Source organism: Dromiciops gliroides, chromosome 5, assembly GCF_019393635.1.
Source record: "Dromiciops gliroides isolate mDroGli1 chromosome 5, mDroGli1.pri, whole genome shotgun sequence".
In the NCBI taxonomy this organism is placed as follows: domain Eukaryota; kingdom Metazoa; phylum Chordata; class Mammalia; order Microbiotheria; family Microbiotheriidae; genus Dromiciops; species Dromiciops gliroides.
This window is the reverse complement of record NC_057865.1, coordinates 22,156,366-22,300,544: the sequence shown is the minus strand read 5'-3', so window position 1 is coordinate 22,300,544 and position 144,179 is coordinate 22,156,366. Positions and strand designations below refer to the sequence as shown.

Genomic DNA, 144,179 nt, shown 5'->3' with positions numbered 1-144,179 from the left:
TGGATTGGGGCCAGCATGCTATGTGTATTGTAGACTAGTCTTTGAAGGTTTCTGTTGGTACAGCTTCATGGATTGGGCGCGCATGCATGTATGTGTGTGTGTGTATAACTATAGATGCTGAAATGGCCTGCTTAGCGCTGTCATTCTATATTCTCAGGGTCTTCTCAGCCCAGTGGTGGTCAGGTGATCTTTTTTCTGTACTCAGTATATTTATTGTTTTTGTTTTTGTTTTTGTTTTTGTTTTTGTTTTGTGGGGCAATGAGGATTAAGTGACTTGCCCAGGGTCACACAGCTAGTAAGTGTCAAGCTTCTGAGGCTGGGTTTGAACTCAGATCCTCCTGAATCCAGGGCCCGTGCTTTAACCACTGTGCCACCTAGCTGCCCCTGTACTCAAACACCTTATTATCTTTGCAAGAGGTAAAGGACAAATTAATAGTAGAATAAATGCACAAATTAGGCAGACCATCTGCCCCAACCCAGATGTCCTTTCTGGGTTGTGATAAACGCGCTTTCCTTTGGGGCTCACGTCTAGATGTAAACAATGGTTGAACATCATAGGGAGCCCTTCATCCACTGGATGTCTAGGTGTCTTGGAGCGAACACAAAATGTAATGGGGCCATTGCTGAATTTTTTTTCAGGGAGGCCTAGACTTTCAACTTTTCACCCAGATGGAGGGCGGGTGGGCGGGAGGGAGGGAAGGAAGGAAGGGAGGGAGGGAAGGGAGGGAGGAAGGAAGGAAGGAAGGAAGGAAGGAAGGAAGGAAGGAAGGAAGGAAGGAAGGAAGGAAGGAAGGAAGGAAGGAAGGAAGGAAGGAAGGAAGGAAGGAAGGAAGGAAGGGAGGGAGGGAGGGAGGGAGGGAAGGGAAGGAGGGAGGGAGGGAAGGGAAGGAGGGAGGGAGGGAGGAAGGAAGGAAGGGAGGGAGGAAGGGAGGAAGGGAGGGAGGAAGGGAGGGAGGGAGGAAGGGAGGGAGGGAGGGAGGGAGGGAGGAAGGAAGGAAGGGAGGAAGGAAGGGAGGGAGGAAGGGAGGGAGGGAGGGAAGGAGGGAGGAAGTCTGCCTTTATTAAAGACTTACTGTGCTGCGAAGCACTGTGCCAGTTGTTAGGGATAAAGATAGGAGAGGTAGACAGTCTTTGCTTGTCGAGAGCTCACATTCTAACGGGGAGACTGTAACACATGGAAAGTTTCTGCTGCAAGCCAGCCGATCCTTAGGGTGCAGCAGCAGCAGAGCAGATGACATTTCCATTCATTAAATGATGTCATTTTCTGATATCCAACTTTGGGGACTTGGGAGAGAGAGATCTGTGTATAATTTTTCTTGTAGATTTTGTTTTTACATCAGTTCGGTTTCAGTGTTGAACCACTGGACAGGGCTGAGGGCACTGGGGGACAAGAGCTTTCTTTTCTGGGTGTTTGGCAGCTATGGCTGCAGCCCCTGCAGGAGCAGGTCCAGGCTTCATCTGGCTGGGGGCCACTTCCCAAGATGGCAGCCTAGTGCTCTGGGCTGGAAAGCCAGTCATTCCCAAGGCTCTTCAGGTTCCCAAGCTTTCTTCAGTGATTTCTGATGGGAGATGGTCGTCGGTATGGTAGCCGTAGTTTGGCTTGCCTCCTATCTGTCCTTTAGGGCATCTTGCTACTTCATCCAGGTTGGCTTGCCTGCCCTGCACACAGCAGCCAGGTGGCTGTTGATGGGGGATAACTAGCCTCTAATCTGCAGGAATTGCTTCTCCCTAGAATATCTGTGAAGGCTGGGCTACAAGCAAGACCCGTGGTCTGGGAGGAGATGGGCTGGTTTGGGAAGGGGGTGACTCTACTACTACTTATCTTCTTGTTGGTGGCAGCTGACCAGCAGTCATTACTAGTGGTACAAGGAAGGTGGGCACTAACCAGCTAGCTAACCAACTCAGCAACCAAATCTGAGAGTGTATGCAGTGTTCTACACCCATAGACCCCCACCTTTGCAAAGAAGAGTGAACAGGATATATTTTCATTAAGGACAATGCATAGCAGATAGATTGTGGAACGACTAGATGGAGCCTGAGCTCAGATTCCACCTGAACTTGACACCTGATCCATGTCCAACCAGAGGCAAGTTGCTGAACTTCTCATCATCTGGTGCAATCATCTGTAAAATGAAGAAAATGATACCACCCATAGGGTTGCTATAAAGAAAATTATTATAGCTGACAATTATCTAGCACTTTATGTGGATTATCTCATTTCATTCTCATACCAGGCTGGGAAGCAAGTGCTATTATAACCCTCATTTAGATGGGGAAACTGAAGCAGGTAGTAGTTAAGTGACTTGCTTGCCCATGGTCACATAGCTGGTATGTGTCTGAGGCAGGATTTGAATTCAGGTCTTCCTATGATTTACTTTCTAAGATCATTGGGTACCTTACAAAGTTGTCATAAATAGAAGTTTGTCTTTTTGTTTTTGTTTTTTGACACTGGGTGTCACTATTTTGCCCAGGCTGTGAAAATTCAGCAGCTACTCCCTGGACCCAGCACTGTGCAGATCTGCATGGGAGCTTTAATCAGCTCTCTTTTTATATTTTGAATATACTAAAATATGTGAAAATATTATGGAATTAGAGCATTATGATTATAATAGTATAATATGGCATATAATATAAACTATGTCTATATACTATATACAATTACAATATGTTATGGCATCTAATGTTATAGGATAATAAGACTTCTTGGCTCCCCTGATAGAAGGTGAGTCCTGGAGGACAGGGGTTATCTCATTCTTTGTATTTCTATCCCCAGTGTCTGCCTAGTTCAGTGCCTGGCATATGGTAGGTGTTTAATAAATGCTTAATTGATCATAAAATTCTGGTCCAAATTGCTAGTAGATCAGTCTTTGGTGGGGGGGGGGGGGAGCAATGAGGGTTAAGTGACTTGCCCAGGGTCACACAGCTAGTAAGTGTCAAGTGTCTGAGGTCAGATTTGAACTCAGGTCCTCCTGAATCCAGGGCCACTGCTTTATCCACTGCACCACCTAGCTGCCCCCAAACCAGTCATTTTTTGACCCCTAGTGTGGTGCCTTCCAAGGAGGGAGTGTTTAATAACAGCTTGTGGAATTAAATTAAATGAGTAATTCTTATAACAGCTTTTTGGGAAGAAGGTTGAAACCAACAACTGAGATTATGCTGAGTTTCACTTATCCTTAGTTTATGGGATTTTGTGTTGGAAAGGACCTTAGATGAAGAAGCTTTAGGTATGGAAACTGAGCCCCTTAGAAGAGAGAGCCAAGGTCATAGAGCCCAAGATTCAAACCCAGGCTTCTGACTCCAAACACTTACAGAGAGTCAACGTTTGCATGGCATTTTTAAAAGTTTACAAAGCCTCTTGTATGCATAGGATAATGGGGCCATAGATTTAGGACTGGAAGAGACTTGAGAGTTCATCTAGTTCAGTCAGCTCCTTTGGAAGATGGGGAAACTGAGTCCCAGAAAGGTTAAGCTGACAGCCCAAGTTCACATAGGAAGGAAGTTGTAGAGGTGAAATTTGAACCCTGAACCCTGGCCTTCTGATGGTCAAGTCTTGTCTTGACACCACACTTTGAGGCAACTTTGACTAATCTTATAATAATAATAATGATAATATTAATAATAATAACTGGCATTTATTATAGTGCTTTTAAACTTTCATGTCTTAGTAGTAACTGAGGCAGGATTCAAACCCAGCATGTTGGATTTCACATCCTTAAGGACAAGTAACATTTTTATAGCCCCCTTTTAAGGTTTGCAATTAAGAGATGACAGAAGGGGGGCGGCTAGGTGGCACAGTGGATAAAGCACCGACCCTGGATTCAGGAGTTCCTGAGTTCAAATTCGGCATCAGACACTTGACACTTACTAGCTGTGTGACCCTGGGCAAGTCACTTAACCCCCATTGCCCCGCAAAAAAAAAAAAAAAAAAAAGAGAGATGACAGAAGTCTTTACAGGCAGAGTTTAAGACAACTTGCCCATGGTCACACAGCTAGGAAATGGCAGAGGTTAAATTTGAACCCAGACCTCAACTGACTCTTAAGTTCAGCCTCCCTATTCTTGGTCTCCCTGAATGTCCCTGGCCAGTTTAGCCTGCAGAGCTGAGAGCTCACTTTATTAATCTCTGATCTCTACTGTTCTTGGGCCTTTCAAAGCTTCCCCTCTTCCAATGGCTGTGGTTGGGGGATGGGTGGAGGCCTCCGCTTCTGAGGTAGCTGAAAGAGTCCTTTGTCTTCAGGCTGAGTATCATGTTTGGACAGCAGCCGGAGAGGTGGGGGAGTAACTTGGTAGCAGCAATGAGACGGATGTGATGCTGTGAGAGGCTGGAAAATTGTGGACTTACCTGATGATTTTGAACAAGCCTAGAATGAGGGGGACTTCTGGAGTGAGAGAGGGCTTTGCCCATAGGGCATGGGGCAGAGAGGGTTGAAGAGCAGGGCACCCCTGTCACAGGGGCCTCCCTGCTAGGCCCAGGTCCCCTACACCAAACAGTGGCTTATACTAAGCCCTTAGAACTATAAACCCCACTCCCCTCACCCCTGCCCCCAAACCTCTTTGCCCTATCCCGGGTACAAGGCATGATAATAAGTGACTTTTGACATAGGGAGAAAAGAAGGAAAAAGGGAAGAGGGGGCTTCTGGGTCATTGCTTGTGCTGCCAGCCTTCTCCAGAAAATCTGTTGCAGTTGTAGAGTTAAAGTCTTTCAGGTGTGGATGCTGGTGATCACAACTACACCCAGTTGACATCCAAAGAATCACCTGAGAAAAGACTTCCAAAGACTTAAATGGACATTTTCCTGTTGCATATACTATTTGTAATATCCACCTCCTAAAGAGGACTAACCCCCTTTAGTTTTTCTTTGTAATGTCCTCCTCCTAAAGGGGACTGCCCCCTTTAGTTTTTGTCAATGTGTCACTCAATTTCTTTTCTCTCTTCTCATTTTGTTAGTCACAAGTATCTGTAATATGATTGCTTCATTTAAGGAAACTATGTTTCTTAATGAAGCAAAGTATCTATAAGCAAAGGTCTATAAGAAAATAGTGGGCTTTTGCCAACGCCCAAAGACGCCAGATTGATTCAGACTGATTGGATTGACTGAGAGTTATGTGTCAAGGATGGGAGGTGGGGTGTCCATTTAAGATTAGACTGAGGAGGGGCAGCTAGGTGGCACAGTGGATAAAGCACTGGCCCTGGATTCAGGCAGATCTGAGTTTAAATCCAGACTCAGACACTTGATACTTCCTAGCTGTGTGACCTTGGGCAAGTCACTTAACCCTCATTCTCACACACACGCACACGCACACGCACACGCACAGACAAGCTTAGACTGTGGGACTTCTGGATTCAACTCAGCCAACATGAACTAAGCACCCACTATGCAGGGCATTTTGCTTGGTTTTGAGGGACCAAAAGGAAACAGTTCCTGCCTTCTTAGAGCTTATTTTTGACTGTTAGCATCCAAAATGTGCACATTAGAGTGAATATAATTTGAGGATGGGGAGAGAACACACACAACTTGGTGAGGAAGCAATCTGGGAAGTCTGCATGGGGAAGGTGGCACCTGAGCAGACCTTTGAAAGAAGGGAGACATCCTGAGAGGCAGAGGTAAAGAGACAGATGTGGGGCTATGGGATATTGACTGGGGAGAGGGACAGATAATAATAGTCCATTGTGGCTAGAATATAGGGAGAGTGAAAGGGAGCACTGAACAATAAGCCTGCAGAATTCTAGCAAGATGTCAGAGTGTGAGGCTGAGAAAGACCCCTGTTCCTCGATCTTCCTTAGAGAAATTAGATAAAAATAGCACCTAATTAGTTCAACAAAAAGGAGAAGCTGAGAAAAGAAGGGGAACAACCAAAGAGTCTTAAATGAGAACAATCTCTCAGATGACGCCAAGGAAAGAAGGAAATGGACAAGTACATGCGCGCGCATGCACACACACACACACACACCCCACAACCCAAGCCAACCCAACCCTGGACATTGAGAAGTCATGGATTAAAAGATCCCAAAAGGGGGGCAGCTAGGTGGCACAGTGGATAAAGCACAGGCCCTGGAGTCAGGAGGACCTGAGTTCAAATCTGACCTCAGACACTTAACATTTACTAGCTGTGTGACCCTAGCCAAGGAACAACCCCAATTGCCTCACACACACACACACAAAAGGAAGTGAAAAGGGCAGCTAGGTGGCACAGTGGATAAAGCACTGGCCCTGGATTCAGGAGGACCTGATTTCAAATCCAGCCTCAGATACTTGACACTAGCTGTGTGACCCTGGGCAAGTCACTTAACCCTCATTGCCCTGCCAAAAAAAAAAAAAAAAAAAAGGAAATGAAGAAGGGTCTGGTAAAGAAATATCTGAGATCTATAATGAGAACTCTGTCATCAGTAAAGATCAATTGATAGAAGCCAACACTCAGGAAAGGGAACAGTGGGAAATGTGATCAAAGGCATGGAAGCAAAAAGACACCAAATCCCCGAATGTGAGGTTTCTGGGCAGATGTGGAAGCAGCAAAACAAGCTCCAAGGACCACTCACTTGGAAAAGGAAGTGCAACCATCACATGCAGAGGTGATGGAGCTGGAAGACAGAGTGGAGAGAAAGAGTCTGAGTTCTCAGATCTGTGTGTGTGTGTGTGTGTGTGTGTGTGTGTGTGTGTGTGTGTGTGTGTGTGTGATATGCAGAGAGAGATGCAGAAAGAGAAATGCAGAAAGAAGCTGACAATCATTTTTCAGGAAATTACTCCACAAAATTTTTCAGAAATAAGCAGCTCAAAGGGACGAGCTGCAGATCAGTAGCATTCACAGGATATCAGAGACAAACCCCAAATCCAGCTCCTCCAGATACATTGTTATCAAACTGAGAATCACAGAATGTAAGGGCTGGCAGGGACCTGAAGCTACCTAGTCCAGCCCATGTCTAAATTCCCCTCTCTACCATTCTTGAAGCAAGGTGGGGAAGCCTTTGCTTTAAGGGTGACTTTGGGGTAACTGATTGTAACCTTCTGTTCTTCTGTCTCACTGCCTAAGCTTATATTCTTCCTCTTTGCCATGACCTCCAGTCCTTCTGACTCGCCCTGTTCTCTCATTCTGTTGCCTTTGCTTGACCTCCTTTTCCTCCATTCACAATCTTGACCCTGTGGTTGATTCTCTCCTCACCTCCACCTCTTGGAAGTATTCTCTTTGTCTATAGACAGGTTACCCCCATTACAGACGAGAAAACTGAGACTCTTTGATGCAAAATGACTTGATCTTCATCACACAGCTGGTAAGCATCCAAGGTGGAATTGTAGCATTTTTTAAAGAGTTGAGAAAAAAAGTGACATCCCAAACAAAATGATCCTAGTGCCAGCTTCTGGGGTGAGATACAAGAAAGAGCTGCTGTGGCCAAGACATGACGGAGAGGGATGATGAGGCTGCCCATGAAGAATGGAGGAGTGGAGGGAGGGTTGATGGGAAAACACAAATAAGACTCTCATGGCACGAAAAGTGTGGAGAGAGCTATCAAGGGAGGGAGCCCTGAACACCTGGGAAATCACAGGGCACTTCGAAGGTCACAAGCCCCTGGAATACATAGTTAGGGCAGTGAATAGAGAGTCCTGGACCCAGTCAAGAAGACCTGAGTTAAAACCCAGTGTCAGACACTTACTAGCTGTGTGATCTTAGGCAAAAGACATACTCTCTTTGCCTCAATTTCGTCATCTGTAAAGTGGGGTTAGTAACCCCACCTACCACCCAGGGTTGTTGTGAGGATCACATGAGATAATTATGTGTAAAGTGCTTAGTACAGTATGAGGCATATAGCATGTGCTATTTGTAAGGGGCTAAAATTCTAGCTAGTCTGTCTAAAATATCTAATGAATGGTCGCCAATAAATTATAAGCTTTTGCAAGAGTTTAGACTTTTAAGCATTTATTAAGGAGAATAAGAATTTGGTGAAGAGAAAGAGGCCTAGATTCAGCTGTCTATCTCAGGGAGCCTGCATTTCTGCTCTACTCTCCACAAGAATCCTGAGGAAAGAGAGTGAACCTCGCCCCTTCTTCATCCCACAAGCCTCCTGTGCAACTGGGAACATCCTGTCCACATGAACACACAGCTCCAAGCTAATTGGCTGGTAGTTTTGATAGACAGTACTCATGAGCAAATGTCACTTCCTGACACCAAGGAAAAGCTGCATGGCTTGCCCTCAGATGCCTTCTCCTCATGGCGGAGCTTTCCTACAGTAACTCTCTAGCAGATGGCGTCACTCCAATGGTTACATATTATTATGGGGGGGGGGGGAACTCGAGTTGGAAGTCAGAGAACCAGCTGCTTATTAGGGGCCTAAGTTTAGGCAGATCCCTTCAGTTTTCAGATCCTCAGTTCCCTTATTTGTAAAATTCAGAGGTTGTCCTAGATCTCCAAGATCTCTTCCAACTCTGAAATCCCATGGTCCCTTATGTGCAAGGTTTACAAAGCATTTGATGTACACATTGGAACCTCACCACAACCCAGTGAGGTGGGTCCTGGTATTATCCAATACATATCCCACTCTTCCCAGAGATTTTCTCTTGTTCAGTTGTGTCCAAGTCTTCCTGACCCCATTTGGGATTTTCTTGGCAAAGATCCTGGAGTGGTTGGCCATTTCCTTCTCCAGCTCATTTTACAGATGAGAAAACGGAAGCAAACAGGGTTAAGTGACTTGCCCAAGGTGACACAGCTAGTAAGTGTCTGAAGTCAGATTTGAACTCAGCTTCTCTTGACTCCAAGACCAGCACTCTATCCACTTTGCCACCTAGCTGTCCTCTTCCCAGAGAGCCAGTTGCTAAACATTTACCAGCACACCCTTGATCTGAACCCATGTCTTCCTGACCTATGTTCTGTCTGCCACACCATGCATCCCTGTTGGAGGTTTGGAACCAGGAGAATGGATGGGGTGACCTTTGTGTCATCCTTCCAGTCCTCAGACATTGATGGGCAAAGTTTAGAGGTTCCATTCTGTCTTTAAAAATGGGCTATTAATGTAGAAACGTTGTAGCAAACTCTAGTGAGTACCCCCATGTTGGTGTATGGGGGAGGGGGTGGATAGGGCTGCCACTGTGGGTCAACTCCAGACACAAGTCCCAAATTGATGTGATCACTTGGTTCCATCATAGTCTTTGAGACAACATTTATTTGATTCTAACTCTTGGGGGAAAAGGCCATCACACCTTCTTTCTGGTTACTCGGCATGCATTTGTCCTCCTGGCCTTGGACCATCTCTCTCTTCTGACACCGCGTGTGGGTCCCTTCCCCCACCCCCCACCCCCACCACTTTTTAGCTCCTATTCATGAGTCCATGTGTTTCACCCATTAAAGTGTAAACTTCCAGAGGGCAGGCACTGTCTTGGGAACAAACACATCACAAATACTTATTTACTTGCCTTGAAGTAACTGAACAAATAAAAAAGGAAAGTGCCCCAAGCCAGTGTTTCTGTCTCCATATGGTCAGGAAAGATCTCCAAGCTGGTGGTTGGGCTTAGGTTGTACCATTGTCACCATGGCCTCCATTCCCAGAGTCCAGGCTGTGTGTGTGTGTGTGTGTGTGTGTGTGTGTGTGTGTGTGTGTGTGTGTGTGTGTGTAGGGGAAGCACTGTTCTGCCCAGGTGATGACAAGGGAAGGATGATCAAGGCTGGTTGTTTCCTAGAACCTCTTCCCCGTTTCTTGCCTCATGTCACCATCACACCTTCAGCGCCTCCCAAGCTAACTGAGCTTTCTCTCAACTTGGGAAAAACTGAGCAACATGACATTTCGGAAGAGTTAGTTAGAAAAGTCACCTCTGCTTCCTCTGGGCCGCGGTTTGCGTCTGGAAGCAACTCAAAAATAATAGTAATAACTTACATTTATCTAGCACGTTGTGGTTGACAAAGGGACAGTGGCCTTTTTACCTTACAGGCAGACCTCACATTTCCTAGAAGTGGTAAAATGGTATTTTCCCCACTGAAACAAGGTTTTAACAGGAGGTTTGTTCCCAAGGACTTAATGTTAAGTAAAAGTTGTTGTTTAGTCATTTCAGTCTTGTCTAACTCTCTGTGACCTCTTTTGGGGTCTTTTTGGCCAAGGTACTGGTGTGGTTGGCCATTTCCTTCACTTGCTAGTCACATGGTTCATAAGTGTTTAGGTCATACTTGAGCTCACAAAGACGAATCTTCGTGACTCCAGGCCTGGTGCTCTAACCACGGTGCTATCTAGCTATCCGTTAAGTAAACAAATTGTAGAAATGTCAAGATTTCCATGGCTGTGGCTATTTTATGGACATAAGAATTCCCTCCAGTGGTTCAGATCACAGTCTTTCCATGTTTTCTCTTGTCTGTGCCCTCCCATAAGATAAGGCCTCTATTCAAGAGCCACTAATATCCTAGGGACCTTTCTCTAAGTCTTGTGACATTTTGTGGGTACCCATGCAACACAAGGGCTGTCCATCAGTCAACCCTATAGCCCTTGCTCTTCCAACATGATTGACCTACGATGAATAATGTATCATGAATAGGAACCTGTAGAATCAAAAGTATGTGTTCCTCACAAGGCCTTAGAGAAAGACAAGGGGAGTAAATGGGCTACATCACATTACGCCATTAAATAATGATGTACACACAGGAAATAACACCAAAGATATAATCAATGTATAATAGAAAAGGAAGTGGGCCAGACATGTAGCAAGAGTGATGGAGACTATATAGACAGCCCCGGAGATATGAGAAAACCCCTCCCCCTACCCCCTCAAAGGGATGAGGGTTCATGATTAAAAAACATTGCACATAATGTCAAATTTTTTCAATGTCTTCATCAAGTTTACCAATGTTTTTTCTCTTCTTTTTTCCTTCCTTTTTTCTCTCTTCCTTTCTCTCTTCCCCTCCTTTCTTTTTTCCTTCTTCTCTCTCTCATCCTTCCTTCCTAAACATTCTTCTCTATATCTTTGGTCATAAATTCTTCCCCTGCCCATAAATCTGACAGATAAAGGATTCCATACTCCCTTAATTTGCTTATGGTATCATCCTTTAAGTGTAAATCGTGTATCTATTTTGACCTTATTTTAGTATATGGTGTGAGACGTTGGTCTATACCTAGTTTCTGCCAAACTGTTTTCAGTTTTCCCAGCAGTTTTTGTCAAATAATGAATTTTTGTTCCAAAAGCTTGGATCTTTGGGTTTATCACATACTAGATTACCACAGTCATTTGTTATAGTATAATTTCTATCTATTCTATTCCATTGATCTATCTATTTTTTAGCCAGTACCAGATTGTTTTGATAATTACCACTTTATAATACAGTTTGAGGGACAGCTAGGTGGCACAGTGGATTAAAGCAACCAGCCCTGGATTCAGGAGGACCTGAATTCAAATATGGCCTCAGACATTTGACACTTACTAGCTGTGTGACCTTGGGCAAGTCACTTAACCCTCATTGCCCTCCCTCCAAAAAAAATATAATACAGTTTGAGATCTGGTACTGCTAGACCCCATTCTTTTGTATTTTATTTCTTTTTTTTTTTTTTTTTTGGCCACAGTTATTTTAGTTTTCTTTTTCTTTTTCTTTTTTTTTTGCGGGGCAATGGGAATTAAGTGACTTGTCCAGGGTCACACAGCTAGTAAGTGTCAAGTGTCTGAGGCTGAATTTGAACTCAGGTACTCCTGAATCCAGGGCCGGTGCTTATCCACTGCGCCACCTAGCCGCCCCCTACAGTTATTTTAAATGGAATTTATCTTTCCATCTGTTGTTGCTGGACTTTATTGGTAATATATAGAAATGCTGATGATTTATTTGGGTTTATTTTGTATCCTGCAACTTTTCTAAAATTACTAAGTATATCATCTGCAAAGAGTGATATTTTGTTTCCTCATTACCTAGTCTAATTCCTTTAATTTTTTCTTCTCTTTTTGCTATAACTAACGTTTCTAATACAATATTAAATAATAGAGGTGATAATGGACATCCTTGCTTTACCCCAATTGTGTTGGGAAGGCTTTTAGGTTATTCCCATTACAGATAATGCTTGCGGATAGTTTTAGATAAATAGTACTTATCATTTTAAGGTAAGCTCCTTTTATTGCTATGCTCTAGTGTTTTTAATAGGAATGGGTGCTGTATTTTGTCATAGGCCTTTTCTGCATCTATTGAGATAATCATATGATTTCTGTTGCTTTTGTTATTGATATGGTAAATTGTGCTGATAGCTTTCCTAATATTGAACCAGCCCTGCATTCCTGGTACAAATCCCACCTGGTCATAGTGTTTGATCCTTGTGATATATTTCTGTAATTTTTTTGGTAGTATTTTAAAAGTTTTGCATCAATACTCATTAGTGAGATTGGTCTATAATTTTCTTTCTCTGTTTTGGCTCTTACTGGTTTGGGTATCAGCACCACATTTGTCTCATAAAAGGAATTTGATAGGACTCCTTCTTCACTTATTTTTTCCAATAATTTATATAGTATTGAGATTAATTATTCTTTTTTTTTTTTTTTAGTGAGGCAATTGGGGTTAAGTGACTTGCCCAGGGTCACACAGCTAGTAAGTATAAGTGTCTGAGGCTGGATTTGAACTCAGGTACTCCTGATTCCAGGGCCGGTGCTCTATCCACTGCACCACCTAGCTGCCCCCGAGATTAATTATTCTTTAAATGTTTGCTGGAATTCACTTGGGGTTTTTTTGGTTTGTTTTGGGGGGGGGGTTAAAATTTTTTTTGGAAGGCGGGTAGAATTTACTTGTTAATCTATCTGGTCCTGGGGACTTTTTCTTAGGAAGTTCATTGATGGCTTGTTCAATTTCTTTTTCTAAAATTGGGTTATTTAAATATTTTATTTCTTCTGCTAATCTGGGTAATTTGTATTTTTGTAGATATTCATCCATTTCATTTAGATAGTCAAATTTATTGGCATATAATCAGTCAAAAGAGTTCCTAATAATTGTCTAAACATTCTTTATTTTGAGGTATGATGCCCTCTAGGAAGAGGAGGAAGAAATTTACAGAGAGCAGTCAAGGATATATAAAAACAAAAGATATCCCACAAAAATTTTAATTTTAAAAAACATGGACATCTCTAGTGTACTGCACTGGTATTCACAAAATATTAAAAAATCAAAAGGTCTCTAGGTTATTTGACAAGAATTATACAGGAAGGAAAGAGGAATGAATGGGCTGTAGTTTGAAAATGTGAAAGGAATACCAGCAGAGAGGAAGATGATGATGGTGGTGGTGGTGGTGGTGATAGGAACTAACATAGGCACACAGAAAGAGGGACAGACCTCTTAGATTCTCTGTGACTTGAGTCACCTAGAGACTTTCCCAGGGTCATGCTAGTGGGAAGTATCTGTGGGAGAATTTGAACTTGGGTTTTCTTAACTCCAAGGCCCCCAAGTATCACAGTTTTTATGACATCTATAAATATTGATTACACAAATGTAATTTTTTTTTCAGGGCAATGAGGGTTAAGTGACTTGCCCAGGGTCACACAGCTAGTAAGTGTCAAGTGTCTGAGGCAGGATTTGAACTCAGGTCCTCCTGAATCCAGGGCTGGTGCATTATCCACTGAGCCCCCTAGCTGCCCCCTCCCCAGATGGCTTTTTAAAAGAGGGCTGGTGGGGGCATCTAGGTGGCTCAGTGGATAAAGCACCAGCCCTGGATTCAGGAGGACCTGAGTTCAAATCCTGCCTCAGACACTTGACACATACTAGCTGTGTGACCCTGGGCAAGTCACTTAACCCTCACTGCCCTGCAAAAAAAAAAAAAAGCCATCTAGGGAAGTTTGAACAAAGGCTCCCCTCCTCTTCCCCCCCCCTCCCTGTCATAAGAAGATGTATTCAAACTCACTCTTGGAAGCTGGATGGTGCAATGGATGAAACACTATGGCCTAGAGTCAGGAACATCAGACTCAAATCCAGCTTCAGCAAGTTACTTAATCTCTGTCTGCCTCAGTTTCCTCATCTATCAAATGGATATAATAACAGCATTCATCCCCCAGGGTTGTTGTGAGGATCAAATGAGATATTTGTAAAAAAGCATTTTGTTAACTTTAAAGCAGTATATAAGTGCAGTTATTATTATTATTATTATTATTTAGTTCTAGAAATGGAAGGGACCTCAGGTACCACCTAGTTCAACTCTCTTATTTTATAAAGGAGGAAAGCAAGGCTCAGGGGGGTGGTCACATAGGGAGTGACACTAGAGCTGAATCTCCAGCCAGCCCAGGGCCTCCCCCTCCAGGGCCCAACTGCTCAACACTGATGGCCAGAACAGGACAGCATCAGGCTAAGGACGGTGTGCTCCTTGTCACTCTAGCTCGCTCACTCTCTTTCTCTCTCTCTCTCTCTCTCTCTCTCTCTCTCTCTCTCTCTCTCTCTCTCTCCCCCAAATTCAAACTCCCCCCTTCACAGTGAGGTTCCTGTTCCTCAGACCAGACACCCATGGTAGCATACCTCAAGTGCTAAGAAAGGGGAGGCCCCCAGGATGTGGGCTCCCTTACTCATAAGGCCTAAAGCTGAGACCCTGTCCTTCCTCATTTTTTACACCAATATGGGCTGGGGCATGTTGGTTACTTTGACTAAACTGCCTTTTGCCCCTGATTTTTTATTCTTTATTCAAAAGACTGTCTTTCTGGGTAGTGGAACAGGAGGCATGTAATGGGAAGCGAAGAAGAGGTAAAAACAAAAGATATTGGCACAATATAGCGAACAGGTCCTGGATTGAAATCCTGCCTCTGACACTGAATACCTGGGTTCTCTCCTCTCTGTGAGCCTCAGTTTTCTCATCTATAAAATGAGACAGACCACGCGATTTCTAGGGGCCCTTCCAGCTTTAGAGCTATGTTCTTATTGTGATCTAGTAAAAGAAAATATGTTTAAAGATGGACATGAGTAACTGTTATATGTCTGATGTGTGTCCTGACAGCCTCAGAATTACATTTTCTAGAAGGCTGGGCAGCAACAACCCGGCCCGGGTTCTCAGCTCTGGATTCCCTTTTCCTCATGGCTTCCATGCCTGCTGACCCCGCTGGGGCAGGGCACCGTCCATCTGTGTGCTCCTCCTAGCGACTTGGCAGAATAAAGGGAAGCAAGTATCCAGAGGAGCAGCTCAGGATGTGGGGCCCGATGCCCAAATTAGCTCTTTGTTCATGCCGTGGACAGCTGTGGCTCTTCAAGTGTTTGAACCACGTCCTGGACACCAATTAACAGGCTGTGCTGAGAAACAACCTATAGACCTTGTACACGCCGTCCCTGCCTCACATATAAAGAAAGCATCTTGAGAAAGGGCTTCCCCTCTCTCCCAGGTCTTCCTCTCCACTACCCCAGTGGTTCCCAGTCTCTCATCTTGCTCCCTGAAGTCACCATTGGATCTGTGCCAGTCTTTGGGTCTTCTAGACAATCTGTGGTTTAGAGATAAAGAAAGGGAAAGATGACAAAAACAGAACAGCTTCAGAGAGTCCATTCCCCCTTTCCCCATTTCCCTCTTGCCCCAGATCCTTTCATCATCCCACTCTCTCCCACCTTTACTCCAGTCTCTGATAAAGAGGTGACCTTTCTCCTTACCAAGGCCAATCCCTCGATATGCACCTTCTATCCTATCCCCTCCCATCTTCTCCATCATAGAGGCACCACTAACCACTACCATCCCATCTCTAGTCTTATCTTTCCCTAGGTTCTGGTTCCTTCCTGAGTATCTGTAGAACTTAAGGTAAAAAATGCAAAAGAAGCCAGAGAATGGAAGGAACAATGGATGGAGGGATGGAAGGATGGATGGATAAAGGGAGGGAGGGATGTTGTTTACTGAGGAACTAAGGAATGGTGTTGAATTTAAACTCTGTTTACTTCAAAAAAGGAAAGGAAAGTAACTTCAAGGACAAGGAAGTCCTCCTATTTTTAACTGCCCATGGAACATCGCCCCTTGACACTGGGCCCCCTTCCTGTTGTAATATCATAGTTCTCCTCCTCAGTAATGTTGGGGGAGGAGTGACAAGGAGATGTTGGAGAAGCTACCGAGGTATAAGTATTTTTTTTTTAAGTGAGGCAATTGGGGTTAAGTGACTTGCCCAGGGTCACACAGCTAGGAAGTGTTAAGTGTCTGAGGCCAGATCCCAACTCAGGCACTCCTGACTCCAGGGCTGGTGCTCCATCCACTCGCCACCTAGCTGCACCCCCCCCCCCAGGTATAAGTATTAAAGCAGAGGTGAGAGGATCATACTTCCTAGGACAGAGAGTTAGAACAGGAACCATAGAGATCATCATTCAACCCCTAGTTTTTTTAAAAGAATGAAATGTTATTGATAATTTTTATATCATCTTAATATCTGAATATATCCTTTCCCCCACCCAGGGGGGACTATCCTTTGGAACAAAGAATAAAAAAGAAAGTGGGGGGGCAGCTAGGTGGCACAGTGGATAAAGCACCGGTCTTGGAACCCCTGAGTTCCAATCCAGCCTCAGACACTTGACACTAGATGTGTGACCCTGGGCAAGTCACTTAACCCTCACTGCCCTGCAAAAAAAAAAAAAAAAAAAGAGGGGGAAGAAAAAAAAACCAAAACAGTTCAACCAAGACATCAAACAAGTCTGAGAGTATGTGCTGTTGTCCATACCCATAATCCCCCACCTCTGCCAAGAAGGAAGACAGGTACTTACTCTCATCTCTTCTCAAATAGGATCATGGAGCTAGAAGTGAAAGGTCATCTCACCCAACCACTTCATTTTACATATGAGCAAACTGAGGTTGGAGATATGAGGTGATTTGCCTAATGTCTCTGAGGCCAAGCTTGAATATTTTAACTACACATCTTTTCCCCAGCTCCCCTCTTTTGCAGTGGGGGGACCCGAGGCCCAACTATGTTAAAGAAAGTGCCTAATTCCCATAACTAGTAAGAGTAGGATTTGAACCCACATCCTTTGACTCTAAATCCAGAGTTCTTCTCCCTAAAGTCTGACATAATAACAGGAATAGCTGATATCTAAGTAACACTTTAAGGTTAAAGTGCTTTGTGTACGGTACAGCATTTAATCCTCACAACCTGTATATGGGTTATCTAAAGGCTTCACTCCCATTTTGGAGATGAAGAAACTGAGGCTCACAGAGATCAAACTAATTGTCCGGGGTCACCCAGGTGCTCCCGGCATGTCTGTCTGGAGACCCTCTGCTGTGCCACACTGGCCTGGTACCTTGGGCTCCTTCTGATTTCTTTGGTGCCAGTGTTTTCAGAGGCCTGGTCAGGGACCTAAAGTCCCATCAAAGCCATCTGGAAATCAAGATGGCAGGAAGAGTCAAGGGTATGCATCCATCTGGGCCATAGAGACCACGGCCCTCAGAGTTGAAAGAGACCATAGAGCATGTGTGGTCCAACCCCATCACTTTAATGAAGGAGGAAACTGAGGCTCACTCAAGGAGGCAGTTAGTGTCAGAGAGAGGTTGTGAACTCTGCCCCACTGCAACACTCTTCCCATTATACCATAAAACCCAGGTCTAGGACAAGAAGGGACCCCAGAGGCCAGCATTCTCCACAAGCATTTTTTTTTTTTAATTTTGGGGGGGCAGCTAGGTGGCACAGTGGATAAAGCACCATCCCTGGAGTCAGGAGGACCTGAGTTCAAATTGCCTCACTAAAAATAAATAAATATTTTATTTTTGGTGGGGCAATGGGGATTAAGTGACTTGCCCAAGGTCACACAGCTAGTAAGTGTCAAGTGTCTGAGGTCGAACTTGAACTCAGGTCCTCCTAAATCCAGGGCTGGTGCTTTATCCACTGCGCCACCTAACTGCCCCTCCACAAGCATTTATTAAGTGCCTGCTGATTGCCAGGCACGTAGTTAAGGCCTACAGATACAAAGAAAGATTTAAAACCAGTCCCACCCTCCGGGAGCCTGCTGTGTAATGGGGGAGACCAAATGCAAATCACTCTACTGAGAAGACATAGACAGGGTTGATGGGAGGTAATTTCAGAGGAAACTACTGCAGTAGCAGTGAGGGGGGAGGGGGAACACTGGGGCCTCTTGCGGAAGAAGGTGGGGTCTGAGCTTCTAGGACAGACTCCTCATTGGACAGATCGGGGATCTGACACCCCCAGGACTCAGGTGTCTTGACCAAAGTTCCCTAGGTCACTGAGGCTGCATTTGAACCCTGCTCATTGTAGGTGCTGTCTTAGAGTTTGTATTTTTTTATGTAAATAGTTTGGGTGTCGTGGTTTCACTTAGGATATGTCCCCTCGTTTGGGTTGTTCATTTGATCAACCATTTGTCGAGGTAAAGTTGGTAATAATCACTTTGTTTAACAATGAGTGAGGAGCCGAGGTGCTAGACATGGAGGTGATGGTGGGTCGGCATTCAAATTATTTGACTGTAAATAGTTTCATCTTTCATCACTGCCTTTTTTTTTTTTTTTGAAGATCAGCTATTCTAACTACAAAGTGTGATCAGGGAAAGAGGACTGGGAGTCAGGAGGTCTGGGTTCTAGTTCTGGCCTCCAAATTAGTTTTGTGACCTTGGGTGAGTCCATGTCCTTATGGGTGAAAAATGAGGGGATTGGATTAGATAAACTTCAAGATTTTTCTTGCTCTTAAAGTGTGTGACTCCCTTTTTCTTCCCCCATCTTCTCAAAGCTTGTCTGAAGCACCTGAGAAGACCTTGTTTATGGGGCTGGAGTTTACCTGGGCACACTTAGGTAGCTTCCCTGTCTCACAGATAGGTACACCCATTAACCCCCCACCCCAATATCAGAGTTGAAAGAGGCCTCAGAAGCCATTGAGTCTAACCTCCTCATGTTACAAATGAGAGAAACCTCAATTACCCACTGAGGCAAAGTAACTATTATTAACCCCTTTTTACAGTTGAGGAAACTGAGGCAGAGGATAGTGACTTGCCTACGGTCATAAAGCTATTAAGTGGCTGAGGTGGGATTCGAACTCGGGTCTTGCCGATTCCAGGCCCAGATCTCTATCCATCCACCAGCCACAAGATTTTTCTTGACATCCAGCCTAAATTGGCTTCCTCTCGGTTTGTGCGCTGAGAACTGACAGAACAAGTCTGAGATGAATTTAAGGCAGTTTGGATTACTCCTAGAAGGGGGTAGGCTCCAGAAACTGGAGGGGGTATAGAGAACATGGGATTATGGATTCACAGATGGAAGGGCGTGCCCATTTTATGGATGAGGCCCCGAGAGGGAAGTATCTAGTATCTCATTTGCTTAAAATCCCACATATTTGAATATGCAAATATGCAGTGGGACTGTGGGAGGAATTAGTAACTTCTGTGCTGATTCTTGATGTGGAATAGGCTTGAAGTTTCCCCAAGTCTTTTTGAAAGCATAATAGGGTTTTCCCGATAACAACTCCCCCTCAGCAGAGCACAGACCTCACAACCACCAGGATTTACAGATTTGACAGGCGAGAAAACTAAGGTGCATAGGGGCGGGTGGGGTGGGGGGGTCCCCCTGGGTTGAGGGTCACACAGCTATTCAGTCTCTCTCTATTTTGAGATTCCAAATTTCTGTCAAGCCTCAGTTTCCTGTTCTACAAAATGGGGATGTTGGACTAGATGGCTCTGCGGTCTAAGATCCTAGGATTCCACACCCCTGCAGACAGAGGCAGTTTTCATGCACCTCAACACAGAATTCAGTTAAATCTGAGAACTTAACAAGCTTGTCCTCCCCTGGCCCAAGTTACCTCATTCATTGGCCTCTGTGTGTTTACAAATGCGCTTTGTTCTTTCCTCCCAGGGCTCTCCCAGAAAGTCTGTGGAGGCTTTACCTGAGCCCCTTCTGCCCTCCTCCCTGGGTTCCACCCAGCGGCCCCTCCTTCGGAAACTCCATCCTGAGGCCAGGATGCAGAGGGAGAGTGACCTCATTGTTCCTCCCTGCTTCTGAACCAAAGGCATCTGGTGCCACCTTCAGCCAGAGAGAAGCACCTTGGGCCCGTTGGGTGCTGGGCACAGGCTTTAAAGGCAACAGGTTCCAAGGGAGGCCACTGACTGATTTCTTGGCCCCCCAAGCTGGAGTCATCTGGTGAGACTCATCCCTCCTCAGCATGAAATGGTTCAACCCTCCCATTTCATAGACGGGGAAACGGAGAATTCATCCCAGAACCAGATATGGAAAGTGATGATTTAGGGTGGGGAGAAGATGCATGGTGGATCTGGGCCCCACTAGATACAGGTCAGAACACAACCCCATACTTTTGAATGGACCGGCCTCTGAGGTCCCTCATAGCTCCATCTATGACTGTCTGCCTCAAACCTTGCTCCAAAATCTGGCCTGTTCAAACAGGGCTCTTCTTTGCCGATAGGAGTATGAGACAGTCAAGGCCAATGTCCTGGACCAAGAATCACAGGCTGGGGAGCTGAGATCTTGGCGTAGCCATATTCTGAATTTCACCCTGCTTGACAGACTCCCAAGGGAGAATCTTCTCTGAAGTGTTATTAGATAATTCGGCCTCTGGTGAGAGTGAGACCGAGTTTACCTTTCCCTGGAGTAATCTGTTCTTTCTGCTGCCTCTGTTATGAGTTCTAACAGAAAGGGGAAGAAGGAGATTAGGTTCTGGGAAGGAAGCCAGAAGGGGGAGGGTCGTCCAAGGCAAGACTAACAGGAAAGTGGTGATTTGGGCACAGGTGTTTTGTTAAGTTCTTTAGATCCCTGGTCCCTGTGGATTTCATCAGTGTAAGAAATTCTTCCACCTTCTCTCCTAGTACAATTGCCTAGGGTACTAGTGAAGTGACTGGTCCAGGGTCACACAATTAGTCAAAGACAGGAATTGAACCCAGATCTTCCTGACTCCGAGGCGGGCTCTTGACTCTATTTGGTATTATTCCCCTTAGCATTAAGTAGTGCTTCACACAGGTCTGTAATTATTCTGGAGTCTCCCCCAGGGACGTACATCTTTCTGGACTCCCTCAGTACAGAATTTCTGCCCTGGTTTTCCACTGTTCACTAGTTGTTGTTTATCCTTTGTTCTCAAAGAGGACTGGGACATTGGGAGGTGGTGTCAACTTGCAATGAATTTAAGTCAGGGAGGGCTGTGATTCTCTCCTTCAGAGCCATCCGGGTCCAGTAGCAAAACATACATCGGTGACTGGAGACAGCCTCAGATGTTTGTCCAGGGTGTCGCACAGCTAGTAAGTATCTGAGATCACATTTGAACTCAGGTCCTCCTAGCTCCAGGGCCAGTGCTCTATCCACTGGTTCACCCAGCAGCAATGCATTTCAGCCTGACATTTCATCCTGAGTTAGGGAAGAGCTAACTTCATCATGAAAAGAGCATTAGATTTGGGCTCAATGGACCTGAGCTGGAATCTTGACTCTGACACATCCCAGCTGTGTGACTCTGGGCAAATCACTTAACCTCTCTGTGCTGGCTTCCCTATCCATCAAGTATGATTTGCTTTACTTGCCTCTTGGGGTTGTGAAGATGGTGCTTTATAGACTTCCAGGTCACTATTAAGTATGCACTAAGGTCCTCCTGAATCCAGGGCCAGTACTTTATCCACTGTGCCACCTAGCTGCCCCCAAACCCATACATTTTTAAATGGATAAAATAAAATACAGGAGACTATATGGGAAACGAATTACATTGAAAAATAATTATTTTTTAAATGATTTGAAGTTCATGGACTCCCAGGTTGAGATAGCGACTCTAAAGTCCCTTCTAGGTCCCAATCTGTAATCCTGTCATTCCATGGTTTAACTCCAAAGGTCATACTTCGATGAAAAAAAATGAGGAAGGGAGGTAAGAAGCATTTATTGACCACTTACTGTTTGTTAGGAACACAGTAAAATAAAAAACAGATTTCACTATGACAGAGAAGGACATTTCCTAGGGACCAGGGGCTTTTGTAAGGCTAAAATGGATGACTTTGCAAGGTGCTGGCTAATCAGGATGCAATAGAAAATCACTGAAAATGTTTGAGCAGAGATAGCTAGGTGGCGCAGTGGATAAAGTACGGGCCCTGGATTCAGGAGGACCTGAGTTCAAATCTGGCCTCAGACACTTGGCACTTACTGGCTGTGTGACCTTGGGCAAGTCACTTAACCCTCATTGCCCCGGAAAGAAAGAAAGAGAAGAGAAGAGAAGGGAAGGAAGGAAGGGAAGGAGGGAGGGAGGGAGAAAGGAAGGAAGGAAGGGAGGAAGGGAAGGAAGGAGGGAGGAAGGAGGGAGGAAGGAAAGAAGGAAGGAAGGGAGGAAGGAAGGGAGGAAGGAAGGGAGGGAGGGAGGGAGGGAGGAAGGAAGGAAGGAAGGAAGGAAGGAAGGAAGGAAGGAAGGAAGGAAGGAAGGAAGGAAGGAGGGAAGGAGGGAGGGAGGGAGGGAAGGAAGGAAGGAAGGAAGGAAGGAAGGAAGGAAGGAAGGAAGGAAGGAAGGAAGGAAGGAAGGAAGGAAGGAAGGAAGGAAGGAAGGAAGGAAGGAAGCAAGGAAGGAAGGAAGGAAGGAAGGAAGGAAGGAAGGAAGGAAGGAAGGAAGGAAGGAAGGAAGGAAGGAAGGAAGGAAGGAAGGAAGGAAGGAAGGAAGGAAGGAAGGAAGGAAGGAAGGAAGGAAGGAAGGAAGGAAGGAAGGAGTTTGAGCAAAAGAATGCCGTATATGTGGACCTGTACATCCCTCCTTTGCTCAAGCGTCTTCAAGGATTTCCTCTCACATCCTGATTAAATGACAAACACCTGATTAAGTTGCAAACCTCTTCTTGACCTTCAGTTCCTTCTACAAGCTGTCCTCTAGCCTTATCTCATACTGCTCCCAGAATCCCAGGCAGAGGGACATCCTCAAAGGCTGACTGTCTAATGGAGCCCACGCTGGAATAAGAATCCTGCTATAAAATCCCTGGCAAAGCCCAAAGGGCGATAAAGCTGTGCATACCCTTTGACCCAGCAATCCCACTTTTAGGTCTTTTGCCCAAAGAAATCATGGAAGGGGGAAAGGGACCCACATGTACAAAAATATTTATAGCTGCTCTTTACGTGGTAGCAAGGAATTGGAAGTTGAGGGGGTGCCCATCAATTGGGGAATGGCTGGACAAGTTGTGGTATATGAATACAATGGAATACTATTGTGCTGTAAGAAATGATGAGCAGGAAGAGTTCAGAGAAACCTGGAGGGTCTTACGTGAGCTGATGATGAGTGAGATGAGCAGAACCAGAAGAACATTGTACACAGTATCATCAACATTGAGTGTTGACCTACTGTGATGGACTATATTCTTCTCACCAATGCAATGGTACAGAAGAGTTCCAGGGAACTCATGATAGAAGAGGATCTCCAAATCCAAGAAAAAAAAAGAAAGAAAGAACTGTGGAGTATAGATGCTGATTGAACAATATTATTTCTTTTGTTTTGGGTGCTGTTGGTTTTTTTTTTCTTTCTATTTTGAGGTTTTGCATCACTGCTCTGATTCTTTCTCTTGTAACAGGATTAATGCAGAAATAGGATTAATGTTATTATGTGTATATATATGTGTGTGTGTATATATATATCTATATGTATATGTATAGAGATATATAGATATAACCTATATCAGATTACCTGCTGTCTAGGGGAGGGGGGAGGGAGGGGAGGGAGGGAGAAAAATCTGAAATTGTAAAGCATGTATAAACAAAAGTTGAGAACTATCTTTACATGTAATGGAAAAAATAAAATACCTCATACATTAAAAAAAAAAAAAAAAAGAAAAAAAATCCCTGGCAAAGTGTTTAGCCAGCTTGGAGACCTCTAGTGAGAGGCATTCCCCACCTCCCAAGGCAGCCCAGCCCCTCTGGGATGGCTCTTAACTGCAAGGCCAGGTTTACCCCACACCCAGCCTCTATCTCCTTGGGCCAGGTTGTGAACGTCTCTGCACTTGGTGGGGACATGCTGGGGTCTCTTGAGTTCCTACAAAGTTGATGTATCTCCTCCCACCCTGGGTAGAAACCCCTGGGCCTCCAGTTCCCGGAGCTGAGCCACCAGCTTAAGGGTGGCACCAGAACAAATTGGAGAGGCCTTGATACAGGCCACAGAGCCCAGCCACATGCTGTGATTCAGTGGCCAGCCCTGGCAGTTTGGGGGATGGGCGTGTGGCCCACATCCAGAGCTCACTCTGCTGCAAAGGAGTGAAACCTTGTCTTCGGGGGTTTTGAAAAGCCCCAAGGTCTGAATCACTATTTGATTCTGGTTGGTTGACTGAAGAGGAACTGAGAAGTGAAGCATAGTCCCAGTATGCAGGAGCAATGGGGGATAGGCAAATATTGAGGTGGGCCCAGTCTCAGAATCGACATTGGTTTGTTTTGACATTCAAGTACAAACTAACCCCCCAATAAAACACCGTGTGTGCTCGTCTCAGGTTGGCCAAAGGGCTCAGTGAGACCCACTGGGGGGCCTGGGGTTGGCTTGTTTCTCCCAAAGGAGGGACTCTGGAAGATGCCCTTCACCATCAGTCACTTGCACCAGAGCTGGGTCCCTTGGGTAAATTGTGCTTTACTGAAGAATACCTTTTTCTGCTGGAGGGAGCCTGGAGACAATGAACTGCCTCTTGGAGGAGCTGTCCAGGTTAACAGGCTTTACTAAAGGTTCTCATTATTGACACTGCACTGACTGTGTCTCCTGATTAATCATATTCATCTTGTAATGGAATGTGTTAGTCAGTAAGTCTTTTTAAGCACCTACTATGTGCCAAGCACTATGCTAGGAGACTGTAAGCTCCTTGAAGGCAGAAACGGTTCTTGCCTTTCTTTGTGTCCCCAGAAGCCTTGATAAAATGCTTGTTGGCTTGTCTAGTATTCCCACCCAAAAGTTATGGGTTCAAATCCTACCTGACACTTGCTATATATAGCTATGACCAAGGGACTTAACCCACCTCAGCCTTAGTTTCCTCCTCTAAAAAATGTCAGGGGGTGGGGGGTTGGAGTCAGCGACCTCCAAGGTTCCTTCTGCATCCTTTTACTGTCATGATCCCCATTAGTAGCCTGGTGAAGCCTATGGACCCCATCTCAAAATTGTTTTTAAATAATTGAAAGAAATGCTAGATGTTAGCAAGAATGTGCTTGTCCTTTTTTTTTTTTCATCCAAATTCACAGACTCTCTGAATCCACAGAGGTGGGGGACAGTCTGTACCCCCAATTAAGAAATACCCCTGATTAAGAACCTGTGCTCTCTAATTTGGAACTATGCCCAAATGTCCATAGAACTGAGCATACCCTTTGATCCAGCAATACCACTGCTAAGTTTATATCCCAAAGACATCCCCTAAAAGAGAAAAAGACCTGTTGGTACAAAAATATTTATAGCAGCTCTTTTTGTGGTGGCTAAGAATTGGAAATCAAAGGAATGCCCATCCATTGGGGAATGGCTAAACAACTGTGGTGTATGTGGTGATGGAATATTTTTGTGCTATAAGAAATGACAAGCAGGATGGTTTCAGAAAGGCCTGGAAAGACTTGTATGAACTGATGTATAGTGAAAGTGAGCAGAACCAGGTGAATGTTGTGCACAGAGACAGCAATATTGTTTGATGAAGAACTGTGAATGACTTGATTATTCACAACAATACAATGATCCAAGACAATCCCAAACAACTATTGATGAAATATATTACCTACCTCCAAAGAAAGAACTGATATTGATGGAACACAGACTTAAGCATGCTATTTTTCACTTTCTTTCATTTTTTTACTTTTAATCAAGCTTCCTTGTACAAAATTACAAATATGGTCATGTTTTATATAATCACACATGCATAACCCATATCTAATTGTTTGCCACCTCAGGGAAGGCAGAGGGGAAGTAGGGATAATGGAACCCAAAACTATAAATAAAAATGTTCATTATTTAGAAAAAAAAAAAAGAACCTCTGCTCGCAACCCATGAATCAGTGATTCCAAGCTACTTAACCTTGCTACAGTCAGTAGAATGTAGCCTCCTTGAGGGCAGGTCCCCATTTGTGGGTTTTTTTTTTCCTTTGTCCTCTCAGCCTCAGAGGCATTTAATGTACGGTTGTTGAAGAAAGTGGTATGGGTTCTTTTTCCCATAGCAGCAGTGAAGATGAAGAGACTCTGAGAAGGGGAAGTCACTTAGTGTTGGGGCAGGACTGAAGCTCAGGACTCCTGGCCCACCTGAGTCCAGAGTTCTCTCCACCACATCAGTGTGAAGTGTATCTCCCTTTGGGAGAGATCTCTCCAATCTCTGCATCTCTTCCCGCAGATCTCCCTCCTCATTGCCTTCATCTGTGTGAAGAACTCCTTGTGGACTGACTATAGCGCATACAGCTACTTTGAAGTGGTCACCATGTGTGACCTGCTGATGATTCTCATCTTCTACCTGGTCCATCTTTTCTGCATCTACAGGGTGTTCACCTGTATCAGCTGGCCACTGGCGGTAAGCAAGCTAGTAGCATGCAGCTGGGAGCTGTACGAGTCTGGAGGCTCTGCCTGGTAACTGGCATGGGAGGGAGGGAAGGAGACAGGGAGGTGATCCCATCATCTTTCCAAATGTTGTTTTGGTTTTTTTTGTCCCTTAATTTAGCACCTGTTCTAAATTGTCCGTTGCCAGTGATTGCCTCTTGCTGATTAAGGAAAGATCTCATGGCTGGTAGGCTTGTACCCCAATTTCCATCCTATAGTGCTTCAAAACAGGCTGAGAATTTTAGGGGGGAAGGTGATAAAAAAGCCCATTTGTAACACTCTCCTTGTGACTTGAATGATCAGTCAATAAGCATTTATTAAGTGCTTACTATGTGCCCCACATTGTGCTAATCTAATTGTATCTTAGCTACAAAATAACAGGTAGAGACAAATGGTGATGGCTAACTTTTTAAAAACTGATAGACTTAAAAAAATATGTTTGAAAAAATAGAAACAAAGGGAAACATTTTTAAATGTTTAAATGTGTGGGGCGGGGCGGGGGGGGGGGGGGACACAGCACAGTGTCTAGATAGTGCCTAGATCTCTCTACCAGAGAGATGATAGCAGTGTTTCCCAGGCCTGGTTCATTGATGCCTCAGAGCCTTATTCATCATCACAAGGCTTCTTTCAGAATGTCCTTAATAAAAGTCAATCACGGGGCAGCTAGGTGGCGAAGTGGATAAAGCATCGGCCCTGGATTCAGGAGTACCTGAGTTCAAATCCAGCCTCAGACACTTAACAGTTACTAGCTGTGTGACCCTGGGCAAGTCACTTAACCCCTATTGCCCTGCCAAATAAATAAATAAAAGTCAATCACCAGGGGCAGCTAGGTGGCGCAGTGGATAGAGCACTGGCACTGGATTCAGGAGTACCTGAGTTCAAATCCAGCCTCAGACACTTAACACTTACTAGCTGTGTGACCCTGGGCAAGTCACTTAACCCCAATTGCCTCACAAAAAAAAAAAAAACCCAAAAAACCAAAACAAAAAAAGTCAATCACCAAACTTGTATGGAGCCTGCCTTTGAGCCAAGGTCCCCTAGGAAAGACTCTGGGGCTTGGAGGGGCTTAACTCAAAGTTTTAAATTGATCACTGAATCTATAGATAGATACCATAATTGATTGAAACAGAGGCATGACTCTTGCCTGGGAGCAAATAGTGTTGGTGAACATATAGACTGTTTCATTCTTTCTATTACATAGTGCCTGGCTCACAATAGGTATTTCATAAATGCTTACTGATGAATTAATCTCTGCTGAATCTATAAGAGTGCAGTGAGCTCCCAAAGCCACCGGCCAACATTTCTGGTTCCTCCTTGTAATACCAAAGTATCACACTCCTTCTGGCTTCCCTATTGTCTGTGTGATACGTATATGAAAGTACAGAATAGGGGTGATAGTGGAGGGGGTGACAGGATAAGGATGTCAGTCAAAGCCAGTCACATGCTCTGTCCCTTCTTGCCTTCAGTTTTTAATTACCTAGGAACTCTGTTCTTAATCTCTCTGAAAGATTTATGTCTGTTTTCCTTTTCTGCTTTATCTCTTCCTTGTTCTTTCTATATTTTCTGCTTTTCCCTCATATCTTAGTTTCTTAGAGGTTGCTGTTCCACACCACCAGTCCCTGTTTCATGCCACCCTCTATCCCATCCAATGTGGGTGTTTGGTTCCAAGGAAGAAGGAGGAAGAAGAAGGTGTGATCAATGTTTCTAATTATGGTGAAATAAATTTTTGACACAGTCCAGGACTTAATGAAAAGTGTTTGGAATTGGGAAATCCAATGGACCATGACAGAGCATTAAAGAAGAAACTTGCTCCTTTAGTAGGCTCAAGAAAGGCAAAGTCCCCTTGATGACACATTAAAGTTGTCCACTTGGAGATGAAAGAAAGCCATTCTCAGAATATCACTGCCAGTTTCAGGCACCTCCTTTTAGGAGAGGCATTTCTACATTGATGGATCTCCAGAGAAGTACAACCAATATAGTAAAGGACCTACAGGTCATAAGATAGAATAATAATAATAATAATAATAATAGTAATAACAATGAATCATCATAACTCCCATGAGTTTCTAAAACACCATAAGGCTTGAAAAGTGCTTTATATCTATTGTTTCATTTAATCCTCCCAGTAACCCTGGGTACCTGATGCTATTATTCCCATTTTAGAGATGAAGAAACTGAGACCTAAAAGTAGTTAAGTGACTTACTCAGGGTCATATGACCAGTCTTTCTCTGAAATGGGATTAAAAATTAGGTCTTCCTGACTTCCAGCACTCCTTGCTAAGCCATGTTTGGAGTTCTTTTTGAAGGAAATGAAAATTTTAACTTGGAGCATTGAGATGATGAGGGAGTGGGTCATGATCACCATATTTAGACTCAGACATTTGAAGAGTTATGACAAGGACAAAGGATTAGCTTTACTCCGACCCAGAAGGCATGGATGTTACCAGAGAGAGAGATTTAAGCTAGACACCAGGGAATACGTCCTAAGAACTGAAGCTGCCTCCAAATGGCCCATGAGCTCTTCAAGCATAAGCTGGTTGGCCCTTCAGCAGGCCTAATGTAGAGGGGACTCTTGCTCAGGTCTACATTGGCCATCCATTTCTGGGATTCAGCATAAACACGGGGGAGACAGGGTGAGGAGCATCCTCTCTGAGCCGAGGAGGAAGACACCATTGGCCCATGCTGAGGGCTTCACAGGCAGCAGCTGGTGCCCTTCTAAGTTCTGTCTGAGGTTCCTCTATGATGTCCTTTCACCCTGGCAGTAACTATGAGTTAGGTGCAGCTCTCATCCCTTTTTACAGATGAAGAAGGAGCCAGGGGTCTAAACCTGGAGAGGACAGTGTGGCAAAGAACCTTGAATTCTCCCTGTTTCAGCATACTGGCGGCTGCTGGACTCCACTGGTTCTTTGTGTTCAGTGACAAGAATTAGGGGCATGGTTAGCCTCCTTCAAGATCCTTGTTCATCCAGGAACTTTTTCTAAAGGCAGAAAAGACCCAGAGCTGCAAGGGACCTCTGCCCCCTGGGAATAAAGTGCCTTCCTTGAATGTTTTAGCTGCCTGGAGACAGGGAAGGGGAAGGAGGATCATTTGTCATTCTCTGCAAAGCCAGCATTGTCTTCAAGAAGCAGTTGTTGGCCATTCTCTTGATGAGTTGAGTTTTAATTCTGTCCCCTTTCCTTTTCTCCCCTGAATTTTCTCCCTTTGCTCCTGGCTTATCTCATGTAGTACCTGAAGAGGGCTGTCCTGCAGTCAGGGGATGAGTCCCTCTCTTGGTATTCATTTTTCCTCATGCCACAGTTACCCCACCCAACACCCCATGAGCAACACCCTAGGGAAAGACCTTCTGGGCCAGCCTCCTCACCTCTCTGCCTCTTTCTCTCCTCCAGGAACTTCTCCATTACTTAATTGGTACCATCCTCCTGCTGATTGCATCCATTGTGGCAGCGTCCAAGAGTTACGGCATAGACGGCCTCATGGCCGGAGCGGTGAGGAGACTCCCCTTGGCAAGCACCCCAGAGCTCAGACGCTCTCCTGCTCCCTTGGCCTGGCACAGCTTGAGTTTCCTCCCTTCCTGTGGATAGCAGGAGCATAGATATAGAGCTTAAAGGGACCTTGAGGCCACCTACTCCAACCCCATCCTAGAAGCATCCTTCAATCCAACTGTCTCATTTTACAGATGATGAAACTGAGTCAGAAAACAAGTGACTCACCCAGGGTCACACAGTTCCTCAGTGTTATAAGAATCATTTGAAACTAAGTCTTCTAGACTCCAAATCCCACTCTCCATAGTCAATAGTCAATAAATTCTATTGTCAACTATTAAGCACCTACTATGTGCCAGGCACTGTGTTGCTAAACACTGGGGATACAAAAAGAGAAGTCTGTCCCTGCCCTCAGGGGGCTCACAATCTAACCTGGGGGGATGGGAGGGGAAGGAGGAGAGAACATGTGCAAACAGGTATGTACAAATCAAGCCATATATAGGATAAAGAGGACGTACATGGGAGGGAAGGCACTAGAATTTAGAGGGATTGGAAAAGGCACCACCAACAGCTAACAGCCACCACAACAAAAGCTCACATTTCTAAGGTTTCCAAAATGCTCTAAAAGTCTATTACCTCATTTGAGTCTCCCAGAGGCTCTGGGAAGTTGTAGCAAAAAACCAAGGCTTAGAAAGACCAGGTGACTTTTCCAGGACAATGTCACATGGCTGGTGAATGTCATGTCATGGCTTGTTCCTGATTTAAGCCCGGTAGCCTCTAAGATGACAACAAACAGGATTTTGCCCCTTACTTTAAGGTTTATAGAGCACTCTTCATATATGATTTCACTTGAATCTCATCCAACAACCTCGGGATACTATGGTCATCCCCATTTCACAGATAAGAAAACTGAGGTTCAGGCAACTGGCTCAGGGTTACATCACACAGGTTGTGCATGGGTGGGCTTTGGACTCAAATCTTCCTGACTTTCCTTGAGCAGCCCAACCCACCCTGCCTTTCAGCCCTACCAAGCCCTTGCTATATAGGAAGCCCTGGGACACAAGTCACATCCAAGGCTCTTAAGGCTATCCTAAGCACTGGACCTTTGGGAAGAGCTTGGGTAAGACAGCAGGCATCTAGGGGACAGAGTGAACAGAATTGGAAACAGGAAAACCTGAGTTCAAATCCTGCCTCAGAACTTGCTCACTGAACCTCTTCCACCCTCAGTTTCCTTAATGTAAAATCATAACAGTACCGACTTTACAGGGTTATGATGAGGATCAAATTAGATAATAGAGGCAAAGTGTTTCATAAACATCTATCATCTATTTATATATCTATCATCATGATCATCATTATTCCCCCTGCTTGTGAGGGCCTCCTCTCTCATCTGGGGTAGACCAGACCCCGGGAACAGTTAGTAGAATAGAATGATGTAGTGATGAGGACAATTGAAGAAGACCCCAGCTTACAGTGAGCTCATTATGTAGACAATTCAAGAAGAGAAACACCCATAATGATGGGATTGTAGGCCGATCAATAAGTGCCAGAGGACTGGAGGAAGGGGTGGGGTACCACTTGCTGGTGGTGACAGCTGCTCAGGACTGGCTCCGCCTCAGGCCACTGAAGGGCCAGCATCCCAAGATGGGCTTGGTGCATCTGCTGCCCTAGGGCCAGCCTCGCCAAGCCCAGAGATACTAACAGCTGGCATTTATCCAGCCCTTTGAGGTTTGCAGAAAACACTTTCTCTCATCTAATTTGATCTGTGTGAGCACCCCAGCAAACTCATCTATAAAACGAGGCACTGGATGGACAAGGCAATCACCAGTTCTGACATTCACGCAGCCAGCTAGTCACCCTGGTGTTTGTGTGGCTGCTCTGCCTTATAGCAGGGGCACCTCCAGAGTTCTGTTTCAATCCAGTTCCAGGTCAGGAGGCAACAAAACAACCCAGGGGATTGAAATGCTAAGCACTAACTCCATGGCCTCCCTGAGTCTTCTGGGTCCTGAGATCTTGTGGGCCCCCTTCATCCCTCTTTCCCTACAGTGGATCCTAGGGGCTGAGGGCATCCTTCCGTTCATTCATTTAATTGTCCACCAAATAACCAAAGGTGTGAGCTGGAGGGGATTCTGGGGTCCAACCCCTTCACTGGAAAAATGAGGAAAAGAAAACTGATTTACCCAGGATCACCCAGCTAGAAAGACTTAATTATAGTGCTCAATTTGTTAAGCTATTTGTAGGGCCTACTATGTGCCAGGCACTGTACCAAACACTTTTTACAAATATTATCTCATTTGACAACAACCCTGCAGGGTAGGTCCTGTGACATCTCCATTTTACAGATGAGGAAACTGAGGCAAGCAGAGGTGAAGTGACTTGGCCAGGGTCACACAGGTAGTGAGTGTCTGAGGCCAGATTTGAACTTAGGTCTTTCAGATTCCAGGTCCAGCACTCTATCCACTGAGCCACCTATGTCCGAGTCTATCATTCTCATTATCAATTGAACAGAAAAGGTCTTCCATGTTTTAAGAAGGATTATTGGAAAGACTGTGTGCCACAGCAGATCAAAAAATCTGGAAGAGCCAGGGTTAAGTGCTGCCCCCGCTGCTTATTGGCTGTGTGACTCAGAGGAGGTTAGTGAATAATTTCAGGCCCTTGAGGCAGCCCTGGGAAGCCTCTTGACCCCTTCTCAGAATAATTTTTCTAAATGCAGAAAATAAATTACATCGGATTGCAAAGGAAGCCAGTTATACTAAAATTATTATTTAAAAACTATATTTAATTAATGGACCCCAAGTTAAGAAGTTTTATCTTGGGGGCAGCTAGATAGCGCAATGGTAAAGCACCAGCCCTGGATTCAGGAGTACCTGAGTTCAAATCCAACCTCAGACACTTGACACTTGCTAGCTGTGTGACCCTGGGCAAGTCACTTAACCCTCATTGCCCTGCAAAAAAAAAAAAGTCTTATCTTTATCTGCATTATGATAGGAGTTCCTCATCAAGATTTCCTTGTGCTGATCTGATTAAAAACACACACACACACACACACACACACACCCACAGGGGCAGCTAGGTGGCTCAGTGAATAAAGCACAGGCCCTAGAGTCAGGAGGACCTGAGTTCAAATCTAGCCTCCAACACTTGCCGCTTACTAGCTGTGTGACCCTGGGCAAGTCACTTCACCCTCGCCCCACAAAACACACACACACAGAGGTTCCTAGATTTAGAACATAGGACCTCATAGGTTATCTAGTGCCAGCTTCCCATTTTACAGTTAAGGAAACTGAGGCCAGCCAGATGAAGTCTGCCCAAGGTCATCTCACACTAAGTGACTGAGCCAGGATTTGCCCCTGGGGTCATTGGGGTGATAAGGCCAGCATCTGTGCCCCAGAAGTCTGGGAAGCACCTCAAGGCTATTTCACACCAGAACCATTGAGCCTCTTGTTGGCCTCTCTTTTTCTTCTGGTCCACAGGTCTTTGGCTTCCTGGCTACTTTCCTATGCACAGTGAGCATCTGGTTATCCTACAAGATCTCATGTATAAACCAGGCCACAGGTGAGTGAATGCCCACTTCTTGGCACAAAGAAATTTGCTAAAGACAAGTGTCTCTCTGCATCGGCAAGAGCTCATCCTTCTGTCATGAGGAGAATGGGGTAGGGGTTTTGGGGTAGGGGTAGGGGTCCTTAGAAATTCCTCTTTAAAGAATTACACCCTCTTGCACACAAAAGCAGTTAGATTAAGATGGTAGTTTATTTAGGAGCAAGGGAAGGGAAAGGAAACCAAGAGAAATCCTTGGACTTCTCATGGGGAGAAAGGCATAGAGCTCGGCTCTGAGATAGCAATCTCCTGGAGCAGGAGACTGGCAGAGGATTGATGGGGGAGGTGACCATCTGACTGTGGAAAGTTCCCTTAGTGAGGGAGGACCATCCCCCACTGGTGGTGACTGGGGGAATTGGGTGAGGGGTGGAGGACCCTCCCCCACTGGTGGTGGCTGGAGGAGTTGGGTGAGGGGTGGCTGCAGATCTCCCAAGTCTTCTCTTCAGGACACAAAGGAAGCAGCCACACCTAATCTTATCACCCCAGGGTTGAGGGAGACTAGAATGAAGGGTGGGAGTCAGTTGAACTGATTCCCCTTATCTCTCTAGGCATGTCTGTCCCCTGGTTTAATTTTTCAAGGAGAAGGTTCTTTGACATGCCCCAAGAGAACTGGGATACCCTGGGCCCATAACACTTCCAGGAAGGGATGGGTCAGGGTCAGGAAGGGTTTTAGGCTGCTGGCCTCCAGCTCAGCTTGAGCTCAAAAGGATTTTGAGTTGTGAATGGGCAACTTTGTACCCTCCTGCCTGCCCTCTTTCCTACCCCAAGAAGCCCTTGATGAGCTAGAGGCTGGGGTGGGGTGCCAGGCAGCTGCTCCCCAAAATTTCAAGTGAGTTTAAGATTATTTAGATTTTGTCATTTTTTTGTTTTTCTTTCTAAATGTGAATATTGTTTTTACATCCATTTCCAGAGATATCCTATCCCTCTCCCCTCCACTGTAAGCCATCCCTTAGCAGAATAAAAGAAGGAAAAACCAGTTCAGTTAGTTAACCAACACATCAGTTGAGTCTGACAGAATATGCTTCACTCCACATCTATAGTCCCTCCCCCCTGCAAAGAAGAGAATTTTTAAAGGCTTAGAAGGCCTCAGCTCCATGAGCAATATTCTCCCCTACTATCCATTAGCTTCCGGGCTCAAGGATTAGGGGCCGGAGGGTAGGGATCAATATCAAGGATGATAATAATGTGAGATCTACGACTCACTCTCCATAGCTCATCACAGTTTACTAAAAGCACTTTTCTCAGGGCAGCTAGGTGGTGCAGTGGATAAAGCACCGGCCCTGGATTCAGGAGGACCTGAGTTCAAATCTGACCTCAGTCACTTGACACTTACCAGCTGTGTGACCTTGGGCAAGTCACTTAACCCCCATTGCCCTGCAAAAACAAACAAACATAAAAGCACTTTTCTGAAAAGGCCATGTGAGGTAGAGAGTTTAGGAATCGTTCTCCATTTTTCCAGAGACTAAACTGAGGTTGGGGAGGGTTAACCACTTGCCCACAGCTATAGTCAGACCTTCGACTCCAAGCCCAGAATTCTTTCCCCCATATTACGGTGTGCCCCCTCTTTGTGTAAGAGAGCTGATGTGAGCCCTCAGGTATTTCACGAAGCCAGGCTGTCACTGGTGTGGGCCCTCCCTCCCCCGCTGCAGATTGAGGATGGGTGCTACCCTGGTGGCCATCCGACCTGACTCTCCTCTTCTTCCCCAGCTGCAACTGTGTGATGGCGTCACTAGGGATGCCTCATAGCCCCTGGGAGGAAGAGCCCCCGTGGGGCCGAAGGGGAAGCCAGCCAGGATGACCAGCCGTCATTGGCGCGATGAAGAAAGGCCTCTGAAGCAAAGGTTTGGGTGCCAAAGTTCTGCCTCGGAGGATGGAGAGGCTTCCCCCACCCCTTCCTGGAGTCCTGCCCAGAAGGTGGTTCCCCAAGACTCTTACTCCAACTTTTCTAGCAACAGCCCTGCCTCTTCCTGGGAGTGGGATGGACTGATGGGACTGGACTGGAAGCCGAGACTCAATCAGCCCTTCTCCCCCTCTGCTCTGTGAAACCTCCACGGGTTCTGGGTCTCCAGCAAAATCCAGTCCCTGTCTGATGTCAGCTTTCATTCATTCTGACAAAGGGTCTCAAAGGTTCTGTAAATCCTGTTGTAACCCTGCCCCCCTCCCTAATTTATCTGCTATTGTAAATCCACCCTTGTCCCTGTCCAGCTTGCTTAAAGGGAGATCCACCCAGATAAACACTGTCCAACCAGGAGCAACCCCTGTGCCTCATTTCATTGTCCCTGCCTCTTACAAAGCAAAGGAGGTGAAACATAAACCGGGCGGCTCACTTGGGGAACAGATCCCAGGTCTCCAAACTTTAGTTGGTGCCTCCCTTTGGAACTGTTTGTCCCTGTACATGGTTGGACTGTTTCCCCCAATGGAATGGAAAGTCCTTGAGAATAGGGGCTGTTTTTAGCTCTTGTCTTTGTATCCTGAGCCTAGCAGTCTGGCATGTAGTAGGTGCTTGATAAATGCTCCCCAGCCCAGCTCATATCTCACCACTGCCTCTTATCACTTCCTCACCTCAGGCTCAGGGTCTCTAGGGTCCTTTCCAGGTCTATGACACCCTCCTATGACCTCCTCCTTTGTAAAATGAGAGGATTGGATACAAACTCAAAGAACCCTCCTAGCTCTAGAATGATCCCATGACTGGAGGCTGGTCACCAGGGTGGCCACATAGTGCTCTGTGTTCTAGCCATAACTAACCACTCTCAAGGCCCTTTAAGTCTTGGAAGAGTCAGGATCTCGGTGCAGGGTGAGATTTCTCATGGGGACAAAAAGCACAGATCTTTGACACACATGCAGGTGCCGGGGGTAGGCCACGTGCATACAAAGATGAACCACACAGCCATTTGTCTCAAGCCCCAACTTAACTATAAACTCCTTCAGAACAAGACCTGTGACCAATTCATTAATCTCTTTTGGACCTTCAGCAACTAGCTCTGGGCCTTGCAATCAATCAGTGAGCATTTATTACCCATTTACAACACATTCCAGGCTAGGGTGGTGCAGTGGATTGAGCACCTGGCCTGGAGTCAGGAAGACTCATCTTCCTAAATTCAAATCTGGCCTCAAGCACTTACTAGCTGTGTGACCCTGGGCAAGTCACTTTACCCTATTTGCCTCGGTTTCCTCATCTGTAAAATGGGCTGGAGAAGAAAGTGGCAAACCCCTCTAGTATCTTTGCCAAGAAATCCCCAAACGGGGTCAGGAAGAGTCGGGCACGACTGAAACAGCTGAATAGCAACATGTGCCAGGCATCCGTGCAAAGAGCTGGGAACACAAAGAAAGGTAAAAACAATATGGCAGAGCCAGGAACACAGCAAAATACAGCCAGAGGTGATGGGAGGTAAATCCCATGGGAAGGCAGTAGCAGCTGGTGGGGACCAGGAGGCGTCTGCAGAAAGGTGGCCTTTGAAATGAGCCTCCAAGAAAGCCAGGAATTCTAAGAGGCAGAAGCAAGGGAGGGAAAGGCTGCCAGGCATGAGGGGCAAGACCGTGCAAAGTTCTAGAGGTGGGAGATGGATTATCATGTAGGCCCCTATGGCTGGACCAGAGAGTGAGTGAGTGCAAGGATGGAAGGGCAATGTGAGAAGACACAATGGCCTTTGTGCATTAGTGTATATGACCACTTAGCACAAACACAGGTATTCCTGGTGTAAGAGACAATGGAACTTACTAGCTGTGTGACCCTGGGCAAGTCACTTAACCCCCATTGCCCTACAAAAACAAAAACAAAAAAAGAGGCAATGGAATCTGAGCCTGATGGACTGTTGTTCAGTCATTTCAGCCCTGTCTGACTCTTCATGACCCCATTTGGGGTTTTCCTGGCAGAGATCCTGGAGTGGATTGCCATTTCCTTCTCTGGCTCATTTTACAGATGAGGAAACTGAGGCAAACAGTGAAGTGACTTGTCCATGGTCATACAGCTAGTGTCTGAGGCCGGATTTGAACTCAGGAAGATGACCCCGGGCCCCATACTCTGTCCACTGTACCACCACCAACAAAAATGTTTCATTTGATTTGGAAAGTGCTTCAAATGCCAGAGTTTATATTTGATTCTAGAATCTTAGGTCAGTGTTGATTGACTTGGTTTGCTTGGCCACATGCCTAGTTCCACCTAGAGGTTTCAGTATGAGAGGGAGTGATTATGAAAAACCAGAACTGAAGAAAGAAAACCCTCCAGGCAATTTGAAATTCATCATTGGACTTTATTGCCTAGTGTCCCCATGAAGCTGTTGGTGGCTCAGTCCTTAATGTCCCCACTGGTTTGATACCTTTATCTCCCCCCTCTCCCTCATCCCCTTTTGGGAAAAATCTCTGCAGAGGCCAAGTAGATAGTGATAGAAATGTTCCTTCAAACTAGAAATTGCCTGCAAGTGGACCGTCCCAGACTGTGGGAGACTCTTCACTATTTTCAAGCCAACATTAGCATTTCTGAGTCTTTGTTGAGCCCATGATCTGAGTGGAATGATTGCCCAAGCCCTGTCCATCCTCCCCGGGCCCCCGTGTCCCTACTGGCCCTAGCTACCCTCCATCTTGCCTCAGGATCCCCCTAGTCAAGCAAGCTCAGCCAGCCAGCATTGAGAGGAAGGCCCTAAATTGCTTATTTAGAAGCCAGGGTACTTGAATAGTACTGAGCTTCCCTTCTGAAGCAACAGGCTAGGATTCTGAGATTCTCTGCGTCTCCCAATCAAACAATTCCAAGGGCTGAAATGGATACTATTCCAACACAAAATAATCCATCACTTCAAAAATCGATCCTTGCCAGCCGTGGCCAGTGCGCCACACTTGCTGAAACACCGTCTAAATTATGCACGACTTAAAGAATCAGAGAAATCAATACTTAATAGACCAAGGAGCATTATTTCAAATGCTAAACCATCTGGCTCCTTCACCAGCCCCCCCCCCCCCAACAAGCTTTTTCTAAGATATGGGCTTTGCTAGGATTTCATTCAGGGTCACATCCATCTGATCTCTCTGAGAGATTAAAAACCCAGGGGCGACACCACCGGCTTCTATGCCACAGAGGGTGCCAAGCACCTTTATTTATGGGCACCCAGAAAACATCTGAGGAACTTAATTAAGAGGGATTGCCTTCCACGTTGGGGAGATGATTAGGAGTGAGGTGGGGAGCCTTTGTTGCCTTTTTGTAAGGAGCAGGTCTGGGGTTCCACATTCTCTTGGGAACTCTGTCCCTTAGAAGGCTGGGGGGTGAGTTCATAGTCTAAAGAGCCCTGAAGCACAGACAGGTTTGGAAGAAGTTTTGTGAAGGATGAGATGTCGGGGTTAGAGAAGAGCAGTGGGTAGTTGGGAAGAGATGAAAAGGAAATACCAGCTGTGCTCCGAGCTCTGTCTGGCACCTTCCCTTGTCTGGACTTAGATGACCGTGAGACCTTTGGTCAATAATAGGGTTTCCCTATTAGAGTCTAGTTTTACACCAAGTAACACAGAATTCCTGCACCTGCAGCACAAGGTTAGGAAGGGAGCAAACATTTATGTGCCAGGCACTGAAATAACAAATACAAACATTATCCATTTGATCCCCACAACAACCTTGTGATGTATGTACTTTTATCCCATTTTACATTGGTTGGTTTTTTTGTGGTTTTTTTTCACTCGATGTTCTTACTTTGAACTCATGGTCACCTGACTTGCTGTGGTACAATCAGCACTGGGGAGGTGGGGTTCATGAGCTGTGGAATGGACATGACTAGTAGACAAGCACCCCAGCAGTGTACTATGGCCCTGGTATTTCGGGGCGGGGGGTACATTGAGGAATTTCAGGTGCTTCACGCTCACAGAGGGGCAATTTTCAAGTTAATATTTCAACATGAGGATTTTTGTTGCATTCTTTTCTCACTTTCTGGGAGGAGGTAATTTGTTGTAGGAGAAGGAACACTATGTTTAGAGGAGAGGAAGGCTTGTGTTTTTGCCTCTTGGCTCTGCCACTAGGCTAGTTGAGTATATATGGCCTTGGCTAAGTCACTCAACCTTTCTGGGTTCAATGAGAAAACTGGACAAAATTGTTTCTTGCTCTAATGTTCTATGATTAGATTAGACTTATTCTGCTTGGCCCCAGAGCTTGGATCTAGGAACGATATTTACAAATGTAGAGGCAAATGTAGACTTGATATAAGGATGGTAAATGCCAATAATTTTAACTACCCAGGAAGGAATGACTTTCCCCTTAGACTGTGAGCTCCTTGAGAGAAGGGGCTGTCTTTTGTCTTTGTTTGTATTCCCAGTGCTTAAAGGTACAGTTGCAGCATATAGTAGGTGTTTAATATATATCAACTGACTCTCTGACCTCCCTGGGGGGTGATGATCTTTAAGGGGCTAGTTGACCTCTTGTCAGGTTCATGACAGAAGAGAATCTTGGTCAGGTAAGAGGTTAGACTATGATCGCTAAGGTCTTGATCCAACTCTGAGACTGACCTGTGATTCCCCTGCCTTCAGCATCTGGCCTCCACCATCCAATTCCAGTCCAACCCTCTGTTGTCAGCTGTATCCTTCCTGAATAGACCTAGCTCAGGCCATCCTCCTCAAGGCCCATGCTCCAACCACATGAATCAACTCATTATCCTGGGCTCTTCACCTCCCTAAACTTCCCCTGGTCTTAAAATGTCTGTTGAAATCCTGCAAATTCTTCTTGAGATTTGATAAAGAAGAGGCACCCCCTGATTCCTCTAGCCAGAAATCATACCTCCCTGCCTTCATCTCATTGCACTGTCATCTAGTGCACCATTTTGTATTCTATTGTTGTGTATATCTTATTTCTCCCCTATTAGATTTTTTTTTTTTAGTGAGGCAATTGGGGTTAAGTGACTTGCCCAGGGTCACACAGCTGGTAAGTATTAAGTGTCTGAGGTCGGATTTGAACTCAGGTACTCCTGACTCCAGGGCTGGTGCTCTATCCACTGCGCCATCTAGCTGCCCCCCTATTAGATTTTAAGATCCCTGAGGGCAGGATCCATTGGGTCTTATCCAGCTCTGTACTTCCCTCAGCCTGACCAGTGTCTTGTAGCTAGGAGGTGCTTAATTACAGCTCATTGAGCTTGAAATGGGGCAGCTAGGTGACACAGTGGATAGAATGCTGGGCTCAGAGTCGGGAAGGCTCATCATCCTGAGTTCAAATCTAGCCTCAGACACCTACTAGCTGTGTGACCCTGGGCAGGTCACTTCACCCTGTTTGCCTCAGTTTCCTTGTCTGTCAAATAGGCTGGAGAAGGAAATGGCCAACCATTCCAGCATCTTTGCCAAGAAAACCTCAAAAGGAGTCAAGAGTTGGACACAACTGAGATAATGGAATAATGAGCTTGATGTGGTTCTCCCCCAATCTCTGGTACCAAGCCAGAGTTCTTGCATGGAAAAGTCCAGACACAAGATAAACATAAGGGAGACTCAGAGCCGGCTGAAACTGGAGGCATGTGGAACCCAGGGGATTTGGAGCAACAGGACCTGGGTTTAAATCCTTCTGCCATTTAAAGCCCCTTGAAGTCAGGGGTTGTCTCATTTTCATCTTTGTACAGTGATTCACACAGTAAGTGCTTAATAAATGCATATTGTTGAAATGAATGGAAAGGGTCAATGACCACTTGTCAAATATTTGTAAAGGGCATTCTTGTTCAGACATGGGTCTTCATGTTCCTTCCAATTCTTGAGATCCTTATGAAGGTTAGGGGACATCTTTTCCTTTCCTTTCCCTTCCTGGCTACTAGGGCTTCCCTTAAACTTGTTGATTTTTCATATTTAAAAGCTTCCCTTGGTTTCTGTTCCTTTGTCCATTTTATTTTTCTTGTTCAGTCTGTTCAGTCATGTCTGACTCTTTGTGACCCCATCTGGGGTTTTCTTTGCAAAGATATAGAGTGATTTGCCATTTTTTTCTTTCTTATATCAAACCTAACATTGTCTCCTTGCAATTTTTACCCCTTGATCCTAGTTCTGACCTCTGGGGCCAAGGAAAACAAATCTAATATAGTCAGAGAACATTAGAGCTATAAGGGACATTAGAAATAATTTAGTCAAATCCTCTCATTTAACAGTTGAAGAAACTGAGACCAGTTAAGGGACTTGAGTGGCTTAAGGTCATGTCCATCAGAAGACCAAGTTCAAATCCTGACTCCACCATTTACTAACTGTGTGACCTTGGGATTCTTAGTTTCCTTACCAGTAAGATAAGGATGTTGACCAGATGGAGTCCTAAGGCCCCCTTTATCTCTTTCAGACAAGCTAGGAGCATAGAGGTAGAGGTGGAAGGGCCCTTGGGTTTTCTAGAGTTGGTGGATTCCCCCTTTTCTGGTGGCTGATGGTCTGGGATCATGACTTTCACATATGGATTGAGCTGAATACCCAGAGGTCCTTCCAAACACTCAAATTCTGGGATTCTACAATCTAGCCTCCTCACTTTATAGACCAACACCAAAGCATTGAAGTGACCTTCCCTAGATCACATGGGTTTTAATTAGCATAACCGAGATTCCAACTCACTCCCTCTGGCTTCAGAAACCTGCTTGGTTCTGCTTGCATCAAAGCATCACATGGTCCTTTGCGTCCCTCAATTATCTGAGCCAGCTTCCAATTTGGGGCACAATGGGAGTAATTCCTGAGACCCCCAACACCCCTTCTGAGCAGCTCTTGCCCCAAACTAACCAAAGACCCTCCCACTCAGTCCAAGTCCCAAACCTTGTGCTTCACAGCTTGGGCAAGTGCAGCCTCTCTGCAGCACTGCTTAAGTGTGGGTGGGATGGGTAGGTGGGGAGGGTCCTATTGGGACAAGGGTATTCCCCCATGCTGTCTCCTAATGTCAAGAGCCAGCTTACCTCATCACCAGTGCTGGTAACCCTTGGTCCCTTCCCCCACCTTCCAGTCAGCTGTGTTGTGTAGTGTCTGGGTGGGGGAAGGAGGGTGGGGCCCCCCAGCAGGTGTTTTTCTCACCAGCCTTACTTTGGCAGGAAGCTGGTTGGTGGAGTCCTCGTGTCATTTATTTTTTTTTCCTTTTCTCTGTTCTCCAAAGATTTTATTTATAACCATCAACCTATTTGGTTGATGGTTATAAAGGTTTCAGAGGTTATCATCCTTTTACAAAAGTGGAGGCTGAGGTTCTGCAGGAGAAGAGCTGGGAAGAAAGTGAGGATGGTAAAGCTAATCTTATGGAATGTGGATGCAGAGATCATAGTGAACCACGAGGCTGTGTAGTCTCTCTAAAGCCAGAAAGACACCAGTCCTTCCATGATCAGGAGGCATTTTCTTTTTCCTTTTTTCTTTTTTTTGCAGGGCAATGAGGGTTAAGTGACTTGCCCAGGGTCACACAGCTAGTAAGTGTCAAATATCTGAGGCCGGATTTGAACTCAGATCCTCCTGAATCCAGGGCGGGTGCTTTATCCACTATGTCACCTAGCTAGGAGGCATTTTCTTAAGCACTCCTATGCTCACTTGGCCCAAAGGCCCCCTAGGATCTCATAGCTTTTAAAGGCATAGCTCCAGCTGGGTGGCAGAGTGGTGGATAGATTGATGGATTTGGCTTTAGGAAAACTTGAGTTCCAATCTTGTCTCACTTACTAACTGTCTCACCCAGGGCAAATCACTTAAACTCTCTCAGTCTCAGTTTCCTCATCTGTAAAATGGATCTAATCATAGCATCTACCTCCCAGATTTATAGTAAAGATCAAATGAGATAACTTTTGTACAATGCTTTTCAAGGCTCAAAAACATAAATTCAAAGGTGACAGTGGCAAAACCCAGATCTGAACTGGGGGCTTCTAATTCCAAATCCAGCCAGCTCAGGGGGAGGATCCCCACAGCTTCTTTCTTGAGTTCAGTCCCCTAAAACCACAGCAGCTGAGGCAACTTCCATGGGGTGAGCCTGGGCAAGACTGGGGGAGTGAGCCAGAGAGATCGGATGGGGGAGAGAGATTGTCTGTGTGGCTCTCTCTGCTGCAGCTGCAGTTTTTCTCTGCAAACAGTTTTTTCTTCTGACTAATACCTCTGGGCTGTGAGCACTGCAGGCTTTTTTTCTTGCAAAGATAGGTAGATAGGTAGATAGATAGGTAGGTAGGTAGATAGATAGATAGATAGATAGATAGATAGATAGATAGATAGATAGATAGATTAGATAGATTAGATAGATAGATAGATAGATAGATAGATAGATAGATAGATAGATAGATAGATAGATAGATAGATAGATAGATAGATAGATAGATAGATAGATAAAATAAAACCCCAAAGGATCAAGAATCAGATGCTGAGCATCACCTGATAAACTCCTGAGACTGGACTGAAACCCTCCTCCCTCAGTATTCATGCAGTGGGAGTTGCTCTCCCTCTTGTGGGCAAAGAGTCTCACTACAGCTTGCTGCCTGAGGACACCAATAGTCCAAGTGCTATTAGCCATCAATTACATGGTCAACATTTGCAAAGTTCTGTTACTGTATCAGTATGACATCATCTGATCCTACCAGAGCCCTGTAAGCGAGGTTTTATTATTGTCCAAGTTTTATAGACAAGGAAATGAAAATTCAGAGATCTTGTTAAGTGACTGGTCCAGGGTCATGAAGCTAATTATAGTGTGTGGGGTTGTGGGAAGAGCAGAGAAGACAGAATTCCCACAGCATCAGGAAGGATACCAGATACGGAGCCACAAGACATAGGTTCAAATCTGGACTCTCTTCACATGCATTAGATTGGCAACGTTGACCAAAAAAAAAAAAAAAAGACCTGTATTGGAGGGGCTGTGGGAAAACATGCCAATTGATGCACTGTGGGTAGAGCTAGGAATTGGTCTAGCTGCTCTGGAAAACAATATGGAAACTCTAGACAAAAAGTTACTACACTGTGCATGCCTTTTGTGTAGATGACAGCTCTTCTAGCCTCATACTCCAAAGAAATCAAAGAAAAAGGACAAGACTTAACTGCAATTGCCTCACAAAAAAAGAAAGAAATAAAGAAAGAAAGACAGAAACAAAGAAAGAAAGAAAGAAAGAAAGAAAGAAAGAAAGAAAGAAAGAAAGAAAGAAAAAGGGCAAGGACCCATATGTACAAAAATAGGCTTAACAGCCTTTTTGCATGTGGTAGCAAAGAATTGGAAGATAAGAGAGTACCCATCAATGGGGGGAATGACTGAACAAATCATGATATACAAATATGTTAGGATATTGTGCTATATAAGAAATTATAAAGGGAACAGTTTTAGAGAAACCTGGGAAGACATTTATGGACTGATACAGCGAATTTTAAGAGATCATCAGCATGACTCAATGATTCCAGAGGAGCCATAGAGAAACATGCTACCCACCTACAACAAAGCCAATGGGTGCAGATTGAGACATACATTTTTTTTCCCTTTGACGTGGCCAATGTATGATTTTTTTTAAAAAACTTGACCATGCATATCTATTATAAGGGTTCATTTTTCTTTTTCCTTTTTTGTTAGGGTGTGTGTGTGTGGAGGTGAGAAGGGAAAAAACAGATTATTAATTGAAAAATAATTAAATTAGACCCCCCCAAAACCCTGCTTATGACACTACTTGTGTGACCTTGGGAAAATTACTTAAGCTCTCTGAGCCTCAGTTTCCTTCCCTGTAAAAAGAGGGAACTGGACTATATGGCATCTATAATCCTCTGAATTTCCTGAATCCAAGTCCTACTAATCTGATTGGGGGGAGGTGGGGCAAACTAGGTCTTCCTGACATTCAGGAGCTGGCCTCTATCTGCTAGGCAGGGGGTTCTGGTTTGTTGTTGTGTGTGTGTTTTCTTTTTTCTTTTCTTTTCTTTTTTTTTTGTGAGGCAATTGGGGTTAAGTGACTTGCCTAGGGCCACACAGCTAGTAAATGTTAAGTAACTGAGGTCATATTTGAACTCAGATCCTCCTGACTCCAGGGCTGGTGCTCTATCCACTGCGCCACCTAGCTGCCCCATGTGTGTTTTTTTAATTAAAATTTTTTTAACATTCGTTTTTATAAATTACCTTTTTTTTTTTAACTTTTTTTCCTAAACTTTTTTTTTTTTTTAGTGAGGCAATAGGGGTTAAGTGACTTGCCCAGGGTCACACAGCTAGTAAGTGTTAAGTGTCTGAGGCTGGATTTGAATTCAGGTACTCCTGACTCCAAGGCCAGTGCTCTATCCACTGCGCCATCTAGCTGCCCCTTAACATTCATTTTTAAAATTTTGAGTTCCAAATTTTCTCTCTCCCTCCAGTCCTTCCCCCTCATAGAGAAGGCAAGCAATATGGTGTCCACTATACATGTCAAATCAGGCAAAACATATTTCCGTATTATAATATTCAATTCTTTTTTTTTTTAAGTGAGGCAGTTGGGGTTAAGTGACTTGCCCAGGGTCACACAGCTAGTGTCAAGTGTCTGAGGCTGTATTTGAACTCAGGTCCTCCTGAATCCAGGGCCAGTGCTCTATCCACTGCGCCACCTAGCTGCCCCAGTATTCAATTCTTAACCCTTATTGTATCATGGACCTCTTTGGCAGTCTTGGGAAGCTTCATACTGCTGTTTGACACATATATATAAATTAAAGAAGATGCTAAATTTTGTTTTGAGATTGGTGAAAATATGTTGGGGTTTTTTCCCATTCAAGTTCACAAATGCCCTTGAAATCTACCCACAGAGCCCAGCTCAGGTTAGAAACCCCTAGACTCTACCCACCTGCCTCTTCTGAACATCCTCAAAGATCTAAGCTGGTTGCTGTGCACATATCCATCTCGGTAACAACTGACCCTTTTCCCTCTTCCTTAGAATCACGTCTCTGTATCCTCAGAATTTCCATTTCAAGAGCTTATCCCTCCTGGGCTAACTTCCCAATTTTAGTCTATGGTATTTTAAATATGCTTCCCGTGAGCCTTTCAGATCTGCTCTTCTGAAATCTAGGATCCATGTCAAATGCTTCCTGGCTTTCCTCTCTCCTATCACCTAGTCAAGAATACAGTGGAATGGGGGGCAGCTAGGTGGCGCAGTGGATAAAGCACTGGCCCTGGATTCAGGAGTACCTGAGTTCAAATCCGGCCTCAGACACTTGACACTTACTAGCTGTGTGACCCTGGGCAAGTCACTTAACCCCCATTGCCCCGCAAAAAAAAAAAAAAAAAAAGAAAAGAATACAGTGGTTGCTTTCCTCCTCAGTCACCGTCATTTCTATCCTAGCAACAAGTTGGCAAGAATCAAGTGCGCACTGAAATGTTGATTTCTCCACATTTTAAAGGATTTCATCATCACAAGAATGCATTCACTGCTGCTTTTGACAGAAAGAATATACTAGTCTAAGCATTTTGGGGGGGGGCAATGTGACTTTGCCCAGCATCACACAGTTAGTAAGTATCAAGTGTTTGAGGCCAGATTTGAACTCAGGTCCTCCTGAATCCAGGGCCGGTGCTTTATCCATTGTGCCACCTAGCTGTCCCTGGAATTGTCTTATATTGAAATTTTTTTTTTTAATAGAGAACCATGGAAAGACTTAAATGAACTGATGCTAAATGAAGTGAGCAGAACCAGGAGAACATTGTATACAGTAACAAGTAACACTGTGCCATGATCAGCTGATTGACTTAGTTCTTCTCAACAATACAATGATACAAGACAATACCAAAAGACTCAGAATGGAAAAATCTATCCATCTAGAGAAAGAACTATGGAGTCTGAATGCGGATCAAAACCTACAATTTTCACTGTTTTGTTTTTTGTGTTTTTTCCCTTTTGTTCTGTTTCTTCTTTCACAACGTGACTAATGTGGAAATATGTTTTACATTATTGCATATGTATAATCTATATCACATTGCTTGCCATCTTAGGGAGGGGGGAGGGAAGGGAAAGAGGGAGAAAAATTTGGAAATCAAAATCAATGTTGAAAATTGTCTTTACATGTAATTGGAAAAAATAAAATACTATTAAATTTAAAAAAAAAATTCACAGACCCCAGATTAAGAACCCCTTTTGCAGCTGAAATCAAGAGAATAAAAGTCTCCCATCATTGATATTCTGATGCTTTCCAAATAATTACAGTTAAAACATCCCTCTCTCATTTTTAAAAAATATATGTACAGGGGGCAGCTAGGTGGCGCAGTGGATAGAGCACCAGCCCTGGAGTCAGGAGTACCTGAGTTCCAATCCAGCCTCAGACACTTAACACTTACTAGCTATGTGACCCTGGGTAAGTCACTTAACCCCAATTGCCTCACACACACAAAAATTATATATATATATATATAAACCTATGTCAGATTACCTGCTGTCTAGGGGAGGGGGGAGGGAGGGGAGGGAGGGAGAAAAATCTCAGATTGGAAAGCTTGTATAAACAAAAGTTGAGAACTATCTTTACATGTAATGGGAAAAAAAATAAAATACTTTATTAATTAAAAAAAAATATATATATATATAGGGGTGGCTAGGTGGTGCAGTGGATAAAGCACAGGCCCTGGAGTCAGGAGGACCTGAGTTCAAATCCGGCCTCAGACACTTGTCACTTACTAGCTGTGTGATCCTGGGCAAGTCACTTAACCCTCATTGCCCTACCAAAAACAAAAAAAAAAGACAGAAAAAAATACATATATATATATATAAAACAAGATAAAAGAAGTTCACTGCTCACTGTAGAGGGGACAGGGATAACTTAGTAGAGACTGAGTGTAGAGCTGCTCAAATTTGGTTTTGCTCCTGTTTTCACTGAAGAACAGATTGCTCTTTGGACCAATAAGGATGGGAGTAATAGGGTTAGTAGAGAGTTGATAGCCAAGCTAAGTAAGGCAATAGTGGGAGTGAGAGAACACTTAGTGAGCTGCCTTTGTGGAGTCCAAATGGCTGAACTCATGGTCCTGAAAGAATTGACAGATGTGATGGCTGAGCGGCTCTCTCAGGGACCTTTGGAAAATCACAAAACATAGAAGTTACTACAAAACCAGAGAAGGACAAACGTTCTGATTTTTTTTTTGTTAAGAGAAAGAACACATTTGCCGAATTATATGTCAGCATGCTTGACTTTGATTCCTGGAAAAGTTCTAGCAAGTATTATTAAATGGCTGGTTTCAGTGGGCGTCTAGAAAAGGGAACAGCAGTTGCAAAGAACCAGCACAGCTTCATCCAGAACAGGTCACACTAGATTTGACATTTCCTTACTGACAGAGTTGTTAAACTGGTGGAGCAGGGGCCTGTTGTATGTCGTTAACCTCAGTTTTGGCAAAGCCTTTGATAAAAGTCTCTAGTAGGAAGTGAATGAGACAACCCAATCCTGGTGGGTTTGGGACTGATAGAATGAATGGTCATGGACAGATCAATGTCAACTTGAAAGGGGGGATCTAGCAGAGGATGCAGACTTGACTCTGGTCTGTGTCTCATTTTTATTGATGTCTTAGATAAAGGCAGGGAGGTGGAGATGCTCTGATTATCAGACCTTCAGATGATAGAATGCTGAATAAAATCTGAAATCTCTACCACCTGAGATAAGGGAGGCAAGGGTCCTGAAAGATCCAGACAGGTTAGAAGGTGAGATTTAATAGGATAAGTGTCATTTCTCACACTTCATGTTTACAGAGCTCTTTACAAGTATTAAATGGAGAATCATGTCTCCTACTCTCACAGGGTTCAAATGAGATAATACATGTAAAACACTACATAAATGTGAACTATTATGATCAAGGGCAACTAGGTGGTGCAGTGGATAGAGTGCTGGGCCTGGAGTCAGGAAGGGTCCTCCTCTTTCTGAGTTCAAATCCGGCCTCAGACACTTAGTAGCTGTGTGATTCTGAGCAAGTCCCTTCACCCCGTTTGCCTCAATTTCCTCATGTGTAAAATGAACTGGAGAAGGAAATGGCAAACCATTCCAGGATCTCTGCCAAGAAAACCCCAAATGGGGTTGGACAGAAATGACTGAATATTATTATTATACTCACTTGGTCCTCACAACAACCGGATGAGGTAGGTACTACCTCCAAGTCAACAACACTCACTAAGTATTTATTCATGTCAGGTATTGTACTCAGCACCTAGAAGCTTATATTCGAATTCGGGTAGCTGAAAAGGCAGGGAGTGGGGAGGGATTGAAGCCCAGCAGGACAGCCAACCTGGCTCCTTCAAAGTGGATGCTCTGGGCAGCTAGGTGGCACAGTGGATAAAGCACTGGCCCTGGATTCAGGAGGACCTGAGTTCAAATCCAACCTCAGACACTTGACACTTACTAGCTGTGTGACCCTGTGTGACCTCATTTCCCCACCCCCCAAAAAATCAACAATAACAACAAAAAAACAAAGTGGATGCTCCAGGAGGAGCGGTCTTCAGAGACCTCAGTGAAGGATCAGTCCCAAAGCAGGTCACATGTCTTGTCTTGAAGCTCAAGCACACACAGGACAGGGCAAAGTCTATTCTCATCCTCCCCAAACTGGAAATTCATTGTGGAGATGATGAAGGAACATGGGAGAGCTTATCTTAACCTGCCAGGCAATCAGAAAGGTCTATTTTAACCCCAAGCTTTAGCATCTCATATCCTGGGCTTGGGACTCACTCTGCCAAGGAAGCCAGAGTCCCTATCGTCCCTCAGCCAAGCAGAAACTGTGGCCCTGCTCAGTTCCCATCTCCTTTGCCATGGATGGGTCTTGACGGCAACACTTTGGCCAAAAATCAACCATCATTTGAACTCAGATCAGGCTATTTTGAAAATAAATCAACTCTGAAATAGCTTAGGGTGGCAGACAGACATCTCCAGACCCTCTCACATGGTCATGGGCCCAAGAACATGGCCTGCTACCCCCATATATAGCTCCTTGTATTGTTTTGTTTTGTTGTGAGGCAATTGGGGTTAAGTGACTTGCCCAGGGTCACATTGTGTCTGAGGTTGCATTTGAACTCACGTCCTGCTGACTCCAGAGCCGGTGCTCTATCCACTGTGCCACCTAGCTGCCCCAGCTCCTTGTATTAAGGATAATGTTTGGATTTGCTCCTACAAAATGACACTCTAACACCAGATAAAGAAAATTAAATTTAATGAATATTATAGTACAGGAAAAGAGATATTAGTTTTGTAGCAGCAATAAAGTAAGCAGCCTAACAATGTAACTATTAAAGCAAAAGCTACCATTATGGAAAAATTTTAAGGGAAAATACATCACCAAATCAGGGAAGCACCAACTCCCGGGTCCATTTGGCTGCGGGTCCCAGTATAGCCTCCCAGAGTTCCGATTGGGAATATCCTGGGCAGAGCGTCCTCTCCACGGGTGAGACTCCAAAGAGGTGGGGACTTACTTTGACTTATATAGTACCTTGTATGATGAGCTAATTTTATGACTGACACCCAGTGAGTTCACGAAGGATAACTGCCAGAGAAGTTGGAATAAACATTTAGTTTCTCAGGACATACTCCTGAGGGGGAGCCAACCCCCCAAGACTACCCTTGGAATTGTTTATAGTCCCTAGGAATGGCTAGTTCCTGGGAACCTTAGGCAGTTAATCAGTGAGATATGCCTAGAAGGGACCTGGCCAAGATCCCAGCAGAGTATCCTCCTTCACATTCCCACTCTCGGTCAAAACAGGGGCAATTTCCCACGTGAAGCTATAGCTAGAGTTCACAGAAAACACATGGGAGTTCATAGAGGGGGCAAACACAGGTTTGTGAGCTAGGCCTATGCCTGGATAATCTAATATTCATTTACCTTTCACTCCTGTCCCACAGAGGACAGAGACAGAGCCTTCAGAAGTAGCAGCAAAACAGCAGAAGTACCTCCACCACCACCACCATCAGTAGCATCACCACTACTGCTGCTACTCCTACTACTTTTCACATTGATTTTTTTTTTTGTGAGGCAATTGGGGTTAAGTGACTTGCCCAGGGTCACACAGCTAGTAAGTGTCAAGTGTCTGAGATCGGGTTTGAACTCAGATCCTCCTGAATCCAAGGCCGGTGCTTTATCCACTGTGCCATCTAGCTGCCCCTACTCCTACTACTTTTTCTACCTTGTTTACCTCAGTTTCTTCATCTGTAAAATGGGCTGGAGAAGGAAATGGCAAAGCTCTCCAGTATCTTTGCCAAGAAAGCCTCAAATGAGGGCATGACTGAAGATGACGGAACAAGAACCCGGATTATTAGGTAGTCAGGGACAAGGGGTGATGGGTCATGAGTGAGGGTGTCACTTATAACAAGGGTGGCACACAAAGAATAATTCACGTAAGGTCGCCTGGATGCAAATTGCTATTTATGTATATTGTGTACCATGAAAGTATTTCATTTATGTGAACTTTAAAAATGTAAAGGTCAGCACTGTGGTACCACTGTGTGCCAGTGGTAGTTAGGAAGTAATCATTTAAGTACTTACTACTGTTATGGACCTGCGGTAACTCAGGAGTTTTCTGGGGGAAATCAAGGAACCTTCTCCTTGAGAAGCTAAACCAAAGGTCAGACACACCTAAAGAGATAATCGGTACCTGATTGGAATTGAGTTAGCTCCAGGACCACCACCCTTCATTCCAGTCTCCCCCACACGCGGGGAGATCAGATTAGGTGTCGATGCTGCTTTTGTGGTGTGAGGGGGACAGAGGAGGCTGGAGGGATCAGAGCTGCCTTTCTCTGAACTTCTCCCAACCATCACCAGTGGGGGATGGTCCTCCCCCAATAAGGGAACCTTCCACAGTCAGATAATCACCCTATTGGACCACCATCAGTCCTCTATAAAAGTATCTGCCTGTTTTCTGCTTGAGGAGATAGGTATCTCAGAGTCACGCCTCTGTGCCACGTCTTCTCCCCATAAAAAGTCCTAGAACTTCTCTCTCGGTTTCCTTTCCCTAGCGCCCAAATAAAATATTATTTGATTCTAATTGGATTTGTGTGCAAGAGGGTGTAATTCTTTAAAGAGGAATTCCTAAAACCCCCTACCCCAAACCCCCACCTATTTCCCCCATAGCACTACGTGCTAGACACTATGCTGGGAATGAGTTACTGCTCACAAAGAGCTTACATTCTTTTTTTTTTTTTTTTTTGCGGGGCAATGGGGGTTAAGTGACTTGCCCAGGGTCACACAGCTAGTAAGTGTCAAGTGTCTGAGGCTGGATTTGAACCCAGGTACTCCTGAATCCAGGCCCGGTGCTTTATCCACTGCGCCACCTAGCTGCCTCAAGAGCTTACATTCTAACGAGTCAAGACAACACAAAGAAGGGAACTATAAGGTGGTAGAGGGGGAGCATGGTGCTGTGGGAGGGGGAATGTGGCATGGCTGGCCTAGACCCACCCCCAGAGTGAAGGCTCCCAGGAGGAACTAAGCAAAGAGAAAAGAAAGCAGGGATTTTACAAGGTGAGAAGGCCCCAGGCATTAAGAGAGGTTCCCGGGTGAGGGGGAAGGGGAATCACAGTGGCAAATGAGAAATTCTGGAGAAGTGTGGCTCTCCTGTGCCCATCCATAGATGGCTTGGGAGGAATAATCTGCTCAGTTGCCCCACGAGGGATCTTGGAGAACTAAGGCAAGTGAGGATGATGTAGGAGGTGGGTTTGATTGATGACATTGATTGTGAGGTGTCCCAAAGAATGACAAAACTCAGTGACTCAGTTTCCCAAGTTTTATTAAAACACTGATGACCACAGATCGATGAAAGGAAGCATCAACACGGAGTCCAACAGCCCCCTCCAAAAGTCATAATAACAAGTTTTGAGTTGAGAAATTAAAATCATAATCATATTGTTTTTCTTACATATGTGTGAGAAAATAATTATTAATAATGACTTTCTTGGGTGGGGGGACCCAGAGATTAGTTTCAGTCCCTTTCTCCACCCCGCTCTAAAGTCCAATTCTTTTCTAAGACTGGAATTTGGGGCTTTATTGTTCATTAGAAGATAGAAATTTTTTTAAAAAGAAGATAGACATAGCACTTTTTGCTTTAACCTGGCCCACGGAGCCTTTCATTAGGCCATAAGTTCTTCCTGGTGTAAGATGGATGCAATGCTGTCTCAGACTTCAGTCTTCCTTCCTCCCCACTCTTAGCCCACAGCACACACTCCATGTTTGTGGAGCGAGTTCCAGGTTGTGGGTTGGTGAGGTGGTATTTCACCGCATCTACGATAGAGCACACACACTATTACATTTTGTTTTGTCACGGGATACAGAGCCCTTCACAACATGCAAACCCACTGTTAAAAAGGAGGAACGTGTCCTTTGGAACTGGCAGCAGGTCACCAGCACTACTGGTTTTGTGCCTCCCCACGAGCATTGTGGCATTCATTCATATCCTCTTATATCTTGCCTTCATCCTAAAATCGGAGCCACTTGGGGGTCATGACACATAACCAGAGCTAGGAGGGTCAGCAGAAGCCAACAGTTCCAACTTCTTCAATATTCTGACTCAGAAACTGAAGCCCAGGAAATGGTGATTTTCCTCACAAGGGTAACTCACCCGACATTCCCCATACTTTAGCACAGGGCCTGACACCTAACAGGTCCTCAGTAATGCTAGTGGTTATGGTTTAACTTTCCTCGTCATGAGAATTCCAGTGTTTTGGTATTTGCGTCTTGGGAGTCTACCACACAGAAATAAAAGATAATTTCCTTCTGATATTGAAAATTACTCAGTGATCTACCAGCCTTCCATCTTATTGAAGAGCTGGACAGATGAGCAAGGCAGAGGGGTTCGACTATGCACACAGAAGCATCCTTTAGCTTTATTGCAATTGTGTTTTTTTATTATAAACAAACTCTGAAGAATGTCAAGTGTTCTAGACAGCTCTGGCTGGTCACACAGGCTCTGTTGTCTTCCTATTGACTGGAAGAAAGAATTTAGTAGTGTGTGGAGACAAATATTTGCTGCCGTGCCAAAGCCACCCAAATACAGATGCTTCAGATCATAGATTAGACTGGAAGGCACCTTAGCCATCATCTGGTCCAGCCCCCTCATTTCATCCTTCTCTGGGAGAATTTGAGTTCCCCAAAAGACTGCAGCTCCCAAGCCCCTCTCTAGAATTTGGCTCCAAGAAATGTGATGGGGGCCTAGACTTTGGAAACGAATCCAATTCCATTAAGATTGATACTTTACTCAAATGCTACCATCCATATGCATTTTTTTATATATCTTTTTTTTTTTTTGGTAGGGCAATGAGTGACTGGTCCAGGGTCACACAGGTAGTGTCAATTGTCTAAGGCCAGATTTGAACTCAGGTCCTCCTGAATCCAGGACTGGTGCTTTTTCCACTGTGCCCTACATGACTTCTTAAACTTGCTCATTTGTTTCATGTCCCCAGGGCAATGGGAAGGGCGGGCTCAGATGTAGCTCTCCCATGTCTACACAGTGCTCTGAGCAGGGGCTCAAAAATGTGGATTCTGGCTGAGCAAGCCTTCATCTGCACCTTATACTACTATGGAAAAGGAGGAACCAAACGTCTAGGACAATTTAGTAAAATTAATTTATTCAAAAAGATTACAAATTTGTCTCGTTTTTTAAAAGCACCACAAAAATACCAGGCAGATAGGAAGGCCACAGGTAACATATACAGAAGACTGGTTGCAAATAACTTTAAATACACATACCAGAGTATAAACATATAATTTAACTAGTAAGCATTTCATATTAAAAAATTTTCTGAAGAGTCAGTGAAAATTAAACAGAAAGCAAAGAGAAAAGGTATTACATTAACAAAAGTTGGAAATTTAACAATGTAAAGAAGTCTTAACAGATTTTTCATTATGGAACATTAATATTCAATTTTCTAATTTTGTCTTGAATCTTAAAATGGAATAGGACTTTTTTTTTTTTTAAACCACATTAACTCTTCAATCTCAGGCAGCTTTTACTACTTTAGATGTGAGAGATTACAAATGAAGGGTCCAATTAGTTAATTTTTTTTTTTGAGGGGCAATGAAGGTTAAGTGACTTGCCCAAGGTCACATAGCTAGTAAGTGTCAAGTGTCTGAGGTTGGATTTGAACTCTGGTCCTCCTGAATCCAGGACCAGTGCTTTATCCACTGAGTCACCTAGCTGCCCCCTCAATTAGTTACTTTAAAAAAAAAAATTCTGGGCAGCTAGATGACACAGTGGATAAAGCACCAGCCCTGGATTCAGGAGTACCTGAGTTCAAATCCGGTCTCAGACACTTAACACTAGCTGTGTGATCCTGGGCAAGTCACTTAACCCCAATTGCCTCACACACACACCACCCGCCCCCCCCCCAAAAAATTCTGACCATTCAAGTCAGTGAAGATCAAAATTAGGTTGATTTCATTTATCTGCCTACAAACAGAGTTAGACACTGCATTTCCATGGTTATATAGGAGCCCTGAACCTCAGCAGACTCTAACCTAACAGCCAAGCCCAGCCAACTGAAGGAACACAAAAGTCATTGGTCTCTCAAAGGCTTGGGAAATGGGAAACCTGGGAAAGTGGTGGCTTAAGCTTAAAAGTGCAAAAACAGAATCCCTGACCACCCACTCCCCCATGCCCACCTGAAAGAGATTATAAATCAGAAAGAGATGAGAAATTACTGAACAAGCCATAACGAGATCTTTCAAATGAAAAGTCCTCCCCACCCCAGCAAAAAAAAAAAAAAAAAGCACGTTGCAAAGACCATGACCCAGAACACTGAGTTAGAGACAAAACCCTCATAATTGGCCTCAGAAGAAGCCTCATTATTGGGCACAGAGCCTGGTATTTATTCTCCATTTGAAACAATAGAGCTGTGTGCACACATTCTGTGTTATTTAAAGCACATTTGGAAACCTTACTCTAAGCTTCTAATTTGGTCTTGTAATTTTTAACACACACATGCACACACACATACATGTCTGTTCCCACACATCCAAAAGGGAGTTTCTAAACTGGTCTCATCAAGCAGCATTTCCTGTATTTAGTTCCCATGGGAGCTTCATGCTGCACAAAAGGACGCCTCAACTAGTGAGCAAACAACATAGATCTTGATGGGACTCGAGTCATGTTGAGATATAATCTAACATGATTCATAGACAAGAACTGAGGGTCGGGGCAGTCTGGATCCTGTGAGATTTAAAATTGGATACTAGAGCATTAATCTCCCCTCTTTAACCTTTCCCTTAATTTATCTCCCAGACTAGTAAATGGAAGAAGACTCTGGTCTCTAGTTAGAGCTTTTATTGTCTGGAAATCACATGGTGATGTTGATTAGAGGAATAGGAAAGTAGAAATACAAAACAAATAGTCTTAAGTCTGAGCTAAGTCTATATTCCGTATAAAACTCACCAAAAGGGGCAGCTAGGTGGCGCAGTGGATAAAGCACTGGCCCTGGATTCAGGAGTTCCTGAGTTCAAATCCGGCCTCAGACACTTGACACTTACTAGCTGTGTGACCCTGGGCAAGTCACTTAACCCCCATTGCCCCGCCAAAAAAAAAAAACCCTCACCAAAAGCCCAAGGCCACCTTTGGGGGAAGAGCCGCATCAGGCACTTGCACATGCTGCTAACGGCGGCGAGCTGGGGCGAGTCGAATTCCAGTCAGTGTCTGTGCAGCGCAGCCAGTGAACCGGGAGAGCCAAAAAGACAACCCACTTCTTTTCTCTCCTTGCCTTTTAAGCTCACACCCCAGAAGTAGAGTGCTTAACAGCCGGACTGGCGTGTGTAGCCCATGCAGGGCTGTCGGTCTCCTCCCCGAAAGGGTGGTCCTTCAAAAAACTGGCATCTTTCCATATTCACTAACCGACTGTTAAAAACTTTTTACCACATTTCCCCCCTTTGATTCCTCAAGAAACAAAGTGTTTCCTTGACGGAACAGTAAAAAAAATAACAGAATATAATAACTATTGCTAACTAATAATATGTGAACAACAATATAGAAAAGGAAGAGAGGAAAGTTTTGTCCAGAGGGGCGATTTTTTTGTCCTCATGAACTGACGCTTTGACATTGGTCTTGCAAAGGGAGGACCTCTGCAGAGAGTACATGTTACAGATGGTGTATATTATAACAGAAAGGAGATAGTAAAAACTAACAACACAAAACAGTTCATATAGAGTCTCTGATTTCTCTTGTCTTCTTGAAGTGGTAAAATGTCATCAGGAGGAAGCTGGATTCTGGTCTGGAAAACTGGATTCTGGACTCTGGTCTGGAAAGCTGGATTCTCTTCTTTAACTGTTTGAATTGCTGCATTTTTACTAAACCTTAGCATAGCATTGTCAATGATCAAATTAATAAATTCCATTACAATCCTGAGGGGCTGTCTGTGAGAACTGGGACGGCAAACCAGGCAGCACCTCACTCAGGATCTTTAGTAAGGCCCAAGGAGAAAACCAGTGTGTGATGGTGATGTCAGGGGGATAAAAAGCGTGACTGGCTACGGCACATGCACAAGCAGGCCAAACGCTCCAGGTTCCGTTGTCCCTTTGTCACAAAGAAATACCAGATGCTAAGGCAACAGTGAGCAGGTGAGGAATCAGTAGTACAAGCATCCTAGCACAGGTCACAAATGAATCTACAGGAATTAATAAGAAAAATCTCTGTTTATAGTGAAGATTTACATATGAATGAAAATGGGTTACAAGAAGCAGTTTTATACAGAAAACCAAAGAGGCTCCAGAACATCCCATAATGACACAGACCTTTCTCTCATAGCACAATACAATCTTCCAACGAAAGGGAGCAATTCGATAACTTCAATGAAGTCTCATCAGAGCGGGGCTCACACCCATGTTCTTTCTCAGTGAGGAAAACCATCCCAGACTCACCTGAAAGAAGCCAAGCCCACAAGAAAGAAGGCAATGCTCCCCCATTCCGGGTTGCCTTGTCCCTGTGCAGGGTCACAACTAGATGGAAGTCACTGTGATGCACGTATAAACCCAGCAGCCGGCCCTCCCCCTCTCCCTCCGAAGTCTCCTCTCTGTCTCTCTGCCTCACTCCGTTCTCCCACACCACCCCCTTCTAGGTACCTGATAGGCCAGCATGTTCATGCAAATACACATAGCCCCTCACTCAGTAGGGTTAGAAACAGTATTTGTTCACAGAATGATAGAAACAGTACTTATACCCAATGCAGCAGCCACGATGGTCAGAAAGCCAGCCTCAGAGCCAGGCTGAGCTACAATCACACCTAGTTAAAATACAAAATGAGAAAAGCGAGACTCCTGTATCTGAAAAGTAGAACACTTTCTCCCTTTTCAATTTGAGTATTATTCAATAAGACAACGTTAGGTTTTTCTTTTTTTACATCTCTCTCAAATATTCACATAAGCAAATTAAGGCAAGTGTCAATAAGATGAACATTTCATACATTTAGATGACCACATGGTGCCACCTGGAAGCCAACAGTTAAAGGTCTTGTCAGAGTATCACAGAGGGGCTCATCACTTGATGGACAGTGGGTTTCAAAGAAAAAAATAGTAAAAAAGAATTTCATTAAGGCACACAGGTTGGCAGTAGTTGGGAAAAGGTGACCTGGCCAGACCTTTGATGAAGTGTCTCATCCTTCCCCCTGAAGCCCCAGAAGTGAGTAGACACAGAGAGCTGGTCTAAATAGAGTAGAATTCCATCTTTATAAGCACTCGCCACTTGGCTTCTTTATCCTCTGGTCTCTGCCTTCTCTCACCATTCTCCTAAGCATTCAGTGGCTGGGTAAGAGTTGTTGGGGGGGCTTCAGATTTCCTTGGAGTTCTCTGTTGACTTTCACACATCAGTATAAAAAAATCGATTAGGAACATAAAGGCTGCTGGAAATCCAAATACCTAGAAAGTAAAAGAGAAAGTGAATTCAAACCCACACATTGGCATCCATGTTGACTTTGAATTAAAACTTGAACTTGAGAATGTCAACCCAACAAAACTAATAATGACACTGACATCATTGCATGTCATCTCCACAACAACCCTATGAGACAGGCAACATCACTGTCCTCCTTTTACAGGTAGGAAGCTAAGAGACCCACAGAGCCAGGAAGTGCCCAACACAGAATCTGAGCGAGACTTCTGAACTCTCCATCTAGCATCCTGCACTACGGAGCTGCCTAAGCAGCCACAACAGCTCACTGGGTTTAGTTTACTCACTTCTGTAAATCAAATTCCAAACTGAAAGTTGCCCTGACACTAGCAGAGCCACCCCAGGCAGGGCTCCTGAGAGCACAAAGAGCTGAATGCAAGGAGGGATCTCTGGGGTCTCCAATATGTTAGGCCTGAGAAGGAAAACATGCCTACCAGTCCTGGAAAAGTTAAGCTGCTAAGCCAGTCTTCCCTTTGGCAGCAGGGTAAAGCCCATCTTGGAAGAAGGTTTTTCAATAATTGAAGGAAACACTAAATTTCAGTTAGTAAATACCCCTCCCCAAGAGTTCATTGATCCTGACATCTATCCACAGTCCCTCCCAAGAGGGGAGGAACCCCAGACTTATAGTGAGTTCTCACTCCATGATGGCATTGTGACATAAAGATACCAACTACTTGGGACTCCTGGGAAATCTAAAAATTTTCCATTCTCCCAAATCAGGTTATTTCTAAATTCATCATATTCCAATTTCTCTGGTTTTATACGTTTTACTTATAAACTAGATGAGAGGGAATGAAAAAATGGAATAGCAGGCAATAGATTCAATCTACTCCATGAGAAATGGCAAAAATCAAAATATGTTTTCTTGGAAAAATGTGAACAAACCCCAGGTCAAACTATGAAATATAAAGACTGAAAACTCCTTTCATAATAACCTTAAAAATAACTCGGCATTCTCTCAGAATAGATTGTCTAAGTGAGAGCACCAACAATTCAGTTTCATTTCTGTGCCCAATATTCCAAGTAATAAGAGAAAATCCAAAGAGGATCAAAAAACCAAGAATTTTATACATAATGGAGAGTTCACTGAAAACAGGAAAACAGACATTAGGTACTGCACTGTGTGGCCAAAGATTTGTAGTCAATGAAGAAATGACCCGAATTTTCAAGATTATCCACCCGGCCTCATCATTAAAGTAAAAGAATCATTCCCTGCCAATATATCGGCTCAAAACCGTCTCCAAAAACAGATAAAATAAACTGACGTCCTCCCCCACTGGTATCCCTTCTTTACCCAACAGTACCACAGCTCTCAATCATTCAAAAAACACTCACGGGGGCAGCTAGATGGCGCAGTGGATAAAGCACCGGCCCTGGAGTCAGGAGTACCTGAGTTCAAATCCGGCCTCAGACACTTAACCCCCATTGCCTCTCAAAAAAAAAAAAAAAGAAAAGAAAAGAAAAGAAAGAAAAGAATGTAAGAATGGTCACGACAACAGGCCAGCAAATCACAAGGAAAGCGGGGAAAATGGCTGGCCACCAAAAAGGGGGGGGTCCATTGGAGGCAAAGACCCTGCCAGCAGTGCTCAGGAATAAGGGCAGACAAGACAAGCTGGGCTGTCCTTGGGGTACAGGGAGGAGCCAGGCAGCAGGATAAGGATTCAAAGGGAAATGAGGCAAGTGAAATGGGCCTAGCGCTGCCAGAGGGAGGGCCTAGCTTGGGCATTAGTGACAGCACTTCCTAAAAAACCAGACTGATTGTGGCACCAAACTCCAGGATGCTGATAATCACAGTCCAGGAAAGGAAGGCAAAGGACTCTGACTGTCCTTCCAGTCTTTTCTGGGACTGTTTACAAAGCTCTTTGTAGGAATTCATGTTAGATCAAGTTCATTAGGAAAAGAATACAAGGGAGAAAATACATCTACTTACAAGCGCAGCAATTTCAGGTGAAGTCCTGTCACTGGTGATAGCAAAGACTATGGACGCTATGAAAAACACCACTCCAATTATCGGGGTGAGAAAGCAGTCCTGGGGTCCACAAGCAAAGAGAAAGAGACCAAGATGAGCATTTGGAAAAGTCAAGTTCAATGAACCATACTACTTCTTTTGTTTTTGGTGCCGATGTTTTTCTATTTTGAGGTTTGTCGTCATTGCTGATTTTTCTCTTATAACATGACTAAGGCAGAAATATGTTTAATGTTATTATGTGTGTATATCTATATATCTATATCTCAGATTACCTGCTGTCTAGGGGAGGGGGGAGGGAAGGAGAAAAATCTGAAATTGGAGAGCTTGTATAAACAAAAGTTGAGAACTATCTTTACATGTAACGGGGGAAAAAAAATACATTATCAATTAATTAATTAATTTTTAAAAAGTCAAGTTCAATATTTGTCTTTAGCAAAACACAAAACCCAGAAAGTGATGAGCAAATGCTTTCTCCTTGGGGGGACTGATCCAGTCTTCTGTGTTCCCATAGCTTTACTCAACTTTTAGACTAGGTTTATTCAATAGAGACTGGCCCCCTTGCCAGGCTGCTCCCCAGTAATTCAGCTCATGTTGTTGAGCTCCAGTCAAAGGGGACCCACAACCTTCCCAAGGCTATGCTAAAGTTTCCCTGGAAGGTCAGGGATTTCTCTTTTTAAAAATTATTTTTATTCGAGATTTAATAAACACCAATCACATGGGCATTTCCATAGAGGGACAGAACATGAATCCATGACTCTACTACATGCAGCCAGTGCCCCCTCCCAATTCCCCCCATAACCCAAAGCCCTCAGGAGGCCTACACTTCCAGGGCCAAGAGAGTTTGATAGGCCACTAATTTTTGACTTAAAAATTATTCTATTAATTTTAATGAGCCCCTGATTCCTTCCTGCTATTGTAAAATGATGTATTGTACTGGTTCAACTATAGCCACATGTATGTATGTATGTATGCACGTGAGTATGCCAGGGAAGGTGGGGAGGGGAAAGCAATTATTGGGGCAGCTAGGTGGCAGTGGATAAAGCACTGGCCCTGGATTCAGGAGGACCTGAGTTCAAATCCGGCCTCAGACACTTGACACTTACTAGCTGTGGTGAAGCACCAGCTCTTTTCCAACAGATGCCATCTGCTGCCTTCACCTGTTCTAAAATGGCAGTTCCAAATCACTCATGGCTCCATCATTTGCCTACCCAGCTGGAGTGTATGTCCATATCCAATCCTCCTTCAGAGGAGCCAGTTTGGGGGCACAGTGTTAAGCACCGTGAGGCTGGAGACTGGGGATGCTACCAGATATGGACACAGCCATGGCCTCCCTGGAGGCCCCATGAAGCTGATTCTCTAAGCGTCTCCTGGCGGCTAACATGATGGATCAACACAAAGAATCCCTCCTTCCAGTGTACTCAGAGAGCTGCATCTCTAAGAAAGTGAAGGCAAGGGTGGCCAAGATCTTTTCTTCCTTTCGTGAAAGACCACCATCTTTATCTAGCTTGTCTTTTCCAGAATAGCACCACGTTCTATGCTCCTGCTGTAACATTTGTCCTTCCAAGAACCATGGCCCTTGCTTGCCCTCAAAATGCCAAAGGATCAACATTCTGAAGGCTGCCAGACCACAACTACTTAGACAATTTAAAACCTCCCAATCGATTGACCTCTTCCAAGGTGAAATTTCAGGACAAGTTGAAGGAAGATTCCTTTTTGAGGATTGTGCTTCAAATGGTGGCTACCACAGAATAGAGCCAGAGCCAGGGAGCCATGGGACTCACACATTCCCATAAAAGTAGCAAAGGCTACAATTCTAAGTTTCTTCTGAATTTAATGCACGTCAATACCGACTTAGTACATTGTTTTCTTTCTCATCTTAAACCCTACATGACCCTCCCAGTGTATCTTCTTCCCATCAACCCACATGGCAGAGGGAAAGGTTGGCAATAGATAAATATTTAGAAAAATCTAGGGGGCAGCTAGGTGGCACAGTGGATAAAGCACCACCCCTGGATTCAGGAGGACCATAGTTCAAATTCAGCCTCAGACACTGGACACTTAACTAACTGTGTAACCCTGGGCAAGTCACTTAACCCTCATTGCCGCCCCCCCCCGCCCCCCAAATCCCCAACATATAGAAAAATCTCTAGTGCCTGCCCGGCTTATTGTTAAAAGCCCATTATTGATCCAACAATTAATGATTAGGGGACCCCTTTTGCCAGATTCCAACGAATGCTGGGTGGGGCTCTCACCGTCTTCTTCACTTTTGTTTCATCCACTCTGTCATACAAACTGGTACTATAGACAATCACCACCAGCAGACTCAGGAGGAAGGCGCTGCAGCTGACAAACTCAAAAAAGTAAAGGCCTCCACAACTCGTGCAGCGGGACACGACCTCTTCACTGATAAAGGCTGCCAGAGACAGCATCTGAAAAGCAAAGGGGAAACACAATGAAAAGGCCAGAATCACAGAGAAAACCAAGACACTTAAGCCAAAAAGTACATAATGAATGTCCTCGGTTGCTCCAAAAGAGAGTGACTATGGCTTCATGGGACAAAAAAGCACCAGCAAAGCCCAGGCACTGTCCTGAAGGCAGCAGCCCAGGTCACATTGATCTGGCCCCTGCAAAAGTCTGGCCTGAAAAGAGTTTAGGGGAACATGTCAATTGTCTCTCAAATATTGCCCTGCTCCTCCAAGTAATCCTGAAGGCACAGGTGCTGACAAAACAAAAAGAATGTGTTTATGGAAAAAACCCAAGAACAAGCACCGATCAAGTACCCATGAGGTGCCAGGCGCAGGGTTAAGCAATGGCAGAAAGAAAGGGTCCCAGACTTCAAGGAACTTAAAGAGTACTCAACTCCTCCCATTTAATGGGCAAATATGCACATGCAAACTGTGTTTCCTAATCTAGAACCTGGATGAATTCAGCAAGTGTGGAAAACAACAGCATAGGCTACAGTGACCAGAAAACCCCAGAAAACAAAAAAACACCTGCTTCTGGGGTCCCCTCCCCCTTTAAAACGTTAGTGAAGCTTCTTTCCTTTTTTTCCCATCACGGCCATTTCCTCATAAGCCTAACTCGCCTCCCCCAACCCCTTTCCACAGAAGGCGGGCCACACCCTGGCATCCAGAGCATAGAGCATCTGCCCACTTCCACCCCCTAACCTTCTCCATGCTTCCCCATTCTTCAGTGACAATTTCAAAATCTGACTGCTATACGAAAACACTAAATGTTTACTATTTCTGATTCTTTTATCTGCAGCTAGAAGTTTCTTTTCCCACTTCCACTGGGAACATTATTCTATTTTTGTGTATGACGGAACTTACTTTTTTCTTTCCTGCTCTGTCTCTGTTTCTTCACCAAGAAAAAACCCTTCCTATCTCACATCACACTCATCATGAATGACATAGTTCAAAAGAAAAATGTTGGCTGTGTTCCTACTCAAACGCAAACCAAACATTTAAATGCCTACTCCTGGGACCACAAAACCAAAAAATAAAATAAAAACCCCGTTCTCAGCCTCAAACAGCTTCTCCAGAAGGTTGTGTCACAGATATGGACCAGTCACGACCAAGAAATTTCCAAAGAGACCCTGGTGAGCACAAAAACCCGGGAGGTTAGAGAAGGAATGCTGTGTAATGGGAGCAGCAAAGACAGCCGCTGAGGTTCATGACTTGGAAAACAGGTTAAGGAGAAAAAGCAATCACTGGGCTCCCTGAGAACCAGGATTTTAAAGAAGTCTGGACACTAGACATCAAGAAATCATACATGAAAAGTGCCCAAAGAAAGAACCCACTGATTACCACCTAAAAGAAACCTTAAAAGGAAATCTCAGTACAGCAGAGCCAAATCCAGAACTTTCATGCCAAAGAAAAATACTGAAATCATCCAAAAAGAAAGTTCAAGCACCCAAGAAACCACTTGTTAGAGGATGTGAGATCATGCAGCTTCAACTACAAATGAGAGATTTGGGGATTCAATATTCCAAAAGACAAGATGTGTAAGTTACAATCAAGAACAACTCACGGGGCAGCTAGGTAGCACAGTGGATAAAGCACTGGCCCTGGATTCAGGAGGACGTGAGTTCAAATCTGGCTTCAGACACTTGACACTTACTAGCTGTGTGACCCTGGGCAAGTCACTTAACCCTCACTGTCCCACCCAAAAAACCAAAACACAAGAACAACTTACTCTGCAAAGCTGAATACAATCCTACATAGGGGAAAAATGAACTTTAAGAGTCTTTCGAAGATGTCTGATGAGCATGAAATACAAACATAAGAGTCAAGAGAAACCTAGAAGGGCAAATTGATTTGAGTTATTTGAAGGGGTTGTACCGCATGGTGATAGAGTTAAATAAGACAAACAGATGATCTGGGTGGAGATGGACTGGTTCTGTTCTGAGGGCTTAAGAAGGGTAAGAGAAGGGAGGGTAAATGGAACATAGGAGTGTAGAAAGAAACAAGTAGGTAGAGAACATGCTTTTTCTCCTAAGTGGAGTTCATGGGAAGAAGATGCAGACACAGAGGTGTGGTATGAGGAACATGCAAAGGAGCCTCTTATCTGAAACAAACGAAGAAGGAATTCAACAAGGAAATATACTGGGATGGGGAAAGAGTTAGAGGGAAGAAAATATTAGGAAGGGAATAGTGCCAAGCAAAACAAACATCATGATCCCTGTCATGGGGGAAAGAGGTGGTGGAGGTCCTTAGGTAGTCCTCTTTAAAGAATTATACTCTGGGGCAGCTAGATGGCTCAGTGGATAGAGCACCGGCCCTGGAGTCAGGAGTACCTGAGTTCAAATCCCGCCTCAGACACTTAACACTTACTAGCTGTGTGACCCTGGGCAAGTCGCTTAACCCCAATTGCCTCACAAAAAAAAAAAAAAAAGAAAGAAAGAAAGAAAGAAAAAGAAAAAGAATTATACTCAGTCCAATTAGAATTAAAATGGTCCTTTATTTGGCACTAGAGAAAGTGAGAGGGAAGTCAAAGACTTAGCTTCAAAGGGAGGAGATAGCTTAGAAACATCTTCCTCTCCAAACAGAAGGAAGGCAAAAGCTTTTATAGAGGATAAATGGGGTGACCACCTGACAATGGAAAGTTCCTTTTGGAGGTAGGAAAAGCTTGGATGCTTGTCATTCCTGAGAGTTGAGGGGGATTGGTTTTTGTTTTTTTGTTTGTTTGGGTTTTTTTTAGTGAGGCAATTGGGGTTAAGTGACTTGCCCAGGGTCACACAGCTAGTAAGTGTTAAGTGTCTGAGGCGGGATTTGAACTCAGGTCCTCCTGACTCCAGGGCCAGTGCTCTAGCCACTGCGCCACCTAGCCCCCCCTAGTTTTTGGGGTTTTTTAAGGAATGATGTTCCTGACCTCTAGAGTTATCTGTCTCCTGGCTCTAGTGGGTAGTAGCCACCTAATTGACTTTCCTGCTATAGAATTTTATCTCCCCTTACTTCTTAGGTGTGCCTGTCCTAACATCTAGTTGGCCAGTTTGAACTTTAATAGTCCCTTGACTCGATACATCTGTCCTGTTATCTGGTCACTTTTGGTTTTGTTTGGTTTCTCAAAGGAGACACTTCCCAGAGAACAAGTCACGGTCATGCAGCTAGTAAGTGTCTTCAGGCCCTGTGCTCTATTCTATCCACTGGGCCACCAAGCTACCAGAACTCTTGGCAACTGATAGATATCAGGAGGGAGTGTAGAGAGTCAAGAGTGAGCCTGAGGCTTGAACCCGGATGAATGGAAGCATATTAAGCACACTCAACAGAGACAGGGAAGTCGGAAGAAGGCGCCATGCTTTGGATATACAGGATATACAGGTAGAAATGTGGAGCAAGCAGTTGGTAACAGGCCTGGAACTCAGGATTAAGCAAGTCTCCAAGCATTTTCTGATCCTCCAGCTACTAGTGGCTCCCCAACAGATTACCTTGTGTACATTTATTACTATACATGTTATTGCTCCCCTTCTACCCCAATGGAATGAAGTCCCTTGTGGGCAGAGGCTGTTTAATGTTTAATTTAATAAATGCTTGATTGATATGTAGAGTCAGGAGTCATTTGCATAGAGATTGCCAAGGGAGAAAAGAGGTCAAGCCAGAGTCATGGTGAGGGGCAAAGACCCAGATGCCCTTGATTGCCAAAGTTGTAGATTTGGAAAGATGCTCCCATTCTGTAAACTGGCACACTTTTTTTTTTTTGGTGAGGCAATTGGGGTTAAGTGATTTGCCCAGGGTCACACAGCTAGTAAGTGTTAAGTGTCTGAGGCCGGATTTGAACTCAGGCCCTCCTGACTCCAGGGCTGGTGCTCTATCCACTGTGCCACCTAGCTGCTCCAGCTGGTACACTTTTGCATCATGCCTCGCTCCAGAGTTAGGAGCAGAATTAAACATCTCATGACCATGAGGTTCCCTGCATGCCCCACTAGTGTGTCCCCAGATTCCTCCACATTTTTATCCCTCTCTTCTACCACATCCCTTTACCCCTCATTTCTTTTATCACCTTTCCAAGCAGCACTCAAAAGTGGGAGTGCTCAGAAAATAGCTGGGTTTACATTTGAAGAAAAAGGGGGCCAGCCATTATAACTGAAGAAAGTTACATTTTTTTGAAAAGAACTGAATGGGAGCTGCGAAAGTAGTGAACAAGGTTTTATCAGAAGGAAGGGTACTTAAAATGATCTAAACAAAAGATGAAAGGGAAAGAGCCAAGCCCAGTTTACCAGGAAACTACCATGTCCTAGGACTAGAAACAGGAAGGTCCGGGCCCTTCCATGAGAAGGCTCCAGGAAAGTACTACCTGTTGGTACAGTTGGGGTTAAAGAGAAAACCCAGAAAACCAAACAAACTGGAGAACTCCTCAGCTAGACGGCTTTTGCTTAGCCTTAGCCTGAAAATATGATTTCTAGAGAAAGAACTAGGTTGGGAAGAGTGGGTCTGCACTTGAATAACTAGAGAATTCTCTTTACAATGGGTTATTTTCCAAAAGTTCATCTCTAGCTCAAGCTGACTGAAACTGGTTAACACTTTTTGAACTACAGAAATAATGTTACAAATAGCAATCAAATTTCCAAGTAAGCCCATAAACATTACTTAATTCATGCTCTGAAAACTGCTTTTTTCAACAGGGCTACACCCAGCAAATACAATTTACAACTCTTATCTTGTTCCAGTGGCTAAAAAATTCCATCAGCTGGTGACCAGCCCATTGACCTGGTGGTGAAGAGTAAGACAAGGTAGATGGGTACTTGAATGAGTTTCTTGCTGGGTCAGACTTGGAAGCACTCCAGTTTGAGGTAGGACTTGCCAGCTGTCCTCTCCTGAGATCCTGTGAGAACCCAGAGTCCCACCCATACCAGATGGGGTGCGCTGAACCTGGACTTCTGCAGAAGAATAGCCATTTGTAGGGAGAGGTGAGGGGGTGGAGTGAGAGGGCCTAAATCTAGTTCCAGTTTCTCTCTCAGGAATCCTTCATGTAATAGATTCTATGGAACTGGCTTCAGTCTTATGTTGCTGCCAACTGGAACAAGAACTATGGTCAAGTTGCACCCCGGGTATAGGGCCAATCTATATGCTCAAGTAATCAAAGTGGGAACAAGCATTTATTAAGTGCCTACTATGTAGGCGGATGAGGTGTGAAGGAATTGCCTTCACAACAGAGAACAAAAGCCTTGTGGGGGAAACCCAGAGTTAATTAAGGAATGGGAAGAGTTAGCCAAGGCACAAAGAAGGAAAAGTCAACCAGAGAGGAGCTTCTAGAACCCAAAAGGAAAATTTCCAAGAAGCCTGGGTGGTCAATAGCTCTAAATGTCATAGAAATCTGATGAAAACAGAGTGCCCAAAATGGCTGTACCTTTTGGCCCAGAGGTTCCAAGAAGGTCAATAACAAAAAGAATAGCCAAATATGCACCTATTTATGGGGGGGGGGGGGTCGTGGCAGCAAAGAACAGGAAATAAAGTCAATGCCCATTGACTGGGGAATGGCTAAGAGAATTGTGGAAAGACTTCCATGAACTGGTACAGAGTAGAGTCATATGAACCAAGAAAAAACCATACACGATGACTTTAACAATATAAAGGGAAACAACAACAAAACAATTGAAACTGAAGGCCATGAAAGCCAGAGCCCACCCCACCCCCTCCTTTACAGAAGGACAGGAAGGTGAGGGTAAAACATCACAAGATGGGCCTCTGACTTTTTGATAGGTTGGCTGGTTTCGCAAAGGCTTTCTTTTTCTTCCTCTTTATTCAGGAGGGTTGTCTGGGAGGGAGTGGAGAACAGAAAGATACCAAAAAGAAAAAAAGGGAAGTCCAAGGAGAACAAGAAAAGGTCACTGTATTTACTGAGAAAGGAGAACAACTGCGATAAAATCAGCCTGGCTAGCCTTGGTTCAGTAGCATCAAGAGCTATTATTTATTAGATGCCAATAAAATAATATGACATCTCCACAAACAACTTTCAGTATGGCTCCCGATGATCACCTGGGAATACAATGAAATAATGAGAGAACACTTATTTAAGGAAACAGAGACCCAGCACACCCACCCACACCCATGTGGTCTCCCCATTTAGTTCCCGGGAGATTTCTGGTTTTAAATTCGGCTAAATCGCAGTGCTCAAGCCTGAAGGGGGAAAGAGTTGAAACTGTCACTGTCCCTCCCCCCTTCACTGCAGAGGGAGAGAAATAACAAGGTTGGAATAGTGCGCAGACTTAGGTGAGGCTTTGCTGAACTTCTTTCTTACTTTTTAAGTTCTGTTACAAAGGATGGTTTAGGGGCAGCTAGGTGGCAGTGGATAAAGCACCAGCCCTGGATTCAGCAGGACCTGAGTTCAAATCCAGCCTCAGACACTTGACACTAGTTGTGTGACCCTGGGCAAGTCACTTAATCCCCATTGCCCCGCAAAAAAAAAAAAAAAAGAAAGAAAGAAAAAGGACTTAGCCAAAGGATGGTTTACAGGGAGGAAGAGAGATATAATCAGAAATTAAGCGAATTAAAATATAAAAACAAAGTTGAACTTTCATATCAATTTTATCAATACTCTTATGTCAAACATTTTTAAAGACTCAAATGCCCATTCCGAATCATTAAGGGTCAGGAGGACTTGGGTTCAAACATTGTCTTTACTTACTTGCTGTGTGCCTCTGGGCAGTCACTCTGAGTCTCAGTTTCCTTCTGGAAAATGAGGACAATAGGATACATAAACCTGTAAGTGCCCTATAAATGTGAACATTTCATTACATTTATCTGTAAGGTCCTAGCCCTAAAATTCTAGGAATGAGTTAACTGAGTAAGTGTTTTTAAACTAGGAGGGATCTCAGAAATTATTTCATTCAGCCTCCATTTTACAAATGAGGAAACTGACATTAAAGAAAGGAAAGGTGACCATCCAACGTTCCCCAATCTTATCAACATTTATTAAGCTCCTACTAGTGCCAGGAAGACCAGAGTTCAAATCTGACCATGGTCAATTACTGTGTGGCCCTGGGCAAGTCATTTAACCCATCTGCCTTAATACACTGGAGAAAGAAATGGCAGAGTACTCCAGTATCTTTGCCAAGAAACCCCATGAACAGCATTGGTGTGCTTTCACAGGGTCTCAAAAGTTGGACATGACGGAACAAAAGAACCCTAGGCCCTGCATTCAATCATAAATATCTATTACAATCCTACAGTTACAAGGGACTAATGTTGGATGTGACACAAGCTCTACTTGGCCAACGGAAGAAAGAGGAATCCACCTAAATGACTCAGACCCAAGGCACGAGAGGGGTCAGGGCAAAGCACTACCGAGAAATCCAAAACCACATTCCAATGGCGGAGAGACAAGAAAAGATAGGCCAGAAATGGTTTCATGGAAGAGACAAGAAACGAGACTGGGCCTTGACGGAGAAACCTTTCACAGATGCAGATGGGAGCCTGTTCTAATCATCTGGTGACCCAAAGCACATGGGAAAAGGGCCAGGCACTGTGCTAAGGCTGGCAATGCAAAGCAAGGCCTTGCCCTAGTAGATGGCAGGGAGGTGGTCTGAGAGGGGAAGGCACTAGCCTAACCCAACTGAGGAGGTGGGGAAGGGGGCCCTACGAGAGACCTCTTCAGGGACGGATGGACCTCAATGGGCAGGAGGCAACATGGTCAGACCCTGACCACTGAGTGGCCTTGAGAGAAAACAGAAGTCCTCTTTCAGTTTGGCTTGGTGTGACATGCCCATCCAGTCTGAGAAGGGGGCATCATCTGCACAGAGGTAATGGAATTCTGACGCCAAGAAGTCCAATCCTGTAATACCTAAGGGAAGCAGGTTGCAACCAGGCTGGATGGGGCACCGAATGCCAGAATCTGGAGTTTGTACCATATTCGGTCAGCAATTAGAGGCTCCTAATGACTGAATAAAAATCGCAGCCCAAGCTTTGGAAAACTGCCCCAGTAGTTTGAAGGGTGGATCAGAGCAACAGACTAGAGGCAATCAATTACAGGTCTGGGTGAGGAAGGAGCAGAGGACCAAAATGCTTCCTCTTGAGCAAAGGACAAGGCATTTGCCACAAGGATTCCTTCTAACTCATGCATTTCTAAAACAATTATCTGAAAATGGATGTTTTCAGCAAGAAGAGGGTCCAACATAATGTAGTCTCCATACCTAAAAGGCAATGCTAACCATCTCCTCAGAACTCATTTGTCCTGGTTACGAATGTGGGGCAGTATCACTAACACCAAACGCAACCCTTCCCACTAGTGCAAGCACATTCTCCAGTTTAAACGGTGGCAGGAACACAGCAGCTCCTTTACATTAAGCTGTGGCCAGAGTCTCATTGACTTGTTTCTTGGCATTAAAGAACATCATTGCTTCTCAGTTAATAACATGATCTCACTGGGGAATCCTAGAGCAAGCAGCTTAACTGGGCAGTGGCTACAATGATGGCACTGTGAAAATACCGGGACACTCGACTGGTACCATCAACACAATGCAGTCTGTTGCTAAGTGTATTATAACTATCCTGAGCTCACTATGCTAAAACTCATTTACTAACTTATCTGAGTGCAAGTACACTCTCCCCTCAAGCAAAATAAAATAAACTCCTTAAAAAATTTCACATACACACACACAACATTTATGGGACAGACCCATACACTGAAATTTGTCTGAATGTTTACCCTAGGAAATCAAGTTCTTGCCTACATTTGGAGGAGACTCAGCCTCTTGACAAAAAAGTGGTTTCGGGGGCAGCTAGGTGGCGCAGTGCATAAAGCACCGGCCCTGGATTCAGGAGGACCTGAGTTAAAATCCAGCCTCAGACACTTGAGACTAACTAGCTGTGTGACCCTGGGCAAGTCACTTAACTCTCATTGCCTTGAAAAAAAAAAAAGTGGTTTCAGATGGTATCCTTTTCATCCATTTAGTCATTTTTCAGTTGTGTCTGAGACTTCATTATTCCTCTTGGAGTTTCCATGGTCAAGATCCTGGAGTGGTTTGCCATTTCTTTCTCCAGTCCTTTTTACAGATGCAGAAACTGAGGCAGACAGGGTTAAGTGACTTGCCCATCTGAGATTGGATTTGGATTCGAATGTAGGTCTTCCTGATTCCAGGCTCTATCCATGTCTCCACCCAGCTGCAGGTACCACCAGTTGGTGGAAGGGACAGGGACCAAGAATCAGGAGAACAAGGTTTCGATCCTGCCTGGTCTGCCACTTTCCAGCTAGCTTTAGAATCATCATATACTCCAAAGTCTTGTGATGTTTTCAAACCTTCAGCTTATCTGTATCTAAACTAAAGTTAATAAGAATAGCTAGAACTTATATGCTTTACAAATATTTCATTTGGTCCTCACCACCCTGGCAGGTAGCTCCTGTTATAATCCCCATTTAACTGAAGCAGACAAGTTAAGTGGCTTGCTGAGGGTCACAGTTACTAAGTGTCTAAGGATAGATTTGAACTCATGACTTCCAGACTTCTGAGGTCCACTATATCACATACCTGCCCTACTAGTAACCACAGACAGATAGAGGACCCTGGACTTAAAGTTGGTGAGATCCAGAGTTCAGGCCCTGAGAAGTTAAGCTAATGTATATAAGGTCACATAAGTGTTCAGGGGCAGGGGCTCTCCCTTTGCAAAGGTACAGGACGGGGCTGGGCATGGACTATATCATATAGACTATTCAGATAAGATCAGAATGGGACGATCTATTGGTAAATTTTTACTAGACTTTTTTTCCCTCTTCTTTTTAAAATTCTTTTATAAGAGATTGTTCAATGGTAGAGAAATAACATTTAGTAATTCAGCTTATAGACAAGATATCAATTTTTTAAAATGTCAGCAGTAACTGTTAGAACTTCAGGTTTAAAAGTCAGAGCCTGTCCTGCATCATGCTAGATTTAAATTCCAATTGAACATGAAATCTTCTAATCCATGTGAGGAGCCTGTTTTTTCTGTGTGAGCTCTACTATGCTACAGAGTTGCTACTAGCTATCATGATCTTATCTCCTATCCTTTACAAATAAAGGTTACACAGCTGAGACTTTCGTAGGATCTCTTACAATACACAACTAAGAGATGAAGATACAACGTTATAAAAACATCAAGGACAAAGCTAAACCAAACACAAAAAATTGTATGAGAAAAATGAAAGTGAAACAGATTACACCACCCCTGTGTGGAGAACAATTGTTTCTTACTTTGGTTTAAAAAAAAAAAAGAGCATCTGAATAATTCCAGCCTAGCCCTCTTTTGTTCCTGTTTTTCTTAGAGAATGCAGACTAGGTAGGCGACGATTTTGAAACCAAAACAGAGCCCAAAAAGGCAAATGACTATCAAAAATTGCTGGTTATATTCGATTTTTGAAGATGAAGAAATCTCAATAAGAAAGTTTAGTTTACCACTTCTGAAGCAATTAGCGGCGATTTTTTAAAAAGAGGGGGATATAAAAGGCAATGGGGCAAGAAAGAAGTAAAGTAAAAGCAGATTTTAAATGCAGAGAGGGTTTTCCAATCCCTAGTTCAATCCCACCACGGCTTCCAAGCCCCTTGCTATTAATATAAAGTTAAGTGGTCAGCTTGCTTCCTCTACTCCCTTTGCAAGCCATCCTCCATACAGGTCTCATCACTCCTGTTTGGCATTTCAAGCCATTAACCACTTGACTCCAGGCTACTCACTCAGAGTTATTACAAAGTAATTCCTTCTTGCTGTGCCTCCTGTACAGTATTCACAGGCCTATGCCCAGAATGCTCTCTCCTCACTTCCACATTTTAAAATCCATCCCTGGCTCTTTAAAAGCTCAGCTTGCACGAAGCCCTTCATGATCTATCCACCCCCACGGAGTTAACCCTGCCCTATGGATATACACACAAACGCACACATCTGAGCACATGCGTTTCTTATGATAAAACAATTCTCTTGAGAAGAATTTCATTTTTGTCTTTTATATTCCCAACCTTTGCATTCATTCTTAAGTCTCTGAGGTAGAACTGGAACTTCGAAATTCCCAATTCCAAGTGAGAAACAAACCAGCCGTGTTGCAATGAGCAAATTCCTGACATTGAGCATCAGTGATCAATAAATAGGTAGATCAAGGTAGATCAGGAGTGCCGACCTCACAGGTGGTTTGAGAAGCTCGAAATTGATACTGTAGGTTAAATGCAAACTTTAGAGCTTGACGTAAATGTCGGTTATCGCTATTAAGCTTTTACGAAGTTTTACGGTCCGAAGGCTACAAAATTCAACTAATAATTTAAAAGGCACCAGGAAAACCTAGGCCGAATCCCAGAACGTGAAACGTATGGTATCAATCACATTTACAATGAGGGAAATAAAAAGTCCTCCCAGGCGGAGGGGGAACGAGGGGGCCAAGGAGGCCAAAAGCTGACCAGAGGGGGCAGCTAGGTAGTGCAGTGGATAAAGCACCGGCCCTGGATTTAGGAGGGCCTGAGTTCAAATCCAACCTTAGACACTTTTACTAGCTGTGTGACCCTGGGCAAGTCACTTAACCCTCATTGCCCCGTCCAAAAAAAAAAAAAAAAAGCTGACCAGAAGGGCTTTCAATGAGAGGAGGAGACTAAGCGGTTCTCTTTCCCCTCCCCTCCTCGAACAGGCCCAACTGGATCTTCAGCTTTTGGGTCACCGACAGGCTGGTGTGGGTGCCTCCAAACCAGGCCCGGGGGACTGCCCGTTTGCTGGCGAGCATCTCCCCTTTTCTCACGTGTAACGCGTTAAGGCTAGGCTGGCGATGACAGCGAGTGTCGAGGGTCCCCGGCCCCGGACGCCGGCTCTTTGGGGGGTCCCTCCAGCCCCCCTGAGATGTGCGGGTGGGAGGACCCCCGCCTCGCTCCAGTACGAAGCCACGCCCCTCTGACTCTACCCCCTACCCCCCCCCCCGGTTCTTCCGATTCTAAAATCCCGGAGCCCCAAACTTCCTTCTAGGAGGGAGGGAGAAGGTGGGTGGGGACGGGGTGCACCCGGGAGCCCTGGCTCTTCGCGGGGACTTCTCCAGGAAATGGCCGACTACCGGGGGGCCCCCTCACCAGCTCCATCAGCTTCAAGCCGGCTCGCAGTCGGGTCGGCCGCGCCAGCGAGAACGTGCAGGGGCTGCGCCCCCGGCCGGCCGACTGCGCCGGGACGTTCTCCGTGGTGGAGTTGTACACGTCCCCGTTCTCCATGGCCGGCGGCGAGGACGCGGGGGCGGCGGGAGGAAGAAGGGGCCGCCGAGACGGAGCCTCTCAGCCAACGAGAACTGGAAGAGCCGCAGCTCCGCACTCCGACCTGGCTCACGCCTCCACGGACTGAAAGGGCGGGCACCGCGCGTCATATCCGGCGCGGGGCCCCGCCCCCTGGCAGGGGCTCCACCCACAGGTGTCCCTCTGCCCCGCAGTCTGGAAGCCCCGCCCCTTAAGCGCCACGCCCCACCCGCCAAAGTCCAGAAACCCGCTTCCTCTTGGCGCCTCTTGGAGTAACCCAGAGGCCCCGCCCATTGTTCCCGCCCCTCGCCTCTCAGGAAAGCCACGCCCCCTGCTAACATTTCTTAACCAGCACTTTTCCGTCCGGAGGTCCCGTCCCTTTGGCCCCGCCTCCGCCAAAGGCATTACTCATTCCTATTCCTCTGCTCTGCCCAGTCCGGAGGCTCCACCCCTTTCCCCTCCCACTGAGCTCCGTCATAGCTTCTCCTTTCTACTCATCCCCTGACCCTTACTGAAGACCCCGCCCCTGTCCCACAGGCCCCGCCCCCGAACTCTCTCCACGCCCATGGGCTACAGGCCCCGCCCCGCCATCCTTTCCCCGGGCGTTGGCCCGCAAACCCCGCCCCCTAACCACTTCCTTCCCGCTCCCAAGCCTTGGGGATTCTGGAAAGGCCTTGTCCTGGACTGTTGGGTTTTGAGGCTTCCTAGACCGGGCTGATGGAGAAGCCCTGTAAAAGGCCATGCATCTCCCCGCCTTTGCCCATCTTCCACATCAGTGAAGAACGCTGGAAGGGAGCTTGCAGAACAACTAGGGGACAGACTTTGTTGGTGCTCTGACCCCTCCCCTTTCTCTTCCTTTCTCTCCATTTGATCCAATTCAATCCAACAGACCTTGATTAAGTGGCTACAATATTGGCATGTGGACCTGCGTGTAGACCCTGGGGATACACAAACTAATAAAATGCAGACCTCGAACCTTGAGAATTTAGCAAGGCAGAGCTTAAGAGCTAACGAAGTTCTTTGAACTCTAATTCATTCATTCTCTCCCATCTCTGAGGAAGAGGAGGCATTTCTCCTTCACAAAGACAGGTCTTCTGCTCGCACCTCATCCCCTCAGAAGCTCCCCTCAACCATGATAGATTCTCTCTCACCTTCATCCAGCTGCCTATAGACACCGCTGTCTCTGCTCCAACCCCATTATTTTTCATTCAATGCTGTCTTTCCCTCATGCCATTGTCCTATGATCTTTTCCCTTACATCTACAAACATCTAGAGAGAATAGCCTATCAGTACCCACTTGCTTATATCTCTCAGTCCCTTCCAATCTGGCTATTGATGCCTCTCACTCCCACCCTATCTCCAAGGATACCAGCTTCCTCTTATGTATGTAAATACCGTGTACTTTTCTCAGTCTTTAACCCTTCCTAATTTCTGCTGGCTTCCAAGACACTGTTCACTCCTGGTTCTTTTTCTACCCATCCACCTGTTCCTTCTCCGTCTCATCATATGCTTCCTGCTCTTCATTGTTGTTGTTTGTCCCTTGTTCTCAAAGAGGACCATGACATTGGGGTGATATGGCTTGCAGTGAATTGAAGTGAGGGAGGGCCATGCAAGGTTACCAATCTCTCTCTCCAGAACCATCTGGGTCCAGTGGCAAGATAGGTATCAGGGCGACTGGAGTTGGCCCCAGATGTTTAAGGCAACTTGCCCAGAGTCACAAAGCTAGGAAATGTCTCAGGTCAGATCAGGTCCACGTGACTCCAGGGCCAATGCTCTATCCATCACCACCTAGCTGCCCTCTAAGATTTTAATAGATTTTTTTTCTTTGCAGGGCAATGAGGGTGAAGTGACTTGCCCAGGGTTACACAGCTAGTAAATGTCAAGTGTCTGAGGTTGGATTTGAACTCAGGTCCTCCTGAATCCAGGGTCGGTGCTTTATCTACTGCACCACCTAGCTGCCCCACCTCTCAGAGTTCTTAAGAACGCCAGGTTTAGAATTCTTTGGACAGACTGGTTGAATATAAGTAAGTGAATGAATAAATGAATAAAATCTGACAATGTAACAGGTAGAACAAGGTCATGCACAACCACCTGAGAGCTTGGCTGATAATGAGAACTACAAATTTACAGAGGACTGACTGATTCCTGACCCTGTCCTACCCAGGCTGATGAATTGCCTGGGGCTGATTGTCTTTGTCATTTCCAGACTCTAGATGGACTTATGGACCTTCCCCCAAGCAACTTATCCCCTCCCAAGGTTCCCCAACTTATTCCCCAGACTTTATGATTATTATGTAAAAGAGTCCATCTACATTAAGTAATTTCTATTCACAGTCAGTAACGCCTATACTTAACTTAGGGGCTGTTCTATTATTTCTTTTGTTAAAGGTTCATTTACATTAAGTAGCTATATGTCACTCTGGAGCAATCTTCTGGTTCCCTTTTTTCTGTTACCCCATACAAACCCAGTCCTCTGTTCCTATCTTTGGGTATTCCCTGAGCTTCGTGATACCACAAGCTATAGTTCCTTTGCCCCGATTAAAGACCTTATTTTCTCCTATATTGATTGTTTCCTTAATTTCCAGGTTAACGATGCAAATTTCCCATGTGGAAGGGGCAGGAAGCCTGCCTCCCGGAGGATGTATTCAAGGTGCTTTGGAGAGACTGGGGAGCAATGGGTACATTCTCTCGATGGGACCGTCTATGCCACAGAAGCCTCTGGCTACAGGTGCAGAATGAAAAGACACCTTAGTAGGCCTCAGCAGTTCATTCCCTTGGGCTCCCTGGAATTCCTTCTGCTCTTGGTTTGATGGTATCCAATGAGACAATGCTAAAAGGGAAAGGCTGTTCTCTCCTCTGAGGAAGCTGGGAAGATAAATCAGTCACCTGCATTTTGTTGTTAATTTTTCAGTCTAATCCGACGCTCCATCACCCCATTTGGGGTTATCTTAGCAAAGATACTAACATAGTTTGCCACTTCCTTCTCCAGATCATGAGGAAACCAAGTCAAACATGGTTAAGTGACTTGCCCAGAGTCACACAGCTAGGAAGTGTCTGAGGCTAGAGTCAGGTCGTCTTGACTCCAGGCCTGGCACTCTATGCACAGAGATGATAATGAAATCCATGGGAGCTGATAAGGTTGCTGGGGTTGGAGGAGAGAGAGAGAGAGAGAGAGAGAGAGAGAGAGAGAGAGAGAGAGAGATAACACAAACCATGGACATTATGTGGATGATCCCCAGCAAAGAAGATCACAAAAAGAGGTCAGACAGGTAGAAAGAGAACCAGGAAAGAATTGTGTCATGAAAACCCTGGGAGGAAAGAGCGCCCAGGAAATATACAATGATAAATGAAGTCAAGATTGAAGATTGAGAAAGTCTATTAAATCTGGCAGTTAGAGATTGTTGGTTACTTTGGAGAGAGTCGTTTCAATTGAGTGATGAGTGATTAGGGAAGAAGCCAAACTGCCAAGAGTTGAAGAGGAAGTGAAAGAAATGGCACAGTGAGAGTGTGTTTAGCTTTTTCAAGAAGTTTGGATAAGAAAGGGAGGAGAGATGGAGCATGATAGTGTCTAGTAGAAGTTTTGTAAGGATGAGGGAGATGTAGTGAAGTAGTGAGTCAGTAAATAGGAAGAAGTAAATTGAAGATTAAAGAGAGATGGGAGGATGATTGAGGTGGTAATCTGCTGGAGAAGATGGAAGGGATGAGATCCAAGGCAAATGGAGGGCCTTGGCAAAGGCTACTGCTTTAATCAGAGACTAACTGGGAAGAAAGGAGGAGAGAGATGGGGCATCTCTGAGAAGTAGCCAGTAATGACCACCACAGACTCAAACAGGGTCAAACTGATATGGGGGAGAAAGCACATGGGTCCTTCAGATTCCTCTGTAAAGAATTACACTCTTGCACAAGTCCTATTTAGGAATAAAAGAACAGGTTTATTGGGGTACAAGAGAAACTGGCCAGAAGGTTTAACACTATCCTCCCCAACTAGTTTGGGGAGCACCCTTTTATAGGGCTAAGATGGCGTGGGTAAAATGTCCCTTATTGGATGGTGGGTTGGAAGTAGTCTGGTTGGGGTAGTTTGATGATGGGTTGTGGGCAGATTTCTGGTGATGGGCATTAACTCCATCCTGGTGGGTCCAAGCAGTCTGCTGGTGGGCAGTTTATTTGTCCTCTCCAGGAACAGAATTACCTCATCGAGGGGGTGAGGAGGACTGGAATGTAGGGTGGTGGTCTTCCAACTAGCTCAGTTCCATCCTGCTTATCTCTTTTGGGTGTGTCTGTCCTTCAGTTGAGTTCAAGGAGACGCTTCCTTGATCTCAGGGGAAAACTGGAGTTTCAAGGACAAAGTTCCTTGACCTCCCCAGACAACTTCTGGGGTAACCGGGGCCCATAATACTCCCAAAACAAAACCATGTCATTGGCTCCACATTCTGAATTTCCTTTAGAATTCAAGGATAGAAGTAGCACAGGATAGGTGAAAGAATGTCAGATCTGGAGTCAGAGGAGAAATGGGCTCGAATTCTGCCTCTCCCTGTGTGACCTTGGCCAAGATATTTTATCTCTATTGGGGCTCAGTTTCCTCATCTATGGGGAAGCTAGGTGGCGCCATAGTGTATAGAGTGCCAGGTCTGGAGTCAGGAAGACTCATCCTTCTGAGTTCAAATCCAGCCTCAGACACGGACTAGCTGTGTGGCTCTGGGCAAGTCACTTAATTTTGTTGTCCTTGGTTTCCTCATCTGTAAAATTTTTTTTTCAGGGCAATGGGGGTTAAGTGACTTGCCCAGGGTCACACAGCTAGTAGGTGTCAAGTGTCTGAGGCCGGATTTGAACTCAGGTACTCCTGAATCCAGGGCCGGTGCTTTATCCACTGCGCCACCTAGCCGCCCCTCATCTGTAAAATGAACTGGAGAAGGAAAAGACTCCAATTATCTTTGCCAACAAAACTCCAAGTGGTGTCATGAAGGGAAGAGCACAACTCAACAACTCAAATTCCTCATCTATAAAATGACGGGAGTTGACTTGGGTAGCCTGTGGGTCCCTTCCAACTTTCGATTCTCAGTTGAGATCCCATCCTACCTCACAGGCCTTGGAGACCAATCTTAGCCCAAACTAATGGAAATGCAGTCCTTTGTAAATTCAGGCTTCATCAAAGAAACATAGCCCCGATTGTTTGAACATTTGCATTGGGGGACAGCTAGATGGCGCAGTGGATAAAGCACTGGCCTTGGATTCAGGAGGACCTGAGTTCAAATCCAGCCTCAGACACTTGACACTTAACTAGCTGTGTGACTCTGGGCAAGTCACTTAACCCTCATTGCCCTGCAAAAACAAAACAAAACTAAAAAAAAAAAAGAAAAGAAAATTTGCATTAGACTATGAGTGGGGAAGATAAAGAATCATGGTAGGAATATTCCTCTAGAAAACAGCTACAGACTTGTAGTTAGCGCAGGCTGCCAAAAGGTGGCAGACTGGAATGTGGAAATTGGCAACCTATTGTGTCTGCTGAAGAGACAGGTGTTGGGGCTTTTTTTCTAACTTTTGAAAAGTGTTCTTCAAATGACAAATTATTGTTTCTGTATGAAAATAATGGCCCACTAACCTTCACTAAATCACAAAATTTCAAAGGTGGAAGAGAGTCAATCAACAAGTATTTCTTAAATGTCTACCAGATGCCAGACCCTGTGCCAGCTGTTAGGGATTTTGTAAGGAATTGGGGGATGGGTTAAGTCCTCTCAGTAGGAATCAATTCAAAAGCTAATTAAGAACCACCTGGGAGAATGTATCTGAGGGTTAGCCAGGGAAAGTGTGTCCTGATTGTGCATTCATATTGAGAGATTTCAGTCTGGGAGAGTAGATATTTTCCATGGGAAAAGTCAGGCAGAGGGGTGGAAATTCTGCATCCTGATTAGCCAGTTCTTGCTCATAGATTGAAAGCCTTGAAAAAGGGAGAGGCCATTTTATGTTAGGGATGAGAGGAGATTAAAACCGGCATTTGAGCCTCCATTTTTTGGTCACCCACCAGCTGGACAAGGGGTGGCTGATTCTCGTGAAAATGACAATAAATGAGCCTTTGACACACCAGCACATCACCAACACTGAGGTCCAGAAGGTACTGGAGTGATATTCCTCATAGATTTAAAGACAAAAGGGAGACAATTTTTTTTTTTGGTGAGGCAATTGGGGTTAAGTGACTTGCCCAGGGTCACACAGCTAGTAAGTGTTGTGTCTGAGGCCACATTTGAACTCAGGTCCTCCTGAATCCAGGGCCGGTGCTCTATCCACTGCGCCACCTAGCTGTCCCTATGGGAGACAATTCTTAACCTTAGGGAGTTTACATTCTATTGGGGAGATTAAGGAAATATAAAGTACATGCAAAATAAATTACAGTCATGGGTTGGGGGGTGGGGGAGGAGATAGGGAGGCATGCCAACTAGCAATTGGGGAAATCAGGCCAAGTCACTCAGAAGCCACTCATGGGCAAATTGGGGTAGGGTAAAGAGTCCTGGAGAGAATGTGGAGACTGGTTTAGGTTGAACTGGTCCTCAACTGCCTCACCTATAAAAATACTCTTAACACTATTAAAGGGTCATTGTTATTTATAACAGGAGGAGTTGGAGAACTGGCACATTGAGCAAGCAAGGATTCCTCTCTATCCCCTAAGGTATGATTGGGGACTATCACAAGGATGGACAGAAGCTAGCTGGTATTGGCTCCGGAGAGCCATTATTAAACATTCAATAAGAATGTTTATTTATGACTTGGAAATGGCAAACCACAAATAGGTGGTGGTGGTGTTTTAATTGTCCAGACTAGAGAAACTAATGAAGAAAATGTTAATGATGCAAGTGAAACTTAAAAGTTTGTCCTGACTCCATTTCCTCTCAGCCAGTGGTTAAACATTTACCAGTAATCCCCAAGGCTATGGGTGACCTTTGAGCTCAGGAGACAGAATTGAATCAGACTGTAGAATTCTATTTGGGGGGAGGGAAGGGAAGGAAGTAGTAGCAGCAGCGGCTGAATGGCTGGGTCGGTGCAGCAACAAAGGGGTTGTCCATCTCAGCCCCTTCCTCTCAGAACAGAAGACTCAGGCTGAAGCCACCAGTTTTATTCATCCCTTCTAGGACTGAGGAAAGTTCTAAGGAAGAATCTGTTCTTTCTTCAGCATCCCTTCCTGGTTCTTGTCCATTAGAAGACACTGTAGAGGCAGCTAGGTGGTGCAGTGGATAGAACACCAGCCCTGGATTTAGGAGGACCTGAGTTCAAATCCGGCCTCAGACACTTAACAATTATTAGCTGTGTGACTCTGGGCAAGTCATTTAACCCCAATTGCCTCACCAAAAAAAAAAAGTCACTGTAACATACTTTGAATGTTTCTTCATGTGGTAACCTGAATTGTGTTTCAACCGTAAAGAGGTTTGGGGATAGCTAGAGATGAACAAATATTTAAATTAAGGCAGAAAGCAAAACATATGTCTAAACGTTAGGGATTTTCCTAACTTGGGGCTCTGAGTGATTCTGATTTTACTGTTAATTTTAAAATCCATAAAACAGCAGGGGAGGGAACCAGGTGGGCTTCAGGGGTTATTACACCACCCCCAGGTTAAAAAGTGAGCTAAAGGTTGTATTAGGGTGTGGCTGATGAAATCTCCAGAGACAAAGGGGGTGGGGAGGAAGAGGACTAGACCTGGCAGTTCCGGCACTGCACAGACACCTACATCTACCAATATCCACTCCTGTTAAATTGGAAAAATGCTTTCCAAACCAAAAAGTACTATCTAAGTATAAGCTATGATAATAGCTTATGTTGGAGAGAAATAATGTTCAAATGATTCCTTAAGCAACTGTTTGCAGTAATTGAAGTAGCTCTAAATTCTCATTCATTCACTCATTTAGAAAACATTTATGAAAACATAATGCAGAACACTATGCCCAGAATGCCCCTACTACTGAGAAAGAGACGTCAAAGCAGAAAAACAGAGCACATAGAGAACATTTTGGCTGAAGCAAAGATGTGGAAGAAAGTAACAATGAAATAAGATGGGTAGGTTTGGTGGAAGATGAGGGAGGGCCTTGAATGCCAAAAGAAACTTGAGTTTCACTCAGTAGGCAATAGAGAAGAGCTAAAGATTTCTGAGCAATGGCATGAAGATGATGAGTTTTGGAGGGATGGGAAAGCGGGATTGGGGGAGATGGGAGGATGAAGGGCTGAATTTAGATAAGAAGACTGTCCTTGTGGATTTCAGAAAAAAACTAGAAAGACTTACATGAACTGATGTTGAGTGAAGTGAGCAGAACCAGAACATTATAGACAATAAGTGTTATGGGAATGCAGTGGGACCCCCAAGAAACCTAAAGATCCCAACCCCCCAAGGAATCCTTGAACTGTGTTTCAGACCAGACCCTGGTACACTGATATGCAAGATATGGATGGGTGCTGCATCTTACTGAACAACACCCATAACATAACAACAAATGCCTTATTCCTTTTTCAGGGTAGAGAATGAAGGGGCTGGATGAAAAGAAAACAAAACAACCTTGGTGCTTTTGAGCACCAAATTCAGTTCAGTGGTTTGGAGAGACAGTAAGTTCTATAGCATTGGTTTATACAAACCAGAACTGACCCACAAGTTAACAGTTGAACAAGTGAAGGCCAGCAAACTAGTGTAACTTGGGTGGGGGGAGAAGAGGGTGTTATGCTTTGATTCCACCTTTCCAGCGACTGAGCCAAACTGTTTCAAGGGCATTCATTTAAAGATTAAACTGGAAGGACAAAGTTGCTGAGTTTTCTCCAATGCTCCCTTTTCTTGAATAGCGGAACCACATTTGGACTCAACATCACAATCCCTTAAAAAAAAAGTGATGCTTTAAAAACAAAAACAAAAAAAATCTCAGTAACGTGTCAATAGAACACTCTTGGAACAAAGCAGTTCAGCAAGAGTAACCAACACACTGGTTAAGTCTAGTAGTGTGAGAAATGGAGCGTCCCCCTGAAAAGAAAACATGTGACTTGGCGTCTGGAAATCGCCTGGCTTCCGGAAGTTACGCCTATAGAACTGTCTGTTAGTCATATCAATCAGTGCTACCAGCCAATTAGCATGGAGCTCCTGTTTCATAGGAGGCTTCTGGGAGAATCGGTTAAGGATCTGCGTCTTTTCGTTCAGGAACCAGCTGTCAGCGGCAGCGGCAGGGATATGCTCTGTCTCTTAGATAGCTAGATGAAAGCTGTTTTTCCTCTCTCTTTGCTAACCCCTAATATACTTTAAAAGCAGGCCGACGTTACCATGTACATCATATAGTAAGGAGGTCTCTGGGGGGGGGGCAGCATACTTTGGAGGGTACTGATAGGTCAATTCTCAAGATAATGAGCTAAATGCTTGGGGAGAACTCCATTGACTTTGTTTTTTAATGGCAAACTGAGAAATATCCATTACAATTAACCTTATGTTCCAACATTCCCATTTCTCCATCTTTGTAAGAATAATCTACATGCACACTGAGGGCATCCTTGATGGTTTGAGGAGAGAACAAAGTTGTCACAGATGAGTGTCTGTAGTAGGCCACATCTTTATAGTCTTACAAAATCTCACTATACTTGTTTACTATTTTTTTTTTAAGTGAGGCAATTGGGGTTAAGTGACTTGCCCAGGGCCACACAGCTAGTAAGTATTAAGTGTCTGAGGTCAGATTTGAACTCAGGTCCTCCTGACTCCAGGGCCAGTGCTCTATCCACTGCACCACCTAGCTGCTCCTTGTTTACTATTTAAAAACAAAAACATCTGATTCGGAAAAGCACAATGCTGACTTACAGGCTCACATGCAATAAAACACTTCTCATAGTACTGGGGACTGAATCGAATTTCATTGATATAGGGAACTTCCAGGTGAGGAAACTTACCCTACCAATGCATCAGTACCTTCTCTTCAACTTCTGGGGAATTGTCTAGAGTACAGAGAGGTTAAGTGACTTGCCCAGGGTGATGGAATACTATTGTGCTACAAGAAATGATAAAACAGACAGCTTTTGAGAAAGCTGGGAAAATGTATATTAACTGATGCAGAGTGAAATAAACAGAGCCCGAGGAATGATTTATGCAATAGCAACACTATCAAGACAAACAACTTTAAAAGACTTTGCAACTATGATCAATGAAATGGCCAACTATGATATCTGAGGACCAACAATAAATGCTAACTATCTTGGTACAGATAGACATTTCTTTTTTGGACATGGCCAGTGAGGGTTAAGTGACTTGCCCCGGGTCACACAGCTAGTAAGTGTCAAAGGTCAGATTTGAACTCAGGTCCTTCTGAATCCAGGGCCAGTGCTTTGTTCACTATGCCACCTAGCTGCCCCGAGGAAATTACTTTTGCTAAAGTATTTATATTACAAAAGTTCTTCCCTCTCCCACTGGGAGGGAAAAAAATTGTAAAATGAAAAATTAATTTTAAAAAGTAACAATGAAAATGAGGAATTCATTTAAACTTATGTTTTTAAAAATGTATAGGGGGGCACTAGGTGGCACAGTGGACAGAGAACTGGCCCTGGATTCAGGCATACCTGAGTTCAAATCTGGCCTCAGACACTTGACACTTACTAGCTGTGTGACCCTGCACAAGGCACTTAACCCCCATTGCCGTGCAAAAAAAAAAAAATTTTTAAATAAAAAAATGTATAGGAAAACAACACTGAAAGGAATGAAAACTTTGCTCAGTGCAGTGAGCAATCACGACTTCAGAGGACTATGAAAAATACCTTCATACTCTTAGAGAGATATTGGAAAACAGACTCATAATGAGACATCTTCAGACAAGGACAATGGGTTGATACACATGGGTATAGGTGATGGAAAAACAACTGACCAATCCCATGTGTTCACGACTATCCACACAGGATGTTGAGAGCTCTAGGGGAAAGCTTCTAAGACATTGGGTGAAACCCTTATGGGGGATTTAAGGAAGACAGAGAAGTCTCTCCCATGATGAAGAAGGCACAAATGGGTCATGATGTGCATCCTGAGGGGAAGCACCTATATTAGTGAGATCACACATTCATGATATATCAAGGAAGTACAGTTGTTTATTAGTTAACATGTTAATTTTAGAATAATTTACTAAATGCTTTTTCAACAAACCATTGAACCTTTAACCTACTTTTTACACAAGTGACAATGTCTTTCCACTTGCCAGTTACCCTTCTTGTTCAATAGTATAACCACTTATTACAGAAACCTGAGAATTAAGGAGCAAGGTTATTATCCCCCAAATGAGGAAGAAAGAAATATAAGCTTTTTAATTTTCTTCATTTTTTCAGGACAGGAATGATATTTTTAAAATATTCTTAATTGGCTCATATTATTAATTTTGGACAAGATCATATTGTTTAGGATAATTTTGATTTTTTTAGTGAGGCAACTGGGGCTAAGTGATTTGCCCAGGGTCACACAGCTAGTAAGTGTTAAGTGTCTGAGGCCAAATTTGAACTCAAATACTCCTGACTCCAAGGCCAGTGCTCTATTGCTGTGCCACCTAGCTGCCCCAGGATAATTTAAAAAACATACAAGGGTGAGTTAATAACTAAGGTGAATTTAATAGTTTCAGGTTTTGTTGTGTGTTTTTTTCCAGGAACTTCAACAAAAACATTACAACATTATGTTACAAGAAAACTATCAGTACTCTGATTATTTGGACACCAGAAAGAGTATATCATAGCAGCGTATGTATCTTAGGCAAATATTTTCTTTGAAAAATGACAATTCTCCATCATTGACACTCATTTACAATGACTAGCATCACTTCCGTTACAACTTTCAGAGTATTCTTCTTTTAAATTGCCATAAAACTTGGAAAGGATGTGCTGTGACCGACATTGTTGTTGGGAGTACCTTCATTTTCAAGATCATAGACATAAGCAGAATGGGGCCTGCCTTTGCTACTCCTGTCTTCTCATATTATTGATACCCTCCAACAGAGAGTGGCCTTGAGGAGAAAAAAGCAAGCTACTGATTTTGCTACTTGGTTTAAAAGTTGGCAAATGAGTACCTTAAAAAAATTATTATGCATATCACACATTTGCAAACACGGATAATAAGGGGTTTACTACAATTTGCCTTCAAATAAAGTATTTATTCATGATACTGTGGCATTTTTGGTGTCAAAGGATCACAAAGTGAAGGATTTAAATAATCTTAAGGCAAGGTTCTCCTTATCTGTATTTTAACCCATTCCACTACATGCACTGCTTGTATCCATTTTACACATTTCTTTAAAGTAAAGAAAATGGAGAAGCTTTCAATTAAGGAATAAATAGTTCTTTGGTAGAGGACTAAATCTGACTATCTTATACAGAGAATTCATAAAAAGGGGCAAAGTAACTTAATATGGCATAAACATCTTCAATGAGATGACAACTATATGGAGGAACTCAAATAGGGCATTTTGTGATTTCAACAGTTTAAAAAGCAAAGCAATTCTCAGTAAAAGGAAAAAGAAAAAGAAACATGTAATGGGCACTTCTTTAACATAGGCACCATCTGTCCAGTCTCACAAAAGGCCTCAAAATTTGATGTCTGAAGGTTCAGATGGACAGCCGAGATGTTCAAAAACAAATTCCCTTCCTTGCAAACATTTATCAGTACAAAAGTAGCTTTAGCACCCAGACATGCTAAAGTTAAGGAGCTAGGATAATTTATACCTGAATCTTCTGGAACAGTGGTGTCAAGACATTCAAATAAAAACACGGTCACTAAACTTCTATGATTTTTGCAGGCTGCGTATTTAGAAAACATGTTAACATTACCTATGTTCTACTCTTCTTTTATTTTATTAAATATGCCCCAGTTACAGGGTTTTGTTTGTTTTTTTTGGTGGGGCAATGGGGGTTAAGTGACTTGCCCAGGGTCACACAGCTAGTGTCAAGTGTCTGAGGCCAAATTTGAACTCGGGTCCTCCTGAATCCAGGGCTGGTACTTTATCCACTACGCCACCTAGCTGCCCCCCAGTTACGTTTTAATCTGGTTCAGACAGTATCTGACACCTCTGCTCTAGCATTACTAGCATCAGTGATGCCAGATAGCACATAAACAAATGGAATCATCTCTGGGACTTTCTGGTATGTGTCTTTTTCTTTCTTTTTTTTTTTTTTCTGCTGGGCAGTGAGGGTTAAGCGACTTGCCCAAGGTCACACAGCCAGTAAGTGTCAAGTGTCTGAGGTCGGATTTGAACTCAGATCCTCCTGACTCCAGGGCCCGTGCTTCATCCACTGCACCACCAGCTGCCCTTCTGGTATATGCCTTAGAAGAAACAGCTCAGTATTCTGTGCACGCACACACAGAAATAGAAGATATACAGAGATACAGCTTGAGCATCAATTTTCTTGCTCTTCCCAGTTATTTCATGGTGTTCCACATTCGTCTCAAGTACTAGTTTATAAGTACTTTTCAATGTGAAGGAACATCCTTTCCTCCCCAAGTACCCCCTTATGCAGGAAGCTACAAAGCTTCTCTTCCTCTCACACACCTTCAGTATTTACATTCAGTTACGGAGGTATGGGGAAACCAACTTGCTTTTTCTATGACTGAGCTGAGTTTGAAAGATGTCCTGAAAAATGCCTTTTCTTTAACACTTCAGGGCCTTCTAACAATTATCTTTGGAATATAGAGGATATCTTTACAGTTTAAAAAATTGAAGTGTCATTTAAAGGAAAGCAAATAATTTTTTAAAAATAACCTAATTGGCTTAAATTGGTCTAACATGGCTCTTTCATCATGAAAATATCATCTAATTGAATGGTATCATAATTAAGTTCTAAAATCCCAGCTACTGAAAATCTGTTACAGGGGAAATGACACAAGTGTTGATTTGGAAAGGTGCAGTTCACCATGAGCATATGGACCAAGGGCTAAAAAGCAGCCTCTCCCAGCTGAGGCTGAATGCTATAGAAAGTTCTGGGGTATAGAAACTTTCCATCCTTTAGGGAAGCAAGGTCACCACAGGCGAGCAAACCATCTGCTGTTCCTGCTATTTCCTTGGTATTCAAAATCAAGCAAGTTGACAGTAAACTTAACCAGTTTTGTCTTAGGAAAATCTGGATGAAGAGACGCTTTAATAATCCTGAGTCAAACATAAAAATACTAACAGACCGTATCTTTTGTTAACTAATAAACAGAAATTTAAACATAAGAGAAGGCAAAGAATTATTTAAATCTGAATGCAGAGAATAAATACTTTATTAACTGATTACAGTTTAAAAGACCGATCATTAAAACCATCTCGGTAATATGGACAACGTAAGGGGAGCATTAAGGCTGGGCCATCAAGAAACAAATATGGAGACTATTTTTCTTTTCATTTTGATGACCTCTGCATTTTTCTTTCTTACATAGTGGGCTGTCGTCTTCTGCTAGCTAATTAAATCAAGTTTGGTCAACATTTCTCTAGGCCACTTACTTGGGAGATGACACTGCCCCAAAACTTTCAATAGACCTAATGGCCCGGATGTGATCCAATAGCCTAGTGAGCACATTCCACACGTGGCAGTAAATAGAATTTTAATTCATTCATGTTGGTGCACACAAAAGTGAACAAATGATCATCATCTGTCTTCCAGGAAAACTAACAGGTTAATTCATTTACCATCTTAACAGCCCTAACTCTAAAATAGACAACGATTTCCGAGTCAGTCCGATTCCCATGTTTCATACTGCTTACCACCCATCCCCAAACCCTCCCATTTAAAAAAAACAAAACCAAAATGGTGTTTAGAATAAGATCAAATGGACAGATTGCAGTTTTGAGTGTTCAAAATCTCAAAATTACTTCCTTATGCAAAGTGGCAATGCAAACAGCAGTCCAACATAGTGTAGTTTAATTTTCCATTTGTACAGATCCCTTTTTGTAAGATTGGGCAACAAAAAAGATCAATTTTATCCTCCTGAAAAAAATGTTTCGGCTCCCTAATTCCACTTTTGAAGGAAAAGGCAGAGGCAAGTTTACATTATCTCAGAAAACTGAATAAATGGCTTTATTTGGTATCTTCAAGATGCTTCACCTTCTGTAGGGGACGTTGGTGATGTAGGAGAAACCATATCAGGTTTTCGTGAAATTCTGTCCAATTCTGCCTGAACATCTGTCAAGACAGGTTTCTGGCCTACAGAAAAATGCAATAAAAAGGTAAGTTTATTAAAAAAAAGTACTTCATTCACATGAATGCTCCTAATTAAAATCTAATAAAAAACTAAACTTAAAATTATGTCTCATACAAGAAGTTATGCAGAATAACCAGTTAAAAAAGGTTCTACCTGAGTGGGTGTCAAACTTAAAACTGCCCGAATGGAAGCAATCCCTATAACAACAATCAAATTCTCAGGTTCATTATTTTACATAACCTGTCAGAAGTTTTTCATCTTCAAAGCTAGAATTAAATGTAGCAGAATCACAAAGTTCTATCACTAATTTCTAAGCAATACCAAATAATCTATGAATAGATCATCTACATAGGGGATTAACTATACAATATGTGAAGGCCTTTGTCTGTTACCTAAGGTCATCCAAACTGGTTCTTTGTAGAGTGGTAAAGAAAACTGGCCCATGGCTCTGCTGAAGCCAAAGATGATGATGATGATGACGATAATAATAATCACAATCATAATCATCTTTCCCCCTCCCCCCCAATCAAGCAACAACGATTTGCAATTGCATTAGTGTTTCAGACTTCACCCAGCAACCCCTCTACAAATAAGTAGACCGACTCTGAAGTTACCTAAGGGTCATGCAGCTAGTAAGTGAGAGAGGCCGTATTTAACCTCTGGTGTCCCTGAGTTTACATCATCCCCCAATCCATTGTTTCTCACTGAGTTCTATACTCAATGTACAAAAATCTGAAGATGAAAAACTGAATTATTTTACAAAATGCTTCTTTCTGGACCCCTTTCCACAGGCCCAAAGAATGTCACTGTCTTCACCCCCCTGCCCCATGAAATGTCAAAAGGAAATGTGATTTATACCAGTAACAAGACGGCAGGAGGATGCTACTTAAAAACACTCACTAACCATTCTTTGGGGCCTGGTCTCTATTCCAATTAATTTTCCATTCAACCATGAGGTATTAAGGCCTACAATGTATAAGGTAAGGCAACAATTGCTACCCTCAAGAAGCTTACATTGTAGTGAGAGATACAATACGTACTGGGATACGTAAATGCATTGTTTAGTCATTCGGTTGTGTCCAAATCTTCATGACCCCCTGGACTACAGAGTAACAGGCCCTTCTGTCCTCCACTATCTCTCAAAGTCTGTCCAACCTCATGCTTGATGTTTCCATGACTCTCTCCATCCATCTCATCCTCTGCTATCCCCTTCTCTTTTTGCCTTCAATCGTTCTCAACATCAGGGTCTTTTCCGGTGGATCCCATCCTCTCATTATATGGTCAGTTATTTAAGACTCAGTTTCAGTATTTGGCCTTCCAATAACTAGTCTCAATTAATTTCTTTAAGTGTTGACTGATTTTGATCTCTGCTGTACAAGGGATGCTCAAGTCTTCTCCAACACCACAATTTGAAAGTGTCAAGTTGCTTTATTTTGTACTCTAAGGCCAAACTTGTCTGTTATTCCAATTATCTTTTGAATTCCTACTTTAGGATCCCAATCTCCCGTGGTGAATGTGACTTTTTTTTTTTTGGTGTTATTTCTAGATGATGTTATAGGTCTTTATAGAACTGATAGCTTTGGCCTCTTTGGCAACAATGGTTGGAACAAAGACTTGTGTTACTGTGACGCTGAACAGCCTGACTTCCAGAATTAACCCCAAATCATGCTAGTTTCTGGAGATAATGAGGTAGGGTGCCAGGAAATGGTTTTTTGGTTCATTTAATCCTCTGCTATGTTCCAGAATGACCCAAGTTCTCCAGGGGAGTGTAATTCATCAGAAAGTACCACTAGGGGGCAGCAAATTATTTTTTATCAAAATCATTTCTATGGTCATTCAGACTGTACATTTTATTTTGCCACCTATTGATTACTCTCTCTCCCACTCTTTTGCAGGTTAAAGAATAGCTTTCCACATAGAGCTTATTTTCCAACACAATGAACTTCAACTGCTTCATACAACCTCCAACTATAGAGCTTCACAATGGCTATGGTCCAGTAGTATGACATTAGTCCAGAGCCCAAAGACTAAGGATCGGAAATTCTTTTGTTTCCAAAGCAATTATTTGCTAGGTACTAGGTAAAATGAGACCTTTCCCCCTCCCATGCCTCATAAAGTTTACTACCTGTGCAATATGAAAAGTTTGGAACTTTTTACCAGTAGGGAATCTTGGATTTTGGTCCTAGCTCTCCCATTAAGTCAAAACCTCATTGTGCCTCAGCTACTCACCTATTAAAAAGTTTAAAATATGGGTTTTATGCAAAAAAATAATAAAAGGATCCACAAAAACAAAAGGTCAATGATTTATTAAAGCCTACCACACCTGACTTTTTTGCCGACGGTGGTAAATTGCTGCTGCCGCCACTACCCCCACCACCTCCAGGGCTGCTGCTACCGACACCAGGGCCGCCAGGTGAGCCTGTTTTTTTACTCAGCAAACTATTGAAGAAATTAGCGAGGACACCTTCACTTGTAGCTCCAGCTGTATGAAAATAAACATTTTTATTAATAAAATATCTTCATCCCTCCCTAAGAACTATTAGGTAAACTCAGTCTAATTAGAAAGAAAGACATGTACGAAGGGCCTTCTCTAGATGGAGTATTGTGCATCTCAGGGGGAGAAACATTTAGATATCCCAAACTGTTTGCCTTCTGGTGCTTGGAGTCTAGAAGGACACTGACACATGACGACAGCTTTAACAGAGGAGCAATGAATTCTTTTTTTTTTTTTTGGTGGGGCAATGAGGGTTAAGCGACTTGCCCAGGGTCATACAGCTAGTAAGTGTCAAGTGTCTGAGGCGGGATTTGAACTCAGGTCCTCCTGAATCCAGGGCTGGTGCTCTGTCTACTGCATCACCTAGCTGCCCAGGAGCAATGAATTCTTAACCCAATTCGGCCCCGATTTTGGGAGTCTGAGCACAATAACTTTTATCTCAGATCAGTCCTTTGTAAATAATATATTTATTGTAACAACAGTGTAATAAACAATCAATTAAAGCAGTATGATGCATGTGCCCCAAACCCCTCACACTTACTCTCTTAGAAACTAAAGATACCTTTCATATTTGGATCAATTTTTTTCGACCCAGCAGGAATGGGTGACACGCTGGCCACATTGGATGACACTGATCTATTAGGTGTTCGAGGGGAACCACCAGGAACTCGTGGAGAGGAATCCTGTGCCAAGACAGTAGCAGGAAGGTTTGTAAGTTTAGCACCACCAAGTGAAGCTTTCAGTCCCAGAGTTTGTCTAAGATTGCCACTGGCTCTAATGCACTGTCCACTCCACTGATACATCTACCCATGAACAATTTTGCCTTGAGGGGAGCACATTGGAGAATAGCTGGAGTACAGATCCCTCCATGACCCAATGGCCTTGCTAACTTTTATAAAAGTAACAAAGGACATAGAGAAGAAAGAAGGTGATGGTCACCTTCAACAAACAAAATATGCCAAATCTTATTGAGGAAGAAGAATCCCATCTGAATCAGTGAAAACACTGACGAACATACAGGACCCTAGACTTGACCCAAGGTCACTGGGATTCTAGGCCTTGGACTAATGGTCTCTGAGCTCAACATCTACGCCCCGTGAGACCTACCCGCACCTTCAAGTACACACGGTATCATAAGCAAGACTCCTGAGCTTGAGCAATAAGAACAGTCAAGAGTGTTTTAATAGCCAGATAATCATGGTTTATAACTAATACTTAATTGTATATAAATGGATGCCTCAAGAAACAAGAACCATTTTTTTATTAAGTAGACTAAGTATTTTCTTCTGTTGTCTTGTTTAATTTGATTAACAATTTTAAAAAATGTTTTATACATTTTTTTCCCAAAGTTTAGTACATGAACTTTAACCCAGGCCAAATTTATTTAATGAAGTTTTATTTTAGTGAACTTTCTTTAGTTGAAACTTGCTTCAGAGAGATCTGGTTTTTAACCCCTTGTCTATCAAAAATGGAAAAAAAAAACAAGCCCTAGAAAGAAAAGAAACAGGGTGACGGGGTTTCCAGTGCATGGTACCACCATGTCTCCATTTTATAACTACCTGGCTCCTTACCTGAAAAGTGAATTAAAACCAGCCAATCAATATTTTAAAGCACATACTGGGGGGGCAAGGGGGGGGGGAGAAGAAGGTAATCCTGTGCTGGTGCTAGGGCAAATATCAAGTGGCCCCCACTCTCAAGAAATCCACAACTTAGTAGGGGACAGGACACCAAAAAAGAGAGCTAACAAAACACAATATTAATTATGAAATGAAGAGCAAAGTGAGGCTGGAGGGGAAAGTTCTCTCACTATCATCTCCCAGTCCTAGGCCATGAAGTCCCCTGATCTCATTCTGAAAAGTCCTGAATGGTGGGAAGATGCTCTCTCACATTATATGGGTGAGTGGGGAAGTTGGTTTTTTGTTTGTTTGTTTTTTATTGTTCCCAGAGTGAAGCTCCCATACGAATGCTGCCACACGTGAACATTGGGGTATCATAGCGCCCTTAGTACAAGACATGGATGCACTTGGAATTTTTTCATTGGAATAGGGAGCTCCCCGAGGGAACACTCCCTCCACCAATACAAGTCTGCACCTTCTCTGCAAGTTATAGTTTTAGGGAGTTTCTGGGCTACTGAGAAGTTGAGTGACCTGTCTGGGATCACACAATGTCTATCACAGGCCAGATTTAACTCAGGGCTTCCTAATCCTCCATCCACTAGGCTATATTCCCTTTTTGCATGTATTATAAAAACAAATTCTAAACAGCCAGTTTAAGTAATGTTTGGACAGTTAAAGGACTGCCTATAAATGCTTTCAGAGTTTAAATTATTTTTTGAAATGGAGTAAAAGCTGTTTAAAACAACAAAGGAGACAATGTTTTCAGTTCTGTCTTTATAACTAGATAGACACCTATGTCACACACACAGACACATACACCCAGGGAAATAATACCAAAGTAATATACACTCCTGCATTTTAAAAATTTTGTAATACTAACCACTGGCCTTCCAGCTGCTGTAGGTGGTTGCTTTGCTAACTGGGACTGAAAAATAAAAACAACTAGTTTAGACATGTATAATTACAGGAAGATTTTTGCTTCAATTTTTCAAATACCGTTAGAGAAGGGTTTATAATATTAAATTTTCAATCTGTTTTCAGATGAAATGTACTGACCTGTTGCTTCATAAGAAATACTTGGTCATCTTCTGCTACAATTTCCTTCTCATGAACAACCTGAAACAAGAAATATTTAATTGAGTTCAATATGTTATTGATATGTTACTCTAAAGATATAGAGAAATCAGAAATTGTACTAGAATATGGATGTTATCTCTTTAAAAGTCAATCTCATTCTTTGTACTGAATAAATATTGACACAGATTCAACCTTTTGATCTAATTGTCTCATTTTAGGAGTCAGGCTGGAGGCCCTGATAAGATAGGAAACACCTGAATACAGCTCCAAAGATCTTAACTTCAGTCCAAAAGAGATGTTTCAAGGGTTGGCTGCTGGGGCAGCTAGGTGGCACAGTGGATAAAGCACCGGTCCTGGATTCAGGAGGACCTGAGCTCAAGCCCGGCCTCAGATACTTGACATTCACTAGCTGTGTGACCCTGGGCAAGTCACTTAACCTCATTACCCGTCCCCCCCCCCCCACCCCAGCAAAAGTAAAAGAGTTGGCTGCTGAAATGATAGACAGTTAATTAAAAAACAGGAAAACCCAGCAAGAATCATCTGGTAAGGGGCAGCTAGATGGCGCAGTGGATAGAGCACCGGCCCTGGAGTCAGGAGTACCTGAGTTCAAATCCGGCCTCAGACACTTAATACTTACTAGCTGTGTGACCCTGGGCAAGTCACTTAACCCCAACTGCCTCACTAAAAAACAAAAAACAAACAAACAAACAAAAGAATCATCTGGTAAACTACATGCCCCATATCATACAAATGGAGGCACAAATATCTTCGGTCTGCCAGCATAACAGTCCTACTTGCCGGGCTCTTTCCAGGCCTGCTCCCTCCTCCCCTTCCTTCCAGGAGCCTCCTTTAGCAGAGGCCCCTGGAGCACTTCTTTACTTTGTACCTGCAAAGACTTGCATGGCATTTTGTGAGTGATTTGCAAGCAGATGAGTCAAATGTGGCCCATTAACTTCAAATAATGCAGCAGGAACACAAGGAAAAAGCAACTGGGAAATATTTAACAAAATACACAAACACACAAGACATACAGTGTTACGTGGTTTTCTGACTCAATATGCTGCCTGTAGGGATCCCTATAAAGTCTAGTGATTCCTGTTCTATTTGAGTTTGACACGAGTGATTTAATGTCATTTTCTCGTATCATGTATGCAACTTATTGTATATGGACCTAGAGAATTCTGTCTCCCTGGAAAATAACCTTTATTTATTTTTCTTCGAGTTTCCCCCCACTTCCCAAACCATTCACTATATTATGTGGGATAATCTAATGTTTGCTAGCTGGTCCAAGACATATTTTCAGGTGCCTGATGTATAAAACATCAATATTATTATTTTTTTTATTTTTTTTTTTGCAGGGCAATGGGGGTTAAGTGACTTGCCCAGGGTCACACAGCTAGTAAGTGTCAAGTGTCTGAGGCCGGATTTGAACTCAGGTACTCCTGAATCCAGGGCCTGTGCTTTACCACTGCGCCATCTAGATGCCCCTCATCAATATTATTTTTAAAACTTTTTCAGACCCCATTCTAGGAGTTAGGGCTACAAAGACCCCCCCACCCCCCAAAAAAAGCTAAAACCAAATCCCAAAAACTTACATGGAAATAACCACTTATCTAAAAGTATTTACATTCTACTGGGGGGATCTTAGATCCTCCTGGTCACAGCCAGCTCACCACTGCCCCCAGGGCATTAAAGCAGACTGGATGCAGTTACCTTAGGCCTTTGAAGAAGGGTTGGGTTTTTGTTGGTTTAGTTTTGTTTTAATGAACCAGAATCACAAAGATACAAGGACTACGAAAAGGTGACCTGGTTTGAATCCATAATGGCTCTATGTCCCTTTTAATTTCAACTTTCCACATTTTAAGGCTGGTTCAGAGAGACTGCAGGCACATTGTTTTGCCAGCCCTGCCATCACACAGAGCCTCCTTTGCTGTTTATTACTGCAGAAAGGCAACAAAGTAGGGCATGTTCCTCTGCTCCATCCCCAAGACTGGATTCTTCCTGAAGAGGGACTTGTAATGTACTGCAGAAGAGGGATGAGCAGGACGAGCAAGCCTACTTGGCGCTTAATGAACAATTATTTAAGAAATCCTCGGTGAAGAAGTTTCTAAGAGCTCAGGAACTCCTTATCATAGTTATGAGGATCATTGTGGCCTGCCTAATGATTGGACTGTTTATAAAACCAGTGTGGGTTCAGTGTCGGGGAAAAGTGAGATTTGATGGATATGGGTTTAAATCCTGGTTCTGAGCAAATCCTTTACCACCTCCAAGCCTCGCTTTCCTCCATTGTAAACCAGAAGGGATGAAGACAAGATAACTTGTAAGCTCTTTGAGCTCTAGATCTTTGATCCTATCCTCTAAATGCACAACTAACTTCTGAAAACTGGGAAAGGAGAGATGGAGAATGGAAGGGTCTTGGTTTCTCTGGACAGGAAAGGACTGAGAAGCTGAAGAACACTTCAATTTCCAATGGTGTAATATAACCCTCATATGACTGTCCTCTAGTATAAGAATGTGAGTATGTGCTTAAATTTGCTAGCAAATACAGACTCAAAGCAAAACACTTCAAAACTAATCTAAGAGCTCAGTTTTAGCTAAATTTGCCCTTGTCATAATTACAATTAGAAAGAGCTACAATAAATAGAAAAGGTCCTTCCTTATAAGCAAGCTAACTCCTGTAGGGATTACAGTTCCATTTCTTAGTGTAAAACACCAACACATTTGTTTTGAGGTTGTTTCTACTAAAAACAGATAATAAAATCAAATTACCTTTCGGACAGGCGGTTTGGTTATAATATCTTCAAAACTATCTTCTGCTTTTAACGTTTGAAAATTTTCATGTAAAATTCCTATTTTCTTATCATTATCCCATCCTGCTGGACTAGAAAGAAACAATCAATTCTTAACCACTAATATAGGTATATATTCTCTTCTCCAACCCAATGCCACAAGAAAGAATCTGTTATGGTTCGCTGCCAAGGCCCTGATTATTCAACTCTGGGTTTTCTTTAACAGCTAAGACCTTTGTTACAGGGGACACATTGTAAAGTGATTATGAGTTTTCTTGAGAAAGGTCTTCATAAAATAGGACCATTATTAGTGATAATCTGGATGCAGCTTAGAACCTAGGAAACCCTTGATTTCATTCAGATACATTTTTTAACCATTTCAAAGCAATATAGCCTCCCCCCCCCCCATGGATAAATTCCTCAAAGTCACTTATTCTAAAACATCCAATTATCCTAAGTCACAACATTCATAGGCATGTATTAGAAAACAGTGGCAGCTAGGTGGCACCACAGTATCAAACTTGGAGTCAGGCTGACTCCTCTTCCTGAGTTCAAATCCAACCTCAGACACTTCCTAGCTGTGTGACCCTGGACAAGTCACTTCGACCTATTTGACTCAGTTTCCTCATCTGTAAAATGAGCTAGAAAAGGAAATGGCAAACCACTGTATACCTTTTCCATGAATACTCCAAATGAGGTCATGAAGAGTCAGACAGGACTGAAATGACCAAACAAAATAGCATCGGTGGCTCACAGGACCCCTCTTAAGACACCTGGCAATATAAATAATGAGAGGCAGTGTGGTGTGATAGAGAGGGTTCACACACTGCCTTGGGGGACCTCAGCTGGTCAGCTCCCTTCCCTTCTCTGGGAACTATGAAACTGTCTTAGACTCTAAGTGGCAGAAAAAGTGTTGACCAGTCTTGGTAGAGTGTCTCAATACCAAAGAAATCACACAGCTAGTCCCTATCTTCCCCGCCCCCAGGGCAATGGGGATTAAGTGACTTGCCCAGGGTCATACAGCTACTAAGTGTCAAATGTCTGAGGCTGGATTTGAACTCAGGTACTCCTGAATCCTGGGCCAGTGCTCTATCCACTGCACCACCTAGCTGTCCCCAGTCCCTATCTTTAATAAAAATAATATCTGCATATGTTATGTCAATAAATTGAAATTCTTTGATGCCGTGGTCTCATTTGATAGCTGGAAAACAGCTAATGTCAGAAGACAAACTACCTGTGTAGCTGTAGGGAATGGAAATTCTCTTCTTGAAAAACAGGGTTTGTGTTTTTTAATAGATAGCAGAAAATCCTATTGATTCCCACCTCCCCCTCCAGCCCCTGCCCCTGGGTTTCTCCCACTACGGCCTTTCCAAACAACTCACTAGCAAATATCACCTTTGAAACAAAAAATACCAGAGAACATCTATCTATGAAATACTTACATAAATACTGCATCTTTTTCCACAACAACAGCAGGAATCTTAAAGGGGAATCCATATAATTTCTGAACAATGTACTTATATACTAAATCTATATTTTTATTTTCCTTTACTGAAGTGTAAATAAGTGCTGCACCATCTAAATAAATGTGTTAAAGAAATTTCTGAGCAGATTGTAAACTTATCAGATGTGTTTTAGTCATAATACCTGACACGTTAGCACCTTTAGTTATTAGCCTCCGTAGCAATGTCCCTAGGTTTTTTACTAATTGTTTCTATTAAAAAAAAAAGAAAAGAAAAAAAGAGAAATATCACAAGATATAGTAGTCAACAATGCTGTATTTTAGTAGCCACGAGTGACATACTTTTCTTAGAGAGTTCACGCTGCTGACCAGTGGCCTGACAATGATCCTCCTTATTGTCATCATAATGCTGACATTTATGGTCATTTAGGTAGTTCTTCATATTTCCTAAGAACATGTTTTAATTTTAGAAGCACAACTAATAAAGATTAATAAAATGTTGTGTAACTGTAACTTTGGAAGGGTATATAAACCCATGGATTTTGTAATTCTGGGTCTTTCAGGTCCAATGCCTGCATGACCAGCTTTGTTGGGGCACTAACCCTCTCTCAATAAACCTATTTGCTTCAAAAAAAAAAAAAAGACTAATTAAGTATAGACTAAAGGGCATATGAAACAGATATATCATGTAAACTACTTAAAATGCTTTATTTCTTCTCAAACCCCAAAGCAATAGTAAAGTTGGGAGAAACAACACTACTAGACCAAAAACCATAGGAAGACACAAATTTCTTAATCTACAAAAACCTGTGGGGGGAAGGAAGTGCAGGGAGGAAGCTAGGGGTGAGAGGAGAAAGCTTATTTTAAAATAAGTTTCTCCACCATTAAGGAAAATCTTATCACATAGGTTGTCCTCATTCACTTTCAAATTTCATACACTTAACCTTCTGACACTATTTATCTAATGTAATTTGGATACTTGCAAATTAATTAGCACTGAGGTGAACTGAGAAACAAGCCTAATTCTTCTACAGTTGCCAGTCCATATTTGTGTTTCTCGGGTATAGTATAACATAGTTGTAGGCTGGGGTTTTTTTGGTGGGGGTGGAAGAGGCAAGAACATTAGATTATAAATTGTCAGGTCTACAGATAACTTTAGGGAACAAATGACCTTACAGAACTCCAAATTCACCTTTTCCTATTCACCACTGTTTATACACACACACAAAGTGTCCTTTGTTGACTCAATGTCCTTTAATTAACTACATTTTCAAGACTAATCCATGGCATTTTTTTGCTACAAGGGTAGGAGGCAAATTGATAGTCACAAAGAATGAGATGGGATAGAAAACAGTATTTTGAACTAGAATTTTGATGACCTCCTCCCTCCGTATTTCTACTTTCTTTACTCTTCTTCAGGGTTCACACAGAGGAAGCCCTATCAAGGGCTCCTGAGCTACAACAGGAGCTGGGGACCAAGTCACAAAAAGTAACCATCACTAAACTCCAGATTCTCCTTTTCTCAGTTATCAACTTCCCCTGGTTACAGCTCATCTAGCTCGTTCATCCTGAACAAGTCAGAAAACTTTAAAAAATAATAAATTACAATAAAAACCCTCTCTACCACCTATTTTTATGAGATATTTTCAATATAACACTTAACTGGCTCAAAGGACTTTCTTTAATAGGTAATTATTTCAATTCTTCTACAAACAGTACTCAGCACATACTAGATTAAAAAGTCTGTTTTATAATTAGGACTCAGCTCCAGATACTAAAGCATAACTAGTAAAACAAGGTCAAACCTTCAATAAAGCCACTGGATTCAGAATTAATACTGTTGGCCAGATGATCACTGAGGTCATCAAGATAAATGGAATTTGCTTTGGTTGGCATCACTCATTTGGAATTACTATAAGCTACATTTTAATGTATGTTTTATACCCCAAGCAAATTGTAAGTGCTATGAAGGCAATGCTTTCAACTCTAAGAAATATGTATCTTTAATCAGTATAAAACAAACTAGCTGAAATATTCTATCTTCCAGAGAAACCAACGAGCAATAAATTGGCAAAAGATGGCAAGGCAAGGAGAAATAAAAGTCATGAATAATCTACTGATCAGATAATTAGACCCTAAATAAAACTAATAAGTGGAAAAAACCTAGTAAGTGGGGTTCTTTCCTCTTAAAGTTTAGAATGCTGGGAAATTCAATCAACTTAATTCCTTTTCCTCTATAATGCCAATTAAATATTAACATACACGTACAATCATTCTGCAATCCCAGATTTTAAAAGGATACACTGTAAACAAAACTTCCGGATGTGTGATTGAATAAAGTCAAAGTGTTCATCTCTGTAATCATGTTCTTTTTCCAACACACTAATGGCATCACACTGTTGAGTTAAAATAATTACAAAATTGCTGAAAGGATGACATTAAATAACAATACAAGAACAATAAATGAAAATAACAACCAAAAAAAGATTAAAATTCACTTAAAAATAACACATGTACATTATTTAATGAAATGTATTCCTGGAAAGGTGTCTGCATAAAACAAATAATGTTTGTGATAAGATTCCTCCACTTTCAAGGTCTACACTGATGTGCCACTAAGGCCTGGGTTCCTGAAGGCAAGCTGTGGTACTGAGCTTTAGAAAAGACTTTGTTTATGGGCTCAGAGATGGGCTGTAAGGTCTGTTAACTGGCCTTACCACCTTTGGAGAGGATTATCAGCAAAAAAGTTGGCCTTCTTCTGTAATGAATTTTTGGTCACAAAAAGTAAAGACAACCTCATAAGGCAGAGAAGGGTGGTAATTAATGTAAAAAAACAAATCCATTTCCCCCGTGATTTTCCATTGTTGTTTACAAGAAGTGTTTTTATGAAACAGCTTACAGAATTCTTCCCCAAATGTTTGTTTATGCCTATAACGTCCCATGCTCAGTCCTTGATGGGTGCTGAAAAGCTTCATCCTTTGTAAAGCTAGTGACATTGTTAAAAGATGGGTTTCACATGGGGAGCTGAGTCTAAGAGAATAAATTACCCTGATAGGTGCCTGTGTTGAATCAAGTATGATCACCTGCACCTGTCATCCTACAAACGGGGACACACTGGAGGGTGTCAGGGGTGGGCATGAGCCCAGCCAGCACTTCCTGTTCCTGTGCTGGGAAGTAACCCTTTGTGCCTAACAAGCATCAGTCTGCCACCTTGAACTCCTTTAGATCTTCAGGTTACTGTGAAAATAGCCACTGCGCCTCAGGCCCTTTAGAGCGATTTATTAAGAGGAAAGGGAAAAGTGGAGACTCTGGAATCATAGGCCTTGTGTTCCAATTAAGGCCTGGGCAAGTCACTTAACCCTCACTGCCCCACAATTAAGGCTCTGAACTCACTTACTGAGTGACCCTGTTCAAGCCATTCTAACCTTAGGGGTCTTCAGTCTTGTCCTCTGTAAAATGGAAAGGATTGGATCAGATGGCCTAGGATGTGCTCTACAACTATGATCCTTTGACCTTTACCCCTCAGGAGAAGTTTTAATCTGTTAAAGATTCTGTAAGGACTAAGACAGAGAGGTAGCGCAGCTACTTCTTTTCCAAAAGAGTATCTACAATCTAAAATTCACTCAAGATCTATCTAAATATATAAGCAAAAACCTCACCTTTCATGCCCTTCAAAACTGGCCCATCTCTTCAAGACTTTTTAAAAATATTGACCTCAACGTTTCGGTTTTCTGTTCCTTTACTCATTTAATCAAGGGCATGACAATGAATGGTTAAAGAGAAACAACAGGTTACTTCTGAAAATCCTGGCTCTAAGAACACTGGAATGATTCTGAAGGCCTCTATTTGCTAAATAGAAATTTATCAAGAAAAAAATAAGACATTCCACAAAACTTCCTTCTAGCTTTTTAGAAGAAACCTGAAACACCCAAATTCTTCCCAAAAGTGATGGGCCAAATTATTAAATGTTTACTTTATGACAGCCTATTTGTTTTTGATTACATTGAGACTAATGTGCTATAATTTTTATAGAACAGTGAGATCAATGTGTATTACAATACACTTTATACCCATTCTATTCATTTTAAAAGGATTTCAAGAATATCACAGTTTCTGATTACTAAAGACACATTATTCATAGCTCTGACTGGAACAGGCAGCATGGTACATGGAAAGAACACTAGCCTGGAAGTCAGAGGGTCTGGGTTCTAGAGTTAGTTCTGCCACTAGCTGGTCCTGAATCACCATCTTTGGCCTCCATTTTCTGATCCATGCAATAAAGGGGTTGGGCTAGATGATCTCACAGGCCTCTTCCAAATCTAAAAACTTATGAATCAATGGGGCAGCTAGGTGGTGCAGTGGATAGAGCACCAGCCCTGGATTCAGGAGGGCCTGAGTTCAAATCCAGCCTCAGACACTAGACACTTACTAGCTGTGTGACCCTGGGCAAGTCGCTTAATCCTCACTGCCCTGCAAAAAAAACCTCAAAAAAAAAAAAAAAAAACCAAACAAACAAAAAAACCTAAGTCTAGGGGGCGGCTAGGTGGCGCAGTAGATAAAGCACCGGCCCTGGATTCAGGAGTACCTGAGTTCAAATCCGGCCTCAGACACTTGACACTTACCAGCTGTGTGACCCTGGGCAAGTCACTTAACCCCCATTGCCCCGCGCAACAAAACAAAACAAAACAAAAAAAACCTAAGTCTATGATTTACTTCAGGCTTATATGGTTGATCTGTAATACTCCCCCCAGTTATAACACTAATCCTATGGGAAAATAAGATCCACTGAGGGGACACTTTCCAGGAATGCATTATGGTAAAAAAAGGGAGCTGCCTAGAAAAGGATGCCTACCAAGATTGACAAAAATAAAACAGGGAAAAAATTCATGTATTATTTTAACAGTACGAAGCAAAAATGCATTAATTAGAAAATGACTATGAGGAACTTCAAAGGGAGGAAAATAATTTTTAATTTAGATGATTTTGAAATTGTTTATTCCTTTAGGTATTGATAGTTTAGTATTTTGTCACCTTTCCTTGTAATGCATTTAAGAATGGAATTTTAGAAGGGTGAAATAAAAATGAAATGACCAAGATAAAAAAATTAAATTTCCTAAGACTAAAGCTATATGCAAATTGCTGACTTGAAATTCTTAAGCATATATATTACTGATACACAATAAAAGTTCTTACACTGGAGGAGAGAGAGAGAGAAATTTCAAATATATAATTTTTCAAAAAGTAAATGTCACATTATTAATTCAATGAAAGATATGGTAAGTGAACTGAACTAAGGGTTACCAGAGGCCCAAAAGACCACTTTTAAAGAATCCACCATTTAGTAATAGCACATTTGTATGCAATGAATGCTGCTAAAAAGTTTTAAAAATTTGTTCTCTAACCTAGGTGAGATTTGCCCAATGCCCTGAAATTTTATTTACACCTTCACTCCTCTATCAAATTCTTACCTAAAAAATTAGTGCACAAATGAATTTTTTCTTTTCTTTTCTTTTTGGTGAGGCAATTGGGGTTAAGTGACTTGCCCAGGGTTACACAGCTAGTAAGTGTTAAGTGTCTGAGGCCAGATTTGAACTCAGGTCCTCCTGATTCCAGGGCTGGTGCTCTATCCACTGCGCCACCTAGCTGCCCCAGCACAAATGAATTTTAACCCAGTTATATCTGAATTTTGTATGAATTGTGAAAAACTGAGTTCTAAATTTGAAGTTTTTAACTTTTGCTAATTTTTATCTAACAAAAATAAATGCAGATATCATTTTACTAGGGCAACTAGGTGGCACAATGGATAGAGTACTGGGCCTGAAGTTAGGACTCTTCTTCCTGAATTCAAATCTAGCCTCAGACACTTACAAGCTGTGTGACTCTAACAAATCATTTAACCCTGTTTGCCTCAGCTTCCTTGTCTGTAAAATGAGCTGGAGAAAGAAATGGCAGGCTACTCCAGTATTTTTGCCAAGAAAACCTCAAATGAGGTCATGAAGAGTCAGACATCACTGAAATGACTGAATAACAACAAAAAATACTAACACTTATCCCACTCTAGGAGGGAAATGACTTCCTGTGACAAGTTTATTTTTGAAGTGACATTCTCTTTAAAGGACTACCTAGGATTAAGGTTACATGTTGTATGTCAATAGAATTTGAACAATTTTCTCTCATGAGGCTATACTAATTGTCATGTAGGTTAAGGTTCACGCAGAAAAAGTACATCCACCTAAAGCAAAAGAATCCTGTATCCCTCACCAGCCCCGACAGGGACACCAACCTTTGTGCAAACTACAAGCACTGGGACGCCTAAGTTATATGTCAGCGTGTCTGCACCCAGTGGTAACATGATACTATCATCTTTGTCTTCCTGTAACGTGCTTCTTCTCTGTGGAGATGCTGGGAAATCTTCTCCAGGTTCCACGTATTCTTGGAAATCTCTAATCACTGAAAAGCAAATCACAACACAATTTCATTCATAATGGTTTCATTTTTATTTCCTACTAAAATATTACATTTTTCGGGCATAAAGGCACAGTATGTTTATCACTTTTTTTCACTATGCCTTATATAAGAGATAATATGAATGAATAAAGATAATAGAACATGAGGCAGCTAGGTGGCGCAGTGGATAAAGCCCTGGATTCAGGAGTACCTGAGTTCAAATCTCGCCTCAGACACTTGACACTTACTAGCTGTGTGACCCTGGGCAAGTCACTTAACCCCCTTTGTCCCGCATAAAAAAAAAACCCACCACCAACAACAACAAACCCAAAAAACAAAAGATAATAGAACATAAATTCTTAGGAGGACAACATTCAGCTGGAAGTCAAGGAGAGAAGAGGATTTGGTTTTGTCCCTGTGATCAGAGTAGGGAAAGGGACTGGATCTGGACTGTGGAAGCTGTGATTTTATCACTATAGGAAACTCAGAGAAAAATGAGTTCTCTCTACCAGTCTGGAGGCTCTGAGTGCCAATCTGCTCAGGGATACCTGGGCAAGGCTCTGTGCCATTTTCAGCCTCAGTTTCTTCATTTATGAAATGGAGAGAATAGCATCCAGCTCACCATGAGGTTGTGAGGACCAAATGAGACACTGCACAGAAAGTACTTAGCAAACCTTCGAGTGCTACATAAATGCTAGTGCTTGGATTATCATCATCATCAGTCAGTCACTGGTGAGACCTGAACCTAGTTCTTCCTGGCTTCAAGGTCTTTATCCGCTACACCTGTCTGTTTTTCATCATAATAATCAATACTGTGGGAAAATCATTAATTTATACCTTTTCTAAACTATATTTCCACAAGATAATAGAAAAGACAAACACCAGATAAATGCACCTTCAGAGAAAGGAGCGATCTCAATTTTAATAACCAAATATCTGTGTCTTTATTTGATGATTACTGACGCTAACCCTGTACATATCCTAGATAGACAGGCAGGCCTGTGTGCAGAACCTGGCTCCCTTTAAAAGGGACCAGCACAATCTGCCATTCATTCAGCCACAGATGGGTAAATCATTAAACAGCCTGCCTTTTTATTCTGATCACATTTCTCAGAGCAATACCCCAGCCTCAAATGGAGTCCTTGCTTACAAAGGACGGAGGGATGGAGAATCTGAAAATGTGGATTCAAATCTTGGCCTTCCCCTTTCCCAGATTATGACAAGGAGCAAAGCCCCTAACTATTCGGCCTTTTTTTCTCATCATCATTACTGGAACACCTGATTCATGAGATGAGTGTGAGGAAAGTGACTCTGTAAACAGTAAAGCTCTAGATGAATCTGAGCTGTTATTTTTTCTAGGGAAAGTAAAAGATAGCTCAAGATTGTAAGGTGAAGAAAACTCCAGAAGAAAGGCGCATATTCATTTGGCAAGGGAGAATACATACTTGTTTTACTATTATTCATATATTCTTAGTAAGAAAGACTAGGTTAAAATAAAGCCTAAAATTCAATTTGGGCTTACCACTATGCTGTCTTACTTAAATCTACGTCCCATCCATCTATGATTACAACATCATTTCCTAAAAAAAAAAAAAAAGCAAATTCTGGAAATAGTTTCTCATTCTAATAAGAAAAGGGCGAGGGGACAGAGGGAAAAAACTGCCCACTCTTCTCCTTTTTCCTCTTCCTTCTGGTCTGGGACTGGGCAGGGGAGCCAATGGGCTAAGCTGAAGAAGGACTCAGGAAAGGCACCACTGAGGTTCTCAGTCCTCCAAACCAGTCCCAGTGTCTTAAGTCCCAGGCAGGGGCAGCAGTGACTTTTACTGCTGAATAACCAGCTCAAGTGTGGATGTGCTTTGCTTCACTCTACTTTCTTAATTGTGATTTTAACGAGTACCCCAAAAGAACATTTTTATGTACCAAGTCGAGCTGAGAAAAAAGGATTCCATGGGGTGCTGTGAGTCTCTATCCTGACAAACTGCGTATACAACTTTGCTAACAGAGAGGAGGCAATGGGAAGGGATAGTGACAGCAAAGAGAGAAAGGCATCGGTAAAATGTTTTCTTTAAAAAAAAAAAACAAAAACAAAAACGAGGGGCAGCTAGGTGGCGAAGTGGATAGAGCACTGGCCCTGGAGTCAGGAGGACCTGAGTTCAAATCCAGCCTCAGACATTTAATACTAGCTGTGTGACCCTGGGCAAGTCACTTAACCCCAATTGCCTCACAAAAAAACAAAACAAAAAAAACCAACCAAACAAACAAAAAAACCACACATACACACACACAAGCCCTGCAACAGGCTCAGGGAGGAAACCGAAGTGTCTACTTCTCTCTCTCCTTCCCAGAGTCAGGCGCATGGCACCAAGCCCACCTCTCTCTTCTCTCTCCCCCTGCCCATTGCCCCAAGATGCAGTTGGGGATAGTGGGGACCATCTAGGATGCAGCCAAACTATCTCCCCTCTCTGCTCTTTGTTTTTTTCATATGTAAAATGGAAGCAAGTTCTATGTGCATGACCTAACCTAGCATCTTATTCCGAGAAAAGATCTGTCAGGTTAATGAGTTACTAGATTTATTATAGTATGGCAGAGTTTGGTATTGATCTGACTCAAAGTTGTTCATAGTAAATTGCAAATGAGGCTTAATCGCTGAGGAATCCTTTACATTTCTAGCAATAACTTTCAGGGGGCCCTTAACACTCTGTTAGCCCAAATGAATCTTTAAGGAATCTTGGTGTCTGTAAAGAGATGTGGGGGAAGAGGCACTTTCCAGGGCAAGGCTGAGGTTTCTTCCGTATTCTGGATGACCGTTTCCCGTCCTCTCTGAGCCTGAGGAAGCTGATCCCAGCCTGCTGCACAAACTTCATCATGGAGCTAAATACACAAAAGGAGTATTGTAGCCACAACCATCCAGTTCCCTCCTGTTCACCTTTGCAGCGCACAGGTTAAGTAACACAGTCATCCTTAAGAGAAAAAGCAATCCCAGGAACAACTGAGGATGAAAAGGGTGCCTCCTGTCAATCATTATGCCTGGGTGATTGCTTCCCATATGTTAATGGACCAGATCAGAGAAGTGAGCCTAGGAAACAGTCACTTCTTAGCCAAACTCTCCCAGCACACATCTGAACGAATGGGCTGGTACATAGCAGGCACAGGTTCTGAGTCCAGGTGAGACCTGGCCCTGTTGAGTGACATCACTTCTGTAGGCCCTAGTTTCCTCACCTCTAAAATGAGGGAGCTGGATCAAGTGATCCCTAAAGCTTTGTTCTATGACTGTGACTCTATGATTAAATACAATTGTAAACTATTATAAAACAATGAAAATATGTAATTATGGAGTTGAGGATTTAAAACAAAGGTCTGGAGAGATCAACAAATTCATATTCTAAGCTTTAAACATGAGCAGAGTTTGGTTTTTTTTTTTGGTAGGGCAGTGGGGGTTAAGTGACTTGCCCAAGGTCACACAGCTAGTAAGTGTCAAGTGTCTGAGGCCGGATTTGAACTCAGGAACTCCTGAATCCAGGGCCGGTGCTTTATCCACTTCGCCACCTAGCCGCCCCCAACACGAGCAGAGTTTTAAAAGATTATTATTTAAATTAGAATTACAGCCTTGATTATCATTTATGATCTTAGCGCATGAAAGCACATGGGCAAATCTAGTCTTTTACCTTAATACCAGGGAGCCAAGCCTTATTTTCCTAAGATAATGGAACAAAGTCCTTATCTAAATAATTATTCCTAGGAATAGGCTTTTTTTTTTTTAATTTTTTTTTAGGAATAGGCTTTTTAAAAAAAATATACCATGAATTTGATAACCGTTTTCCAAATATCACTGACTAAAATCTAAATGCCAGCATGTATGTATATAAAATTAAAAATCTACATTAGGAGTTTTAGAATACTCACATTTCTGTTCCATTTCTTTCATTTCCTCAGGAGGAATTTTTAGCTTATCAATATGTTCTCTCACCACACTTGCCCATTTCTGTAAAGAATCCAAAGCAGTCCAAGGCTTTGACATGTCAACAACCAGGATAACTAAAGTGTCTCTCAGAGAGTTGGCTTCCATTGCAAATTTAAGGAGCCCTTTGTGATACAGGTCTCCATCTAAGATCCACACATTGCATCTTGTTTGATCTGTAATCAAAATGAAAGATTTTGGTAGCATTTTTAAAAGTTATTTCATCAGCTAACTTAAAAAACCATGATTTTTAAAAACATTCTTTGTATTTCCATGAGAGGGAAAATCAAAGTCAAAGAGAATCTTTAAGGTAACCATCTTTTCATTAAGCAAAGGGCTTCTCTGAGAAGAGCCAGATGCTAGAGGCCCAGTATATCTGACTTCCTCAGCTCCATATTTTCCAATCACCAAACACCAAAGGTACACATGTCTTTGCATATGATTCTACCAATTCATCCATAGACTCATCTACAATTTAGCCAAGAGATGATGTGCAAAGTGTATATGTAATAAATTCAAGAAAGTAATGAAACAATGTTTGTTTTAAGTCAGGGACTGGTGTCAGAGACTAGATGGGTGAGTAGAGAAGGCAGGAACACTAGATCAGTTTTAAACAGCATCTGAGATGAAAAATGAAAGGACTGTCCAAGGAAAGCCAGAGAGTTATGGCTCTGTCTAAAGAAAGACTTGCAGCCTGTGGTCCAGAATTCTCTTGAAGTTTACCAAAGTAAAAGACTGAATACAACATGGATCTCCATGACTTTAATGAGCACATTACTGATACGAATCAATGGTTACTACTCACCATCTCTGTCCTCATCATGAACGCTCAAGTACAAATACTCTGCCCCTCTTCCTTTCTTGCACTCCTCTGGTCTTCCCTGGATTTTCCCTATCAAACTTGTTTTTCCAGCTCCATCTTCACCTAGACACAAATTTGTAAAAAGTATTTTAGGTAAGAATATAAATTGGAGTTTTAAAATACTCATAATAAATATGCCTTAAACAGTTTAAATTTTTTCATATTAAAAAAAAAAACTAATTTCCCAGCATCATAATATGCCTTTTCTTTAATACACCATAGTTTGGTCATTCCCCACCTGTTTGCTATTACAAATAAAGCAGTTATATTTTGTAGTCCTTTTTCCTTCTCATGTTTACACTTAAAAGTACTGGGGGGGGGGGGGAGGGAGCAGCTAGGTGGCGCAATGGATAGAGCACCGGCCCTGGAGTCAGAAGTTCAAATCCAGCCTCAGACACTTAACACTTATTAGCTGTGTGACCCTGGACAAGTCACTTAACCCCATTGCCCCACCCCACCCCACACACAGTACTAGCAATGGACTCAGGCACAGTTTCCTAATCTGTCAAATGGAAATAATTATAGCATCTACTTCACAGGTCTGTCATGACAATCAAGAGAATATGTGCGTGCATACATAAACAGATATTTCTATAAACACGTAAAGCATTTTGAAAACCTTAAAGTGCCCTCAGGGTGAACCCCAATGGGCATCACTAAGCTCCCTGACCTCCTCTGTCACTCACACACTTGCACCCTCACACCTTCTCCTCCTGGTGACTGACTCCCCATCTCCAGGTTCATCGTTCCTCCCTGTTCTCATCCTCGTGTGTCTGCCCCTTAATCCAGCTTGCCATTCTAACGCTGGCAAACCTTTGTGCTGTGCCCTCCTGGATGCCTGCTGCAAAACAAAACAACTTTCATCCCAACCCTTTCCCTTTCCTTTTCCTTCCATCTCCTTATACTTCCCTCTGCAGCACTGGCTGCACTTTCCCTCACACTCCTAACTCCTGGTGGAGGTGGGGAAGCTGGATCATTCTCTGCTCCCCAGCGCCACTGCCGGGCTCGGCCTCCACCACCGTTCAGTGACCTTTCTTCTTTGGAGGTTCACCCAATTCCTATTCATGACCCAATCAAGAATCTGGTGGCTGCTGTGTACCTCCAGGACTCTACTCTCTTTTTTCTCAATGAATTCAGTGCTTGGTTCAGTCTTTGCCCTCTCTCCAACTCCTGATGTCACACACGCCCCACGATATTAAAAACACACACATGTAAACATAGATGTGCACATACACATGTAAAGACACACACATTCCTTCAAGCAACCTGACCTCCCTGTTGTTCAAATGACTCATTTCTCATGACCTACTCTTCCCCCAGCTCAGCAATGCACTAAGATACAGTTACACCCTTGATCTTACCATCACCCTTTCAAGCTCATGAACTGAAATTCCTTTAACCCGACCACAGTATGTTGTCTCCCCACCTCTACCTCTGCCTTACAACCCTAAAAACTATTTTGTCCGTCTCCCTGTGACCTCGAATCCCTCCATTCCTCAGTTCTTTCCCAGGCCATCACCCCTGCACTGACCACACTTTCTTCCCTCCCCTAGCCTGACTCCTTGGTGAACCAGTTCAATTCTATAATGTCTTCTCCCAAGTCTCTTGCCTCCTTATCCCACTGAAGAGCTTGCCCTGTGGAGCTTTGACCCTGGGATGTTCTCACCAAGCTTTGATTTCATTCCTACACACACTGTACTGAATGAAGTTGGAAAAAATAACAAAACCCTTTTGACTGGATCCACTACAAATATAAAGTCAATCATCTCAGCTTTTTTCGCTACCTAATTAGCTCACTATCCTACTCACTGAACCCTGTTATCCCTTCCATTGCTCCCCCTGCCCCTAGCCTCTCAGCTGAGAAGCTGGCTACGTATTTTACTGAAAACAAAAACAAAAGCACCTGAGGCCAGTTGCTGAGGGCTCCCTCTTTCACCCGGCTCACATAAAGGAGCAGCCTCTCCTTTCTAAAGCAAAGCCCTCTCCCTGCAAAAGTCTTCTCCAGTAGAGGGTCCCTAAGTCATCCTGTCTTCAGTCTCTCCCTATCTACTACTGGCTGCTTCCCTACTGCTTACACAGATGCCTATGTCTCCCCCAACTTCAAAACTCCTCACTTGATCCCCCCATCCCTGCTTGCTACTATCCTATTATCCCTTTTCTCTTTTCTGTCTAAACTTCTCCAAAGTTACTGATGATCACTTAACTGCCAAAATGGGCGACCTTTCCTCGATGCTCATTTTTCTTGACCTTTCTGCAGTGTTTGACATGATAGATTACCCTCTTGTCCTTAATACTCTCTTCTCTCTAGTTTTTTTGTGTGATACTGCTCTCTCCTGGCTCCCCTTCAACCGATCTGACCACTGCTCAGTGTCTTTTGTTGGATCTTCATCCAGGTTGCTGCTGTTAACCATCCATGCCTCCCAAAGCTCTGTCCTGGGCCCCTTCTCTTCTTCTAAACCATTTCACTTGATCTCATCAGTTCCCATGATTTCAACTATCACTTCACTGAGAATTATCAGATCTACTTTCCTAGCCCTAACCTCCAGTGTTGCATCTCCAACTGCTTATTGGACATTTAGCACTAGATGTCTCATCAACACCTTAAACTCAATCTCCCCAAAACTCATCATCTTTCCCACCAATCCTCCTTTCTTCCTTAACCTCTCTATTGCTGTCCAAGGTACCATCATTCTCCCAGTCACCCAGGTTTGCAACCTAGCTGTCATCCTCAATAAACTCCAGGATCAAATATTCAACTTTAATACAAGGACAGCTAAATCCTAACCATCTGAAAGGCCATCAAGAGACAATCCATTCTTTTTTTTTTTTTTTTGCAGGGCAATGAGGGTTAAGGGACTTGCCCAGGGTTACACAGGTAGTTAAAGTTAAGTGTCAGGTGTCTAAGGCTGGATTTGAACTCAGGGAGTCCTGAATCCAGGGCCGGTGCTTTATCCATTGCGCCACCTAGCGGTCCCCTTGAGACAATCCATTCTTACACTAGTATTATCTGTTTTCAATAGCCCCAATAAACAAAAAAGTTGGAATTAAAGGGCATCTGTGTGTGTAGTAAAGATAAAATAAGGAGTAATTTTTTGACTTGCAAAAGGATTGGGAAAGTGAACAACTGGTTAAAAAGCTGTCTGGGAACAGCATTTGGATTTCTGAATCACAGCTTAAAATACAGATATGACATACTAAGCCTGAGATGGATAAGTACTTAGAACATGAGTAGTAAGAATGTATTTGCGTGTAATCTTGCATATCTTACCAAAAGGATTTTAAATGGAAAAGGATCATGGCCAGTAGCCACAACACAGGGAAAAGAATGAGTAGCGATACCCAATTTTAAAAGAAATAAGCTTTAGTAAAACCTATGGCTCTAGTTTTCTATTTAGAATTGCACAAAGGTGAACTAGAGATGCTTGAGGAAAGAAGACAAAGATTTCACAGTTATCACTGAGATGTGCCAAGATGAGTCACATGACTGGGATATGGCTCTGGAAAAATGTATCTCCCACAAAAGGAACAGGATAAGTGAAAAAAGAGGAGGGGAGAGTAGGGTGAAACTGCTTACTGAAAAGGTGTACTCCTGAGGAAATGGAGGAAGGAACAGGGAGAAGCATGGTAGTGGGTGTATGAACAAAAAACATCGACAGTAGCAACAGAAGCAGTGTCCCCTCATTGGTGAGACAACTGAAGTTAGCCCAGCTGGGTCCTCTACCTTCCAAAGGATGAGATCATCATTAAGGTAAGTCAAGAAATTATAACCTACTCTAAAAGAGAAATAGCTCTAGCAGATGCCCACATCATTCTAGTATCCTCTATGCCAGGCTTGTGATGGTTTCCAAAATGCTTTGGTTCCAACAGGAGAAATGATGGGAAACTTGGGGTAGGGGGAAAGCGAAGTCACCACTCCATTCTGGAATCTGTGGTACCAAAGGAGGAGAAAGCTGGGCTTAGTCTGACATAGACCCTAAAATCTGCCCATGGCGGGGTGTGGGGGGTAGTTTAAAGGGTTCAGAGAAAGGATGGGTAAGATCTCATGGCCTACAACTTTATAGAGAAAGGTAGTCAAAGTAGATTGGAAAGCTCTCAGGAAAGTCTTTAGAAACAAAATTAAAAAACGTCTTTAGACATAAAGAGAACGGTTGGTGAGGAAAGGGAGCAGCACTGGTGAGGTGCGAATGGTACTGCACTGCCCAGCCTGACACAGGAGATGACTGCCTGACCAAATCATTCCGCTTCTATCCCTAGGGCTCCCCTCTCCCCAATCTCCTTTCAGTCATCCTTCAGTGATTAGCATCCTCCCTTCTGCCATCCCAGTGATTCTGAAGCCCCAGCCATCATGCTATTCCCTGTCCACCGGCTCCCTTGATCCCACCCCACCAAGCCTACTCTAAAGCTACCTACTCTTCCCACTGGGCTCTTGATTAGCTGCTCCATTGGTAACAAACTCAAACTTTTTCCTTTCCTGAACTCATGGGTCCTTCCTGATGATGCAACTTCCCTTTCCACACTTTCCAGCACTGGTTGCACTCTTACTCATATTTCTAACTCACCCCCTGAGCATGACAGGGAATTGGAGAACTCTTTGCTCCTCACTGCCACTTCTAGGCTCTCCCCCTCTCAAGGTCACTCAGAACCTTTTCCTCATACTAGGAGACTTCAATATACATAATAATCCCCACCCTACCCAACACAGTTCCTGAGCTTCCTCGTTTCCCAAGACCTGCTCCTCTATCCCACCTCAGCTCCCCATAGGGATGAACTTTGAAATCTTATCTGATCACAATCTGTTGTCATTTCACTTCTCCCTCTGGCTCACAACTCCTAATGGCTAGTCTTTATATAGTGCTTAAAGTTTACTTTACAATACATACCTCATTTTGTCCTCACAACAAATTCTGGGTAGTAAGTGCTATTATTATCTTCATTTCACAGATGAGGAAACTGAGGGAGAAAGAGGTTGAGTAACTTGCCCAGGGTCAGAGAGTCAGTAAGTGTTTGAAACTAGTGTTTCTGACTCCCAGTCAAGTGTCATCTAGTGGACTTTTTTTTTTTTTTTGCAGGGTTATGAGGGTTAAGTTACTTGCCCAGGGTCACACAGCTAGTAAGTGTCAAGTGTCTGAGGCCGGATTTGAACTCGGGTCCTCCTGAATCCAGGGCTGGTGCTTTATCCACTGTGCCACCTAGCTGCCCCCATCCAGTGGACTCTTAATTTGTTCTCTGTCTTCACCATCAGTTCAAATTGCTCCATTCCTTAGTTCTTTCCCAAGCCATCAGCCCTGTACTGCTCACATTCTCCTTCCTTCCTTCCTTATCGCCATCATTTGGTGATACAGTTCAACTCTACACTATTTTCTTCCAAGTCTCTTGCTCCACCAAGCCTCAGCCCTGGATTATTACCACCATTCTCTGCCTTAGCTTCGACACACTATAGAATGAAACTGCCAAAAACCACAAAGTTGCTTACTGGGTCCACTATAAATTTCTGTTATGTAATCTCAACCCTTCACTGCAACAAGACAATCATTGGGACTCGCTGTCCCAATTCACCAAAGTGGCTTTTCCAAACCACCTCATCCCTCCTCGAACCTTCCATGGCTCCCCCTTCCCTCACTCTCAGCTAAGAACCTTATCTCATATTTCACTGAGAGTTCACTCTTTCCCCCTCCTCCTCTCTCACATGGTTCTGATGCCTTTCACCCACCATTTTCCCCTTCACCTTTCTCGCACATGAAGAAGTGGTCCTTTTTGCCAAGCAAAAAACCTCTAACACGTAGAAGTGATCGCATTATACCCCAATACATGGTGTTTGTTTTTTTTGCAGCAAACAGCCTCCTCTACCACTCCCACTCTGATTAATTTTTAATCTCTATCTACTTAGCAGCTTCCCTACTGTCAACAATTATGCCCATCTCCCCTAATCTCAAAAAAACCCAAACTTGATCTGTGCTCTTATTGTCCCCATTTTACAGATGATGTAGCTTCATACCTAGCCCCTTCCTCCCATTCCAGTCTTCTCATACCTTCTCCCCCCCCCCCCAATGCTCTGTGTTCCAGTAACACTGGCCTCCTTGGGCATTTTCACTGGCTGTCATCTGTGCCTGGAATTCTCTTCATCCTCATCTCCACGGCTTCCCTCAGGTACCAGTTAAAATTCCACTGTCCACAAGAAGGCTTTCCCAATCTCTCTCAATGCTAGGACATTCCCTTAGTTGATGAGCTTCAGTTTACCCTGTCCAGAGCTTACTCGTGCACAGATGTTTGCATGCTGTCTCTCTCCCCCATTAGACTGAGCTCCTTGAGAGCAGGGACAGGGCTTTTTCCGATTTGTTTTAGCCCAGTGCCTGGGGTATAGCAGGCACTTAAGAGAAAACAACTTCATTCAAGTGGTGGGGTCAGAAACCACACTGCAAGGTATAAAGTGAGAATGAGGAGAGGAAATGGAGACACCAAATATATAGAGGGCCCTTTCTGGAAGTGTGGCTCAATGTCAGTCACTGATATTTATTAAGCACTTAATATATTGTGCTGGGCACTCTGCTAAGATCTGGGGATACCAAGAAAAGCAAAAATATGGTCCCTGCTTTTAAGGAGTGTTCGTTCTAATGGGGAAGCAAATATGTTAATAACTACAGACATACAAGACACATATACACGGAGTGTAAATGGGAAGTAATATTTTTTTTAATTCAATTTTATTTTCAGTTCTAAGCCACTCCAGTGTTTTTGCCAAGAAAACCCCAAATGGGGTCACAAAGAGTCATTCTCGACTTGGAATGACCGTACATTTCCTGTGTATAACTTCCTCCGTATATATTTGTCTGCATGCTGTCTCTTCCGTTAGACGGTAAGCTCCTTTGCCCTAATCAGTGCCTGGAACATTGTGGTCCCGGTGATTAGTACAGTGCCCAACAGAGAGGAGGCGCTCAACAAGCGTTTACTGACTGATTGAAACGGTGCTGTATATACCCTATAATTTGAATAAATTTTATTTTCAGATCTCTCCCGCACACCCCGTCTCCCAACCGAGAAAGCAAGAAAAACAAAACTCCTTTTGCAAACAGGCATAGTTAAGCAAATTTTTGTTTTGTTTTTGTCTTTTTGAGCTAATTTGCCATAGCCAAAAAAACCCCACCTGTCTCAATATGTACTCTGAGTCTACCACATCTCTATCTGGAGGTGGGCAGAACATTTTATCTCGAGTTCTCTGGAATTGTAGTTGGCCACTGTGTTGATCAGAGTCTTTCAAGGTTGTTTGTCTTTAGGATAGTGTAACCAATACAGTCAATTGTTCTCTGGGTTCTGCTCACTTCACTCTGCATCAGTACATACAAGTCTTTACATATTGCTCATCATTTCTTAAAGCACAAAAATAATGGAACCTATATAACCTGATTTCCTTTTCTGTAAGCTTTTTTTTCTTCATAGTGTTTAAAATAGTTACACATACCTTATTTTAACAACTTTAGAAATGCCACATCAGGTTCATGCAGATCCAGTATTCTGTCTCTGACAGTGGTCCTACAGGAGATGTCATAAAAGGGCACAATTGTCTTCCACACCCAAAGGTTAAGGATGTACCCCAAATATCCTGTTTCCTTTAATAATCTATTATGGATCTATCATCCACAAACTTGTTTAAACCCTTCTTAAAACAGATTACCTCCCTCCATCTGCAACAGATAAAATAAGTAAAAGCAATTCTATCAGGCATTTGTTGGAATTCCTTTGTTTATCAATAATCGATATTCCTTATTTCCCTGAAGCACTGATAAGACCTTTAATCTGGCTAATCAAAAATGAGAAAAGTATTCACTATAAAATCAGAGGTACAAAATGAACCTATTAATATTTTCTATAAAGCAGTTTGTAGTCATCTTCATTTGATCCCATCATAGAGATAAATGAAGTTATCATTCCATCATTACAGATTAGGAAACTGAGATTTGGGGCTATAGGACATACCCTCTGAGGGCACAACGGGAAATGCTGAGATTGGAGTCCATGTTTAAAATGATCACCTTAAAAATACAGATTAGATTCTACTGCAATGTTACCTGTGATCTCATCAATACAAACACTCCCAGGCATTCCCTGCCTGCATGGGTTCCCTTAACTCTGGTTGGATTATTTCCCTTAAATGCATTACTTGACACAGAAAGCACAGAGATCTCCTAGCTTATCCCATTGGCCTAGTTCAGTACTTGAAAAAGATTAGTGTCATCTGCTAACTTAATCGAGATCACTTCTTAAAACTGCTAGTTTCCTTCGAAGCTCATGAGGCTCATGAGTCACTTTCCATATGAAGCTTCTCCCAATCCCGTCCCGAACAAACTACCTTGTTACTTATTTCATATATACATATATATTTGCATATGTTATATATATTTATGTCTATACACACACATACATATGCACACACACATATGTACATGTATATATGTTTCTCCGTACAGAATGTAAGCTCCTTGAAGGCAGGGTTTTCATTTTTGTCTTTAGCACCTGGCACATAATAGGTGCTTAATAAATGTCTGGTAACTGCTTCCTTTTCCTGATCATTTACAAAAATGTTGACAAGTCATGACCCAAGTCCTGACCTCCATAGTATCTCACAATTTATGCTTTTTATCCAAAGAAATGCCCATTTATCGGTAGCCTTCTGCTATCTTACTTCTAAATCAATTTCCTGTACTTGAGATTTAGCGACAAATTGCTCCTTTAAAGATTCCTGCGGCTTTCTATTGGTTAATTTCATTGTTTCTCATCTACTTTAATGATCTGTTGTTTTTTGTTGTTTTTTTTTTACATATAAGGTATTTTATTTTTTTCCGTTACATGTAGAGATAGTTCTCAACTTTTGTTTATACAAACTTTACAATTTCAGATTTTTCTCCCTCCCTCCCCCCTCCCCTAGACAGCAGGTAATCTGATATAGGTTATATCTATATACATATACATATAGATGTGTATATATATATATATCTATACACACACATATATATATACCCATAATAACATTAATCCTGTTATAAGAGAAAAAATCAGAGCAGTAATGCAAAACCTCAAAATAGAAAAAAAAAAAACAAGAGCACCCAAAACAAAAGAAATAGTATGGTTCAATCAGCCATCTATACTCCACAGTTCTTTTTTTTTTTCTTGGATTTGGAGATCCTCTTCTATCATGAGTTCCCTGGAACTCTTCTGTACCATTGCATTGGTGAGAAGAATATAGTCCATCACAGTAGGTCAACACTCAATGTTGATGATACTGTGTACAATGTAATGATCTGTTTTTTAATATAGTACTGCATATAACTACTTTAAAAGGAAGCTCAGCAGTACCACCGTGTTAGAGTGCTGGGTCTGGAATCAGGAAAACCAAAGTTCAAATTTGTTCTCAAGATACTAGATGTATGACTTTGGACAAGTTACTTAACCTGTTTACCTCAGTTCTCTCAATTATGAAATGAGGCAAATAATAACACTTACCTCCCAGGTTTGCTGTGAAGATCAAAAGAAATAATATCTGTAAGGTGCTTAGCACAGTGCCTTGTACATTAAGTAGGCATTATATAAATGCTAGCTGTTATTATTAAATTAATAATAAAACCTTTATAACCATGTAGGAATTACCTCTTGGCTGTCTCATCTTTACCACTATGGGAGAAAATGCCTTTGGCAGAAAGGATATCTAGACTCTGCCGCCTGACCTGGGATACTCTAACAGGCCTAGGGCCTAGGAGAATATTGTTCTCCCTTCTAAACTTAAAAAGTAAGGATGAAACAGCAAGAGAATTTCCATCCAAAACGATTACAAATTACATAAAATCTCTGAGTTTCAATCTACCAAGAATGCACAAGATTTATATAAATACAGTTTATAAATCACTCTTCAAAGCAATAAAGACAACTAATTGCAAAGCTATTCATGGCTCATGGTTGGGCCACACCAATATAATAAAAATGATAATATCTAAATCAATATAGAGATTTAGTGTTCTATAGATCAAAATAATATTCAATGGGATGAACAAAAATCTCACAGGAAATTAGAAAAACTATGAATGAGGCAAGGCATTATTGATCAACAAGCATTTATTAAGCACTTACTTTATGCCAGGTACAGTATTAAACACTAGGGATACAAATAGGGACAAAAAATCAAAGAAAATAAAAGAACTGCTAGACCTCGAATCATATTATAATGCAGCAGTCCACAAAGCTGTGTGGCAGCAGTTATAAAACCTAAGAGTGGGTCAGTAGGAACAGACTAAATGAGCATCAAACAGCAGCAATAAAAACAAGTAGCCCATGTATGATAAAACTGAGAACATAAATTAATATTCTGGGGGGTAAGGCCTCAAGGACAAAAACTGCTGAGAAAACTAGAAAACAAAAGTGAGGCTTAGACCAACATCTCACCCTGGGCACCATCCATGCAAAATGGATACACAAATTGAATAGGAAAGGTCACAGCATAAAAACATTAGAAAAGAATACGAAGAGGTGCTTTTTACACTAGGGCCAAGGGTGACATTTCTTAAACATTTAAATCATTCTCAAGAGTGCTTTGTAGCTATATCTGCTATAATTTTACTGCTATATTTTGTTTTCCAAACATATTCCTCCTTCCTCCCTGAGAGTATCTTCCACCCTCAAGGCTTTCTTTCCCCACTACTCTACTTTGTACTGGGCCACTGCAGATCTGACCAAGGCACTCCCGTACTCAACCACTTGCACTGGCTCCCTTTTCCATCTGGGATCAAATGCAAACTTCTTGGTTTAGCTTTTACACAACATACAAGCCAGCCCCAACCTATTTTTTGAGCCATCCCCCATTCCTGGAAGGTATTCCCTCAGAGTCCTCTTCCTTGAGGTGCAGCTTAGGTGCCATCTCTGGTGAACAGAGCCTTTCCTGACCCCCCCTCTCCCAAATGACCTTACATCTAATTATGTATATTTGTAGTTATTAACTTTATGCTGTATATATTCATATCTGTACTTCTTGTTTTCCCCATTAGAATGTAAGCTCACTGTAAGCACCGATTGTTTCCTTCTTTGCACTTGGATGTGTCTCTAGCTCAGTGTCTGACACATAGTGCATACTTATTAAACATCTGGCTGATTGATTCTGCAGCCATAGTCTCTGAAGGGACAGAAGAGAGGGCTATTTTCTGACCTTTTCTTCAGGACCAAACTTGATCACTATAATTACATAGCTGCCTGAACATAATGGAATAGCATTGCCCCATATAGTTTCTGAGAAATGTAAAAAATTAATTGTTATTTGAGTTTTTTATGCCTACATGTGCACTGGCCTGGGGCTCCGCAAACCGCACAGTGCTCCACCCACTGGTTGTAGCCGTGGCCATGGTGCTGGCACCTCACGTCATCACCACTCACCCACGCCTACATGGGCCTGGCAAAATTATGATGATTGGAAGCCTAGTGAGGGCAGTCATGTGACTGTCAGAGTGGCCAGACAATTGTTTGGGGGCTGTGTGGGGTTTCAGGGAACTGGGAGAAGTCACCATTCTACCTGGAAGCTGAAAGGCGACAGGAGCCCTGCTGTGTATTCTCAGCTGATTCCTGGGTGGTGGTATTTTTTTAGGTTGTATAATTTCCCTTTCCCCATTTTATTTCCTTTCCCTTGATCCTACTGATCCTGTTTGTGTTGTTTTTTTAAGTTCATTCTTGTTAAAATAAATTCTGTTCTGTTTTGAGGGAGGCTGCAGGTTTCCTTCCTTGCCCCAATATTGTGGCGAGCCACTTAGCTAACACTCCTCAATTAAAAATTGGTCCCCACAGAAACCTAAAAAGACTTCTAGAACTGATACAGAGTAAAATGAGCAAAACAGGGAGAACAATTGGTACAATAACAACACTGTAAAGACAAAAGACTCTGAAAGGCTCTGATCACTGCAATGACTAACTGAGATCTCAGAGGCCCAGGACCAATGAGGCCGGCTTTCCAGAGCTTCACTGTGCCGACCTGTATAGATGTTCCTGTTTCCCTTTTTTCTTCAATGGGGGTGGGAGCAGGGGAAGAGAAAAGAAAACACCTGCCACAGCCAGAGTCACTGTGTGCACTGCCTTCCTGGATCTGTTTATTTTGCTCTCTGGTGAGTTTCCGCCATCCAGGCTTCTCTGAATTCTTCATGTGCATCATCTGGTGCAGTACATTAATAAGTCATTTTAGATCACCCAGTTTAGCCATTTCTCAACTGACGGTGCTCTGTCCACTTGATTCTCATTCTCTGCCACTACAAAAAGTGCTACTGGAACGATCCTGGTGCAGCCCAAGGCCTTTCTGTTTCTGGTCTCCTTAGGGCACAGGCCTCATGACAGGATCTCTGGGACAAGAGGGCTGAGCATCCCAGTAGCTGTCTTCACATAATCCTATGCTGCTTTCCTGAACGGTTGGAGCAATTCACAGCTGCCCCAATGTGAGAGCCAGTCCTTCTACAGCCCATGCAACACTGACTGCTCCTAGCTTTTGTCATTCCTGCCAGTCTGTTGTGTGTGAAGTGAAACCTCAGACTGTTCTAATTTACATGTCTCTGCCCTGTCCTATTATATGATTTTGAGCAATCTTTGCATAGTTGTTACTAGACTGCAATTCTTCTATTGAGAACTGTCAAAGGATGTGAAGTTTTCAAAAGAAGAAGAGCAAGCTATAAATGATCATTTCAAAATATGCACCAAATAATTTATAGTAACAGTAATGAAAATTAAGGCAACTCTGAGGTTTATCTCACCCCCTGCAAATAGGCAAAACCTCAAAAAAGAAACAAAAGCAACCCAATAATGGAAAGGCTAAGTAAGGGAAACAGATAAACAAGCACACTGATGATGGAGCTATGAAAATGGATCCAATCATTCTGGACATCGACATGGAAACATTCAAGAAATGTGACCAAAATGTCCATGGCCTTCTGACCCAAAGAGCCCAATGCAGGGCATGGAGCCCCAAAGAGATCAATACAGAAACAAAAGATGGCTATATACCACAACATTCACAGCAATACTCTGCATAGTAGAGAAGAACTGGAGAACAAGATGGATACCAATCTACTGTGGAATGCTGAAAAAATCATGACTGATTAACATAATAGAACTTCCTGTGAAGCAACAAACATGGGGCTATGTATATGAACTGATGCAGAGTGAAAAAAGCAGAACCAAAAGAAAGGAAGAGGTCCTTGTCGCTTTTTCACATTGGCATTGCCACCTACTCTGGAATCTAACCATGTTTCTTCTCATTTCTCCCCTGACTGTCGTTTTTTTGGGACTTCTTCCCCAGACCCCAGAAATTCATTCTTGGGATAACTTCATCTTCCCATAAAATCCCATCAGCCTAGGGACCCCACCCTATCAGTAGTGCCCCTTCATTCCTCTAATTGGAGGGTGGCACCATGAACTCCAGAGCCTCCATTTAAGGAGGGAGCTTCAGACATCACTTCATTTCTCACCTGGTTCTGTACTACTCCGGGATTCTCTGGTTTCTCTACCATGGCAGGTACCCTCGATCGTGCACCTTTGCTTTGTGCTTTACCTTCCTCCATTAACTTGTAAGTTCCTTGAGGTCAGGGACTATCTTTCTTTTTTCCTATTTGTATCTCAAGCACTTAGCACAGAGCCTGGCACACAGGGGAGCTTAATAAAAATTTCCTGACAAAGGATCTCCTTAATCAATGTTTGTCGATTGTTTTTCTTGGTTCAATATTTTGGGGAGTGGAAGGAGGGCTGTTATGATGTAAGAACAAAAACCATCAAGGAGACGTTTTTAAAAGCTTAGTTGGCAGAGAGGTGGTAACTCCACTTGTGCCTCTGAATGTCAGTGCACAGGATGGGATATTTCCAGAAGGAACCACACATACAGGTTGAAGGGCAGACCTGGTTTCAAAGCCCCGGTGCCTCTCCACGCCTCAGTTTCCTCAATCGGTCCTCTCTCACAGGGTTAGTGTGACAGGACCTGTTCTTTTTAAAAAATTTTTTTGCAGGGCAATGGGGGTTAAGTGACTTGCCCAGGGTCACACAGCTAGTAAGTGTCAAGTGTCTGAGGTTGGATTTGAACTCAGGTCCTCCTGAATCCAGGGCCGGTGCTTTATCCACTGCACCACCTAGCCGCCCCCTCACAGGGTTAGTATGAGGCTCAAAGACAAAGTCTTCCATGGGAAGCACCTTGAAAATCCAGCTGAGTATCTACCTGTCCATCATCATCTCCTTCTATGTGGAAGCAGGCTGGAGGTCAGCACCGATACTGCCGGGATCGCCAACACTCCAGGGTCATCTCTGAGCCAAGGGTCCCCACATTCCCTCTCTGGACCCAGGACCCAGGGCAATTTTTAGTCTGCAGGTGCCTGTGGTTTCTTCAAATGCGGCTCTGGTCCTTGGATTCTTCCTTTTAAAAAAAGGGGGGGGGGTTTGTAAAAAAAAAAAAAAGGGGGCAGCTAGGCGGTGCAGTGGATAAAGCACTGGCCCTGGATTCAGGAAGACCTGAGTTCAGATCCAACCTGAGACGCTTGACACTTACTAGCTGTGTGACCCTGGGCAAGTCACTTAACCTTCACTGCCATGCCAAAAAACAAACAAACAAAAAAACAAAAACAAAAAGGGGGGGAGCATTTTCTTCTCTGAGGCCCAAGGATTCCTTTCCTAGGTTTCATTCTATCCCAAACTGACCCTATAGCCTCCTCCTAGAGATTTTATAGTCCTTGACCTAAGCACCACCCTCAGGGGGGAAAGCAGAAGCAAGACCAAGTGATTCAAGCTAAGTGTATGAAACACTCTGAATGCCTCTCTCCTCAGAGGGACGCCACTGGTTTCATCATCAGTCAGAGACAAGCTCGTTCTGTATGGCCCAGACGGCTGAACTAGCATCAAGGAGTAAGTTACAAAAAGGCAAAACGTGGCTAAAGGAAGCACTTCCTGGTGGCTCTAACTGGAGGCCAAGATGGCTTCTGGGGCCCCTATGGCAATGCTCTGTCCGGACTGGTTACTGCATTCAATCTCCATTCCATCTGTTACTGTTGTTTTCATGGCTCTTCTATGATCATGCATACTGCTCTCATGAGTCTTTCACACCAGTCCTTTCAGCCATGGCCAGTTTGGTTTCTCTAACCCTTATTATTTGCAGGGGGGCTGTATCCCAGGAAGATTCCTTATTGTTCTAACCCGATGCCCATCTCTAGGGAACACGAGACCCCAATGGTTTCTGGCTGGTGAAGAAAGCAGAAGATTCCCTTTGTTTCAAATGGCTGGACCAAATGACCTCTTTAAAGCCTCTCCCAGCTGATACTCTGTCCCGTGAGTTGCTCTTCTTGTCTAAGAGTTGCCTCTAACTCTTGCAGTACTGTAACATTTGTAGTATTGAAATGACTTTAATGCAATGATAAAAATTATGTCATTTGATCAATCAATACACATTTATTAAGTGCCTCTTGTATATCAGAAGTCACTCGTTTAGGTTAGCAAATCTCTCTACTTTCATATGTAACCAAGGAGAAGTCAAACTTTCCCTCATAGTTTCTTAGTTACAGCCTTACGGTACGTGACACTTTAAAATATGTGCATAGAAATAAATAACCCACCAGATATAAGCCCATTCAAGAGAAAGGGAGCACGTTACAGTATCATCTACAAAGGATACATAACAAGGATGTTTGAGAAGCCCTTGTCTTTGATTCAGTCTTTCTTCATTAAATAACTGACACCTCTTTTTTTTTTATGGCAGCAATATGATGGTAAAACTGTTGGTATAAATATTCTTACAACTATGAACCTAACTATTTTAAATGACAATGAAGCCGTATTAATTAAGAGTCCATAATGTGTATGTGCACACATATACACACTTGCATGATGTTAGTAGAGAATCACAGACTTAGCACTTGGAGGGAGCTCAAGTCTTCCAGGCCAAGCCCCTCATTTTACAGATGAGGTCTAGAGAGTCACTTGTCCAAAGTCACAAGGGCTGGAAGTGGCAGAACCGAGATTCCAACTGAGACCTTCTGACCCCAAATAGAGCATCGTTCCCACTGCCCTACTAAATACTTCAAAACCATAATGACTAAGGGTGGGCCCTAAGAAGAAACATATGAAAGCCCCCTTCCCCAAGGGTGCATTGGGCTGAGGGGATCGAGTATAAGATTTTTTCAATATGTACATTAGTTTTGCTGAACTGTTGTTTTTTCCTCTTTAATCTCTTATTTCTTTCTGGGAGGGGAAAGAGGATATACTGGGAAATGAAGTCAATGTTTTTAAAAGTATGAAAGTGATCACAGCATGAAAAAAGGGCCTAAGAAATGTCTTATTCTAATCATGGCAGTAAAATGGATGGAGAATGGAAAGGGAAAGGCCCCACCTGTGATGTGAGTAGGAAATTCCCTCTGCCTGAGAGGCCAGAGACTCCCCAGGGTCACGTGGCCAGCAAGTGGCAGTGGCTGAGCCCAAACCCAGGTCTTCCTGACCGTGAGGCTCAACCTCTAGCCAAGCCTCCTCCCAGGGAGGGACTGTTACAGAAAACTGGCCACACTGTTTATAAATAAGCAACACACAGTTCACCAGATGCCACAGGAATGCATAGGATACCTTCAGAATGGAACAAAGCAGGAGAAGCACAACAAATTCCCTTATTTCTGATAAATAAATATGAGCCCCAAGACATTCCACGGCAACGGCCGCATCCTAATCCTCGCCTTCGCTCCTTCTCCTGTGCCCAGATGGTTCTGCAGATTAGCTCAGGGCTGCTGCATGTTTCTTCCCTCTGTGCCTCCACATAAGAGCATCTTAGGGCCAGGTAGGACTCCGATTTTTTTTTTTACTTGACTCATACCAAGCTGTCCTGATACTTAAACAAAAAGCTTGGCCTCACATAGCTGGGTGTCCTTGGATAAACCACAATCTTCTCTGTGGCTCCTGAGACTCAGTTTCCTCATATATAAAATCAAGATAAGACCAGCCCTACTTCACAAGAGAAAATGTGCTATGAAAGTGTTTTTAAAAGTTATACAAAAGGCATATTATTATTATTATTATGTCTCCCCAAGTTGAAAAGGAAATTAAGATTGAAAAACCTTCAATACCCAAAGACATCCAAGACGATAAGGAGATATTCTGGTGCCAACAGCCCCAGGACGTGGGTAAGCAGCCTTGTCATTAAGTAAGCCCTGTCGGCCCTGCTGTTTTTCTTCCGTTAGTGAAGCAGTGACCTAGTGAATAAGGGGCTGGATTCAGAATCATTAAGACGAGGGTTCAAGTCTTGCCCCTTCCAAATACTATGTGACCTTGAGCAAGTAACTTAACCACTCAGGGCCCAACAACTCTCTAAGCCCACAGGTTTATAATCTTTTTGGTGTCCTGGACTCCTTTGGCTGTCAGGAGAAGCTTATGGAGCATTTCCTACAACAATGTTTTTAAAGGCATGAAATACAACACAGAGGATTACAGAGGAGACCAATTAACTCATCACAATATTCTACCAAACCAGTTCCTGGCCATCAGGTTAAGAAGTCCAACTCTAAAATTTACAGATTACAGAGCTGTGGGTCTGCCCTGGGAAAGAATTTCCTCACCAGGAGCTGTGCACATGGATGAAATCATTAGTCTAATATTCCCAGCACCCCCATTCAAATACAGATGGAGAACTGTGTGGGACCCCTGTGTCTCACTTCTTGTAATAGATGCTAAGCAGGCAGGCCAGAGAGTTGGTGACTCGCCCCAGGTCCCACAGGTAGGAAGCAGTGGAACTAACGGAAGTCCTTACTTCAGACTCTCCTTTCCACTGAGCCATTCTGTAGCTCTCAGAGAAATCTGGATCAAGTGTTTTGGTTTTTTTAAATTAAACATCTGTTGGGTTACCATAAGAACCCATCATCACTACAAAAAGAAAAAACAAAACAAAAACAAACCCCCAAACTGTTCCAGTTTTCTTTTTAAAACCAAAAGGGTTTGGATAAAAATCTCAAATACTCAAAGAAAAATGTAAAACTTCATGCCCTCCTTATAGCAGATGCTGTAGAACAGAGAGAATCACTGGGCTCCAAAGTGATGGAATTCAATCTATACCAAGTAAGGAGCAAACTGCCTGCTGAACATCTATCCCATTGGCACCTCCAACTCCCCAAGTTCATTATCTTAGCCCATAAGACTCCCCCTCCTTCTAATCTCCCCATTTCAGCTAAGGGCACCACCATCCTCTGAGGCACCCACACATACAACCCCAAAGTCATCCTTGAATCTCTACATCCCTTTACCTCCCATATCTAATAAATTGTCAAGTCTTGTCAATCAATCAACACAAATTTATTGAGTGCCTAAAGCTGAGTGACGCACTGGGACACAAAGACAACAATGAAAACCGTGTGGGTGGATTTGGACTGACCCCTCACCAGGAACTCTGTACACTAACGAAATCCTTCTTCTAAACATCTTCATCTCCCCTACAACCTCCAAGGGCTCCCCCACCCTCTCAGCCAAGAACTTGCTGCTTCATTTTAGTGACAAAACTGCGGAATTTGCTGAGAGCTCCCTCTTGGGCCCTCCTCCTCATCTCCCATCACCCAGGGCCCTTGTGCACAGGCTCCTCCACTCCCTTCTCCCAGCCAAGGCCGACCCCTCAACACACACAACTAATTCAATTTCCTCCCATCTTCCCCAGCTGATTGCCTCCTCCAGCATCCTCACCTTCTTCTGTCTCTCCCAGTCTACTGGCTGCTTCCCCATGCTAACATAGAAGTCTATGTCTCTGGCCTTTTCTTAATCCTCATTCTTCATGAACTCTCTACAGCCTTTGATACAGCTGACTATCAATCACCTTCTTCTGCTTGATACTACTCTCTTCTATCTAGGTTGTCTCTCCTAATTCGATTCCTACCCATCTACCTTCTTCCTGACTACTGCTAGATGTTCACTGACCCTATGGGTATCCTTCAGGGTTCTGTCCTGGGCCCTCTTCTCTTCTCCCTCTATTCTACTTCATCAACTCGCATGAATTCAATTATCATCTCTAAACTGATGGTTGTTGAAATCTACTTATCCAGCATGACCTTTCTCCTGACCTCCAGAGCAGCATCTCCAACTGCCTGTTGAACATCTATAACTGGATGTCTCATGGACAACAAACTCAAGTCCGGCAAAATGGAACTCACTGTCTTCCCCTTGAACTCTCTTCTCTTCCAAACTTCCCCGTTACTGTCAAGGGCCACATCACCCTCCCACCCCCAGGTGCCTAACCTAGGTGTCCATCCTCAACTCTTCCTTATGTCACCTTTGCAACACCTCTCCCAGATGCCCCCTTCCCTCTCTGGTACAGGCTGTCATCACCTCACACCCAGACTATGCCAGTGGACACACACACGCTCCCCCCATCCCCTACTCAATAAACCAACCTCCTTATTGCCTCCAGATAAAAATCTGGTTGGCTTGCTGGCCCCTCCCTCCCTTTTCAGTCTTATTTCTTACCAGCACCACCACATTCTCTGCAACCCAGTAACACTGGCCTCCCAGCTGTTCCTCAAACAAGACTCCCATTCCCCAACTCTCTCCCCCATGTCTGGAATGCTTTTCTTCTTCATCTGCACCTCCTGGTGTCCTTCCAGCAGAAGCTAAAATCCCGCCTTCTACACGAAGCATTTCCCGATCTCTCTTCGTTCTTTTTTTTTTACATTTTTTTTTCAGTGAGGCAACTGGGGTTAAGTGACTTGCCCAGGGTCACACAGCTAGTAAGTGTTAAGTGTCTGAGGCCGGATTTGAACTCAGGTCCTCCTGACTCCAGGGCCGGTGCTCTATCCACTGTACCACCCGGCTGCCCCTCTCTTCGTTCTTATACCTGCCTCTGTTGATAATTTCCAATCCATCCTGTATATGCCTTGTTTGATCATAGTTGTTTACATACTGTCTCCCCTCACTGACCATGAGCTTTTTGAGGGCAGAGACTGTGCTGCCTGTCTTTGCACCCAACACTTAGCACGGTGCCTGGCATTTAATAAACGTTTGCTAACTGACTGACTCCCAAAGAGGTCATGGCCTAACTGGTCACACATGCCAAATGGTCCGAGGTAATTTCATAAAAAAGTCACTAGCACCTGAGGAGACCAAGAAAGGCCACTGATCCAAGGTGGTTTTTGAGCTGAGCCTCGAGGAAAACCAGGAATTCTGAGAAAGAGATAAGGAGAAAACACCCCCCCCAATACTATCCATCTCTTGTCCCCCTTTCTTAGCCAGGCCTCTAGTTCAGCCCTTCTAAGGGCCTAATGACTAGGTCTGCATCCAGTTTCTCCCCATCTCCAACCCATCTGTCACCCAGATGCCAAAGAATCATCCTATTCTTCCTGTCTCTCTCTCTCTCTCTCTCTCTCTCTCTCTAGCCTCCAAACACCCTTGACTGCCTTTATCATGCCCTGAAGCTATCAGCTCATCCCTCTTATCCCTTTCATGGCAGATCCCCTAGAAAAGGCCTCCTGGTCCCCACTCTTCACCCTTGCCATCTGGCTTTGAGCACATCACTAACCTTCAATTCCTTTCTTCAAAGTTACTGACACTCTTTGAATCCAATGGCCTCTGCCTCATCCTTACCTTTCTAGAGGCCTCTGTGCCATGACTGACCAAGCTTCCCTCCTGGCTCTGTGCCACTGCTATCTCTCAGTTCTCCTCCTACCTGTCCAGCTGCTTCTTCTCAGCCTCCTCTGCTGCATTTCTGCCCAACACCATCGATGTGCTCTGAGGAATTGTCCCTAGACCCCGTCCTAGGTCCTCTTCACTGCTCTGACGACACTCTCTCTCCTGATTATCTCATCAACTTCATGGGCTCAGTTATCACTTATATTCAGATGACTCCAGACCTAGAGAACCATCCTCAGTCTTTGTCCTGAGCTCCAATCCCACATCAACTGCCCAATGGACGCTTTGACCTGGATGTCCCGTAAGCATCGAATTCTGGTGATTTTCTCAGTATCTTTCCCTCTTCTTCCAAACTTCCCTATTCCCAACAAGGCCATGTCCATTCTTCCATCCCTCAATTCCCTGCTCTCTCTTCACCCTGCATATTTAAGCATTTACCAATTCTTGTCAATTCAGTCTCCAAAGCTCCCCTCTCTTCTCTCACTCAGCCAAAACTGAGGTTCAGGACCTGATCTCTCACCTGGACTATTTCAAAAGCCTCCTGCCTCAAAGCTCACCCCTCTCCAATCCACCCTCCACACAGCTACCAGAGCTATGTTACTAATGCCCCCATCTGACTATGTCGCTCCCCTGCTCAACTAACTACAGCAGCTCCTTCCTTCGGATCAAATGTAAATTCTTGTTTGTCATTTAAAGCCATTCACAGCCTGGATCCAATCTACCTTTCCAACCTTATGACCTATTATTCCCTTTCAGACACTAATTCAGCTGAGCTGGCCTTTTCACACACACATCCATCTTCCATCTTTCCACTGTCTGTCCCCCATGGCTGGAATGCCTTCCCTTCTTACTTCCACCTCTTAGAACCCCCAAGTTTCCTTCAGAGCTCAGTTCAAGCCCTGCCTTCCCACAGGATGCCCATCTCCACTAGCAGTTACAGACCAACCCCCCTCCAAGTTACATTGCAGAGAGAGAGAGAGAGAGAGAGAGAGAGAGAGAGAGAGAGAGAGAGAGAGAGAGTGTGTGTGTGTGTGTGTGTGTGTGTGTGTGTGTAGTACACAATCCCTGAGGCAGGAAGGGATTAATCCATATATCACTCTACATCCCCATTGCCCAGCATATCTGACACGTTGTAGGCACTTAATAACTGTTTGCTTGCTTCATTTCTGGAACATAAGTTTGAAAATGGCATTTCCTTGCTCCAAAATCTTCAGCAACTCTTTACCGCCCCTAGGATAGACTACAGACTCTAGACTGGCATTTAAAGTCCTCCACTACCTGTCTACTCTCTGTATGTCATCCCAGACCAATTTCACATTACTGTTCTGAACCCTATGTTTCAGCCAGACTGGCCTATGAGTCCTTTCCTGAACTTGACATGCCAGCTTCAATCTGTGTCTGTGCCCAGGTTGTCCAGTAAGTCAGTAACTGCCCCCCTTCTCACTCTGCTCAGGTACCAGCCCTGCCAGGCAAAGCGTCTCCTCCTCTCTTTCTCTCCTCGGCCTGCTCCCACTCTCTGTCTGGTCAGCACTTTCTGCTTTCCCAAACTGTCCTGTTTTCCCTTCTCTGAATACCTGTTCTATTTCTTCAGCACAATGTCGGCTCCTTGTAGGTACCTACTATTTCATGTTGCTGATCCATCCACACACATTCCCAGCCTCATGCACACAGTAGCTACATGAAGTAACATCTGTTGGGATGAACCGACAAGTCTGAGGTCTGCAAGTCAATGAGAGTCTCATGGCCTGGAAGAGCAGCAAGAGCTCTGGAGAGAAGAGCAGATTTCCAAGAACCTCCTACTACCTGTGTGACTCCAGCCTCTCTTTGGGCCTCAGTTTCCTCTGTCTGTAAAATGAAGCACTGGGCAGGAGGGCCTCTAAAGTTCCTTCCAGGGCTAGATGATACAAGCCCATGAAGGAGCATCAATTGAAGGGGAGAGCCCAGGGTCTGTGCTGAGTCAAAAACACCCAGAAGCATTGAGCAGGACTGACAGCGGGGGCTCATCAGGAAGAGGTTGTACAGTTAGCCCAGTACATGGCTGAGGAAATGTTCAAGGGAGGAGGAGGCTTTTAGAAACTCCCCCCTGACAGAATCAAAATCCCAGCACATCAGGTCTATAAGGCCTCAGATCCAGCTTCCTCACTTTACGAATGGGGAAATGGAAGACCGGAGGGGTCAAGTCACCTGAGGTCTCCAGCTCTGATTTCAGGACCATGAAGTGCTCCCCCAGCACTGAGGCTAAAGACCAGTCCAGGAGCTAAAGACCAGTCACACTTTCTCCTGGACGCTACATGCAAACACAGGCAGGCCATTCTGCCTCTTCTCTGCCACACTTCTTTCCAATACTACCCAGGTGGTAAGAGGCAGAGTTAGACAGCAACTTTATGACTGGCACTTTCCATGACCTCAAATCCACAACAACGAAAGCTGTGAAAAACAAGTCTTTGCCTTATAAACTAATTAATTAGAAGCTATCGCTCTTGATGCCAAAGCTGCTTTAGGGTCATTTTTAAAGACAAACACAAAACACGGTCTTGAGTATTAAACGAAAGAGGGTTTGCAAACACTTTCTAGATGTTTCCCATTAGTCATCTGATCTTACCCACAAATGTCATATTTATGTGGGACAAATTCAGCAAGAGAATATTAAAAACACGGTCCTGACAAATCACAAAAAGAAAAGGCAAAGAAATCCACTACTAACAAGCCCTGCTATTGCAAAAAATCTTGCAGGGACCTCATGTATGGCAGACTTTAACAACAACAAAAACACAAGTTATGATACAGTTCTCACTTTGAAGCAGGATACATTCCAGATTATCAACAAGTCACTAGATTTCCTTTTACCAAAAAGTTCACATCAAATGTCAACATCTTGTAAACACTTAACTTATTTCTGTGATCTATAAAATCTCATGTTTCCAGCTCAACAAGAAAAAAATTCATTTTATTATTTCCGATTTCATCTAACTGAAAAATCTCCTATTTAAGAACGGTAAACACAATGGGGAACCTCCAAACCACTGATCTAAAGCACTGGGAAGGTACCCACAACAAGGGTGACAAAACCCCGTCCTTTATCTCAAGCTAAGAAATGCCATCTTTACAACAGTTAGGGAGCAGAAGGAAGACAGAAGGAATCCAGCTTCTGACTGTGGTCGCTCTTTGGCAGGGGGAGGGAAGCCAAGGTCCCTTCCGAAGGCTGCAACAATACGGGAGAGGTGCCCACGGGTCACAGTGGAGGAGCCATAAGCCGGTGAGAAGACCATGGCTAAGTCTCAGCCCCCTCCTCCTCATCTTTGAGAGTCATCCATGAAACATTAATGAGTTTCGCCATTTCCATCCCCATTCTGAATGCTGTTTCAAAGCGCCTCAGTTTTAAATTTACCCCTGAACCAAAATGTCCCCCCAGACCCTAAACAATCACGAGGAGGGGAGGGGTCCTTGCACAGAACAAGGTCCCGCCCCCTCCCCAGACACACTTCGAGGCAGAGGGAAGAGGAGGAGCCGGGCCGGGAACAATAACAACGATCCTTCCCCCCGGAGAGTGGCGGGCACACGCACCCTCCCGCCGGGGGTGCCAAGGTCCGCGGGCCGGCGCCACCTGGGCAGCCAGGGGAGGGGCGAGGGAGGCCGGAGACAATGCGGGCGGCCAGCAGCCGGGGGGCGGGAGCCCCAGATGGTGCGGGAGGCCCCTGCTGCGGACCCGGCCGCCCACTCCCGGGGCGGGCACTGGCTTGGGCGTCGGCAGCCCGGGCGCCCCGCCCAGTGCCCAGCAGCGTGGAGGGCAGGAAGGCAGAGGGCGGGAGTGGGGGGCGCCCAGCCCGGGGTCCAGGGGCCGGCGCTAACGCCCCGAGCCGGGGGTCTTCCGACCCCCTCCCACTTACCGAGCAGCAGGACGTTCTTGCCGGACGGCAGCTTGGAGCGGGAGCGGGTGGACACCTCGCTGAGGATGCAAGACCTGCGGCGGCCAGCGGGGAGAAAAAGGGGGGCGGCTAGAGGCGCTGCCGGGGGGAGGGAGGCAGAGGGGGACCCCAACCCAGGGAAAAGAGGCAAGAGAGGGATCCCCAACCAAGGGGACAGAGAGCAAGAGAGACACCTAGAGCCCGGAGCGGGGAGCAAGGGAGGGGGAGCGAGAGACCCCAACCCCGGAGAAGGGGGGCTGGGGGAAGAGAGGACGTCCCGGGGGGAGCAAGACAGGGACCCCCGGGGAGAGGGTTGGGTCGGGGCGGCGGCCCCTCCCAGCGTTCCCCCACCCCCCGCGGGTTCTCCTCCCCTCCCCTTCCCCTCTCGACCCTCCCCGCCCCTACGGGGGCCTCGGGTCCCGCCGCCGCCCCTGCCGCAGGGTCCGGTTACCAAAGGTTCTGCCCGTCGTCGTCCTCGGCCTTGTCGCCGCCGCCCGTGCAGGAAGCCGGGGCGAAGCCGTTGGCGGTAGCCAGGGCCGGCGGCGAGGAGCTGAAGGAGCCGGCTCGCCCCACGGCCGCCATCTTGGTCGGGACTCTCGGCTCCCGCGAAGCTGAATGAGCGAGGCCCGGGCGGCGGCGGCGGCGACGGCGGGACCCGGATGTGAGGCGAACGCCCGGCGCCTGGCGAACGGGAGAGGCGGGGCTTGCGTCGGGGGGGCGGAGACGCAGTGGGGGCGGGGCCTGGGGCCGCCCTTGCCGCGGGGCTACCCCGGGTGCGGCCTGCGCTGACGTCACGTCATTGGGCGGGCTTACCGGGCTTGACCCCACCCCCGCCCGCCTCCGGCCTCGAAGGCTTAGCTAGCGGGTGCGGTCGGGGGAGCGGCCCCTCGCCCTCCGCCCCACTCCTTCCCCGGGCAGTTGCTGCGCCTCCTGGGTCTCAGTTTCTTCTTCTGGAAATGAAGAGGGGTGGGGGGTATTGGGCACGATGACCCCTTGGGTCCCCAGCACTCTAGTAACGACTGTGCCCAGCAAGGGACCGATGGACCGAACCTTAGAAGTCAACGACTCCACCCCTCCCCTTTACAAATGGGGAAACTGAGGCTCAGAAGGGCAGGGGCTTAAGACCCCGGACTCACTGAGCTGCTAAGGGCCGGCCCTTATTGCTCAACGACTCCAACCCTCTTGTTTAACAGAAGGGGAAACTGAGGGACAGGAATGAAAGGGAAGATTATAGAATGTTGGAGCTGGAAGGAACCTTGATGAGCCTCAATCTGAGTCTGGATTTGAACTCGTGTCTTTCTCCTGATTGCACGCCCAGTGCGCTATCCACTGCACTGCACTACCCAGTTGCCCAGTAGTTCTGTTACTAACCCCTTTTTCTTACCAGATTTCCAGAGAAAAAATAGAAAAGAAACAAAACACACCCTTCTCCCCCAAAACCAGATTGGTTTGGATTTTCCTGATTTTCATTGGGAAGAGGATACCATATGGCACAACCTGTTTCCAGTCTTTTAAAATAACCTTTTAGCTGCTCTCCGAAACAAGCTTAAGAATAATGTCTGGTTTGAAGAAAACACTGCTTTCCCCTAAAAAAATCTGGTTATTAGAAATCCAGTCGGGGGTGGGGGTGGGGGGGCAACTAGGTGGTGCAGTGGATAGAGCACCGGCCCTGGAGTCAGGAGGACCTGAGTTCAAATCCAGCCTCAGACACTTGACACTTACTAGCTGTGTGACCTTGGGCAAGTCACTTAACCCCAATTGCCTCACCAAAAAAAAAAAGAAAAGAAATCTAGTCGGTAGGGAAAAACATACTGAGGTTCTATGTTATGTTTTGACTGGCATTTCCTTCTTTTAAAACACACAAATACACTAATAAATAAATAAACAGATAAACAAATAAATAAACAAGCAGCTAATTAATTAATTCGACCAGAATATTTTCCATGTCTTCTAACCCTGGGCAAAAGCTGAAAACCAGAAGAGAGACTAAGCTCATTCTAATTTTTTGTTTATTTTTAAATGGCTTTTGAATTCATCTCTTTTAACATTTCTATTTTACTAAATGAAGTTTGTCTTTTGACATTTCTTCCATACATACACATATACACATTTTTTTCCTGTTTCACTGGGGCCTGTAAAAAAGAAAGTACAATGAAATGTGACACATGAAATTGAAAAAACTTAAAGAGTTCTAATTTCAAAATAGGTTGTTATAGTTGTATTATTTATTTTACTATATTTATATTATTTGTTATTATATATTTGTATAATATATATATGTATATTTCCAACTTAAATGAATCTGATCTAGTCATCCCAATAACCCTATTGACCAATGTATCAGAAAGATTTTTATGGCAAAGGTCTCTGGTTCCAGGTTATGAATTTCACTATACAAGAGAAGGCCCCCATTCCATACACATCAAATTGTCCCACCATGGTCAAGAAGTAACTGGCCTTACCCTGAAGTTCCAGGTTTCAGATTTCTCAACTGCAAGAATTAGGTCCAGTTGAGTATTTCTTCATAGGTTTTTATAAGTGACCCATTATACAGAGTAGCCATATCAATTAATGCCACTACTTTATTAACTTTACCAAATACTTGAATATCAATTGGTCAGGCACATTTGTTCAGTCATTTTTCAGTCATGCCCAGCTTTTGGCGGTCCCATTTGGGTTTTTCTTGACAGAGATACTGGAGTGGTTTGCCATTTCCTTCTCTGGCTCATTTAACAAATGAGGAAACTGAAGCAAACTGGGTGAAGTGACTTGCCTCGGGTCACATACCTAGTAAGTGTCTGGGGCCCAAATTGAGCACAGGAAGATGAGTCTTCCTGACTCCTGGCCTGGCACTCTCTCTCTACTGCCTTAATATCTATCCCTCAGCAAGTATTTAGCAAGCACGGCTTTCATGGTTGCTTTCTCAGTCAGCCTCTATAAATACAGATAAGATGTAATGATAAAATCACAAAGCCATTTTCCTCTTAATAAATAATAATGATCTCTTATAGCCATAAAGAGGAGTGAACTTTATGAGATACCTCTAACATCAGGGGCAGATTTTATCATAATCGGAAAACACAATGTTCTTCCATAAACACTAAGTTTTCTGCTTCTGACAAGAAGAATCAGGACAGTTTTCTGTACTTGTTAAAGGAATTAAATTGCACTTCAGCAAAACTTTGTTATAATAACACCTGTTCTTTCTGGAATCATCCGAGAACTAGATCTTCGATAAAATTGATTTTTCCCAATAACTGAAATTTACCACTTGAATCATTATTTCATCCATTTTGTTTATTTTTTTATTTTTTAAATTTTTTTTAGTGAGGCAATTGGGGTTAAGTGACTTGCCCAGGGTCACACAGCTAGTAAGTCTTAAGTGTCTGAGGTCGGATTTGAACTCAGGTCCTCCTGACTCCAGGGCCGGTGCTTTATGCGCCTCCCCCATTATTTCTGAATATTGTCAGTAACATCTACTTCTAGTGGTCTTCAGCAGCCTTCTGTCACTTACTGCTCTTAATCATTTCTAGACTGGGGAGCAAGATAAGGTTTCACTCTTTCATTCAACAGTCATTCATTAAATGCCTCCCAATGTATAAAAGAATGGCAACATTCCATAGTGAACAATGATGGGCTTGGCATTAGAAAGACCCAGGTTCAAATACCACCTCTGACACTGTGTGACCTTGGGGGGTATCATTTTACTCCTCAGAGATTCAGTTTCCTTTTCTACAAAATGGGAATAATAATTATTCCTGTGGTACCATCTCACAGACTAATGATGAAGATCCAAAGAGCTAACTCTTGGAAAAGATTCCATGTTAATGTTTGTTATTGTTACAATAAGACAGAAGAGAGATCCAAAGTGGATACAGAGCAAATAAGTTGTTACGATTTTATTATTTGGTTAACATTTGTCTTTTTTATTTTGTTTTGTTTGTGGGGCAATGAGGGTTAAGTGACTTGCCCAGGGTCACACAGCTAGTAAGTGTCAAGTGTCTGAGGCTGTATTTGAACTCAGGTCCTCCTGAATCCAAAGTTTGTGATTTATCCACTGTGTCACCTAGTTGCCCCCTTTAACATTTGTCTCTTAGCAAAATGGAAATAGCTTGGAGTTTAACTTTCTCTTTGGTATTTTATTTATGGTATTCACTTAAGTTTATAATAAGACAGAATTTATCAGCTCAAGGCGACTTTTTTCTTCTCTGAGTTCCTGATTTGGGGCTGTGTTGTGGCTAGTTGAGATTGCCAAATGAGTGACTCTTTCTCTTCTTTGACATCTTCTGGTTATTATCTTCCTTCCTCTGCTATCTGAAGTTCCAGCCAGTGAAGACTGGAGCAAGCCAAAGGAAATAATGATCTGGTTAGAGAGGCTTGAACTCAGAAGACCTGGGTTTACATTAACACCTCTGCCACTTACTACCTGTGTGACTCTGGGCCTCAGTTTCCCTAAGTGTAAAATGTGGGGGTTGGACTACATAACCTCCAACGAGCCTTCCAGCTGTAAGTCTTTGATTTCATGATGTGATTTCTGTGTATGTTCTACCTGGGATATGCAGGCATTGTCCTTTAAATGATCACTTCCTTGGCCAAGAAAAAAAATTGGGGAAGAGCCCTATGAAGCATTGTCTTTGGACCATTAAAGGAAGCCTCTATGTGAGACTTTGTATCCCTTCCACTTTTTGTGTCTGGGCTGCCTCCCAGGGCCTGGGAGCTAAAGGGAAGTACCCATCTCAGAGGCTGCTTCCTCTTATGACCACATTCTCTGCCAGCTCCAAGCACGAGCAGATTTTCAAATACACTCTCCTGGGCAGCTTCAAACTTTGTGGAAAGTTGGTAGGCACAGTACCACAAGACTACTGTTCTCTGACTCACCACAGAAGAGAAATTATAGGAAGACAACAATGGGGAAACCAGGAGGAATACACGAACAAGTCATTTTTCTTTTTGTCTGGACTTGTGGGTTCTAGTGGTAGGAGGAAGACCTTACCATTAGTTCTCTCCAATAGATGAACAATCTATTTTATACGCCTACAGAGTTGCCTAGGCCATTTAGAAGTGATGTGGCTTGTTTACAGTCACACAACCAATTTGTGGCAGCCCTTTATGCTCCTCAGTGACACTTGTAAATTTTGTCATGTTGCAAGCTAGAGGAACCAAATGCCTATGAAATGGGAGCTTTTTGTTTCAGATTCTCATTTTCCTCCATGTTCTGTGCTTGGAAGCTTATAGCTGCCTCAAAGTCCTTTTCCAACACTTCATCTTTTGGTGGAACTCAAGCTCAAGCCTTCTGTACCCCAGAGGTAGCGGCCCTTTCCACTAGGAGAGATTACGTCATAAAAAGCTCTAATACGGTTTTGTGGATAATAGCCTTGCTTTGTGATTGTGAGAAGCTACTATCTATAGATGGATTCATTCTCACTGAGATGATGCTCATCCATGAGGTTAATAAGACTATCTCTGTAACAACCTTGGACAGCAGACCAGTGCTGTATATGCAGATGTAGATGTAACTCCTAATTGGCTGAGAGGATGCTAAATATAACACTGTATCCTTGCTATAAAGAACTTAATTGAGTGGCTCCAGAGACACTTTGTGGGGCGGGGGGATCCATGTGAAGAGAAGACCTCTCAGGAGGCAGTCAAAAGAGACTTTTGAGTGGCAAAATGGAGTCCTTAGAGCGGCAGGCTTGTCTGGGAAGTTGGTCCTATCATATTCCTTGACCTCTGGGCTTGAAACTCTACAGATTGCTGAGAATGAACCTTCCCTGGGTGAAATCGCTCTTTCCACATGGATCTCCTCCCAAGTTTCTGCAGCTATTAAAGCAAGTCTTTCAATCGCAAAGGACTCACGATGAAAAATGTTTTTCACACCCAGAAAAAGAATTGTGGGATCTGAATGAAGATTGAACCGTACTGTTTTTACTTTTTGTGGTTTTTTTTCTTTTTTGAGGTTTTCCCCCTTTGTTCTGATTCTTCTCTTACAACATGACTAATGTGTAAATTTGTTTAATGTGACTGTACATATATAACCTATATCAGATTACTTGCCATCTTGGGGAAAAGGGAGGGAGGAGGGAGGGAGAAAAATTTGGAACTCAAAATTATATAAAAATGATGAATGTTGGGGCAACTAGGTGGCGTAGTGGATAGAGCACCGGCCCTGGATTCAGGAGGACCTGAGTTCAAACCTGGCCTCAGACACTTGACACTTACTAGCTGTGTGACCCTAGGCAAGTCACTTAACCCCAATTGCCTCACCAAAAAAAAAAAAAGAAAGAAAGAAAGAAAGAAAAAGAAAATGATGAATGTTGAATGTTGAAAACTATCTTTATATGTAACTGGGGGAAAAGTAAAATATTATTTTTAAAAAGTCTTTTAACCCAAAGAAGGGTTGTCAGACTCAGCATTCTCTCAGCCAATCAGGAGTCACATCTTACCCTGAGGACACAGGAGGTGGCCTAGGGCTATCTTTCATGGTAAAAGTGAAGGGGATGTTGTACATCAATACTTTAATTCTTAAAAAAGCCTTGACCTCATGTTCTAGGTGGCCATATTAGCAGAATGTGGCATCCTACCAAACTAAAAAGTTACAAGTACAAATTCCATGAAGGATTGTGTGCCATGTATCTGGGGCTTTACCAAGCTACATTTAGACAAACCTATTTAAAGGCTGGCCTCCATGTAATGGATTGTCTGGTCACAATAACACTCGGGCTAAGAGTTGAATAGGAGGATAAGGATGTGCCAGATTGTATTTGGGAAATGGTGCTGTGCTTTAATGACTCTTTGCTTCTTTCTTTCTTTCTTTCTTTCTTTCTTTCTTTCTTTCTTTCTTTCTTTCTTTCTTTCTTTCTTTCTTTCTTTCTTTCTTTCTTTCTTTCTTTTTTTGTGGGGCAATGGGGGTTAAGTGACTTGCCCAGGGTCACATAGCTAGTAAGTGTCAAGTGTCTGAGGCCAGATTTGAACTCAGGTCCTCCTGAATCCAGGGCCAATGCTTTATCCACTGCGCCACCTGGCTGCCCCTCTAGCTCATTTTTACAGAAGAGGAAACTGAAGCAAACAGAGCTAAATGACTTGTCCAGGGTGACACAGCTAGGCAAGGTCTGAGGCCAGATTTGAACTTAGGAAGATGAGTCTTCCGGACTTCAGACTTGGCCCTTTATCCACTGTGACCCCTAGCCGCCCTAATTGTTATATAATTATATAAATATGTTTTTAATTCTCTAAGGGTACTCTACCACAGCATCTAGCCTGACACCATTCAGCTGAAGATATGGGAGCTATGACCTTTGACAGTCCCTGCCCTTTATCTGGCTTTGAAGTTTGCCCCAGGTTCATTGCTCTGGGGTTGCCTATCTCCTCAATAGAGAAACTAGGCTCCCAGTTCTGCAATTCCACTCACTCCTACCTCAGATTCCTAAGAAATAATTCTAATTTTGGCTCTAGCCTAAAGTTTCATCCCTAGTAGGAGGAAGAAAGCAAAAAAGATACCAATCAATTCCAAGTGTGCCATCCCCATCTGTTTTTTCTCTTTCTAAGCAATTCTTTCCCTCTTGGCCAGTCTGCTTCTGCTACAACTGCTTGAGTAGCTGATACCCCAATGTTCAGGTGCCCAGAAAGGGCACCTTTCAAGATCTCTGTGCATTTAATGTCTTTCCTCTGCCATCTTGCCTCTGCCCCAGAACACCTTTCAAGATCTCACAAGGCTCAGTGCCAAAGGAAAGAAGATACAAGCAAGTCACAGTCCCATCCCAGACAGAGGCTTGACCAGGAGGTTGTGGCCCTGAGCAAGAAGGAGGAAGGGCAAACCCCTAATGATGCTTGGGGTTTATAGAGTCATCCTTACACTTCAAGGCCACCAGGAAGGGGATGGAGGGCTGGGCATTCTCTCTTACATAGATCCTTTGTGTTCTGGCTCAGCAGCCAATTAAGAGTCCTCATAGGCAATAGGATAAAGCCAGAGGATGTCTACACTGGCTCTGAAGTGGAAGTGGAGTGTAAGGGTTAGTCCACTGACCATCCCCTAAGGGGC

At 43.6% G+C, this 144,179-nt stretch overlaps 3 protein-coding genes across 5 annotated transcripts in view; 1 reads left to right on the top strand and 2 right to left on the bottom strand.

The window, feature by feature from the left end:
* Positions 1 to 35,732, top strand: part of CMTM7 (CKLF like MARVEL transmembrane domain containing 7) — a 59,343-nt gene extending 23,611 nt beyond the window's left edge. Inside the window, exons 2-5 of one of the 2 annotated variants that reach the window (XM_043967996.1) lie at positions 26,145 to 26,318; positions 29,731 to 29,829; positions 33,300 to 33,381; positions 35,131 to 35,732. In XM_043967996.1, coding sequence (XP_043823931.1) covers positions 26,145 to 26,318; positions 29,731 to 29,829; positions 33,300 to 33,381; positions 35,131 to 35,144 — 369 coding nt within the window. In that variant the 3' untranslated portion in view covers positions 35,145 to 35,732. Of the gene's footprint in view, positions 1 to 26,144; positions 26,319 to 27,929; positions 28,130 to 29,730; positions 29,830 to 33,299; positions 33,382 to 35,130 lie in introns of those variants that run through there. The other variant, XM_043967997.1, reaches the window with a different exon arrangement.
* Positions 35,733 to 57,471: 21,739 nt separating this feature from the next.
* CMTM6 (CKLF like MARVEL transmembrane domain containing 6) lies at positions 57,472 to 75,865 on the bottom strand. 2 transcript variants are annotated; one of them, XR_006353149.1, is made up of 5 exons: positions 75,608 to 75,865; positions 63,357 to 63,533; positions 61,066 to 61,164; positions 57,986 to 59,104; positions 57,472 to 57,858 (listed from the first exon to the last, which is right to left on the bottom strand). XR_006353149.1 is itself a non-coding variant. In XM_043965121.1 (4 exons), exons 1-4 carry the CDS (start codon positions 75,740 to 75,742, stop codon positions 58,976 to 58,978), a joined length of 540 nt encoding a protein of 179 aa, XP_043821056.1. In that variant the 5' UTR covers positions 75,743 to 75,865; the 3' UTR covers positions 57,472 to 58,975. The 2 variants fall into 2 exon arrangements, 1 of the variants encoding a protein (XP_043821056.1); XM_043965121.1 differs by having other exon boundaries at positions 57,472 to 59,104.
* A 14,102-nt stretch (positions 75,866 to 89,967) lies between these two features.
* On the bottom strand, positions 89,968 to 136,813 carry DYNC1LI1 (dynein cytoplasmic 1 light intermediate chain 1). The gene is made up of 13 exons (XM_043966782.1): positions 136,593 to 136,813; positions 136,124 to 136,197; positions 111,552 to 111,671; positions 110,692 to 110,922; positions 106,625 to 106,791; positions 102,644 to 102,737; positions 100,322 to 100,457; positions 98,860 to 98,971; positions 96,070 to 96,129; positions 95,894 to 95,938; positions 93,960 to 94,080; positions 93,227 to 93,385; positions 89,968 to 90,905 (listed from the first exon to the last, which is right to left on the bottom strand). Exons 1-13 carry the CDS (start codon positions 136,721 to 136,723, stop codon positions 90,793 to 90,795), a joined length of 1,563 nt encoding a protein of 520 aa, XP_043822717.1. The 5' UTR covers positions 136,724 to 136,813; the 3' UTR covers positions 89,968 to 90,792.
* Positions 136,814 to 144,179: the final 7,366 nt, after the last annotated feature.

Bases quoted from the DNA above. Each gene is read 5' to 3' on its own strand.
- CMTM6 (XM_043965121.1), bottom strand. From the start codon at position 75,742: ATGGAGAACGGGGACGTGTACAACTCCACCACGGAGAACGTCCCGGCG. The intron at 63,534-75,607 runs GTGAGGGGGCCC...TTTGCTTTTCAG, and splicing joins GCTTGAAGCTGATGGAGCTG to ATGCTGTCTCTGGCAGCCTT. The intron at 59,105-61,065 runs GTAAGTAGATGT...TTTACTTTCTAG, and splicing joins CACCTGAAATTGCTGCGCTT to GTATTTGGATTTCCAGCAGC.
- DYNC1LI1 (XM_043966782.1), bottom strand. From the start codon at position 136,723: ATGGCGGCCGTGGGGCGAGCCGGCTCCTTCAGCTCCTCGCCGCCGGCC. The intron at 106,792-110,691 runs GTGAGTATTCTA...TTTGCTTTTCAG, and splicing joins GAAAGAAATGGAACAGAAAT to TGATTAGAGATTTCCAAGAA. The intron at 90,906-93,226 runs GTGTGGTAGGCT...ATTTTTCTGTAG, and splicing joins ACCGTCGGCAAAAAAGTCAG to GCCAGAAACCTGTCTTGACA.